Source organism: Numida meleagris, chromosome 1, assembly GCF_002078875.1.
Source record: "Numida meleagris isolate 19003 breed g44 Domestic line chromosome 1, NumMel1.0, whole genome shotgun sequence".
NCBI classification, from domain to species: Eukaryota; Metazoa; Chordata; class Aves; order Galliformes; family Numididae; genus Numida; species Numida meleagris.
The window spans coordinates 64,117,625-64,241,378 of NC_034409.1; the positions used below are offsets into that span (position 1 = coordinate 64,117,625).

The 123,754-nt window shown below is 39.3% G+C and overlaps 1 protein-coding gene and 2 long non-coding RNA genes across 4 annotated transcripts; 2 read left to right on the forward strand and 1 right to left on the reverse strand.

The window, feature by feature from the left end:
• On the forward strand, positions 27,197-45,080 carry LOC110395874. The gene is made up of 4 exons (XR_002436660.1): positions 27,197-31,198; positions 31,451-34,911; positions 35,811-35,859; positions 40,937-45,080. It is a non-coding gene; the product is annotated as an uncharacterized LOC110395874 (long non-coding RNA).
• LOC110395879 lies at positions 45,498-70,755 on the forward strand. Of its 2 annotated transcripts, none has more exons than XR_002436666.1 (3): positions 45,498-45,793; positions 50,869-50,967; positions 70,136-70,755. It is a non-coding gene; the product is annotated as an uncharacterized LOC110395879 (long non-coding RNA). The 2 variants fall into 2 exon arrangements; XR_002436667.1 differs by lacking the exon at positions 70,136-70,755 and adding an exon at positions 58,182-58,288.
• On the reverse strand, positions 61,189-120,459 carry LMO3 (LIM domain only 3). Its single transcript, XM_021390859.1, has 4 exons — positions 119,962-120,459; positions 113,586-113,799; positions 73,971-74,096; positions 61,189-65,154 (listed from the first exon to the last, which is right to left on the reverse strand). Exons 1-4 carry the CDS (start codon positions 119,984-119,986, stop codon positions 65,049-65,051), a joined length of 471 nt encoding a protein of 156 aa, XP_021246534.1. The 5' UTR covers positions 119,987-120,459; the 3' UTR covers positions 61,189-65,048.

The following is a 123,754-nucleotide window of genomic DNA, read 5'->3' on the forward strand; positions in this document are numbered from 1 at the left end:
GCAGCTTTTAACTCCTTTTGCATCAAGCTTCTGTAGAAATCTCATTCTAAAGAGAAATACTTGGAGCCTGTCTTTATTTCTGTGTTCTTACATTTAAAACAAAGCTAGTTTTAAATCCGTTCCATTTGTTCCATGTTATCAAAGCCCTGAACATACACTCACTATGTGCTGAGAAGTAGAAAGATAAACAGAAACCCTTAGAAATACCTAGAGTAATTCAATATTATTCTGTGTTTTTCTTGCATTTATTTTAAACTTATATTTTATTTTCCTTTGCTCCCACAAACACCATCTGTGCATCTGGGTGGGGTACATGCTCAATCTGTGAAATCTGCCTTAGCAGATTCGATGAGACTCTGACTGCCAGCTCTGTGGAAATATGTTATGTAGGTTGCTCTGAAAGTAATGCCTCCTATTTATTTCCATGGAAACTACAACAGCTGCAAACAGCACAACAGCTATTTGTTGAAGGAAATTCTCAGTTACAACACCCTATTTTTCAACTTAGTCACCACCATTAGCTGTGCATTTTCATCAGTGATGAACAAGAACCTGTATGCCACGCTCGGAAGAATAGGCACCAGCGGAGCTGACCCACTGTTGCTATCACCACTGCTGAAATGCACCACCTACCCCTCACCGTGGGTCTCCATAAATGTTCAGCAAGCATCGATGAATGTCCTTATGGTGGAAATCAGTGACACCCATTTGCTTCATACACTCTACTGCGTCAGATGCCATTTGGGCAGACTGCCTCCCTGCTGCCGTATGTCACACAGCAACAAGATGCGGTGGAATAGTAGGTAGGAAGATTCAACATGTACTGTCATACCACGAACATCTACCTCTGGCTTTGTGGGCCAAAATAATAAAATAGAATCAATTGCTTTCAGAGAAGACCTCACAGAATAGTCCTTTTCACCTGGTTCTTGCCTTGCTCCAGGCCATGCATCAGAGAAATTAGCTGTATCTGTGTCATATCCAATTGTAGTACAGGTATATCCTAGTAAAGAAAAAAAAACACTTTATTTTCTGATCTAAATTAAGTTTTCACCTTTTAAAAAATGTCAATGGATTTAGGACAGAGATTATCAGATTCTGTTACAAAATCACCGAACGAGATAATCTGTGACTGATGAAGCAACTGGCTGCTGGCAGGTAGACTGCTTTTGAGCTATTGAAAGTAACAAAGCAGAGAAAAGGCCAGAACGTAGGAGAGTCAAACCAGTGCCCTGAAGGCTTCATTTCAGTTCCTTATGCTTGTTATTTCTACCACTTGTAGGCTGCTAGAGAAACTACAAGTTTCTTTTCTTTGTACATTATTCCTGACATTTTATATTCTTAGTTCTCTAAAGATTTGAAGTTGCTCTAATAGTTGACCTTAAGGTACCTTAAAATGCTAGCTGACTTATCTTGACCCAGTCAGTTGGGTTCCTTTCTGAGTGAATTTCATGGACTGCTTCATTTTCAGAAGTGTAAACATGTGAGCAACTCCTTGGTTTAGATTTCAGCTCTGTGAATAAATGCTTATGTGATTTTAGACAAAGTTACTTTGTCCTGGTCATCGCTGTAGATAGATGTGCTGCAATCACTTGCTGAGAGGGCTGGTGACTGTCTAAGAGCACTGAGCTAGGACTTGCCATCTGAGCACGGCTTCATGTCCTGTCATAACAAAACAGGTGTTTAAAACTATAAATGATAACATTGGATGTTTCCTTGAATTTCTGGAATAAAGTGCGTGTCTGAACTGCACTGCTTTGAGAGTACTTACTTTCGAGAAGGTGGTTTGATGCTTCTGAAATTGCATATCATCAAAATAAAGGAAAATAAAACCTTAGGCTTACTTTGGGGTTTTGAAAACTGATATAGTCATCAGAAATCTGCATTACTCTATGCTTAGCAGTGTTTCTTCCTAGTTATTTACAGAAGCAAATTCAGACTAGATTTTTGATGAACATTTCTTGTAACGTATATCCTTTCTAAAAGCAAAAAATAAAAGACTTTAAGAATAGCCTTTAAAAAGTAATTAGAATATTGACTGTCATTAATCAGACTTCTTTTTATATATATTTTTCATTTCAAGGATGAAGTTTAAGAAAAATCTCTCTCTTTTCCATTGCTGTACAAACCTTGTCCTGTCATCTGAGATCACAGAGCACATCAAATGCTCTGTGAAAAGCTGTATGGGCATACATTAAAATACTCATGATTAAATAGCTCCAGCTGATGGATGCTTAGAAAAATTTATCTTTGTGATTCACTTTAAGTGAAACAAAGTGGTATTAATTAAATACTGATTTTAGAACTTCCAAAACTTGATTAGTAACTCTTGCTCAGAGATTTTGAAAACTAAAATAGATCATTACCTCCTTCAGCCTGACCTCTAGTGGAAAACATGCCATGGAATGGCTGCCCTTGTGCTGAGGTTAGTTTTAATTACAGCGTGTCTTCCTGAAAGGTGTGTGATCTTTAGTCAGAGACATTAGGAAACAGGCATCGATCCACTTCTTTCTTTGGCTCGCTTCACTCTGAAATACACACACACACACACAAAATTTAGTCTTTAAAAACAGGATTTATACATTTATTTATTTTAATCAAGGCAGTTATAAAATTATTGTGGTGCAAGGAGGAATGTGAAATATCTTAAACAGGTGCTTTCCTCCTACAAAGCATCCTGCTCTTCTTTCCTGTTCACTCTTAGAAAAAAAAAATGCAAAAAGAATTTGGAGCCTCTTTCCACATGCACAAAAACATGACTATTTTAAAAGTAGGTATGAAAAATGTGTATTATAATGTCTAAAAATTTTTTACTGTATATTATTCCTAATTAATCAGGCTTAGGAAAGTATATTATGGTGAATATGCACACAGAAGACTGTACTCTGCAGAAATACATGCAATGTATGAAGTAACTGTGGTCCGATGTCATAAATTCTAACTAACAGTATTGTGAGGTAGGGCATCACTTGCTAGCCTGGAGTGAAACATCTTGAAGTGCATGGTTATAAAAGAGTGGAAAACGACATCTGTGGCACACTTTTCTTCAAAACCTACTGAGGTGTATGCTATATGGGCCGGGGAATGGTGGCTGACTTATATTAAGTAGTCAGCCTCCATGTCTTGACACGGCATTTCCAAATTTCTGACCTGCGTGCCAGGTGGCTGCTTCCTTTGCCATGGAAACGCATTTGAGAGTCAATTTTTTTTTTTTTTGGTACAATAAAGGATGTTATTTTAGCAATGGCCACATAACCTCCGTAACGAAATGCTTTCATCTCAAGTTCTTTGCTGGTGGATCCCAGTGCACATCACCACTGACAGTTAGCATCTTTCTTTTATTCTACATCTTACGTGTTCTGATGGACTTTTGAGAGCGCATAAGAAGAGGGAGTTCCAAGAAGCTTGCCTGTCTTAAAAAAAAAAAAAAAAAAAAAAAAAAAAAAAAGAAAAAGAAGGCGGAGTGTTTGCCTCATGGGTACTGCTTGTCCAGTGAGGAGAATAAATTTAGATGCTAGAGGCAGTCCTGTGGAAAGAATAAGGAGGAGAAAAAGAAAGAGCGAAAGGAGAGGGATATTTTCATGATAGCTCAGTGCAATATGAAGTAGCAGACTTGGTGTAGTCCTACTAACTGAAAATTAATAGGTTAAGCATTTTCAGAGAGGTAGGCAGCATTCTGCTTCTTCAGTTCTATTTTGTAGACTCATTATCTCAAGTTAAAATAAATTCATGTTGAAGGATGTTTTTCCTTGTACATCCAGTCACTGTATATCTGCAGAGAGAATTGTTAATACCCCAAATCAGAATGGATATGACCCATTGGCTAGGTAAACTCAATAGCTAGTTCTATTCAGTCAGCTGCCTCTTAGAGAACCGTGTGGCACACAGACCACCTTTTTAGGAGATAGGAGTTGATGAGTTTTGACAAGGAGCGGCTGCCCAGCATGACACAGAAGAGGCCGGTGGAGAAAGTTGCACCTCATCACCAGTAGTGTCCTTGGTCTGTAGCAAAATATATGTATTTTTCATGCCTTAGGCACACTGATATTTGGCACATTGTTTTATTATGGGTTTTAAGTTCACTGTTCTTTATTCAGACATCTGTTTCACTGTGGAAGGCCCAGCTATAAACTGGTTTCTTTTTTTCATTTTTTTCACCCCAGCTGTTATCTCAAGAGAAGGTCCTACATATGCAATGTATGTGCTCTTCATGTGAGTGTCTCTTCTGTATGCTTAAAGGGTGTTTTCGTAAGAAGGATGCATTTTGTTACAAATTCAGGTGCTCTTCTATGCTAATATTAACTGGGACTCTGCAGCTGGTGCTATTTAGCTCTACTGTTTTCTTTCCAGCAGCTTGGAGTTTGCTGTTGATCTCTTCTTGTGTGTTTGGGAAGAGTTTAGTACTACTGACCTGCATTGCTAGCTGGCAGATGGCTTATTTCGCTAGGATTTCATGAGCACTTCATGATGATTATGATGAAATAAATGTTCACTTTTAGCACTAGATCTTACTGTTTGCTCATTTGGTGAATTTTTGGAAATTTTTTTAAACTGGAATTTAATTTTAGTTTCTGTTGATGCTCAGCCCTTCAGTGCAGTTTGGTATATCTATAGACTTTCAAGGTAAATGAAATTCGTTTGCCTGGTCTTAGTTGTCCACAAGATCGTTCTGCTAGTGAAAGCCAGAGTGCAGCTTCTTTCTTTGTGTCTGGAATTCTGTGACAGAGATGTCTCTTTAAGACATTTTCGTTTATAATTAGTTCATTTTGAGTAATTTGGTTTTATTAAAACAAATCAAACTTACTTATATGAGTGATTCTTAGCTCTCCTGTTTTGCTTCATCTTTCTGGTTTGCCAAGATGGAGTTTAGTTTTAAGTAGACCATTATTAAGTTTTTGTATATTAGAAAATAATAGAATGGTCAGGGTTTATAATTATTATTTCATTTCAGTCTTCTCTTCAACCTTTCTTCATTGCTGATAAGAAGCAAACTATTCTCTCAGATCCATGGCAGTGGTTTTTCCTCCTTCTGCTATTGCTTAATTTCGTGCATGTTACCACTAGATGTCCCTCTTCGGCTTTTTTATTAGGATTCTGATCTGGGCTTGTGAAGAATAAAGTAGCTGCATTCTACAACTCTGGCAGTCTGAGTTGTAGGGGAAAAATATTTTGTTAGCTTTAAAGAAGTAATTTGTAATGGATATCAAGGCTAACTACTGTCTCTTTGTACTAAAAAAGCCTTTATGGGGAAAGTGACCTTTGTGAAAACTGTATATTTAACTTACAGCTGAAGCATTAGAATGTTTTGTTTTGTTTTACTTTTTAAATTAATATGGCACCAAAAGACTGCAGTGTCTAAATTCTTCTATTGAGGTTTCTATGGAGCTATGCAATTTATCTTTTATTTGCCTGCTATTGGTTTTCTTAAGTAAATACATGTTATGATTTGTATTTAGTATTTAGCAGCAGGGTAATCTGAGAAAGGCTGAGACTGTTCAAAAAAACTTAAAGTAAGTAAAGAAGCAGAAACAAAACTCAGAAGCTATGTACATAGAGCTCACAGAACCCTTTTACCTGTTCTGCCACAATATCCAAAGGAGAGACCCAGTGCCAATAGTTTTATTGAAAGCATCACAGTAGTTACAGAATTCAGCTTGGGAGTCGAAAAGTGCTATAACAAAATGTTGCTTTTATTTATACAAAACTGGGATGCCCTCTAAAGTAATGTCTACACAGCAGATTTACTTGTCACACCAAATGCCAGGGAAGTGGTGGGGGGCATCTTTGAGTGATCCACTTGGCACAGAGGTGGAGTACAGTGTCAGCATAATGAATGGGACCTTGCTTGGTGGATGGAAAATATTTTAAATTGAGTTTTTATTTAATGGATTTGAACTTTTCATGCCCAATTACCTTTTTTTTTGCTGAAAGAGAACAATAATAATAATAATAAAGTGCAAAGGTTCATTTTCATTCTAGAAATGGGGAAATATGCTTGGAAAGCTGTCAAAAGACACAGTCAGATCTCAGGAGCGTGGAGCAAGGTAGCTAATACTCTGCAGCGGATGTCCATCACCTTCTTTTGTGGCTTTTTATGTCCTTGTGAATGGTAATGTGACAGACTGGGATGAGTCATACACAAAGATTCTACAATTCTGTGAAAGATGGATGACAACAAAGAGTTGGTTAGGATTAGAGAAAGTATGCCCTTGCAAGGCGGTTTATATGATTTTCTTAATTTGGTCAATTAAGTCTTATGTATGTAAGAGTTACAGAGAAACCTGCAAGATGAAGTTGGTGGGATTTAAGGGAACCACTCCTGCATACACAGAAGTAAATCCTTCCCACAAAAAGCTTAAACCATCCTGTAGCAGGAATGTAAGGAGGATGAAGAAAAGCATCAACCCCTATTAAATCAGATGGGTCTTTGAAATAATAACCCGTTCTCAATGAACTTCTGTTGTAGGAGTTTTTAATTCCAGGCACATGTGCATCTAGAAAGAGAAGCTTAGCCCAAATGTATTGACGTCTGCTAAATAAAAATGTGCTTTTATGAATTAATTGAATGAGTAAGCACAAATCTGTATGTTACTTGTAAGTTTTCTTCACCATGATACCTGGGTAACAACATATTGACTACGGAACTGATTCAGAGACCAGTGATTCAATGAAAAGATTCCCACTGACTTGCACAGCCTTTGTACCTTGAGAAGTAGTCTCAATCACATTCCCTTCATTTAATGAAGTATGTGCACAATAGAGACTGTGTTAGAATATTTACTGCAAGCAACAGATAAAATATTGTATTGTAAAATCTCAGGAAAAAAAAAACAAACTGTCAGGTAGTTGCCACCTTACTTCAGGTTTAACTCTGCTATAACTACCTCTAGAAGTGGCTGGTCCATTGTTTACTTATTCTTGATCACAGCAAGAGCTGTATTGATGGTTGGCCTTTGACTTGGCGTTACTGATGGCTCATATGGTGCAATCCTCAGCAGGGAACATAAGAGAGCACCACTTTAAAACGGATCCTGCTGGCCATGTGGTGCTGTTTTGCTCTGTACACTGCTAAAAGGGACACTGTCAACTTGAAATCTAGTCAATTAAAAACAAACAGGCTAATAGGAGCTTCATGTCCTCAAGTCTTTTTGCTATTTTCTGGGGGTTTGCAATCAAGAGGAGCCTATTTAAGTGTATTTTTCTCATTCATGTTTGTCATTTAAATTTTTTTTAATGTTTTTCCCCATATATGTGCATGTATGTTTGTGTGTAAAAGTATAAACCATGCTAAAGGAAGTACTTGCTACTTCACTGGGATGGAAATGAATGAGTAAATATGAGTAAACACAAAGAACAAAAAGTAAATATTCTACATTTTCTTTGTGTATTTCACAAAGTAAGAATAAGTTATTTTTCCTTTAACTTTCAGTTACTTTTTTTTCCCTGAAAATTTATGTGGAATGAGCTTGGCAGTGGAATAGATAAACTGAGTGGGTTTTTTTAGCAACCAAAAAAATAGTCCTTTAAAAAATTGAATAGAATTGTAAGATCTGAATAAACATTAAAAAAAAAATTCTGAAACAAACCAAACAAAAAAAAATCAGTAGAATTGCTCTGAATAGAGAAATCAAAACATGTTATTTTGTAAAATATTACAATTATTTTTAAAGCAGACACAATAGATATTCTATACACAACAGTTAACATTTAGCTATGCCTATATAAACTTCTCTTTCATCTAGAACCACCCCATCTGGATAGTTCTGACTTAGTTCTAAAGTTTAAGCATCTGCCTAAATTGGACTCTGGGGTAGCTCAGGAAGGTCTGAGTTCAGTCAGACAGTGGGTTGTGTATTGCAGAATGCCATGGAGGCCAGGCAGGGCTCATTGTTAGGGGCACTGAGGATCAAGGATTGTAGCACGAGTTGATGGCATTCAGCACTTTAGTGCGAGTGTGGTGGTGAGAACTGTTGGTATGGGATTTAAAAAAACCTTCAGGATGTTTTCTGTCCAGAACTCCAGATGACACCTAGAGATCTACCCAAGTACTTTTGACAAAGGCAACACAACTGGTGGACAACAGATATGACATCCACTGAAGACAAATGACTGACTGACAATTGAGATAGCAATACTAATCTCGGTCATATAATAAGAGACCAATCAGACAACTGAAATAGTTTCTCAGGTGCTAGTATAACTACTGCTTCTCTTTAAGCTCAGATATAAACTTTCTCCTTCATCTGTTTGAAGTATTGAAGTGAGAATAGCAAACATATTGGAGAGTGATGTGAGAGCCTCATATTCTCCAAGGTCTCTGTGCTGTCAGTGAAGTTGGTGTGGGCAATACGGGGTCCATTGCAACCCTGGCAGAACTGGTTGATGGAGTGTTTAATGATGCAACGCTTTTTTTAGTAATGTGTCTCATTTGGACACCACAGCACATCCTGTTTGTATTTCATCTCCTTTCCCTGGTGCTTTATCTATGTCTACTACTTTTGCATTTTGACCCAAGGGACTTTTATTTTAATCATTTGCTCTTCCTACCTGAACTTTCTTGTACATACTTAATATTACTTTACTTCTGACTTGAACATATGGAACAGATATTTTTAGTTCTCACAGTTAGACTTGATTGCTTAAAAGATATATTTTTCTTCTTTCAAAGAAAGCATTTAAAATCTCCTATATTTTCACGTGCTACCCAGAAGGATGCTTAGTGTTGACCAGGAATGCATACAGAGTGAAACTGTTTTGATTTTTTTTTTCTTTTTTTCCTTCTTTTTTTTTTTTTTTTTCCCCAACAGGACAATAACTGAGTTCAGTGAATGGAGAAGCCTTACTGAGTGAGGACTCAATGTTTTACAGCCATCTGAGTTTACCTGGCCCAGTCATGGACCTGTGCTATATAGCCCCATTAGGGAAGCACCAAATGCTAACAAGTAGGTTTTATTATCAGGGCCTTAATATTGTGAGAATCTGGTTACAAACTGCTAGATATCTCAGACAAAGAGTCACGATTGCTTGCTTCAGCTCATAAAAACTACGAGTTATAACTGGAACAGTAAAAGGCCTTTATTTATTAATTTTTTTTGACTAAGTCATGTAATATCACAGAATCACAGAATTGCAGGAGTTGGAATGGATCTCAAGAGATCGAGTGCAACTCCCTTGCTAAAGCAGGTTCCCTACAATAGGTCGCACAAGTAGGCAACCAGATAGATCTTGAATATCTCCATAGAAAAGGACTCTACAACCTCCCTGGGCAACCTGTTCCAGTGCTCCATCACCCTTACCTTAAAGAAGTTCTTCCGCATGTTTGTCTGGAACTTCCCATGTTCAAGTTTTAGACCATTGCTCCTTGTCCTACCCCTACACACCACTGAGCAGAGCCTGGCCTCGTCGATTTTCCTCCCACCTCTTGTTAGATATTTATAAACATTTATGTGATCCACCTTCAGTCTTCTTTTCCCCAGGCTGAACAGACCCAGGTTGCTCATCCTTTCCTCATGCAGGAGGTGCTCCAGACCCTTAATCATCTTTGTGGCTCTCCACTGGACTCCTTCTAGGAGATCCCTGTCTTTTTTGAACTGAGGAGCCCAGAACTGGACACAGTAGTCTAAATGTGGCCTCACCAGGGCAGCATAGAGGGGGAAGATCACCTCCCTCAACCTGGTGACCACTCTCTTTTTAATGCACCCCAGGATACCATTGGCCTTCTGGGCTGCAAGGGCACACTGCTGGCTCATGGTCATTCTGTTATCTACCAGAACACCCAGGTCCTTCTCTGCAGAGCTCCTTTCCAGCAGGTCATCCCCTAACCTGTACTGATATATGTGCTTATTCCTCCCCAGGTATGAGAATCTATACTTGCCCTTGTTAAACATCATCATGTTCCTCCCTGCCCAATTCTCCAGTCTTTCCAGGTCTTGCTGAATGGTAGCACAGATTCTGGTGCGACGGCCACTCCTCCCAGATTTGTATCATCAGCAAACTTGCTGAGGGTGGACTTTATCCCTTCATCCAGGTCATTGATGAAGATGTTGAACAAGACCAGACACAGAACTGATCCCTGTTTTTGTGTTTCCTATCTCCAAACTTCCATTAATAAACAAATTAAAGCTTAATCAAACACTAATTACTAGAATCGCCTGTATACAAGTTGACTGAGCTGTAGATCACGTGCACACGCTTTCACACTGTCAAGTATGAGGTAAATGTTCAACTATAAGGTAAGAGAAGAACAGACATACTGACAAAAGGCCAAATGACAAAGAAAAATGTAAATGTGGTACCTTGGACTTGGAATCAGGAAAATTGCTCTACTGTGACATATGATGAGTTGAGCCACCTTATTTTCCTTTGATTTTGTTTCTGTCACTTTTATTCTTGCCACCTTGGGCAAGGAACTGTATTTTATTATCACAGAGATTTATATAGAACCTAGCAAAACAAGATCATGTTTATGATGGAAGCTGCAATTTTAATTTGTTGCTATAGGTGGTACTGTAATATTAATACATAATATTAAAGAAAAAAAAATAATGAGTGTGAACAACCAAAAAAAGAATGGTAGTAAACAAATCCTGATGTTTCATACTCTCTAAGTTCCAGGTGAGGTGATTTTTAAGATTGAAGGAGATGTGGTGACATTCATGTGATAGCTTTTAAACTAGTGCAAGCGTGTTAGATGTTTTGTTTTCAGATTTGCACCAAACCTCCCAGAGCCATGGCTAGACCACACCCTACTCCTTTCTCCTGACCGAGTAATTGTCTGTGATGAATACCTGAGTGCTGTCGAAAAAGCTGTTGCAAGATGACTAAATAATATTGAGGTAAGGCATGACAATTACAAGACACTTTTCAAAATGGAAAATGTTCTTGATATATGTAACCACGAAAAGTTTGAATAGAGTGCCATACAGAATACATCAAGACTTAATCTCCACAGTCTTCTTCAGCCTTGTCTTGAACAAGCTTTCCTCGCATCTAGCTTTTCTAGATCACAGTTTTTTACTCACAGAGCAGTAGTACTTAGTTTTGTTTCATTTTATGGTGCGGGTGCTTTAAAGTCTCCTAGTAGTAGTCAGATAGTCCAGATAGGAACCAAAACATAGTAAGGCTTGTGCACAAACCCCTTCTGAGGGAATTCTGTAAATCTCTCACTTAAAATTATTCATTCTGGTGCATCTTACTTTGGCCAAAAGTGTGAATGTCAGTATCAACCACTCCAGCTTTTCCTTGGTTACTAAATTTGGGAGTGCAATAACATAAATCAGTATTCAAGGCTGCTGGATTTTCTCAAAGCTCCTATTCTGACAGGATAATGCTGACTGATGTTCTATAGCGGCATCCATAATAACACATTCTCAAAGAACATTTACTGTACAATAAAGGTGATTCTTTGGGATGTTGAGGTCAGCATGGGTCTTCTGGCTTGTCCCACAGTGTCAGTGTTTGGAGTTCTTACATATCATGTGGGCTTTGAATTCCAAGAGAACAAATAATGAAAGAGTGTCTTTCTCTTTACGACTTTAGAAAGAATTAGGAAGGGTATGAGACACATATTATCAGCAGACATGCTCTGTAGAAATATCTAGTTAATTTTTATAGTTCTCCTCTGCACCTTGATGGAAATTTGGACTATTTTCTGTCAGATAAGCAGTGTTGGGGGGGTTGAAAGGAATGAATTTTTTAGCATGTCAAGGAAGACACCTGAAGTAAAAAGACATAACATAGAATCATAAAATAATTTGGGCTGGAGGGGACCTCTGGAGATCATCTAGTGTAACCTTCTGCTCAAAGCAGATCCAGATTTGAACTCCTCCAAGGATGGAGATTCCACAGCCTTTCTTGTCAAACAGAAGCCTTGTTATCAAAAGTTAGCTACCACCAGAGTTTTTAAAAAATTGTATAACTTTGTCTAAACCTTGTCATGGGGATGCCTAAACTACAGAGGTGCCACTGTGTGTGTATGAAAGAGCGGGCAAAAGGTAGCCAGGAGAAAAGACAGTGAAGTTCTTAGGGCCTAAGTCTCTATCTTAAATATTTGAGGTGTGTTGCCATGAGACAGAGAACTACATTCTTTGTAATGCATCCAGAGTGCCATAGCATGGAGGTAAGGGAATACCTCTTGGGGAGGCTGGTAAATGGAAGTCCAAAGGAACAGAGCTTATTTCTCATGAATTTGTGCTAAACTATTTGTAGGGAAGACAGGAATGTAAGTTCACTTCCCACCTGAACCACAGCCTTTTCCCTTAGACTGGTGATTTTGGACCTGATTTAGAAACCATGAGTTATTTAGACATTCACTGCTTAGGTGGAATTAGCCTTTGACCTTCATAGCAACTCATCCCTTTTTGATAAAACAAAGATTGCTAAACCTCTACCTGCTTTGCTAATCTTCATCACAGGATCTTTGAGACAGATAACTCTGTTAAATGTACAGTAGTTCCCTTGCATGCTACTGTAATTTTAATAATAATAATAATAGTAAACATCTTTCTCGATGTGATTATTCATTTCAGTATAGACAAAATGTAATAGAGAAGGTATTCCGTAGTGTAAAATGTTTATTGTATAATCTGAGAGGTCTTTCTTTGCGTGGTGTGTGCAGTTTTTCAGATATAGTTATGTTTACTCAGTGCTGCCTATAAAATATATTTTAACCTTCCCCTTCGAAATACATTCCACTGCATCACTATAATATCCTTGTGAAACAAATGTTTGGATTTTTTAACAACCAAAACCATCATTTTGCAAGTCTTTATACAAATGGGCGATGTAGTTAAGATTTATTTATTATGTAAAATGGCAGGGATTATTATGTTTATTACTTTTAAATTGCACAATGCTTTTACATTAGGATCAATTTTAGAACACAGGATTAGCTACTGTAACTACTGGTGGTTTGGGTGCCTTATTACCTTCTATTATATTCAGAAGTAATTTTCATTTATTTAATTTAAACTTCTGTCATTCTGCTTTTTCAAGCCTTAATGTCTCAGTTTCTAAAAATCCAGTTGGTGTTTTCTATCTACACTACTAAAGAAGTGCTGTTATTAAGTGATTCGATGGCTTGTTTAGTCCCTTGACTATTCCAAGGCTCACTTTACTTAATTTAACTACTGTACTTGCAGCTCCCTTTCTTCTCCCCCCTCACCCGCCCCTTTTTTGTTCCTAATTGTTTTCGGAGTACTCAACTTCCTGTGGGGAATCAGTCAGCATGCCAGACTTCAAAGAACTCGTTACAGTAGACCAGTTTGGCAATATGCTAATTTAAGCCTATTTTTATATCATTGTACGTTGTTTCTACGCAAACAAAGACCATTTTGGACATTAGCTAGAGAGCGAGGTCTTTGGAGGTTTTTTATTATCTCTGATCTTCTTGGAGGAAAAAAAGAGAAAGTAACTCTTAGCCGTTGGAAATTGAAAATACCTGTTGCGTTCCATTTAATACAACCTTCTCTTAATTATTTGCTTCATTTTATTTTCTTTGTCCTGATCCTTCAGGTGAACCCATTTAATGTGAATTGTCTTTGAATCAGGGTAACTGAGTTATAGCTCTTACGGTATGACCATGGCACTGGAAATGTGGGGCTTACGGGTCTCAGCTATGCAAATCATTGTGGGCACACAGAAACGAAAATATGTGAAAAGTATGGAATACTTAATTAAACAGTTTGGACATCTGAATTTCTAAGAACAGTGAAACAGATTCAATCTACAAAGTTTTTAAGTGTTCTGGGCAAAAACACTGCATATATAATTGCATGCACATTTACTGATACTGTTCAATTAACCAATCAGGCACCTGACAGGTGACTCTAGGAAATGCATATGAAAATGAAGTACAAGTTTATTCACGTATGCAGTTTCATGACTTAATTGCTTAGAAGGATCACTGATTCATGTTCCTTCATGGATGAAGTTACAGGGTGGTTTGGGTGTAATCCGAATAAGATTTTATGTGTTTTACTTTAACATCTCACATCATCTCAGTCAATTCCATGAGGTCATAGTTCCAAGTTCATCCATAGTGGCTGTGAGCATCACTGAACCATCTTACTTTAAAGATTTGGTCTGGATCCATCACAAAGCTCTGATTAGTGTTATTTCTGTTAAAATAACACACAATTTGTTGCCAGCTTTGTGCTTCATGCTGGTTGTAGAGTAGAAGATAGATGATCTGGCAAGAAGTATAACAGGATGACTTTTTTAACAAATTTGAACTGGCAGAACAAGTTTGTTTTAGTTTGGTGGTTTGGGTCTGGAGAGCATAGCATTTTTGTAATGTTATTAGAGGGTAGTGTCTTGCAGAACCATGACCTTGGATTTATCATCTGCTAATAGTTGAGAATCTTTAGCTTTGCACTGTGATTATTTGATGACAGAGAAAGAAATCCTTGCCAGATTCTATAAATCTTCAGTAGAGTCGGAATCTCATTCTGTGCTGCCACTAGCCTTGTGTAATCGATGTCTTTGCAGTTTTTGATTATGGTAATTTCATTAGTGATACTGTTCCAAAATGGCACAGATTGATTTTTTGCAAGGGGAGTCTTGTATACAAGAAAACGACAGGAATTCTTTTATTCTCCATAACCATTTTTCATAATCAAACTGTGGAATGTATTTTCAAAATGCTCTCTCCATTTAAGAAGGCACTTCTGTGCTGGAGGACTTCAGGCATGAAAGGAGAGGCAACTGTGTCAGCAGAGGCTGATGGCAGAGGCAATGTGCTTGTGGAGTGCACAGACAGGTCATAAAATGAAGAGTTATCAGGAATCTCTTGCATGTAACATATAATTTTTCTTTTAGAAGATGGTGAGCATGAACTTAGTGTAGAGTGCTGAAACAAGGACCCTTATGTGAAGGCTGTGCTTCAGGCAGGGGGGCTACAAAGTGAATTCCTCTGTTTTCTGCAGAGGGAGCATTGTGCAAATGCTGGAAAGGCCAACGTGAAGACTAGAGCTGAAGATTTTCCAACTGCTTGCTGAATATGTATCTTGATCTTATGGCCCAAAATCAGACTGGATTCTTAGGGATTTCCACAAACTGAGATCTGGCCTTTTGGAAAATCACTCAGACTCATTTATTGCTGTGATTCGTAATGCTACCTTTTTGGATGAGCGTGATCCAAAGGTGGTCTTTTGGTTCACAGACTCAACTGAGAAAAGGAAAAATACATTGGGCAATTCCCAAATGGAATTTTATTTGGGTTATCCTATTACAAGGGGAAAATGAAGGAGATGTATAAATCTGTATTTTCTTTTAAAATGGGATTTAACTCCTTCAGTTCTTATAAGAAATAATACATATTGGTGGATTTTAAAGTGAAAGCATGATCTTTAAATATTAGATTGAAAAACCTTAAAATGTTTTTAATAGATTTTCCAGACTATCTTTCAATTATTTTCTTATAGCCAAAATGACTTTCTTAACTCTGTTCACCTGGTAAACAGTTTCAGACTCTCAAAAATGACATTTCTTGGTAGCTATACTAGATGATGTTTAAATACATTACTCCAGTACAGTATTTCTTTAAGAAATACTCTTATACATTTAAAAAAACTTAGAAGGTGGAGTGATGCCTGCATATTCAAAAGATCACACTACAATAATGACTTTGGAAATGGAAGATAGCAGACTCTCCAGTAGCCCTCATTAGTGGAATTATATAGTTATAGCTAAGAAAATTATTATCTGAATACTACAGATGGTTCAATGGCTTCTTAGTGCAAGGACAGAGGAAAAAAAATCGTAAGCAAAACATGCTGGGAATGACTAAATGAATTTCTTTTTTCCCGATTTCTAGTAGAAACGGCAGAAACGACTCCAAGTCAAAATGTCAGATTCAGATAGCTGCAGACCTTGAGGCTAATGAGATCTGGATCCGTATTTTGTAGCTTGGATCCATAGTTTAAAGTGAATTTGAGATCTAAATTTATATGTGTGATGCAGTTTAATATCATTTGAGTTTTTGGTTCTGATTCCAAAAAGCTCTTAAACTGATCTGAGGAGCTTCTGAAGAAGGCAATAGAATGTATGTCTCACATTTTGCCTGGGTCTAAAATGAGAAAGATGTTGTATTCTTTATGAACGTGAATGTACAAAATAAGTATCTGTGTTGTAGAAGCTAGGGTAGTAAAACAACTTCTTTCATAGTAAAAGTTTAGGTTTTGTCCAGTAGATGTTTGTTGTTATTTATTGAATTTTGCTGTATTGATTTCTGTAACTCTGACCGTTTATCTTTCTACTGCAACACACATTTCAGTAAAAACTCTTTTGGGGGCAAAAGGCCAGAATGAAGTCTTTGCATGGCTTATCTCTAAAGTAGGAAGTGAGAGACTCAGAAGTTGCACCTACGAAAATCAGTGGGGAACTGTTTGATGTCTCTCTTAATGTGCTGGGTTTAGATTACTTTGTGAGTACAAAAAGGGTGAAAGGTTTGAGGTTACTTTCAACTAACTCTTAGGATCATGATTTGTCCATGGGGTAGTTTTTAATGGAGCAGATGCAAGGGGATGGGCTATCAGATGCAGTGTCTTGAGGCTGAAATTCAGCATCTGTCCACAATAAACATGTACAATCCAAAGATTCGTGATCTTACTTTCAAAATCTTCTTTTCTTCAAAAAAAAAAAAAAAAAAAAAATAAAAGGCTACAGCATGGTATAAATTTTTGCCTCACCATTTGAGCTCTTTCAATATATTTTCTATAACATGAAGTACAGGATCTCCCCTTTTAATTTTCTACTAATTATGCAGATGGCTCCAAGATGTCTTAATATAGAACACTAAGTACCATAAAGTGCAAGATAATGTCACAGGCGTATACTTTATGATGCAAGGGATTTAGCAGGTACCACTCAGTCTTGGGGTCTTGAAGTACATTTAGGAGCATTCTTATTCTATAACAGTCAGTTAGTAGTTCCTTTGTTCACTATATCCTGTATTATCCATAAGTTTCTGCTGAAATGCAGAGATGTATAAAAAGGAGAATTTTAGGGCTAAATCCTTTAATCCAGTTCTTTTATTCTTGCATCTGAGCCCACTAGTTACATTTTGGAGCAAATTTGTTCCATAGCAAATGTAAAGTAATGTGATAATGTTTAAACTACAGTGAGGGAATTTTAAGACAAATAATACTTCTGTGAGTTTTGCATAGGTCAAAGGCATGCAAATTCAGTTATTGTGGGTTACCTCATTCACACTAACAGCAATAGCATGATTTAGAGGTCAAGCTTTAGAATGGGGGCAAAATTCTGTCCCTTAGTTCATCTACTGCTTTTGCTCTTGGCCTTCCATCTGTGTAGGATAATCAAATGTAATGTCATTAGACTTGCATTGTTCTGACATTCTAACTTAAACCACAGAGTTTTTAATAATCTACCAATCCTACTACATATTTATTTTTGCAACAGCACCAATCCCACAACTCATATCTTTCACTGTTATATGGTCCCTAAACACCATTAAGTGATGCTCTTACAGTACTGAGATGATGCCATCCTATTAACTTGGTTGATTAATATATGACTCAGGTGCATTGTCTTCAGTGATATAAGGCTTTCAACTCATAGGTCATTATTTAAGGGGTTCTGTTAAGCTGATGTTACTGCAGTGTTCCTGACAAGTGGAAAAGGACACTGAAGTGTACAAACAAAAATAGGAAAATTGATTCTTTTAGACCTAATGCTGATAGGAAGCCTAAAGCTCTCATCAAGATTTCCTTTACAACCTGAAATAACTATTAAATCAGTCTACCTCAGGTATATACCTTTGTAACTTGGATCAGAACCTAGCCTTGAATATTCTGCTTGTTTCTCTACTCTATTCACAAGGGGAGTTGACAATTCAGCTTTTTTTTTTAATTATTATGACTTTTAATTCCTAATAGAAATGTTACATTTTCACCGTATGGATAAATGGATTAAGGATTTACCAGGCCAATTGTGCAGCTTGCTTTCAAGAAATTCAGAAACCTTTAAAATGTCATATTGCTTTTGTACTTCACAGTGTTTTATAAAGATCTATCTAGGGAAAGGATGCATATTATTTATTACTTTCCTATATATCTTGACTTCAAATATTTAAATCTGCTAATTACTGAGAAAAAAAAAAGACAGCTGTGATTTCTGAAGTACTAAAAAAATCAAAGAAAATTTACAGGTTAGGAATTTGTTAGTGTGGTGACAATGAGGCCTAGGTAATTACAGACTAAAATTATGAGCTAATTATAAAGGCTGAAATTCTGCCTCTTAGATCCATTTTGGACAAACTGTATATGTAAGAATCTTCTACTACCTACTCTTATCTTTCTTGTTTGTTGCTGTCCTCTCCCTGAGTCTAAGAGAAGTACAAGAGACTTTCTACATTTTCAGAACTATGGAGAATATTTCATGTGTTGGAACACATAGGGCAATACTGGTTCAGGTCTCTTCCACAGAAGAATAAACCCACAGAAGAGTAGCTGGAGAGGATCTTCCTAATCTGAAGGAAAATTCCGGGCCACTAAATGGACTCTGGTACCCACCTTGTCGTTAGCCTGTTGGGTTGGTTTTTTTGGCCTTTTTTTACCCACTCCTAAATGTAATGCTTTCAGTACCTTTACATTTCCGAAATTCTCATGCAGTGGCTGCCATATTCGACAATTTGAATATGGATTGTTTCCTAATTGAAGCTAAGCTAGGATACTAATTAATCCCTGTTCTACAGTTCTGTAATGAGTTGGCTAGCTTACAAGTACCACTGACCTCTAATGGATGGAATCAGAACTGTTCAGTCATTTGTCATGTCTCATAGGGCACAACTCATGGTGAATCTGCTTTAAGTTAAATAGTAAGGACTTGTGCTTTTGGGTCAGAAGAATCTAATTCCAAGCTCAGGTGCTGCCAGCACTTTCTGATCTGTTGTGGTCTCCAGCTCACAAGTAGGGTGTCATTAACAAGCTCGAACTAGTGAGCAGTCACTCACAGGAATGAGTTAATGCTCTTGTTACTTTGCCCACCACTGTAAGAGAGTTTGCAGTCTGTCCACAGTAACAAATGTGGAGCTGTAGGTGGTGAGAAATATAAACAGAACATTTCTGAGCTATTATAAAACTCGAGATTTTTGGTGAAAAGAGCTCTTTATTATGTCTATGCTCGTTGTGGGCTAGCTAGCAGTGATTCATGGAATATTATTGTACATCTGATTTTAGTAGTTACCCATTACATCATGTTAATATATTTCAGTAAGTAATCAATCCACTTTTTGGTATGCTGCTTTAATTCAGGCTTCATTCCTTGCCCAGTATTTATTTGGAGGGGGGTGTTGTCCATCTTTCTCTAAGACTGTACTACCCTCTTTGCCATACCCATTTTAGGATAAAATGCTTAATAAGATTTGCATTTAAAAAATGAACTAAAAGAACTGGACCCCCTCCAGCGAGAAACAAGTAATTATATCATTTGTATTGCAAAACAGGAGCAGCTACAAAACATCAGTATACTTTTTAAGAAGATTGATATTCGTAAGAAGCATTACATTACATATAAAATGACAGGGAGGCAGAGGGGAAAAGCTCTCTGCAGGGCAAGTAACCCATAGAAATATAGGCAGAGGCATGGCTTTTACTCTGGATTCTGTTTAATCAAGAACTCAGAATTTACTGCTTCTAGTTTTTCCCTTTCTTGATATCCCAATTATGAAAGCTAGTGAGGGACATTATTAGCTTGTGATAAGATTTGGTTTTGGTAGATTTGTCCCAGAAAACCATCCAAGTGCTGCATAACACATACAGAAGTCTTTTGCCTGGTTAGTTTATCACAGTTATCTTCCTCCTACCCCTGCCAAAACATAATCATTGAAATTTTTATCCCTATAACTGTGCAAAAACAGACATAACAGAGGTATACTTTGAACTGTTGGTTAATATGGGAAAGATGTGGCTTAGACCTTCCTGGCCTTAAAATCTCTTGTTCTAAATAAAAATACAGAAATTGTTATTCCTCTCTGGTTGGATGACTAAACCAGTTTAAACAGTCTTCAGGCAAAGCGCTGTTTGTGCTAAAATTCATGTAACGTTTTGTGAATCTCAAATAGGAATGCTCATCAGTTTTCCAAATACTTGTGAATAATATGTAATCTTGTGAACTACAATCTTGTGTGTTTGGCATTTTATTAATGAAAATATTCCCAAATCAGTGTCTGTTAGCTTGTTTAAATATTCAGTAAATTATATCCTTTTAGACCATTTGCCAAAGCTGTTAGGTGAGTATTACTAAATTAATATGTTAATTAAATCAGTATCTGTGTGTGGCGTTTATTGCTGTTTGTTTTGCATCTCTTTTAAATAAGGCTTTTGAGCTTTTATTTTCATGTGTAGCAAACTTTGCATTAGAGTTGGTCAATCTGTTCTCATATTGGCAGAAGGGGATTTTCATTGATTGTTTTCCCTGTATTTGCCTTTTTTTCCCTCCTTCCCTAAGCCCTAGTGCTGTAATGCAGAAGATTTATTGTCAATGATTTATTAAAATGTAATTCTAAGGTGACTCCTTATCGTGAAAGTAATCTGCAGGCTATCTTTGTTTAAACTTGCAACCTGCTTTGTCAAAGAAAACAGCCTATGAAATTTTCATTATAATAGACAGGTTTTTATAATGAACTGGGAAAAAGCTATTATGACCAAAAAACAAATTGTTAGGAAACTTATGCAGTGAAACAATGTGCTCATTAATTGTAATTTTTTTGGGGGGTGAACAATTCTGGGTAATGGTTACATTTCTCAGTCTTATAAATTAGGTTGAATTGCCCAATATCACTTAATTTTTTCCCTAGGAGAGCTTCTGCTTGCCCGAGCAATATTATAACTGCTAATTCAATTACACTGAAATTGTTTAATACAAAATATAATTGCTTATTCATACAGAATACCCATTAAAGAAGAGCAAAGGCCTATACCCTAGGGTTACTGCATATTAGTACTTTGGGAATTCAGATGGGAATGCTGGGTAGGGAAGGTGCTGACTGATCTTTAATTGTTCATCACCTGCCTCCCAAATAATATGAATGGACCCAAACTAAATGACCACTCATTACAAGTTTCAATTTAGGAGCTTGGCTGGGGTCAGCAGATTGCTTATGCTGATCGCAATGATTTGAAGTTGTGATTACCATAAGCAATTTAAATTTTATTGATCTACCCTTCTGAAAGTTGTAATTGAGCATAGATGTTGGACCCGTAGCTCTCCAAACTAAATTGTACTCTGAAGCCCTTGCTGGATTAGTGCAGGAATCAATAAGCAGTCAGTCACATTAACAATGAAACAGCTCCATTAACATACAGTGCTACTGGTGAAACTTTATTTAGGAGGGGTGTTAGTTCACTTCATTGTTTTATCAATGAATTTCCGTTGTACAGGGAAAAAGTATAGCTTGTGTACTCCTAATGAGCTTGCATAATGATAATCTTATATGCTTTAACTATGAGTCTTTCTATGGGAAAGATTATTTTTTTCTGTGACAGATTTGCTTTATTATGAGCAGAGGAACTGTGTAACTGGAATTACAATTTGTTAACTGTGATGAACCGAAATAACTTGGGTGCCAACGAATTTTCTAATGTTACGCGTGTTTACTATAAGAGGGTTTCAGACAAAAGCCCATGTCTCAATGAAGAACAAAGACACATAGTGCGTTTGTCATTTATATACATTTGGATCTTCCAAGCCAAATTTAGGCAAGGGTTTAGGAGGTAGATCACTAAAGTTTTCTGCAGCTCTGTGGCATGGCTGAGATGCCACAGAGGATGGCAGGTTGTTCTTACATAAAATAGACAGTAGGAGTAACACAGAAGGGTGTAAGGTGAATAACAGGTCCATCTGGATTGTGTGAAATGCTTTTATTTTCTACTGAAAATTCGGTGACTCTGAATTTTGGAATTGGAGTTTTGGAAAGACCTACACTGTTGGAACTATGACATGGCTTGAAATGCAGGAGAATCTTTGAATAAAATTCTAATGCATCCCTTCATGCTTTATCTCTGCTTCCACTGCATCTGCTACCTGAGTTTTTTTCATGACTTTAACTAGCTGCAATCCTCTTTGCTACCTAGAAGGTATGGCCACACAGAGGATGCCTCACTTCTCTCTGTACTAGGTTTTAAGTGAGCAATGAACCAATATTGGTTGACTTGATTGGTATTGACTTGATTGGTATTGTGCTAATTGAGTGGTTTTAACTGAGTAATCTTAGATTTGGGAAAGTGCCATCACTGTATTCACCAAACTGTAGTTCTAGTGCCATAATGATCAGTACTTTCTGTTCATAAATTATGTAAATTTATATCTCTGTACTACCCAAGGAGCTGTTGATTGCATAATATCCCAGACGATTCTACTGGTAGCATAACTGTGATGAAATGAAAGACACTAGTATACTGGGCCTAGTTTAGAGACTGAGGAAAACCATAGCCATTAGATACCATAGTTATTTTCAGGATCAAAAGACATCTCTTCCAATGAAAGGATTCACATTTTTGAAAAATAACTGATGGTTTTACATAAGAGCACTGAGAGCATCAGCTTTGGATTACCACCCTTATATCCCCCTTGACTTGAATACTTCTCACAGAACACTGCAATTTCAGCACCTCAGTGCTAAAAAAAAAGTTTTAGTCCTGTTGATGTAAGCACTCCACAGTCAAAATGCTTAACATCTATCTACGCAGAGCTATCACAACTATGTGTGCAATAAAGCATATTCCTTAGAATTTAGCAGTGCTTTGGCTTTTGTAGTCTGGGACATGCTTCAGATCAGTGAGACCACCCTAAAGGGGTGTAGGCATCCTGCAGTGAAGAGTATTCACAGCCCTTTTCTAGAAATATACTCCTGAATTTTGACATGAGCTGTGCAGGTTTTTTTTAGTGCAGGGCAGCTGAACCACTTCTTTGGAGTTATAACAACACAAACCAATATTTTTTCACAAATGTGAAAATACTTCATGATATTTTTGATGCTTTTTCAGGAATTCATTATTTTGTCTAGGTTTCTGCCATTATTTGCCACATCCTCACTGAGATGGTACACTATTTTTTCCTAGATTTTGTTTTCTCCGGGATCCAAATGAATGAGTGTATTCTCTGATCCAGCTCTTGGAACTCCCCTCTCATTTGACAATGCAATTGGTGTGGTTCACGTGAGGTTCCTCTTCTGGCCCACATCTAGTTTATAGAAATCTATACAGATGGATAATATAAGAACACATACATTGTCATTCCTTCATCTGAGGCAGTGTTGTTATCCTGGGAATCTATGTGTAACAAAAATATACGCTACTTACATATAATTTCTCTACCAGCTTCTGACATAGCGGAGACACAGACCAATGAAAGACATGACATTGATTCATAAGAAGCTTAATAACATGTTTATGAATGTAATACGCCCTAAAATAGATATAGTTGATTTTTATATGTGAAGTTTCAGCAAGAATAATATTCAGTGAAAACTGACTGGTTTAAATTACTGTTCTTTAGATAAGATATTATATTTATTAGTAAAATACTTAAGTATTTATAAACTGTAAGATCACCCATAATAATTGAGAACAAGATACATACTCAGTTTTCAAAAGGGATTTTTTGATATAGTGTTCTCCTGTTAATGTATGTCTTTCAGGAAATCTGAGAAAAACACTGATTGATATATATCCTATATAAAATGTCACACATCAAAAAAATTTCACATGTACCGCCTAAGTGTTATATATTGAAGGGATGAAGAGTTCTCTGTCGTGATAGCCTGATTATGAGATATTATAAATCAAATTACATTTGAGGAAAGGAAATTCTCTTTCAGTGCCTGAGATTCTGATCTCTCTCTCTTCTATGCTAAAGAGTTTTGGGTTTTCAGGTCATTTCTGATAGAATCTCTGATGAAAAAATAATTAAATCCCTTTAATTGAGAGCCCTTTACACTAAAAACAACTAATTTTTTTGATCCATTTAAATTTTACTTGTTTTAAGCACCATCATAAACATCTGCCACCTGGCACAGAAATGGCTTCATATGGCAGGTGGGGAGATGAGATATTTAGAAGTTCTTTGTCTTTGGTACTTTCCCCTGCTGTATTTTCCAGTGGAATAATTTGAACCTCATGCCATTTAAATAACCATTTATTTTCATAATTAAAGAATACAGTTAAAAATACATAAAGTAATTGCTGGCATTCTAGTGTAAGAATACAGCAGTAGGCATAATGGAAGAAACCATCTTCAGCCTACCTTGGCCTCCTGCCACGATATTGATCAACACTTAGTTCATTCAGAAAATAATAAAATGCCTTCCATTTCTTTTCTAAACTGGGCCAAAAAAGTTTTCTTTTTGTTTCACTAGACAGTGGTGGAAACCCCAGATCAGGGTGCTGATAGTATTCAGTTTTTAGCATATCCACAAAATGAAAATGAGTTTCATGTTGTTCTCTGAAAAGCACAGTATACACATAGAACCTCCTTCCCAAGAGCTGCAACCTGCCCTGTTCCATATGTTTACTCCCTTACATAATTTTTACATTTTTTTATTGCCATTGGAATTCAAAAGCAATTTGTAGAGAAAGATGAAGCCTTCCCATTGAAATTGCATCAGTATTAGATAGCAAACATAACAGTTTGAGGGAAGAATGTGCATGGCAGAGCACTGGAACAAGCTGCCCAGAGAGGTTGTGGTCTCCTTCTATGGAGATATTCAAGATCCGCCTTCTTGTGCAACCTACTGTAGTGAACCTGCTTTAGCAGCAGGAGTGGACTAATCTCCAGAGGTCTCTTCCAATCCCTGCAATTCTCTGATTCTGTGATTCTTCTGCTTATCTTTTCCCTGCCTTGGCATCCTTCACATCATTGCATACATTTTTGCAGGGAGGGTTAGGGTCAAAGAAAGAAAGGTGCTTTCTCTTGTCTTCCTCATGAGACTTTTGACATCTGTGATGTAATCATCTGTTCTTGCAAAATCTGAAACTTCTTGAGTAAAGGCACTCATATGAACAGTTCAACCTATAATATTCTTGCTGAGTCTATTAGGTCCGTATGAACTTAATGGAAATCTGAGGCTATACAAATACTTTGCTAAAAGCTCTGAATGCACTATTAGCAATTACAAAATCATCAAAAGTTGCTTTAAATGCTTCTGTCACTATTTTTCAACATCTGAGTATGACTGAAAAGCAGTATTTTATATTTATCTCATTCATTGTGATTGTTTTTTTTTTTTATTCCAAAAGTTCCTGAAACACCTTCTGAGTACTGAGAGGAGGAGGAAGAGAAAAGAGGGTGATTTAGCTATGGTAATCCTGTGAATTTTGGGTACCTTAATAATCTTTCCCCACATTTTTATTAAGTTGTTTAAACTTCGCTTTGTGCTAGCATTCAATAAATAACCCTGTGACACCATTCTTATATTGACTGTAAATTTCACAGAAACAGCAAAATGCGGGTAAATAATAGAAAACATTTCTGAATGGCAAATTGTAAAGTTGGCAGTGTGAAATATTCCTTAAAAATATGGCATCTATGTCATCTGACTTTTCATTTTGAGTGTGTACAACATACTCATTATGACTAATCTAGAGATCAAGATTAGTCAGAATTATTGGCAAAATGGTTTTGAGAAAGAAATATATCTGAAGAAAAGAGAAATGAAGTTTAAATGGAGGATTCATCTACCATGGTTTGCCCTGTATTATTCTTTTTCTCCAACTCTTTAACTGATGTAAACAAAACTGAACATAAACCATTGCCTTATATCATTATTAAAGTTTCTTGATTGCTCTTTCTTCTAACTTTATTTTTAACTGCTGTGGGAACTGAGCAGATATAGTCATTATGGCATTCAAATCAATTCCCCAGTATATTCCTCAGTGAATTCAGCAAGATCAGTTGTCCAAGGACCACATTCAAGAGCCATCAGTGTGTGAACATCATCGATTTGTTTTGGCCAGCAACTGTCAGCTTGCCAACCTTCATCTTCTTTTTACTGTCCATTCAGATCCAGAGCTGAAATTTCCTGCAACTAAAAATAATTTTAAATTGAACCATTGTCAAATTAAACTAAGTTCATCATTTTCTTTCTTCTGAGTTGAACCAAGCAAAAGCCAAGTTTCAAACTGATTTTGGAGAAAAGCAAGGCCCAGCCTCTTTTTTTTATGGACTTTTAGAAATTCAGATTTTGTTCTCTGCTCTACCTCTACTTTTACTACTAAAACTAACCAGTTCAGACTACATTTTTAAATGCTCAGATTCAACCACTGCAATGGTGGTTATGATGTGGTGGTGAATTTGAGAATTTTAGTAAGCAATCATGTGCACCCTTCTGGCCCACATTTTTATATGTATTGTAGTATTTTATTTCTATTGATCTCAGTTAGCATTTGTGCCTCAGTTCTTTACTTGTGATTTGTTACAAAGGTGTTGTGAGGCTGAAGTCACGTGAGGGTGTATATATATATATTAATAGACAGTCAAAAAATTCTGGATATAAATACTGCAGAGCACTGTGATTGTAAATACAGAGTGCTCAAACCCAGATACACTGAATTTTGCATAGCAGATTCACTTTCAGTACAAATTTTAGTATAACCTGCAGTCCTTGTCTCATTTCCTTGAGCAAACCATTATCATGCTGATGCTTGAGCTATATTTGGTATCTCAGAAAATACCAGATTTAAATAATCAGAGATCAGAGTGTTTTTTTCTTGCTAATAGAAAATAAAGGAATATTTATTTTTGAAGACAATTATTACAATGATTTAAATTTTGTTAAGATAAATGCTTCTTGGAGCAGAAATATTTCTGTTTTGTTTGTTTTACTATCAGGTAAAAGGTTTAAAATATTTTTTCTGACCTTACTGTCTTTTCTTCTTTTTTGCTATTAATAGTGTCTGTTTTATACGTGGAAATACTAAGAACATAACTGCTGAAATAGCGTGTTTTATGTGGCAAAATAATCTTGTGCATGTAAAAAACTGTGAATAACCTTATATACAGGCATCTGGTCATTTACTAGATACATTATTATGATTAATTTATGAGATATTAGATCATTAATAGATATATCAAATTCTGAACTTGAAAATCAGAATCTATTTAAACAAAAAAGCCAAATACTTTTAGCTGGTATAAATTTTCATAGGTGCCTTGAAATCACAGTAACTTGTCTATATCTCTGAAGATCCAGATTTTGGTGCTCTCTGTCCAGTCGGAGGCTGGAGCACTCAGGAAAAGCACTGGGATGATTGCTCACCTTGGCATTTTTTGCCAGTGCTTTTCCCTCCAGGTCACTTAGCAGCTACTTGGGCTCTCCCATATCCATGCCTTGAGCTTAGCCTCCAAGTTTAAGAAACAACAAGAGCTACATCGTCTTAAGGTGAAGTTACTAACTATAGTCAAGTTGTTTTTGTCATTTCCTCCTATCTTTTAGCTACTATAAGGTACCACAAGGAAGTCCTCAGGGCTGGAAGACATATTGGGAGAATGGAAAATAAACGAGCCAAACAAACTTTGGAGAAGCAGTTGATTGGAGAGGATATGACAGTGTCTTAAAGAAAGAGGAAGAGCATGATGAAGTAAAATGAATATACAATTTCTTCCACAGTGCAGATCGTATCTTAATAGAGATATTAGTTATGACTTTCCACTGACTTAGGTGAGTATAACGGTGTACACACTGTGATGGATCTTGCATGGAATTGTGATTATTTCTGCCCTTTGATGAAATGGAACCTAATTTTCTGGGCCCAGGGAATGGGCCTAACATCCTATTTGCTGTCCTGTTGTTTAACTGCAGAAGAGGGAACTTTGTGACTCTTGTATCGTACTGCCATTAAAAATCTCATTTCTCATAAAAGTGACTCAACAACTTTTGGTTGGAAATGGCCAGAATTAACCAGAAAAGGGTAAATACTTCAACCAAATTCTCTCCAAGGTACTTTTTTTTGGAAATGGTTGTCTTAATGCTGTAGTGATGGTATAATAATTACAGAACTACTGTTTTGTGGATGGCTGTTAATTCTCCTAAGCACAGTGTTGTCCTTCTTAGACAATTTTTTTCTCAGTCTATTTTGTCTAGTTTAGCCCTTTACATCTCACAGAATTTAAAAACCACAGCTCTGAAATAGACGTTGTGTAGCTTCCATTTGCTGAGTACTTGTACTTTTTTGCTTAGATATAAAACATAATTTTTCACAGTATCATTTTAGATAGTAAGATACACAGTTTGTGTTAAAGTTAGTTGTGGTAGGTCAGGAATATGAAATATAACTTAGTTAGCTAATTAGATAGCTGTAAATGAAGGATAGTTCACGATTACGGTACTCCCACAATCTGCCAGCCCAGAGCACAAGAAAAACTCAGATTTGAAATACTGGGAGAGCTTAAGATCTCTGCACTCAATTGAAAGTTTCTAAATTAAAATTGAAAGTTTCTCTTCAGGACTAAGGAGACTGAAATCGAATCTTCCCTTGATGATAAAGTATTGTTTTTCTTTTGTTAGGGGAATTTGTGAGAAATTAATATTATTACCTTTCCCAACCTACCCTCTAAAATACACATTTATATGAAGAGTTGCCTCTGCTCAGCTATCCTCTGTGATGCTCAAGTAGCTCTGTTATTCCTGTGTCTTGTAATATAGAACAAATGTGGTTCTTCTTACATCCAGCAGCACTCTTGGGGAATGTACCACCTATGGCAGGCCTAGCTAAAGCAGCTTCTTATGAAAACAGATGGTGTCAATTGTTTCTGTAAGACAAAAGATTAAAAGAACATGTCTGTCTTAGTTAAATTATATTCCAAAACTCTTACCCAACTGAGCATAGACAATCTCTGTAACAGAGACATCAGAATGACTGTGACCCAAAATCATGTTACACTTCAGTAGCAGGGCTCTCGAAGAGATACCTTTTGAAATGGAGCATTGTGTAAGACCAGATGGTTGGCCTGATTTTCTATTGTTCCTCTTGGCTCTCTGCTGATATGTAGATTTCTATATTGCTTTATATATTCTTACAGCTCTGCCAAGTATTTACATTCAGATAGCTCAGATGAAGAAAAGGCCAAACATAAAGAAGCTACAGAAAAAATGTTTGCCTCTGAAGTGTGTGTGTGCACGCATGTGTGAATCCTTGTGTGATATTAGAGGTATACTAAGTAGGTATTAATCTTGTTTTCTCTCTCTTTTTTTTTTCTTTTCCATTTTACATGAAAGCTGCCACAATTGGGATAAGAGTGAAATGAACATAAGTATGATAAATGATAAAGTGCTCCTGGGAGTAAATATACCACTCAGAAAGAGCATTGCTAATCAAGCATTGCAGCCAGCTAATGCACTCTGAGAGCAAGCACCTCAAAAAGATTCTAAATTTGAAACATTGAAGACTGGCATTTAGCTTGAGTAGTTTCTGGTTTAAGATGAAACTACTTCACCAGGGGATCACAATAGCATAACAAAATCTTGGAATGGGCAGAGGCTTGATGCCTTGTATTAAATGACCAATGAGACAGAGGAAAAAAAGAGAGCTAAAAGCCAAATTTTCTACTGGATTTGTACGAACTGATTGTTTGAGCAGTGAATAGAATTAGGGAAGGATTAGAAAAAAATCTGGTCCTTTTAGATTCGTAATAGATGTATAACTGTCGGTGTCCACTGAGGTGATTGAGGTGTTGCATTGTTACAACAGTATATTTGAAAGATGCTTGTGAATGCCTTCATAAGATTTTGGTAGCTGAAATGCCAAAAGGACTGGCCTGGCATTCTGAATGCATTGCTTTTAGAGAAAGCAACATATGTTCCACTTGTGAATTTCATCTGCCACCCACTCTTCAGAAGTGTAACACTGCCCACACATCTTGCCTGAATGACTTGGAAAATATATTTTTATTTGCAAATGATACTCAAAGTCAGAACTATCGAAGCTGCAATGGGTCAAGAAAATAACCCAGAAGAGCTTCTCTTTTAAAAAAGCAGGATGAAAGTGCTCTTTGTATGAGAGAACTGGATTAACTCTAGAATGTATTTGGGGTGAACATTAGCAAAGTATTTTAAATTATCTACCTAAAAAACTTTGTAGGTACACCATGCATTTGTCTGTGTTTACAAAATTCCACATAAGTAGTTGCAAATATGAATTCGCTTAACTTCAGAAAATGTTTTCATTTTGTACTATGTTTATTCATCTTCACTTACACTTGTGAATTAGCTGTTCAATAACTCCAGCAACATGGGTGACCTTCCTTGTGTCTTATCTAATCCTACCATATGATATGGAAGGAAACAGAATTGCCTGCAGCAGTCAAGATGTGGAGGCACTGGGTCAAGATTATGATGTATTCTGTTTTAATCTGTATTCCTTTCTCAGTCATTCCTGATGTTTAAGTTTGCATTCTGACCAGCTCTGATCACTGAGCTGACATATTGCTGAGCAAACATAGTAACTTCAAGATCTCCTTCTGTAATAGTAATTGCCATTGTCATGTATATAGTTATCACTATTTTTACAATGTGCATTATTTTGCATTTGTTAACTTCTTGTTTCATCTAACATTTCATTGCACAGTCATTTAGTATCGTGAGATCTTCCTACAGTCAGTTTTGATTTTGACAGCTCCAGATGTTCGAAAGGATGAATCAGGCCTCAGGAAATCATTAGATTGCCTTTAAAATTATTGATTTTGATGATTTTTACTATCTTCTCCTTAATGCAAACTTTAATGCTTTTCTCTGAAGCAACCAGAGCTAAAAACACTATTGCTTTTTAATAAAATTTTATATTCTCTAATAATCCTTTGATTTGGGGATTTGGTGTTTTAAGAAATGTACCAAGTATTCTCAGATCTATGCAAAAATGTCAGGTGTTGGCAACATTGCTCAGATTTTCATTTCATGCCTCCCTAGGGTACAGAGGGCTGAGCAGTAGCAGAGAACACAACTGAACATGATCATGTTACAGTCGCACTGTGAGTTACCATAACTGAGCTAACTGGACACATTCTCTTTGGAAGTCTTCTCTTCAAGTATACACACCTTAGAGAGACAAGTTGCTTCCAAACTGGAACCAGAAATTAACCTCATGTGGACTGAGACTCATCCACAGGAGCAAGTCTAAATGTCTTTTCCAGCTCATCTTCAGGGTGATACATGGCACTGAGTGTCTGTAGCGGGCGATTTCATGCTGTACGCGCTTTTCTATTTGCTGATTCTACTGATCAGAAAGCAATTACTTGTTATTATTACAAGTTAACCAAGTAGTTTTAGATTTGAACAGCTGATTTACAAATGTCTAATAATCTAGCACCCATGTGTGTAGACACTACAATGCCTTCACACATTCCCTGGGGATGAGAGGGCTTGTTGAGCTGATTTTATTGCAAAGTATTTGAGTGTTTCTTTTTTTTTTTTTTTTTTTTTTTTTTTTTTTTTTTGTAGTGTCTCCTGATGACACCCTAGTGCATCATAGTGCTCACAATCCTGGGAGGCAGGCACAGCTTGGTCACCTGTACTGTCAGATCCTCTCTCTTCCTTCTCTGTCTTCATGCGGTAGAAGATCCCGTAACTACATGGATGGGGCACCATTAAACCTCTTTTTACATTTCTGAAGTGAAACAGACTAACCAGGATCCTAGTAAATGGAGTAATCTTCCAATTTGTGAGGACTTTCTGCAATGAAAAATTATTAAATCTGCTTTCCTTAGGAACAGCTTTAAAGGGGAATTCTTATTAGAAACTAGATAATTTCATAGCAGTCTCAGTATTACTGATTATATTTTGAACACTTAAAAGTAGAAAAAAAACAAGAGAAACTGTATTTTTTGAGTCTGTGTATCAAAGTTAACAGTAAAAGTGGCTCATTTTGAAATTCTAGATTTATTTTTACTGTTTTCTTGAAGGAGCTGCAGTAGTACATGAGCTGTAGATCTAGGCATACTCAGTAAGTTCATTCCTTCTATACCTCTAATTATGAAAATCTTTACAATATTTTCTATTTACAGGAAGATCTGTTAAGTTGGAGCACATTGACATTTTCCAACAGCGTCACTCGCTTAAGTACAGTTGAGAAGGTTGCTGCATGCTCAATTACTTCACATACTATAGGCTGTTAGTAAGCAGGACCAGGATCTGGCAGCCTATAGCTCGGTATTAACTTAGTTTGTGTTATAGCCAATTGCTGTCTGACCTCTCCACACTGCAGAGGAAATGCAATGCCATCTGTATATCTCTTAGTCACATTAAATTATGTCATTTATATTACATTGGAATGCAGAGTTTACTTTATGTTTTGCAGTAAAAATAGCAGAAGTAACAAGATATAAGCAGAAGCACATAGGTGGAAGTTTGTGGGCCCCTACTCTCTCTGGCTTGCTTTGATTCCACCAGGTGTTGAATTTAGGAAGAGAGGGAAGTTGTTTACATCTGTGAAGGTGCTAGCAAGCATAAATGTTTATGGGGCTTAAAAACCCTCTGATGTCAGACATCTATGTATTTGATCTTACAGGATAAGGTCTTTACTGTTAATAAATAACACCCTTAAAAATTTGAGGAGGAGGAGGAGAGGAAAGCTCATTGAAAATAGAAAATTGACATAAAATTGCCACTATATTAAGGTATTAAACAAGAAATTGTGTAATTAAAAAACAACTTCAAGTTAGTACTTCCTGATAAACAATTACGCATACATCGCTGTTTTTATCAGTCTCGATGACTGTATCAAGCTTGTACTCTGTCATTATGGTCCTAGAGATTTTTTACTAGAAGAGCCCAAAAGAAACCAGGATTTCTCTCCAAGGAGCCTGTTTCAGATGCCCTGGGAGCAGAGAGAAAAACTGTTGCAGATTTAAGTAGATCTGGGCCCTACATACAATTTTTCTGTCTTTAATTTCCACAACTGCATCTTTCTCTCAGTATACTCCTATGGATCCACTACCTGCTGCTCGAATAAAATATTACTCTGCCCAGAATATGAGTTACATTCTACATGGAATAGCTTCCAGAAGATACCACTTTTTTTACTGTAGTTTTGCGTAAAATGGAAAGGCAATAAGACTGTCAGTTATTTGGTACAGCCCATGCAGGCTGAAACAGGATCCAGCTGCTCTTTGGACATTTATTGCTTCAGTCCTTCCCTGTTAAATGTCCACTGTCATTTTGGTTTTATGTGAAAACCTTCATTCAAAAATATGATCACAGACAAGAAGGACTTAAAAAGTTTTCTATGTGCTAGCTGATATAAAACTAGACTATTGCTGGCTTGACAGGCTTACAGAAATTTTCATTGTTAATTTAAGTCCAAAGGACGTCAGAAATATTTGTAAATTGTGACAATTTATATGAATCTTTGACATAACTCATCCTATATTTTGTTTTATAAACATTCAGAACCTATTCACAAGGAAACAGGATGTGCACTGTCTGAGGAGCTTTCTACTCTTTCCTTAAAAGGATCTGCTACGTGCAAGTTGTACAGAGCTGTTGTATATCACTTTGGTCTTAAAAAAAAATGTGTGTACATAGAAAGGCCAAGGATGAAATCCTTGAATTCAATAGAAGAAGTTTTATTGGTTTAATTGGAACAAAGATTTCACCTCAAATCCTCAAACATTGAAAACTAGCGTAACTTTATTAAAGATGATGAATTAAGCTGAAGGGTGCTCTAGTTGCATTAAAGCTGAAGATCTGGCCCCCAGAATGCATGTATTCTTGGAGTAAGAAAGCAATCAAGAGGAAATATATCAGAAGACAAGTAAATGATGCAAATTTGTTTTGCGAGTTTAACCCTGGGCTAAAGAACAGAGCAAGGCCTGTGCTATAGTCCTCTGCTACTCATTTGTACAGGAGTGACTGTCATTTTAAATGAAATACAATTAGGTAAACTTGTGTTCGTGTCAGATTTACATCCTCATTTGCAATACATTAACAAATAAAATGAAAATATATTTGTACACGTTATATAAGCTGATCTGAAATCCTGATGTATGCACCCACAGTTTTATAAATTGTAATTGTAAATCAATGTAAATTGCTTGGTCAGAACATTCATGCCTTACCATCATAGAAATTAGATACAGAAAAGACTATTCATTTATCTAGTCCATCTTTATGCCAGTGAAGAATTAGTCCTGTTCATTGTAATCTTTTCTAGTGTGTTGTCCAGAGTAATTCTGAAAGATTCCAAGATAAGGATTTTTCTATTTCCCTGTCAGATACAGATTTTATTTCTTTACTTTTTCATAATTTAAGCTGAGGGAGGTGGTAGAGTTTCGGGCCCCAACACTCAGAGGTACTGGCAGCAAACATCACCAAAGCCCTATCCCATTCAAGAACAGAAAAGAACAGTACAATTAGCACATAAAAATAGAGAGAGAGACTGTGAGGCATGTAATCAGTGTACTTCTTTCCTTCCATGCCTAGAGCCTGATGAGAAATCCTTTGCTACTGCTTTCAAAAATTGGCTTATTTCCATTTCAGAATATGAGAAGCAAAGAGTTTAATAAACAGGTGCTAAAGTAAGGTGAAACCCATAGTTACGAAATGGAGGTATTATTGTCTTGATTGAGGCTCTTAACATTAAGGGCGTACTTAGTTAAGTTTTATCTCTCTTTCATTTGCACAGAATCCATTTCCCAGCTCCGGATGTATGGGAGATTATATATAGAGATCTGACACCCATCTCTATTTGGCTGTTGAATCTTGGCAACTGAGTCCATTAACCCCATAGCATCGTGTTCTCCTGGAGTCTGCTTGAGAGCTGTATGCCATTAGAGGCAGCAGAGTTTACAAGAAAGTGAGCGAAGAGTGAGACAAACAGGTTCCACAGTTGTTGCTGACACTGACCACACAGAGGCTTTGTCCAGTCATCTGTTTCAGTGCAACAGGAAGTTTTGCTTGTTACAGTGAGTGACTGATACCTACTGATATCGTGAGCTTATCATGAATTTATGCATAGTATGAAGAGTAAAAGAGACAATAGCTCACTGGAAAAATATGTAGCTGGTTTATCATTTACTGATCTAGCTATCCTTGCTCAGATGTTTTGTACCCATGTGATAACTGCCTGTCAAATTATAAAATGGACCCAGTTAAATGGCTGAGCTAGAACAAGAATGATGAAAGATCTTGTGATTAAGATGTAAGACGGAATCAAAAGATTCGAGCCCTCCCTCTGGTTATGATCAGTCTTATTTGGATCTGATTTAAGTTTCCAGAGGCGTCCACTGAAGTCCATGGTGCCCAGTTAGGGATACTGTTAGACATATTTTTCAGAAATTGTGGGGATTCCTTCCTTCCATTAATTTGCTAGGTATTTTTTTAATGTAACACTCTTCTGAAGTTCTGTTGCTTTTGATATGTTTTCAGAGCTGATGCTCCCAAATAATTTAGGTGATTCTGAAATGATGTCCTTAATCTTTACATCTTACCTCCTCATTATCTCCAAATTGATATAATGCTTTCCTTACAGGAATGTGAGGAGGGTGACATAATTCAAGACAGTAAATTGTGTTGAGATCTTCAGATGGAAAGAGAAAAATGCCAACTCTTTATTCTCTGGTTGTTGGGGGTTTTTTTGTTGGTTTTTTTTTCCCTTCTGTCTGTCTTCACTTTTTGTGTACTTTTGAACTGATTTTAGCTGTCTGGTTTGGGACTGTTCCTTTTCTGAGAATTAAGTCATTTAGTACAACAAAATGAGCTTAGTAATGTATACTGTTCTTTGATGGAAGGCTACTCTACTTTGATCACCAATACATCATCATACATTACAATGCTTCATATCTGATTCTCTTTTCATTTATAGCAGCACAAATCAGGAATAACTTCAATGAAGACTGTGGAATTAAACTGATGTAAGTGAGGATATTCAGACTTTCCTTCTATTCAGACCTCCTTACTCTGACATGTAAATTGACTACCTTTCTACAATAGAAGCCATTTAGGAGTAAATTTCCAATGCACTGTATGATCATTAGATTGGTATGTAATTCATGTGTGCCATTTTGAAAATGCCAGTGCCCCTTTGAAAGGGTATGAAGGAAAAATGGTTACTTCTATAATGTTACTTAAAAGGCTTCTGTTTATCAAAACCTCACTGTGTCATGAAGGTAGTGTTTGTGCTTAGCGCAGAAAAAGCACGCTTGTCTCTGTGACTGATCTACGGAACAACTCTTGAATAATGGAGACTTATTTTGTGCATATAAGAGAGATATATAATCCTCCACCTGCTCCTTGGAAAAACTGGAAAATTTGGCTTTGCTATTCCTGAATTTAATCTTAATCTTCAGAGCACTAAAACTCTCCAGTGGGGCCAGTGGTTGAACTGAGCTACTGAATATTGCCTGCAGAAATTTATTACAAGATTGAATAATACAGTATTTTCTCCATACTGTTTTAACCTCTTGTGTATCATTAAGATAGACATTTGGGGGTGAAGAGTGAGTGCTGTCTCTTACTACTGCCTGCACAGAGCATTTTAATTTTGAGTGCAACCAAATAATATGTGATCATAGTTAGACACTCATTTTTGCCTTTTTCCTCCTTTCAAAACTAATAATATTTCTGCTGCAGAAGTGGCTATGGTTCAGCTAGAAGTAAGGCTACAGAATTTCATGTTTTCAAATCCAAAAATAATTGCTGTGGTTGTTAACAAAATTGATTTCTTCACATGGAATTATTCTCCTTAGGTGAGGTCTCAGGGACAGTTCCACTCAAACGGGAATCTCAATAAAGTGCTGGCTGATCCTTGAGCAAGGCTGGAGTTTACTATTCTCAGTAATGAATCATTCTTCATCAACATCTCTGATATACTAAACAATCAAAATGGAAAATTGTCTAAAATATACCTTAATTTTATATTCTCAGCATCAAAGACACAGAGGCCTCTAGGCCTGCGAGATAAATATGGGCAATAGATTATATACCAAAACAAGAAAGCCCCATAAGATTCTAAAAAAGATTCCTGAAGCAGTGTAACTACCACCACCTTCGAGCATGTGCGCACACCTACCATATATACATATATATATACCATATATACATACCATATACCATATATATATACCATATATACATCCTCTTAGAGATAATCATGTATGTAAGAAAACAATAAACAGAAGCTCTAAAAAATAAAAAATAAAAATGGAAATCCTGAAACAATCTGAAGGATGCCGAGGACCTAGGCTGTAATCTTGTTTCATGGGAACACCGAGGAGTTCTGCTGTTTACGCCAGTGGCTCCAAAGATTTCATCTGTGGAAGGCAATATATTGAAAGTTTTTAATTTTGGTGTATTCCTCTGTACTGGAGAGAGAAGAGTTTCAAAATGTGGGGCTTTTCAGATCATGTTTAATTAGGTTTTTTTTTGGTAATTTGTGGATTATGGATACACTAAGAATTACCTGACTGAACTGTAGTTCCTTACACAAAGACTGCTGGTCTGCTGGGACTGGACATGTTTTGTAGTATGCAGATTTCCAGGATCTCAATCATGTTGAAAATTGCTAGTTGGTATTTTGTTATCAGTTGCCATATCAGCAATTATCTTTTCAGGCTTTCAAGTTAACATCTTCTGCAGTGGGTTGCAGATCCACTAAAGCAGAGCATATGCCAGTAGTGAGATTTCTCCATCGTGCGCACACTTTCTCAGTTCTAGTTACTGTGAGTATGATTTAGTTGTTCCTCAACCTGCAATGAGTTCCTGAAACAAGTCCTAGTACTTTCAAGCAGAATAGCACGTCAAAAGCTTTAGGAAGGAGGAGACATTTCATTCCTCTTTATAGCAGCATTCTACCAGGGTATTATGTTATTAACTGACTACTGTTCAGATCTTGATCCTAGTAGCATGTGTTCATACTGCCAGTTTAGGTAACAGAATTTCACTCTAAATCTGTTCCCCTGGTCTTGCTTCCTTCACCTGGCATAGTCTTTCAGTAGTATCCCAACACACCTGAAGCCATCACACACCCTTACATCACAAGGGCTTTTTCCTTGGGGGTGGTAAGCCTTAGGATTGTGCTGTCAAAGCACCAGGACTCTGGATTTCATTGCAGCCCACACATAAAAATAATAAATTAAAGCACCCTGGATAAAGGCCCATGGTGTGAATATGAAGGCCATGATCAAGTGGCAAACAGCGCATGGACAATTACTATGCAGAGCACAAATAATCTTGAATAGAAAGTAAAGAGGAAAATACAACACAAACCCCAACAATCTGCCTGTTCTCCAAGGCAGAGATCCCTTGAATCACAGAATCATAGAATGGCCTGGGTTGGAAAGGACCTCAAAGATTATCGATTTTCAACTCCGTGCCGTGTGCAGGGTCACTAACCACTAGACCAGACTGCCCAGAGCCACATCCAGAGAGGATGATCCAGTGTTAGTCATGATGCCACAATACTGGTAGATGAGTGAGCAGCTGCTGGGAGGGTGCATCTCCCAGTGAACTACAGGTAAATATTCAGAGTCAACTCTCTGTAATTTATGTAATATATTTATCTCTGCATTTGTTGTAAGAAAAACATGAAATCATACCTAGTAGAGAGCTCAGTTAAAAGAGGGGAGTAAAAGTTTACTCTCTTTGCAACTAGAATAGTATGAGGATTTGTCTGCAGATCAAATCTGAACACCAAAAATCCACACTGTGGAGTTTGTTCTACAGGGTTGTAGGAAAATAACCAATTTCAGTTTGTAAGAACGACCTAAAATATAGCAGCTGTTTATGTCTCCTGATTTCTTGAAGTTTTGCTTTGACTTTTATGGCCAGTAGCAAAAAGAGCCCTTGTGTAAGAAAATAAATTTGATCTTCTTTCCTTTTAGGTACTCTTCTATGTTAGCAATTTTTTTTTCCAAGGTACTCTAACTGAATGTAGAAAATCTTAGAACCTGCAGACTCTTTCATTTCACTGTTTGAAAAGATATGTCCAAGTCACTGGTGAGAGTCAGAATTATTCAGAAAGCTCTTCTTTACTTTTCATTTACTTTTTCAAATAGATGTCTTTACACTATGCTGTGTCTCAGGTCACCTTAAAAATGGCTTTAACATTTGTAGCGAAGGGTAGATAACATCAATTTCTCCATTATAAAAGGAATTAATATATGAACTCTGCTGTATAGAAAATGAACTTTTAAAAAATAACTTAATGCACCTTTTATATTTTTCCCTAAACAAACCTCACTCCCTCCATAGTTTGAACATAATTATGGTTAAACATTCAAGGGGTGGAAAATAACCATGCAGTAACCTTCCTTTACTGATGTTCAACTGTTACTAGAGACTGGCAAATAAAAAGATATTTGGTAGTTATAACAATCTTTTCAAATGTTTGCAAGGGAGAAGAAACAGGTTAGAAAAGGCGTGACCTGAAGTTTGTCACTGACCACTACTTCTTTTATGATTTTATTATATTATTTTGTTATATTCACAGACTGAAAGATTTAAGTGGGCAACCAACAATGCTGCAATTCAAAATAGTGCCACCAAACCACCAAGGGACTGTACTTTACTTGTCATGAGGTCTTATCCTTGCATATGAATACGATGCCATTCACATTGTTTCTGTGCAGCCCAGCTGATTTCACTGTTGTTGCTCACAAGCTGGCAGAATTCCCCAATTTAGAGGAAGTAGCTTTGACACTGGATGTATCAGAGCTACCATACGTGTGCACAGCAGCTGATTTGCACATTGTGCAGTAACCCTGGCATGGCCTGGATCCGTCACACCTGCTGTGCATGCACAATAGAAATGCGAGTATGTGTTAAACATTGCTAAAAGTAGCCAAGTCTGTCTTTCTATGGAAATTTTCAAATTAAATTGAGAAAATAAATTTGCTTTTGAGTATTCTGAATGAAGGAAACAAAGTAACAATGTGATCTCTGACCAGGCTAGTGAAAATGTTTTCAGATGGATCTTTTCCCAAATATAAGAAAATACAAGTTACAGTACTGATGGTAATATTGCAGTACACTGGTGATGAGAAAACTTTGTGCAGTAAAGTCCTTGACCTAGATCTAGGTTCAAAGTGCAGGTTTCACACCCAGATTTCACTCCTAGTAAAGTATGCTGGATTGATAGCCAAGCCCTCTAGCTGACAAGTTTTGTTAGAAATAGGAACTAGCTAGAAATAGGAAATAGCTGCAATACCTGGATATACCTTTCTGTTTGTTCTTCAGACCACTTTAACGTAGCAATATCAGTGATCGAGTTTCTCAGTGCCTAAGTTATACATTTTTTTAATGGGATCCTTTCATTAGTGCCTTAGCTGATATTACTCATAAACCAACCCTTGCGCTACCAGGCTTAATCACTGTCTCGAGGCAGAGGCTTATTAGTGCGAGGTCATTCTATACTTTTTTATTTCATATTTTCCCTTAGAGAAAGTGAGCGATGTCTCCAGAAAAATCACCTACCTCCCGCCTAGCATATCAACATCCACAGACTTGCTGCCAGCACAGATGTAATGCCTCTTGGTCAAAACTCATGTTGCACCAAAACAGAGAGTTTACAGTAAAAGGCAGATAATAAGATCAAGCCTTGAAACTTGTATGTGGGATTATGTAAGCCGTTTAAAGAATTAATGATAAAACTTCTATATATAAAAAAAAAGCGAAATGTTTCTTGAAAATATTAAATCTCTCATTGTGAATTAAGTGCTTTTGAAATGCTGGATTGATAATTCTGGAGATCAAAGCCTTACACCTGGCTGAGCTACTGACACGTCAGTATGGCCTTGGAGCACCCCACAGTCTCGCCCTTGGGGGCACCGGAGTGCTCTGATTCCTGTGCTGCTGTTAGGGAACTAAGGTGCAAAAAGGCAAAGTGACATCTTTAAGCTCACATTAGAAGTCTGTGCTGAAGCAGGGATTTCAGACCAGGCATCTGATCTCCTTGGGTAGCAATCCGAATGAGAACTGTTGCCTCTCCTACAGAAGATGCAGTGACAGCCAGAAAGCCTCTGATCAAAAAGGGGTGGAAGATTTTCCTGTGCCAAGAAGTCCCTGGCCCTTCAGCAGAAAAGCACCGAAAAAGCAGAATTAAGAAAGAGAGAGCATTTTCAAGTGGCTGACACCAGTGTGGTGGTGACTGGACTGCGATCTAGCAGGTTTACATGTTGTAGCATGGGCTGCCACCCACCAGCTCAGGCTGCCTTGAACAGCTCCAGGGATGGGACATATTGGTCTCCTCAGAATTGCCTTCTGACCTTTTTCTCCTGCCTGCCTCCCCAGGCTACTCAGCAGCACATGGGCTGGGTTTCCAGGCTTTGTTACTCCTTGGTGCCTTTTTGGACAACTAACAAAGATGCCCCACACCTCTACGTTCATTGGTTCCCGGTTTTTAACTCCTGGAGTCATGGAGAATATACTAAGAGAAATACAGTTTCAGAATCTGCATGACAAATCAAAGGTTTCTGCATGACAGGAATTGTAGTTCTTTGATCTGAGGTACTGATACTGCTTTGTTCATTTACATCAGTAGAAAATTCAGCCCTTTTTTTTTTCCTGTTCTGTGCATACTCCTTAACCTCAAATAATAATAAATAATATTTTAAAAAGTAAGACGAATTAGCGTCTTATTTATAGCCAAGTCAATTGAAGGGGTTTCAACTAATAATGTGAATCACATAATTTAAAATAAATAAATAAAAGAGATATAGGCAGAAAAGCAGCCAACCATATGTTTTCACCATATGCTGAAGCATACTTACTGTCCCTTGTATCCTGTATTCCCTGTGAAAATTATGTATACGTATTCACTGATGGGAAAAAAAAAAAAGAAAACCTCCATGAAATCACTTTAAAGCTACAAGATCAAGTAGTCTGTATTTGGACTCCGTGAAAATTCATGAAGTCATAATTTCTCTAATAAATGGATATTGTGAAGATATGGTTTTTATGTGCTTGATCACACTGTTTTTTGCTTGGAAGTTCTCCCTCATTCACTGGAGATGATGTATGGTAGTCAGTAAAAGAGTATGAATATTCACGTGTAGGCACTGATCCGTATCCTAAAGATGTGTCTTACATACCATCTCATCTGTTCTTCAGTGGAGAGGTAGTTCTGAATTTCTTTGTGTTTGTACCTGATATCCTTTAGATTAGATGAGGGTTATAGGTATTCCCAGGAAGAAGACCACTTATTGTCATGGCTCTAAGGTCTGAGCTTGACTTTTGCTGCTTTATTGATGGAAATTAAACAGAGGTACCAAGCAGTGTTCACATACCAGTAGAACTGGCTGAAAACATTCAATTTTTTTTCATTGAAAAGCAGTTGTTGCTTGAAAATAAATAAATATTCATCACATTCCCTTTTACTTCAGAAAAAATATTCTTTAAATTGAATTTTACATTAGCAAAACCTGAGGTAAACTTTTCATTCCAGCTAAGGTAAAAGCACTCCAAACATGTACCAATATGCTAGAAGTCTCAGTACTGGCAGCATAAAAGCCAGTGCAAGCTCTTTGCTGGAGCCCATTTTGCCACAGGATGCTGCCCCTGGCACTGAAGCTGTCACACATCCACTGCAGTGGGCAGAGGGTAGTGCAGTCCAGCCAAAGACACCAGGAGTGCATGGTCCCAAACTCAGCAGGAGCAGTGAGTTGCTACCTCTTCTCGAGGCAAGAGCTTAGGAGGTGACCAGACTTAACCCTATCTGTGATCGCAACATTGGTAGTGGCTGTGGTCTAGACATGGCTTACTTCAATGACCTTTCTATTGCAATGCAAATGCAAGATCCTATTTCTCATATGCTTAGCTGATTGGTTCCATACCATAATTCACTGAGGCAGGACTGAGAAAATCTGTGCAGGTCAGATAAAAGTAGAAATTGCTTGTCATTGTAAAATAGGAGAGAGAGTGACAAGGAACAGAAATTTTCTGTATCTTGAAACAAACAGAATGGAGTTGAAATTTGAACAGATGAGTTGTGTTTTTATATTCATATTTTCTGTGTATCCATAACAATCCCAGGAGGCTTCAAATCAACATTTTGAAATCTTTTTGATAAATGCATTCACATTCTTATCAAAATTGACTTGTGTTTGGATTTCTCAACTTATACTTCAATTAGCATTTGAACCCAACACGTTAAGTATATGATATGGTGATGTCTCCAGTGCATATATTTCATCTGAATGTTTCAAACCATTACTACTGCTACTGGCACATGCTATTTCACTTCTAGGGGTTTTCAAGAGCTGATTTTATGATCATTTGGCTTATACAGCAAATGTATTTTTTTCTATAATCTTCTTTCTAACTCTCATTTATGTCTTTTCAGAAATACAGAAAACAATTAAGAGTATGTCAGTGCTGAAGATACTGAAGTCTTAGGTTGAAACCTAAAGTGGAACCTGTCTTTCAGTGAATAACAGGTCAAAGGAGTTAATGGCTAATGTGTGACTTAGAGCTAATTTTGAGGAAAGAATATGGAGTGATGCTGCTATTATTTAATATTTTTTCTCTCTTTTTTTTTTGATCATGCCTTATGCAGAACTTAGAAGTTATTTACTAGGAAGACAAATGGAAAAGAAAATAAATCAAGAGGTGATATATCCAGTCCGATTACTGTGCCTGATATGAAATTATATACACATAGCATTGAATTCTTAAAAAAATGATGACCTTCATGTCGTTACATCTAGTATTTTAAATCCAAAAACATAGGATTTTTTCCCAGTCTTTTCCGACTTTTGAAAATAAAAGATCCACTACCATTTCTGCCTCTAGCACTATGAAGAATACAGCAAACTTAAAAGATGGAGACTGTTAAAGGCAGATGAGATCAGGCCCCCATGTAACAGAGACAGAAAATCTAGAAGTTTGTCACGTTCCTCTGAACAGAAGTTGGTCACAATGAGAGACAACGTGCTCAATTTTGGGCTCTGGTGTAGCTCTCATTGTGCTGGCTCAGCTGCTGGAAAGGAGCCACAGGGTTAGATTGATCGCCCCATGTGGGATACACCTCTCAAGAAGGATGCTGCATATGTTTGGCACAATGACCCTGAACTATTCCCTTGATTGAGACAGAGGGAGGAAGCAGAGAACTCCACTATTCTGGCTTATCAGAAGTCATTCAAAACCACAGTAAATTAGAGAAGCCTTTCTGAGGTGAGTTAATTTATACTGGAATGGGGAAAGATGTGGACCTAGCATCCAGGAGATGTAAAAAATGACTTTCTCTGCTCCCTCTCCCTTAGTCCTGGGCTGCGTCACCACAGATAAACCATTTTATAACTATGAGGCTGCCATATGAGGAAAACTATGACTATCCATTAGGTTCAAAGGACAGTGGGCTTGCGCCATATTATACCTTCCATCTGTCCTGTGAAACTACAGGTCATTTCCTCTGCATTCCCCTGAGCAATTCACTCTGTGAAGAGAGTTACCCATCTCTATAGTGCACTTTGAGATCTGTGGTTGAAAAGGACCTACATGAGTTATAAATTGCTGTTTCTTTCTGTCCCTTGCAGTGCAAGTTAAGCTCTGTATGTAGAATTCAAGCAGCTCCTTGCTTTTCAAAGAAGAGCGGGGCTGAGAGGAAGAAGGTAGCAATGGATTAGAATTTAGGAGAACTTTGCTTTGCCACAGGCTCGCTGTGTGTCTTTCAGATTTTTATCTCCTTGTATTTCAGTTCTCCATATGTAAACTAAAGATAATAATACTCCAATTGGCTTGATCTTTGTCCTATTTATCTACTTTAGAAACTTCCTGGGGGCAGTGATCATCTCTTAGTATGTATAGCACCTACACCAGAGAAGTTCAGATATCGTATGGGGCCTCTATGTGCTGTTATAAAACTTCTATTAAACAATTAAGTTATGGCAGGCACTGCCAAATGATCCTGCCTCCTTAGACTTCTAAAAAAAATTTTTGGGGTACCAGCAAGGTTTATGCTTGGTGTTATTCTTGACTAGACTGAATTGTTAAGGCAGAATTGCTTCTGGAGAATTGTTGAGTGTTGTGGGGGGAGATTCTAACCCTTTTGTCATGGTTTTATGATTTTCGGTTATTGGTACTCCACATCATAACATCATGTAGTGAATGTACCTGGTTCTCAGAAGAGAGGGACTACCACATTCCCCACGGTACTTTGCTCCTCTGTTACCATTTTCCAGCCGGAGGGAAAAGATAAAAGCTCGCAGTATAAAAACCTGCAGATCACAAGACCTCGTCCCTTTTTCTGCCGTCTCTCGTCTTGGCAGCACCTTGTTCTCCAGCCATCTTATCGTCGGTAGTAGAGTAAGGCCTACCTTGATTTTGGGACATTCTCTCTCTCTGTGTTGGATTTATCAGCTTAAATTGTAATTATATTGTATTATAGTGTGTTGTTTTGCATTCCGATATTTTATTTAGTAAATTAGTTTTTTTCTCCTCAGATTGTTGCCGCAGTTCTTTGCTCTCAGGGCCATCTCCTTACCCTTTTCCCCTTTTCCCTTTTCCCGGGGTGTGGGCCTGTGGGTCCCCCGTCTCCTTTTTCACGGAACCAGGCCGAACACCCATAAACCATTGACACCTTTTGAAATGAACTCTGTTGAAACAGAAGCAAGCAAGATTTCCCTGGAAAGGCAATGGAACAGCTTATTCTGGAGGTCATCTCGAAGCAAGTGAAAGAAAAGGAGCTTATCGGAAATAGTCAACATGGACTGACCAAGGGGAAATCATGCATGACCATTCTGGTAGCCTTCTATGATGTCATGACTGGTGGGGTAGATAAGGGTAGAGCAGTGAATCTTCTCTGCCTTGACTTCAGCAATACTTTTGACTCTGTCTCCCATAGCACACTTGCAGGTAAACTTAGGAAATGTGAAATAGATGAGTGGGCAGAGAGGTAGTGGGCAATGCTCAGAGGATTGTGATCAGTGTGTCCAGGGTCCAGGTGGAGGCCTGTACCTAGCAGCGTTCCCCAGGGGTTGTTGGTACTGGATCCAGTCTTGTTTAACATCTTCATCAGTGACATAGAAAACAGGATAGAGTGCACCCTCAGCAAATTTGCTAATGATACAAAACTGGGAGGAGTGTCTGCCACTCAATAAGACCTGGACAGACTGGAGAGCTGGGCGGAGAAGAACCTGATGAGGCTTAACAAGGGCAAGTGTAGAGTCTTGCATTTGAGGAGGAATGCATTTTAAGTACATTTAGGGGCTAACCTGCTGGAAAGGAGCTCTGCAGAGAAGGACCTGGGCGTTCTCATAGACAACAGGTTGGCCAAGAGCCAGCAGTGTGCCCTTGTGGCCCAGAAGGCCAATTGTATCCTGGGATACATTAAAAAGAGCACGGACAGCAGGTTGAGGGAGGTGATCCTCCCCTTCTACTCTGTCCTGGTGAGGCCACATCTGGAGTACTGTGTCCAGTTCCGGGCTCCTCAGTTCAAGAAAGACAGGGAACTTCTGGAGAGAGTCTGGCAGAGAGCCACAAAGATGATTAAGGGCTTGGAGCATCTCCTTAGGAGGAAAGGCTCAGAGACATGGGACCGTTCAGCCAGGAGAATAGAAGGCTGACAGGGGAACTTATCAATCCTTGTAAATATCAAATGGGTGTGAGTCAAGCAGATGACCTCAGGCTCTTTTAATCTATGCCCAGCAACAGAACAAGGGGCAACAGTCACAAACTGGAAATTCCATCTGTATAAGAGGAAAAACTTCTTTACTTCAATGGTGACAGAGCACTGGAACAGGCTGGCCAGAGAGGTTGTGGAATCTTTGTCTCTGGAGATATTCAAAATCCACCTGGATGCTTTTCTATGCAACATACTGCAGGGAATCTGCTTTAGCAGGGGGTGTTGGACTATATTACCTCCAGAGGTTCCTTCCAACCCCTACAATTTTGTTATTCTGTGATTCTGTGAAATATTGTCCTGATCGTTCTGTTGCAGGATGAGTGCACAGGTGTAATGTACCCTCATTCTCTCCAGTGATACCTCTCCTCTGAGAAGCGCCTCTGCAAAATCTCTGGACACTTGATTCTACTCAATAACTTTGAACAATAGTGAGATCATAAGAAAAGCAGTACATTTGGTTGATACCTATATGCAACTGCATTTATTGTGTATGTATGTTCTGTACTGGCAGGGAGAAGACAGGTCATTAGGATTTGCCAGGGAAAATCAATTATATTCTTTCCAAATAGAGACATGCCCAAGTTCTGGGCAATTGACATTTCTTGAGCACATGTTTTTTTTTTTTTTTTTTTTTTAATGTTGGACAGAACAGGACTATGATACTAATTGTCTCATAGTGTTCTATAAAAACTGAAAAGTGAAGAAAAAATCAAGTCCAGATACTCTCAAAAGACTTGCAAGCCTTCTGACAAATTTTGAGTTTCTAACAAAATTATCAAGTAGACACATTTGTTTGGATTTATATTTTATGTGAAATAATCATACGACTTCATTGATAAGCTATGTTTACAAGACACTAATACTACTAAGCTTTATTTCAGTTCTCTCTCTGCTAGATGAAACTAGAGGAGTTGGTATGTGTGAGTGCTTTATAGTCCAACATAGGAAATTGCCTGAAATACAGGCCCATTGCAGTTGTGGCATGGTTTTTTTTTTTTTTTTTTTTTTTTTGTCTAAAAAGCAAAGAAGCTCAAATTGATTTAGGGATATTTTTAACTGTTATAGTCTAAGATCAAAGAGAGGGAAATTATTATGTAGGGAAGAAATTGAGCAGAAGAAGATATTTGGCATTCAAATCTGCCATTTTTTTTTTCTGGTTTTGCCTCTCTCCCTTTGCCAGCAGGAAATATACCTCCTCCCTTAAAATAAAGATGCTTTCCCCCCCGCCTTTCTTTTTGGTGGTTACAATAAGACAACTCCAATAAAAGTGGTTGTCATGAGATAATCACACCTCTGGGGGATTATAGGCATCTGGCTATGATTCATAAAATCCCTCAGGATTGATTCCCCCTTTCTCCCTCCTTAAAGACAACCACACCTCCTGCTGTGTTTTATGACTTGAGAAATGCAGTCTTTGTGATTATAATGTACAGATATTATTTACATTGAATTATTTTGTTTCATTGTATTTTGTATTAAAAAAGAAACAAAACAATCAAACCAAATGAAAACAAAACAAACGTCAGTTTTGAAAGACTTCTCATTTCCAAGAGCAAACAAGTGGCTGATGACTACTCTAAAATATTTTCTCAACGTTCATCCCAGGTTGCCATCCCTTCATCGACATGAATTAAGATTCCCTAGCCTCACCTTTACTGCCGTTGCCTTTCCTTTCCTTTCCTTTCCTTTCCTTTCCTTTCCTTTCCTTTCCTTTCCTTTCCTTTCCTTTCCTTTCCTTTCCTTTCCTTTCCTTTCCTTTNTCCTTTCCTTTCCTTTCCTTTCCTTTCCTTTCCTTTCCTTTCCTTTCCTTTCCTTTCCTTGCCTTGCCTTGCCTTGCCTTGCCTTGCCTTGCCTTGCCTTGCCTTGCCTTGCCTTGCCTTGCCTTGCCTTGCCTTGCCTTGCCTTGCCTCGCCTCGCCTCGCCTCGCCTCGCCTCGCCTCGCCTCGCCTCGCCTTTCGCCTCGCCTCGCCTTTCGCCTCGCCTTTCGCCTCGCCTTTCGCCTTGCCTTGCCTTGCCTTTTCTTGCCTCTCCTTGCCTTGCCTTGCCTCTCCTTGCCTTGCCCTTGCCCTTCCCTCTGTGTTTTGTTGTACAGTGACATTATTGAATCATATTAAAAGCACTTCCTTTCTTAATACAACCTGTACCACATCTTAACGCTTAAATTGCTTGGCTTATCCTAAATACACATCTAAACCTGCCAATAAGCTCTAAAATAACTGTTGCCAACTGTGCAGACACAAATAATCATAGAATAATTTGAAGAGCATCTTATTCTGCCCATACTTTCTCTGCATTTCTATTAATCATGGGAGTAAAAAATTAAAAATGACTTCTTTCTTCCTGTTTGTATATATATATGGATTTTAAGAATCGCTATAGCCAATGATAAGGGACACTTCAAACAGGAAAAGTAGCAGAATCTGCAGTAGGAACTGCTGAAGACTTGGATGGTTTTATTTACACATATTTTACTCTAAATTTAACTCTGGATCTCATTATTTGGGTTTATGAAAGTGTTAACATCTCCAGAAAGGTTTTACTAAAATACAGGGTACTTGAGTGTTTTAATGCCACCAGTTAAAAATAAGAAATGTTTTGCCACAAAAATAGAATCAGTCATTACAGAAGTAGTCAAAACCATGCAAATTTATATTGAAACAATGAGCAAATAAAGGGTGCAGAAGAGATTCAAAACATGGCATTAGTGTAATGCACTTAGGAGACTGTAAATGCTTTGCTGCTTCTGAAATTCCCTAACAAGGTGAGTGAAACTATTCTAAGAACACTATTATCAGGAGACACCTTTGAACTGATCTATCCTGAAGAATAACCTCCAGAAAGATAAGGTGAGGAGGAAGGGAAGGAAAAAAAAACAGGGGGAAAAAAAAAGGAACTTTCATATGTTTGTTGGCCACACAGCACAGCTCCGACTTCTGAACATTTTTCCCCAATTATTTTTGTAAAGTATTGATCGCAATTTAATTTTGCAGTCCCAACATGAGAGGCGCTTCATGCTGAAATGTCTCACAGGAGATTGTAATCAGGGTCTAGCCTGAAGGTGAAGCACTAGTACATAGGTTTTACTCTATTCCTCCACTCTTCATCAGTTCTGGGATTGGAGCAGAGGGCATTCTCAGGCAGATTAATTTTTGACGATGGGATCGATGGAAGATGTTTTTTCCTCCTGACATTGAGTCATCTAATTTGCTGTTTATCTTTGGCTTATTGAGTTTCGAGCATTGTTAAATCATACCTTTCAGCTGTTTAATTTCAGATGTGAATTTTGCATTCCCCTCTTGTACTTTGGCATAACTCTTTTACCTAAAATGAGCAGGGTGATGGGCCTTTTTTGACACCAGGTTACTGCTTTCGAGTCTGTTAAGTACTCCAAGGTAATGTTATAGTACTTTCTAGCCTTTTTTCTTTGCTTGTGGCCATAGATCAGATCATCTCTAGGGAAATCATTACTTGCCATCATTATTATCCCTAGCACCTTCATCTATTCTCCCTTGTTTCCTGACTCCATTGCTTGATGAAGTGCCTACTTGTGAGGACACCTTTAACTCAGGTCTAATAATTAACCCCTTCGTTGCTCAGGATGGTTCCTTTTTTGTTTCCTTCCTCAATAAGTCGTGATCTATGAATTTAGCTTTTGGAGCAGCTTATGACAACACCATTCTGGACTTGCCCTGAAAGCTTTCTTTTTCTCAGAGAGATTTTTTCTTTTCCTTGTTTTGTTTTAGTAGCAAAGTGAACATTTTGCCAAATATATTGCTAATCATAAATAAAATGCTTTCACTCAAATGAAAATTGGCTTTACTTAACCTTTGTTAAAGGGTTATACATTATTGCTTTACATTTCATGGGGAATGTTCTAACCTTGGCCCAGGTCTGAACAATCTATGAAACATCTCTGCAATTATAAATATGTAATGACTCAACATATGTGCATATGATTATAAATACTCCTATACTGTGGTGACCAGTAGAAGCTTAGGAGAAGCAATAAAATATTTTTTCATGGGGAGATGCTAAACTATTGACTTTGAATTGCCCATTCATATTAATAGAAGAGCTTTTCATTTTATATTGTCATTAACTTAGACTCAATGCCAGAATGTTAAGGCTGTGTACTATATAATGGTTCAGGGAGACAGTACAGTCCTTTCCAACTGTTCACAAGCTCAGCACAACTAGTATTTCATTCCTACCCTGTATGCAGGTAGTGTTTACCACATTCACAGCACTCCAGTGGTTTCCATAGGACGCAAAGGGTTGACTCATTCTAATTCTCACTTCTGCCCAGATTCCCTGGAAAAAGGTGTAACATTTCAGCCTGCTGTGTTCACCACAACACACCACCACAAATCTCTTGTGTGATCTGTGGCAGCCTGGCTGATAAAATGTAAGTATACTGTCAAGGTATTTGGGTATTGACTCACTGATGGGTCTTGCAATTCAGAGCTGCCCTATTGCAACTCATTCAGAGTTGCCTATCTATTGGTAGGCATTTGCATACATAGCAACATGTGAGTGTAGGTATGAGTAATAACGTATGTATATAAATACTCATTATACATATTCATAATGGATTCATGTATCTTACACTAAGGTTTTCTGTCCTGTCTGTTCTAGCTATTTTCTCCTGCCCATTTTAATTTATGTTACTTCAAAAAGTTTTCATCTTTTGGGCAGAAAACTGCTCACGATAATCTCCTTTGAAAAGTGAAAACCCCAGTTCACACTTCTCAAACTTTGAGTTGAAAACATTTCAGCCAATTCATGTGAAAAAAATTTTCAAAATACGTTCTTTTTTACAATTAACATTGACATTTATTTACTTCAGGGCACTTTTTAAGATGAAGGGTAGAATTGAGCGTGCTGGCTTTCATATAATTAAATGGTGAAAATGAAGATAAAAATAAAAATATTAATTGATAAAAAATTAAATTGTAAATTATAAATGTAATATTAAATTTCATTGGGATTTTTTTAATGGTGCAAAATTAAATATAAGTTTGCACAGGATCTATTAATACATCAACATTTTATACTTCTTAGAAAAGATCTGCATATACCACACCATGGTATAAAGCGTCTTGTAGGAAATGAGATGTTATAGGCCAAGAATTTACATGGTGAATCAAAATTGGCATACGGTGGTTTGAGATCACACCAAACATCACGGGCTTAGCAAGTCTTAAGCTTTTAGAGGTGTAGACAAGATGTACAGTGAGGCATGTACTACTTTGCTTTCTGGTGCTTGCAACATTCCCATACTTTGGAGCACTGCATCTTGGATGTTTTGCGAGGCAAGCTTCTTTTGGGCCAGCCCACCGCTTGAAGGCCCTACTAGCAGCAGTTCATCCCTTCGCTGCAGCAGTGCAAGCAGCTGTAATTACTGGCTGCAGGTGTAAATGCTGGCTCCCATGGCCTGAGGGAACTGAACCTTGGCCATGATTAAAGGTAGTTAGCTATCCCTAATGACTACAAACATGCGGTGCTGATAATTACTACCACATTTCATTCCACCACCCCTGAGGACTGACCTACTGCCAGCAATAAACTTAGTGTTTTTTTTTTTTCCTAAAGTTTTATACTTTCTGGAATTCAGTTTTATAATTATTTAAAAATCCCTTAAACTTTTTTTTAAAATAAGATTTCTCTAATCCTTCTTGACCTTCTTTGATTCAGTGTGACCTGTGGTATGAGAAAGAAGGCTGTAAAGGATCTGATAGGAGTCAGAAAGGGCAGAATGCTGGGTAATGATGAAGTCTGACCCAATATGGTGACTTTCCATATTCCAATTTGTGCCAGTCATATCAATTCGTACATTACTTTGATGTTATCAAACCTGTGAAACTACAGCTAATGTTACTCTTCACATATTAAAGTCAATTACGAGCTTATATACTCTGCTGCTTGATGGCCTAAATGAGCATATTCATGGTATGCACAATAAGAGCCGGTTATTTGATTATAAAGCAAATTAGGATGTTCCTATCATTAGAATCAGCGGCTGCCTGCTCTGAAAAAGCAAGATGTGCCAGTTCCATAAAATGCTTATCTATTAATCAATTGCATTAAAATATAATCCCCTTTGAAGGTATGTGTAAAGGGCAGAGTAGCTGCAGCAGAAGGATTTTTCATTCTGCAGTAGAAAGACCCCATTCCCCAGATCTGCAGGAACTGCTTTCTGGTACTACAACCATCATTTATTTTCCCAGAGGACACATCTATTCAGATGGTCTCGCTATGTTATCACTGTTTGTGACTTTTGCTACAGAGGTTGCTGTCTTAAAAACTCACTGAAATCTTTTCTCTCTGCCTTTACAAAAATGTAAAGCCCAATTAAGGAAATGCAAACAGGAACTTCTTCTGAGCCTTCAATAACAACATAACAGATTGCAACACAAGGAAACAAAGAAGTGAATGTACGCTTAGTCCCTCTGGCAAAGGGAAAAACAAACTAAAAAACATTATGATCTCTTTGGCATTTAAAAAATGTCTTTCTATATTGTAACATAAAAGAAAAAGTCAATAATGCAGAGCCACTACTTAAAAAAGGGAAAAAAAAAAGAAAATAAAAAGAAAAAAAAAGATACTGCAAGATGCTCCAGTTGAAATCTCTCTTAACTGGCTCCAGAGGGGCAGAGTCATCCCTCGTCTGCTTCAGCTCTGACCAGGAGGTGAGGCCTCATATATGGTAGTGAAGCAAAGCCGGAAAAAAAGGAATGGAAAGGGGATTTCAAGGTTGAAATGTCTATACAACAGACTCCTTTGGGTCAGGCATAAAGCAATCAGTCAGGAACTTGTATTTTTGACAGAGTAGAACTGATTTCGATACTAGGCAACATCTACTACCAATACAAGCTGGGGCGTGAAAGGATTGAGCACAACCCTGCCGAAAAGGACCTGGCAGTACTGGTGGATGGGAAATGGGACATGTGCCCTTGCAGCCCAGAAAGTCAACCATATCCTGGGCTGCATCAAAAGAAGCATGGCCAGCAGGGGGAGGGAGGTGATCCTACCCCTCTACTCTGCACTGGTGAGAGACCTCACCTGGAGTACTGCGTCCAGATGTGGAATCCTCAGTACAGAAGAGATGTGGACCTGTTGGAGCGCATCCAGAGGGACACAAAAATGATCCAAGGGATGGAACACCTCTCCTGTGAGGACAGGCTGAAAGAGCTGAAGCTGTTCAGCCTGGAGAAGAGAAGGCTGCAAGGTGACCTAATAGCGGCCTTTCAGTATCTAAAGGGGAGCTACAGGAAGGAGGGGACAGACTCTTTAGCAGAGTCTGTGGTGATAGAATAAGGGGAAATGGTTTCAACCTTAAAGAGGGGAGATTTAGGTTAGATACAAGGAAATAGTTATTTAGGGTAGATTTAGGTTGGATATAAAGAAAAAAGTCTTTTACAGTGAGGGTGGTGAGGCATTGGAACAAGTTGCCCAGAGATGTTGTTGATACCCTGTCCCTGGAGACTTTCAAGGTGAGGCTGGATCAGGCCCTGGGCGACATGATCTAGCTGTGGTGTCCCTGTTCATTGCAGGGGAGTTAGACTAGATGGCCTTTAAAGGTCTCTTTCAACTCTAAGGATTCTATGATTCTATGATTCTATGATTTTCTTTGAAAATATTTCCTTGTACATTATGCAGTTTTTGGAGATGTTATTTTGCTAATGATAAAGAAACTGTGGGATAATCCCAGATACATAAGGACAATTCTGAACAATCTAACCCTGGAAAGAACAGGACCTTTACCACTGTCCACAAAAGGGGATTCTCAAGAGTTTGGTTTTCATGGATATTGACAGATGTGATTTTGCGAAAACCCATTCACCCTTCAGATGGCGATTCCTCCCTAACCTTTCCTCCTTACTCTTTGCTTTGTTAACTCTTTGCACCTGAACTTTTCTGACTAGGGGCTGAGTAATAGGAAGAAAGCCTGATTTAGCATGAGTCTTCTGCATATGTAAATTCCAACCTCATTTAGCTTAGGCAATTTGTACAACACAAGACTGATTTTTCTATCCAGAAACAAGACTGGACTGCACAGTCTGAGTTTTTAAATGTGAAAATTAGGACCTTAAATCTGTGATTTGAGAATGCGTTAATACAAAGCAGAGAACAATTTGGATATGTTTGGAGGGTTACTGCCTGAGGGTCAATTGAAACAAGCAGATCTATGGGGCATAGCAATGGATAGAGTAAGCAATTGCAGGTGCAAATATGCCTGGGGCTTGTCTAACTTCTGTTAAAATAAAAAGTTTGATAGTGCTGATCACTTCTGTGCCTTTGCATTCTAAACAGCCACAGGCATTGCCTAAGCATTTCAGCTGCATGCTGGTGGGTTGGCTGGGACCAGGCACCAGGAAGGGTGATAAAGGGTGGAAGGACACAGAGGTACACAACTCCATTTTTTGAGAAAATAGGTCTGAATGAATATCCAGAGGTCAAAAACAGAACAATTACAAGCCACAGAGTGCACCACTAACAAACCCCTGTTTCCCAGCATTTTTTATTCTTGTGAGTCAAATCATAAAGTGCCCTGGTGGCAATGTTCCTGCACGAGCTGATAGAGTCAAAACTGCTCCAGAGGGCTCATGTGGGCCGAACAAGGTGCCTACACCTCTGCAGCCCCATTCTGACTATAGTGCTTTACTGTACGCATCCTTTTGCTGATATCTTAAACTAATGGGCTCTCTGTGTTGTCCTGGGGGTAGAGGACTGCAGGACAAATGCAGAGGGGATTGCAAGGGACAGAAACATCTAGAAATGCTACAGCAAAGTCTGACGGCTTTGTTTTAGAAGTGCTTATTTTCACTGACTTGCTTGTTTAAAGCATGAGAGGCTCTAAGACTACTAAAAGTCAGATTACCTGTTTTTATCTGATTGTGCTCAATCTTTGTATGTGAGTTCTTGCTGGGCTGCTTTGCTGCTTGTAGAAATAGACCACGTTGCAGTTCACAGATGCATGTGGATTAGTAATACCTAATGGACTGAAGTCTAATTGGAGGGAGAGAGATGTGCGTAGAGAAGAGAGGCCTCAAGGAAGACTATTTTTCAATGTCTTCAAGAGAGATAAGGGGCCACGATAACTTATCACAGTGAGTTTTCAGCTCCAAAAATCTACATTCAAATTTTGGCTGAGGGGAAGTCAGTTTGCTGAGGCTTGAGCTAGCTTCCAGTTGAGTTTTTCTGAACCCTTCCGCAGCATGCTGCATGCTTGGACTGGCCAGAAAGCTGAGCCAGGGCTGTGGCAAGCAATTGATGTAAGATGGCAGAGGGCTGCCTTCTGCCATCCATTATTCTTCCCAGAGGTAAAATCATATCTCTGCTGCTGTCAGCAGCAGCACTCGTTTTGATTTTAGTGAAGATGAAGCTGATTTATATGGGCCTTGTGTATGATCAGTGGTGTGTCCAAAGCAAGTGTCTGTAATAGATTTTTCGTCTATCTCTATCTTCTAATGAACTAATTAACTAATTGTGAACAACAACAAAAGAAGAAGCAAACATCAAATTTTGGAACATCAGTTTGGAGCTGGGAAGAGAATTATATGTGGATAAGGTGTGGATTTTACACAGGCTTTTGTGTTTTCAGGGAGCTAGCATCACCCACAGAAGTAACATCTTCTGCTACGTGTTGGGCAGTGCCGTGCTAACAGAACTGAATAGTCTGCTTGTGAAAGGCACAGCTGGGCAAGAGAGCAGCTGAAGTAGAAATACTGTACTGGCTGCTGTTATGTCCTCCCAACAGAGCCAAAATGCACTTGTTCCCAGAGCTCTCTATGCATTGCAGGTAGGGTAGAGAGAACCCACCAAGGATATCATGCGGGCTTATCTTGCAGATCTGTTTGGTTTTATCTTTGCCTTGGGAAGGTAAGAAAAGACTGCAATAGCAAGTCTGAAGGTACCATCTCTTTATACGCCTAATGCAGCCTTTTCTTCTTCTGTAAGGTTAGCCTCAAGGACCTTATTCACTCTCCCTTTCAGATCTTTCACTTCACATCTCATCTGCCTCTGCTTTGTGTAATCAACCAATTAAAAATGGCTTGAGAAGCAGGCAGGGATAATTGGCATCCACTTTGTAAAAGAATAATTGTGAACGTGAAAATAAATTGTATGGATTGTAATTGTTTTCCTTGCCTCTCATTCTTTTGCACCACATTAGTCCTTGTAGCACCTCGGGGAAGAATATAATGTAAGATGGCCATTCTGGGTCAGGCCAAAGTTCTCATCTAGCCAAGCGTCTGTCTTTCACAGGGACTATTAAAAGGTGGTTTGGAACTCTGGTAAGGAAAAGATGGAACAATCCTTTTCCCAGTACTTCTTGAGTCTCCAGCAATTAGTGTTTTGGAGAATGCCTAAGCCAGAATTTGTACTTACATATTGCAGTTCTCCTGTTTAGGTATTTTATATGCTTAGCTGACTGTGCTGCAAAATCCCACAATTACTACCCTCACAGATCCTGTGAGGTAGAAAAGTGGTATATTATCTCCACATTATGGATTTTGAACTGAGGAGCAGAGAGACTTGAAATGCCACCATCTAAAAATAGATTAGAGCTGTTACAGTTCATTAGCACAATAAAAACTTTGGAACAAATTGATACCCAGCCTGTCCTTAAAAATCCAACCTCTCTATAAACTTCCTATTAGAATGCTACATGATGAGACAAGGGTGACTGCAACCCTGAAATTTTATGATAGTTCTGTGTTGCTTCACTTTCCCAGTAAATGCCAGCACAATGATCCTACAATATGACTTCAATTATGCAGAGTTGCTTCCAGATGACTTTCAGACTCTAAGACCAGGTACCTTCAATTAAAGAAGGAAAGGTGCGTGGACATGTGGGATGCTCATCAGAAATGTGCAGATTGCTTGAAGGGATTTGCACGTTGTTGAAAATGTCAATAGCTCATGATACTATAAGAACATAGTACTAAAATAGGTAACTCCTATGTTAGAAGGACTTTGTTAAGATAGGAGGATATACACCAGGAGCTGTAAGCTGGCAGTAGGCAGGACACAAGGAGGACTGTTTTATCATTTGGACTCCGTTGCCTTGGTGTAAAAGATATAGAGAGTAAAATCCACACTGGGACCCAGGTTTGTGCTGCTGTTGCTGTATTGTCTAACCCTCAAGCGCTTGGCTTCAGTGCTATAATGTGCCTCCCTTGGTGAGTAGTTGGATTGAGTAGTATTGTTGCTACTTTATCATTTACATGATGACTGTGAGACTGTAGGACCAAATGTGAGGTTGTCATTCTAAATTAAAGACATTTGTTAGTTCTGCATTTATTAACGTCATCCTACCTTGCTTTATCTTCTCTTTTTTTTTCTTTTTAATGAGTATGTACTTGTCACAAGGCTACTGTACCATGTGTGCTAAAATGCTTTGCTTCAACAGAAAATATAAAAATATTTTGGACAATTATTATTATTGTTCAGAACTCTCATGTTTGGCTAACAGACATCTGGTTTAGTTACCTGGGTATTATACTGCAATCATAAATGGCTAATAAGCTATGAAGTAAGAATTTTTAAGTACCTTAAAGTTCTTACTAATGTAAAAGTTAAAAGGCTCATCATACTTTTCTTATTCTGTTCATCCAGAAAGCTGTTACTATACCAGCAGTGTCTTGGTTGGATGCATCTGACAGCAGGTTTAATGACCTTGATATCAAGAAGAGCTCAAATAAATGTTATAGATGTTGAATAAATGATAAAGATGCTTAGCAATAATCTCAGCCATATACAGTGTTGTAGACTGTAGGAAGAAAGACTACTTTCCCGCATTGGAATGTAGAGACACTTTTGAGAAAAACAACACTTGTAAAATGACAAACACACACAACGTGGATCCCAGCTGGTCACAACAGCAGATCCATATTGTACTAATGCTTGTGCTTCCCACTCTTGCCGCCAACTAGTTTGCTTAGGTAGTTTATGTGAGAGGAAAAGTGAATGTTTATGGTGAGATTTAAATAGCGATATGCCTGATATCATCATCTTGGCATCTATGGGGAGACATGGTGGCAGGACAGGGACACAAATTTGTTGTTTCATTATCTTTTAATTCGTATTAGAAACATCTCCAAATAGCTGGCCTTCCAAGGTGGCCCTTCCTAGTTATTTCTCAACGGGGCAGCATAACGCATTGTGAAGTGTAAATTGTTCTTGGCTAGTTTTTCAAAGTAATTTGACAACATAGTTTGATTTTGCTCTAACGTGATCTAGAAGCAGTTTCCCAGTAGTGGGACAAAAGGGAATCTGAAGAAACTATTATGCAGAATTCCTTGCAATTTGCTGCTTTCTTACAACACCTATAATGTTTTGCTCAACAGTACCAATCTTGCTAGCTTCAAACACTCCACTTAGATGTGTTCAGTGATTACATGAACTTTATGGATTTCATACATTAGATGAGGCTTGGCTTAGAATACTAATGTTATGTGCTTTACTATAATGCAGTGAATCCCAATTTCACTTTGATTGCAATGATCTGGAGTTAAATGTGCAAACCTTTGCTAATTTAAGTTGATTTTACCTTTATCGTTTTGCATATTACATGATCTTGAGCCACACAAACAAAAGCTTGTTTGGACTTTCTGTGCTTTCCTTTTCAGAAAACAGAATTCTTTTTAATTAAAAACACTTTAAAAAAATCAGTATGTGTAATTGCTAACACCTGCTATGTGTTACTAACAGATGTTTCTTACTTACCTAAGGGAACTGTTATAATTACACTATAAGCTTATTGGAATGGCATTTAACCAAGATAGTTTAGGAACTTTAGGTGGTGACTTTGTGTTCTTTTATTAATCTTTCCTATAAAAAAAACTTTAAGTGATGAGCTTTTATTTTTTTAATTAATTAAAAACAAACAAAAAAAAGCCATCTCTCCTGAGTCTTCTCTCCAACCACAATTAACCAGAAATAAAATTTGGAGGTTCGGTCTCTCCTCTCTCTTTGATCCATCCCCGAACATCAAGGAGGAGTACACGTGTGTTGCTCCAAGCGTAGCACTGGAGCCGCCCTCAGAAAGGCTCATGATCAGGCAGGCGGTGGTGTGAGAGACTGACAAGTCCTGCTAATGGTGGGGATCGAGGGACACAGACTGGCCGTGTGGTGTTGGGAAGCCCACTGAACCTCCGTGCCTCTGGGCTCTCGTTCATGAAGCAATGGCGACACTCGAGTCACGGTGTGTTGGGAGGCCCAAGTCAGAGGCATGAGCGCAGGGCTTTGTGATCTTTACCTTAAAGAAAAGGCTGGTCACAGTAGCTCTAAGTGCTGACCTGTGGCTAGAAGCTTGCGGCTGGGAGGTTAGCCTCCTCTGTGCCATGGAGGCCTGCTGGCACCGCAGCTCCCAGGATGCATTCCCGCACCTTCTACTCGCCTGCAGAGTGACTGCTCCGTGTTCTCCCTCCACATCTCCATTTATGAAACTAATCACACCATTACCTGCAGGCATGTGTTAAATATGACACTGGTCTCCGCAAAATAATGGGCCAATTGCAAACAATGAATAAAGAGAGGCAGCTCCATTTATAACTGCTGTTTCAACAGAGCTGTGTTGTAATCAAAGTGATCTGAGGGTGACTCATTAATTAATTGATGTTCTTTTTTATTATGTGCTATTGAGTTAATGAGTAATTTGTGCTAGATAACTCTCTGAACACGCTGATTACGTGAGATATTTTCTGGGGCTTTCATACCAATGACACGCTGAATAGGTGGAAGATGGTATTTGCTTATGTATACTCATTATTAGCAGGTTCAGGATGAATATAAATCAGCAGAAGGGCATTTTAAAAGGTATTAGATACATGCAACCATTACTTTAAAGCTTTAAACAGATACTCTGCAGCCTTTAATGCCTTAAATAGTATTAAAATCACTTTCTTTATAATACTTCTATCACCCACAATTGGCAGCTTCTAGAAAGGGTGCCTACACAAAAGATTTTTACTGGGAGCATGTTTGTGCTAATGGCCTATTACCTTGCACATATTGTATTTTGGTTTCCTTTTGCAAGGTACTGAAGTGAACAGTAAACAGGTTTGGTCTGCATCATTGGACTGAAGTAGGAGAAATGTATTAAGTGAATATGTAATTGGCTTTTTTTTATCTAAAGTGGTATTTAAAAGAATAAAAACACTGTTCTTATATACAGTACACACTTTGCTTTCTGTAGCTTGAGTTGTTAAAGCTTTTGCTTTATTGAAACCACAACATCTCCAATGCCATAGGAGTTTTTTATTCATTAAACAACAAATGGCTAAATTGATAATTTAGTCTGACAACAGCAGCACAGTGGAAGCTTTCAGAAGAATCAGCTAAATGTATAAAATTATACCCAGCAATCACTACAGACCTTCATTTTTGACAAGATTTGTTCTAGGTACAGATGACTGTAAACTACCTACCGCTGAGAAAATTATAAGAAGCTGCTGTATATTATGTAGAAAAAAGCCTTTAAAGTACTTTATACAGGCTAAATCCTACCAGAGTCCCTGTTTGTTTGTTTCTTTTCCCCACGTTCTCCCTTCTCACTGACCACTTTTCAATCTATTTTCCTCAAGTCACTTTACATGTAGGCAATTAGGAACACTTGAGGGGGTGGAGGATGAATTTTCTTTATTTACATTACACGAGCATAAATTTGAGCATTTTTAGGGGGGGTGGCAGGAAGAGGCACGAAGATATGCTTATATTAAAAAAAAAGGAAAAAGTTAAGCAAGATAAAAATACAGTTATGAAACAGATCGACTCTTAGCACTGGTCACAGCTCCTGCAGAATCCAGGCCATCTTGATTCATCGCTAGTTGTGGCACAATAAGACACAGCATGTTGTGGTCGGCAGAGGAGCTTTCTACAGTTGAAAATTAAGCTTCAATAATTCTCCACGTCTTAAAAAACAGCAGCTCAAGAATAATAGTGTATTTTTTGTTGTTGTTGGACTGGCTAAACTTAGAGATCTGTAGAGATAGAGATAAAATACCCTTATAGACAGGAGATGCAAGTGGAAGCAATCTTGTCTGGCAAATAAGCATACACTGAACAATGGTCAGTAGCAGAACGTTTTACCATATACCAATGAAGCATGTTGACACACACAGTGATGGAGAAGGAAACCTAAGAAAAAACCCAAAGGAGAGGACTGGGCTTCAATCAAAAAGATCAATAAGGTGGCCTGGCAGATAGTCTCTTTTGATATCGTCTTATGATATTACACTGGTGTTGTAAATGTTTCCATTAAATATATCAACTCCCAGCTATTATTTTAACAGCCAGGCAAGATGTAAGATGGAAATACAGGAAAAAGTGTATCGATCTTTGACCCACCTCAAATCTACATTTATATTATATCTCTGCATACTAATTCTAGATATGTAAGTGATTAAGATACAGAAGATCAGAGTGCTCAGAGCAATGCCATACGATCACACTGCAGCACTTCAAACACGCATATCAATGTTTTTTCATCTGCTATCAGCTAGGACTGATAGAACTGTGAGACTAATTTTTTTTTTCCTCTGTAGCAGGACCACCTTTCTCTTCTCCATATTGAGCAACATATCACAAAATGCACACATGTACATATGAGTAACACTGCTACACTGCATGTAGCAATGAGCTGCTATTTTCACATTTCACTCTCTTCGTTTACCCCACGCAGAGCCAAGCAGTTGCACTTTGTGGTCAAGTGTTACAGCATTTACAGCTCTGCTAGCACATGCTTACCTTCAACCCCAACAAACATCTTGCAAATTAGATGGTTTTGCTGCTCTCCTACCTCACATCCATGGTTACTTACTGCACATATGAACGCCCTGCATTTCCCAGAATGTCCTAATGCTACTAGTAACATTTACATGCATAGCTCTTGATTTTCTGTAGAGCCCAACTGCTTTACAAAAGCAGCGTATATATTTAGCCCCACTTGGCAGGTGGGGGCAACTGAGGCACAGAGAAGTTGAGCGACTTGCCCAAGCTTATAGCAAGTCAAAGACAGAACCAAGGTCCTTTGTTTCCTATTCCCCACCCTTATTTCTGAACCAGTGATTTCTATCAAGTCTGTAATCTACCAGTGGAAAGCTCAAATGAACTATTTCTGGCTTCTAACTGGAAGAAACAACAGTGGCTAGACGAGAAAATTGAAACTGGAATCAAAATAAGATAATATTTTTCCTCTTCTGGACATCCTCACCTTCATGGAGAGGACAAGATGTTTATTGCACTTGAAGATTACCTGGAAGAGCCTAATAGTACCTCTGCTGCACTGGTGTCTCACAGACATTAAGAGACTGGAAGAGAGCGGAAAAGAGACTTGTACTCATGGTTGGGGAGGAAGAGAGTTCTCAAAGTAGGGCTAAATTTCATTTAAAAAGCTTTCTGGAACTATTTCTTCCAATTAGCAAGAACAGCTCGATGAGTCTTTTCATTTCTTGCTGGTCCTGTATGGGTAAAGCCAAGTTATGTGAGTCATGCTTAATTTTAAAAGGGTTCACAGCCAGAAACAAAACCACACAGTAACAATAGTCATTAGAACTAAATATCCATTTCTAACTCAATCCACCGTGCAGTGTACTCAAAACCACACACTAAAGGAGTTACCTCACTGCATTACAGGGTTTCTTTCCCCATCCCCAGGAAAAACACGTTGAAACTGCACAACGGGACAGGGAGAGCTGGGAAGGACAGCAGTGAACTTCAGCAGAGTTGAGGGTTCTCAGGCTAAACAAAAACAAGAGCTCAGCTACATAGCAACACAGGATATAGGGTGTTTCTTTTCTATATATATTTTTTTTTTTGCGTGTTGTTTTTTTTTAAATGCAGGCTGTTTCCTGGTGAGCTAGATTAGAGTGGCAAAGAGAAAGGAATTAAATAGGCGTGTAACAGCTTTTTAAACATTCATCTTGCTTTCCAGCGCCAAACACCTGTAAGCTCTGTCAGGGGTATGAGCACTTAAGGACATCCTGCTGATGCAATAGCTTCATGGCTTTAAAAACACAGGTCCACCTCTCCTAGCAAATAGGCCGACTGGTGACAGCAGCTGTCAGCAGTGACTCTCCCTTGGTCAAAAGGATTTTAATTGCCAATATAGATGGGACAAACCTGTGGGATGTTCTTGGGGACAGTAAGTACCTGTGGGGTTGAGTGTGGTAGCTCTCACTTTCTGTACTGGTACTTCAAAGTTTTGTCCCATCTAAATCAGCATTTGAATTACTGTCAGCACGCACTGAGGCAGGTCACAGTGAGCAGCCACTCTCCTAGTGCCAGCTCAGGGTCCTTTCCCTGATGTAAATAGACCCTTGGAGGGGGCTGCTTACAGTGCCTTCTAGTTTAAGTCTTTTCCAGGGTCTGCTGAGGACACAGATCCAGAAAACTTCAGGGTTAAACCCCGACTTTAAAAAAGAAAAATAACAAAAGAAAAAAAGAGAGAGAAAAGAAAGTGGAACCCCATCGAATTTTTTAAAAATTTTGAAATGTACATAAACAAAGTACTCTCCCTTTTCTCCCTGCCCTCAAATTAAATGTGCTCAGAAAAATAACATATATATATATTTATATATATATAAAATAAGATACCTAGAGGCACTGGCTTGGATTAGGACTTAAGTTACAGCAAAATTAAAAACCAAATCCAGGCATTCTGAATGCCCGAGGGGCACAAAAGCAGCACCCAAGATCATTAACTTTTGTACCTTTTATAATATATCCCAAACCAGTCAGATTTCCTTTTCAAAATTTTGTAGTAAAATAAAAGTGCTCTTTGAGGAAAATCTTTGCAATTAAACAGCAGATGCTTAACCCCTGAAAAATAGAGGCTTATAACAGAAGTGCTGATAGACCCTTAACCATAGCATCGATAGCAGCAGGTGCTGCTAGAGTTATTAGCTTTCTAAATAGTTTTAATGTAAACAGTATTCTTAAGCTCTACGTGTAGCGTAATGGTTGGGATTTGCTCTTTAATTCCTTTTACTAGAAAGATACAGCTCATTTAAAATAGCTGATAGATACAGAAAGCATAAATATACAGTAAGTTTAGACACTGATTGTACTAAATGCAACAATACAAAGAAGCAAACAGGAACACAAATGGTAACACAATAAAACTGTATTACATTTGTGCTTCAAATATTACAATACATTATATACAATAGTCCAAAATAAACATCTCATGCCAAGTGACACAAAAAGAAACAACAAAAAAAAACCCCGAACAAACAAATCAAAACCCCAATAGCAAGCAAAAGAATCCAGCTGTATGTACAGTACCTTTTTAATTAACATTCAACTCTGAACTGGAGCAATTTTGACTACATACAGATGCAGTCCGCCTTTTATTTCACGCAACCATTCTGTCTCCCTATATCTACGCTATTCAGTAGGTTCCTGTGTCATTTCTTATATACATGTTGAGCAAAAAAGATAAAAGAACATAGTGCTTTGTATTCTTAACGATGCGGCATCAGATCAGCGAACCTGGGGTGCATAACCTTCTTTCATCAAACCCTCCTCATAGTCTGTCTGGCACAGAATCATGTTGTTCTTCAGGAAAAATTTGTCTCCAACGCAAAATCTGAAATTACAATAAAAGCAAAAATGAAGGCAGTTTGAGAGTGAATGATGCGGCACGGTCTTACACATAAGGAATGCACAACAAGTGTTCACGATTTTGTTGTACCCAGCACAGGCTCACACCTCCGCCGCCTGCTGCAGCACAGACAGACAGACCATGCACGCCTGTGAGAGCCCAGCAGAGGAATTGCCCTGGTAGCACAATCAATTCTGTGCTTTCAAAAAGCGTGGTGCTTGTGAGTGCTTTTGCTTCCCCAGCCAAAGGCTTCATTCAAAGCCCACCGAAGACTGTGGGAGTCCTGGATCAGGTCACCAGCACGCAGATAAAACAGAATAAATAGCTAAGGCTACTGAGTTGAGTGAAAAGTAAATGTACTGCTTCCACACAAATCAGAAGGAAAACAAAGTGATCATATACAGCAGAATGCCCATCTGAGATGCATTATATTTATGTTGTACAGACACAGCAATAAGAATTTCTTGCTTTATATTCCAGTTGAATATTTTACTAGAATTGATTTAAACCGGTGTTTCTGAGAACCTTTTCTAGTATAAAAACAGCTTTCTACATATTGTGATGCAAACTAGAGACACGTACGCAGGTATGCAGAGAAACCTTTCTTTTCTTCTTCTCTCCTGTAGCAATTGATTATAAATTTAGTCAGTCAGCTAACTACTTTCTCTCTTGTGGTATCAGTATACATAGCTTTTTACACTATTATGTGCATCAGAATGATCCGATTGCTACAAAATGCTATGAATTATTTCATTTGATTTTCTCTGATGGGTAGGAAAATCACATAATGTTAGCACTGCTAGCTGTCTGGCTTCAAACTTGGGAGCAAAGTGGTATTTCCCAGCTAAGCAGCACACTTGAGCGTGAGGAGGCTCTTCACCAACACCCCCTCAACCCTTCCCCCCCAGCAAAGCTGGTGTTCTTGAAGATGCTTAGGGAACAAGTGAATAGGGCCAATGTATAGAAAAACAGTTTCCCTAGGGACTGCCTTGGCAGGGTTACTTTCTTTTGTTTATAGTGAACTCTCCGGCTATAAAATATATGGGGAGGCACTGCTCACATTATTCCAATTAAAATGAAAGAAAGTAACCTAAATGAACCTCTTAACACTGATGTGAATAAACGAAACCAGTTTCTACCAGCTAATTATGGATCTCACTACATAAAGTATTGTTTAATGTGTAACAGATTATAATGTCCTTTTTTGTATAATTTTCAAATGGTGACATCTTGGACACAATTAGGGTCAGATATAAATGCTTGTGTTGTTTACGGTAGATTTAACAACAGAGTAGCTATTGGAATAGCTGTATATGTATTTAATTGTAACAATTTAACCTTCACATAGTGGTGTCTGCTGTAGTTGACCCAGTAAAACTACGTAAATTACACAAGTTGACCTGCGTGACCTCTGATAGTGGTCTCTCTTTATCAGATAGTCAATTCCTAATGATGTTCAAGCAGAAATCTTGGTGAATTGTCACAGATTAAATTGTGTATTGAAAGCAGTCCTTTAATGTTTTGTGAAGTTGGAGGTTTAAATGAGTAGCAGTTGGACTGATTTACATTTGTGAAGATTGGAATGCTAGACAAACAGTGAACCCATTTATTTTCCAACTGGGTAGCTTTGGAAATTTATCCTTATGCTAGCTAAATAGATAGAGGGAAAATAGTGTAATAAAAAAGTGGATTGAAAAGAATTAGCTCCGCTCTTAAAGGAAAATTGGTTTGTTTATTTGTGGACTTTTTTTCTCTAGGATTACTGCCTGCTGCTGCTGATGATTGAAAATCGAGATTATGGAATGATCCCAAAATCTTTAAGTTATTTATGGTCAAGACAGTTTTATAGAATTTACAGGTTCCTTCTGTCCTTCCCACCCCAATCCTGGTACATTAGGCTGCCAACAACAGAAAAGCATTTTGAGTATATGTGGTAAAATGTGGTGAAATCCTTGAAGCAAACAAGTTCTTTGGGGGTTTCTCTAGTTTCCGTCTTATGTGTCCTTGTCCACTTCAGAGGACAACGAGAGGTCCAACGATGAGGAAATGCGGTATTGTGGCAAATCAGCAACCCCACTGCAATTACCCCAACTACTGACGGAACTCGAAGCTGAGATGCCCACCCAGCAGTGCCTAGCACATCAGGGGGTCACTGGGCAGGAGGCACAAGCACCTCTGCCCCCTCCTGGAAAAGGCACTGACACTGAACTGAGGATGTTATTCAGCCACATGCTTCTTTGTGATCCAGTGTAATATAGAGCTTATCAGGATAACTTGTTTAAAATATTTAACCAATGGAAAAATACACGGCTAATGTGAAATTCACTTGCATGGCAGTACTTTTACAGACAGCTTCTTACTATATTGCTTGCGTCAAAATCCTGGCTGAAGGGTTTTGTTTCTCAACCACAGTTTGTACTAAACTACACTACCTACATGAAGGAGTCAGGATGCCCTTCCCAATAAAAAGTGTCAATGTGTTTTGCTTTTGCTATGTTAATATGTCGAGCCAGAAATGCTCTACCTATGTCTACATGGCATTTGACAGCTCTATGCATGAGTGGCTTTAAACACACACAGTTCCACAAATCATTTACCTTCCGAGTGTGCAGCTGTCTTGCAGAGAGGCTGTCTGTGGCCTGCCTAGACAGGCTGGGCTGTATGATAAGCTGTGGGGTGAGAGTCTGTCTGCATGGGAAGACACTCCGGGGTTCATCTGGGGCTGGGTTTGCATGCTGAGAGGAGAGCCTCTGTGCCTGGGGGGAAACCTGCTTCTTGCCATGCATACAGTCCAAATTCTGCACCCACTTCCATACTGTGCAAGCTCAGTGATGGAAGAACACTGGCCAAGACCATGGTGAGATTTGTGTGTGCCCCTGGGTACTAAATGTATAAATTATGCATTCATTATGTGATGAAGAGCTAAGAACCAGGTGAAAATCATCTAAACGTGGCACACTAGCTCCTGAGTACAAAAAGACAAGGCAAGGAGACAGACAAAATGCAGCAAATTCTGTCCAATGTGTTCCACACTTCCAACCGTATCTGACTCCGAAAAGCAGATTTAGCTTCTTCTGAAGTCAAAGAACTAAATCTTGTAACTCCTTCAGATTGGTTTTGCACACGCCAGGATTTAAACTGGGATCAGGTTTAAAATGGAAGGGTAAATTCAAGCCTAGCCTTCCACCTCTGGTAAATGTTTTCGTCACGGAATTGACATGGGATGTAAATCAGGACACAATTTGGGCACATATATCAAATGGAGTCAAGGAGCATATTGAGATGCAACTTGGTTAGGAGTACATAATGAGGTAAGACTATTACTCTTCCAGCAGGCAGATGGTAGTCTTCAGCCTTTCCTAAAACCCTCACCCAATTTATTTAATAGGCATGCAGGATGAACGGGAAAAATATACAATAGGCTGCATTAACATGCCAGATTGGAGTTACCCCCATACACTGATAATACTACTTTTGACATGACTGTGACATTAGTAGAATGACCAATATAATTAAGCTACATTCTAGAACTCCTGTCATATTTTACAATGGCAAAAGGAGGGCCATTTATATCACAAAATGACCTCTGTTATCATCTTGTTTGGAGGGGGAAGGCGTGCCTAGACTAATCACAAGTAGCATAAAACTTCAATTTTGAGAAATAGCTATTTCATCGTTCAGAAAAGACATTTAAGGAGCTCTCACTACTGTCTCATCTTTTCTGATGTATGGGGTGCATGTCAAGGTACCAAAGACTTCTTAAGAAAGTGAGAGAAAGACTGCTGTGAACAAAGATGGCTGTGTGTGAAGTGCTCCTCAGTAGTGCTGCATCTTCGTGGTAGACAGAAATAAAATCTGGAAACATTTATTTGTTTTTCCTCGGCCCAGACTTACTCCACCCACATCCTTCCACTCTGCTTTTTACACTCAGGGCTGAAACGTGTCTTCTGTTTGTCCTCCTTTCCTTTTTTTAAAAGCTAATCTGAGTTTCCAATAAAACTCAAGTTAATGTTAATCCGTATGTACCACTAAGAGAACTAAACCACTCTTGTATATCACTCAGTTCATCAGTTTGCACCTATGGTTTACTAATTTTAGGATTCTCTCAAATAGTCCTTTTATTATCAAGGGCTGGAAAGTGTAATCTGTGGCTGGATTTGTACATTTTTACCAGTAAGATGCACTATAAACACACAGAATATATAGTATAATGCATAGAACCGAACAGTTCAGTTTACAGTGACTAACCTCAACATGGTCTCCTTTTTGTATATAATTTTTTAAAAAGCTAACCTGGAGAATATATTAATTTTTATTCTAAATTTAGAGATAATAAATGAAAATAAATGGTACTAAGGTTTTCAGAATTTGTAAGGTGAACACACGAACAAAAATCTAACATTGGTGTTTAAATGAGCACGTCCCTAGCATCACATCCACCCCCACCTTGACAGAGAACAAAGGCAGCACTGTGTGGGCATTTTACACTTGATAGCAGAAATAAGCGTCTACAGCTACATCAGGACAGTGATTTGAATGAGTATGTAACCATTTTCAGCCCAGTGCCCATTAAAATAAAGGTTGTTTCAGATAGAAGGGGAGAACAGTTGATTTAAATGCCCCTCGGTGATAGCAGATGGGAGTTTTAAACCATACCCCAAGTTGACTTCAGAGGCAGACAAAAATTATGGCAGCAGTATGAAACAAGCTGCTAAAGCAGCCGCAGAAATTGAAAGGAAGGACGTCGAAACTCTGGAAAGTGGGAAAGCCGAAGGCAGGCTGAGATCATTGCTGCAGTCAGAAGTGTCAAGCAAAGATGCAGCTGAGCCCACTTGCAAGATTTTCCACTCCATTTTGCTAGTCACACACATGCAAGCTGACAAAGTGTGAAAGGCAGTGTCTGTTTACAAGTTTATTTTTCCAGTGGTTCCCATCTTTTTTCATTCTTTTTTTTCCTTTTCTGCAGAAATTGACTACATGCAGACTACTGCCAAAGTGAGGGGAAGTGCTTCTGTGGAGAGGTTTAATACGGTTACAGAGCAGAAAGGGGAGCATTCACACCTTTAAGATGGCTGTCACTAAGCTTTGCAAATACGCAGGAGATTGAAGAAGTTCAAATGAGCAGTAAACTGGACAGAGACAAGAAAGATAAAGGGGATGCTAAAACTTTGGGCGGTGAGCAGAACAAAATCTCTACTGCTTTAAATATCAGTAGCAAGAAAAAAATGGGGAAAATTTCAAAAACTATCTGAACAGCGCAATTAGATGCTGGAGCTAAATAGCTTTATGAAATGGAAAACATGCCACAGTGTCTACAGGATACCAGGGGATAGGACTCGGTGGCTCTGGAGATCCCTTACAGTTCTGCCACATGATGTTCTCAGAGTACACCATGTGAGACAACGATGCTTTTTTCTTACTCTGAATCTAGCCTTCAAGAGACCAATAAAGGACAGGAACATTATGGCTTAGTTCAGAGAGGGAGTTTATGGCCAAAAAAGGGTCCCTTGAAAATGAGGGTCTAACTACCATCCACACTGAAACTTGAGTGGGATGGTGAGATACTCAAAAATAAATAGTAAATGGAACAGTGAAGCTGTGCTGAAAAGCAGAAAAATGACTAAATACTTCTCAAAAAGCACTGATGATGGGCAGGTTTCACTCTCACCAGGCCAGAATCAACTGTTTGAAGGGCGGGAATGCAAGGGTCATGCCATAGTAAGCCTGAAAACCTGGCCATCCCAAGGATCAGTGTGATGTGAGCTAATGTAATTAGTAGTTATCTTGGAAAGCAGAGAGCATTGGGAGGAACACAACCAGGGACAACATGACAGGAGACATTCACCACTGGTAAACACACAGTAATGAAAACTGAAGAAATTATTCAGTTTGCTTATGAACATTGCATACATTCTGTTCAGAAAAAGTTCTTAATGGTACACAAGAACTGTAAATCTCAAAAAATCTCAAATGTGGAACTCAACAGAGAGCACTACAGGCTTTGCAGTAGTGCTCCAGATATGGTGTGCTTGTATCAGTATAAAGAATATCCCAAAGGAATTAACCGTTAGAATATAAAGATGGGGAATGAGGTTAAACATGTACGTCTGGCAATAGCTGGTGAGCCTTCCTAGTTCCGTTGGTGATTTTTGGCTATTGCTGATGTGCTTGTAAATAAAAATATTTCTCTTCAATAAATACCATGCTACTGCTACTGCTACTGCTAGTGGCTGGAATGAAAACGAAGAGCAGATCCAGGCAGTCAACTCAAGAAGATTATTTTGCATACAAGGAGCAGCATGGAATAAAGAAACAAAACAAAACTGCTATCTTGTAAACCTATCCTCACCTGAAATCTGCTGTTTGCTTTTGATTCCTCTGTCTTAACTAGAGGAAGACAAAAGGCTGCTGAGAAGCACAAGAGAAATTATTAATGACATGTTGACTGACAAGATCATTCAATTTAAAAGGAAAGAAAGATGTTTCATAGTAGAAATATATGTATATAAAATTAGTGGTGATGGGCCAGTGTCCAGCACTGATAGTTTCTATTTTTATTATGCAAGTAATGAAAAACAAAAGATTTAAAGCCTTTTATTAATGAGAGAGTATAGTCAGTGGAATGCTTTGCCATAGGAATCACAGAGGAGCTAAGTTGGAGCATCCACAAAATAAGATTTATTATACAAACACAAAACTAATACTTCAGAGTGCCACTAGCCCCAAATTCTGAGGAAAAAAGGTACCCTACAGGCAGTATGTTTTATTAGGGTCCTTGAGAGCTATTGCATTCTAGTCAGGATTAGAGCTACTTTTGAGAACTTCTGAAATTCTTTGAAAGTTCTGGAGCTGCGCCCTGTTTTGAGTAGGTGAATTTGATTGTATTTCAGGTAAATCAGTTCCTTTGTTCCCAGTCTAAGGCTCTCATATGACTATTTTGTCAACCATTTGCCCAAATTACATGCATAATAAAAAATAAGAGATTAGATTGAAGGCTCAGGGATGACATGGCTAAGAATTATTGAATGTCCCTGGCATGCTCCACTTCAGAAACACCTTACAGCACTTCTCCAGTGGGAGTAAGTGGCGTTAGGGCACAGTGTGACACATATGAGCTGCAAAGTGAAATTGTGCATTAGTTCACACTTGCTTTGGTAAAGGAGGAATATTAAAAATAATCATGACAGCTCTGCTTTTTTGGGGAAAGAAAAAGAAAGTTCACTTCCTCAGATCCAAGTGTGCTAACTATAATGAAAATCTTTTGCACTCAGGGTACCAAACACTGTCTGCTTTGCTTGACTGATGAAGATTAGCTGACTTCTTACATTAAAGAAGTTTGTCTTGTATGGGCTGAAGTGACAAGACAATAACTAAGTGCTAATTGTGCATAACCAACACTAAAGATATGCAGCCCCATTATGGCATGTAATAAATGAAGCGAACAACAGAAATATATTAGGCACTTTAATAATGATACTAGAATAGCAGTCTGCAGAAACAGGGATGTGAAGGGTTTAAGAAACAAAATCTAGTCATATGTGTGAGTCTTGAGCGGGTACTACTGGGAGGCTCTGCCTGCCTTACTTGGAATAGTCTTTTAGTTTTGTGGCAAGGCAAAATTGATATAGGACTTTAAACAGCATTAGAACCTATAATTACTTTGCATTATTATATAGTTTAAGCAGTGGTTATTACTTGCCTGGTATTTTAATTTCCCATGCAACATGATGAAAAAGGTCAATTTGGCTTTTTTTAAAGAGTGTAATTGTAGTGTGTTACAATTATTAGCAGCTGTACATTTTATAGTTCTTTAGGGATGTTTGATTTTTAAATGACTATAGTGTTACAAAATAACACACTGTAGGACAAGGTGAGTTAGCTAAGCTTATTTAGAGCTGTATCTAACTTTGTTGTGTTAGACTATTATCTTCCTAATTTTTTGTTACTTCCATGGGAATTTACATCTCATTTTTCTTCCCACTTGAAAAAAAAAAAATGATCGCTATAAAACTCTAAATCGGATCATGTAATTGAAAAAAACATAATGAGTACATTAAAGAGTGGACATAATTGGTTCTAACATTTTCTAGACCTCATAGAAGTCAATGGGAAAGCTGCTAGCAACTTCACTAATAGGATTTGCCCATCACTCTGAATGTTGTTACAGTGAGTTGGCCATAACTGCCTCTCAAAAATGCAGTTTTTATAATTTTACCATTTTTTACCTTTGTTCTACAACTGTATACATCACTCTTCAGAACAAAATGTCTGGTTTGGATCCTTGGGATTTCTATAAGCTACAGTTAAGAGCTGGAAGTGAAAATAGGGCATAGGAAGCCCAATGCTGCTACAGAGAAAATGGTGGGAACACCACCTTGTAAATTTAAATGACTACAGTTCTGTCAACAGGAGGAGACATAATGTAATTTAAAAGAAATACATGTGACAAAAATGAAGAATTCAAATGAAATTAATGTAATAGTGACAAATGATACAGCTCTCTCTTCTACAGCAAAGGATTTCATAGTCCTTTCTAAATATTAATTAATTAAACTTGACAGACAGCCTTTTGAAGCAAGAGCAAGCAACATTATTCTTGTTTATTGGTGTGGGATTTGAGTCACAAAAAGTTTTCTGGCCAAGGTCATAAAAGATGTTCTGCATCAGTCCCAGGGAAAGTATCCTGGTCTTAATCTTGGACTTCCACTACTAGTAGAGGCTTCCTCTTCACTTGAATGTATACCCACATCAGAGTCAAATAAATGTCCAGTTTATGGAACAGACCCATCACGTTCTCTTACCTCTGATTACAAAGTTGACATGCAAAACAGTCCAGGTGATAAACATTGTCCTTAGCTCTCATCACCATCTCAAAAGCAGGTATGAGCTTACTGCAGGCAGCACAGTTTCCTGTAACGCCAAATAACCTGAAGATACAGAAAGACAAATATTCCTGAAGATGCTTAACTGAAAAGAAAATCAGATTTTCATGTTTTAATCTTTGTTTTCCCTCAGTAGTTGCCTGGCCTTTGACTGACTCCCCAGCACAGTTCTCTTTGGAAAGGCTGGTGTTGGTGGTCCAAGTCTGCCCAATTTCCAATACAAAGGCACAGTCCCTTTGTCAAGGAGAGCTTTATGGAGTGGTGACAGCCTAATATCCCACCTAACATGACGTTACTCTTCTGCAGGTTATGCTGACCTCTCTAGGTAAAAGGAACATCTTGTTAAACTCCACAAAGAAATAGTAAACACATTAGGGAAGTTACATAACTGTGCGGACAGGGGTCAAGCTGTTTGCATACGCGGGAAGAGTCTTCAGCTTGGATCGCGCCATTCAGACAAGAGCCACATAACCTTGGCTTTTGGTGTTATTTATTATTAAAACACACTTTAGCTAGAAAAGAAATAACACTTGAGAAAGCCAATATTCTTCGCATTTTTGACATCTAGTGCTAAAAGCTTTACCACTATTATTAAAAGAACATTTTATGAACAAGTCATTTAAATCGTCAGAAAGCATTAGCGGTTCATGCACCTTACAACCCTATACCATAGTTATTGCTATGATTATGTTATTCAGGTAGCACATTAAAGTAAATGAGGCTGTAAACTATATATAGTCGCATCAGGAGTAGAAGTATAAAATACTGTAGAACAATATGAAATGCTGTTTTTGCCAGACATCCATAGAATTTTTTTAAAATTCTCTTTGTTAAAGATTTTCAATACTTTTCAAGTGGGTGTATTACAAAAAAGTTGCACGTATGCATCCTTTTGTAACACAGAAGGATTATAATGAACAAGAAAAAATATGTTAGCTCTACATGGCAGCAATCTTTGAAACTAAGTTTATTTAAACTACTTAATAGTTGTGATGGATTATTAAAAGTAATGCTCTGCTTGTGCATAGCAGTTAATGCTGTTTTTAACTATGAAGCACACTAGATGAAAACGCCACATCTGCCAGTTTTCTTTTTTTCCTCAACATCAGGCTGACAGCAGAAAAATATAATGGCTCTCAGGGGAAACACCAAATTAAAAGCAGTTCTAAACTAATGAATTCAAAGGTGCTCTGTAGAAAATTCAGTTTGGTAACATAAAAATGAACGCAGTTTTTAATCACATCCCTCCATTTTACTGAATTTCATGGGTTATCAACAAGCTTACTTAATTCCAAATCCTTTCACCTCCAGCTTCCACTTAAGATGTGCTTTCTGCATAATATGTGGTGCTTATTTTTAGAGCCTCAGCCCTCTCTCTCCTGTCTGACCTGCTGGTCACCATCATCGCTAGATAGAAGGTCTACAACCAGGCCACCACCACCAGCTTGTGTTAGAATGGCTCAGTTGAACTTCTAGTTCCATAAGCCCAATCACTAAAATTATAGATTACTTAAACAGATTATAAATATTCCTGCTGTAAAATCATAGAATCATAGAATTGTTTGAGTTGGAAGGGACTAATAAAGGTCATCCAGTCCAACTCACCCACAATGAATAGGGACACCTATACACTCTGTTCCAGTTCTATTTCCATTATGCCAAGGCTGCCTAAGACCCACTCAGCCTTTCATTCCTCATCTGAAGGGCACAGGACTTCACTGCTCTTCACAGTTGTGTCTGGCTTTGCTCTAGGAAAGACCAAACCCACTGACGAAAGGCCCAGCTCTGTTTTCCTACACGCCTATACAGAAGACAGTGCAAGTTTTTGTGTATGAGGAAAGCACACTAAGTTGCAAAAGGTGCTCCACAACAGCAACACTTGAGCACAGGTGTGAGGAAGGTCCCAGTCACTTCCAGCTCGGGACCGAGGGGTCAGCAAGCAGGTCGTTGAGGTGCAACAACCTGATGCTCAAGATGCAGCCCAAACACTTTGTTGGAGAGGGTGCTAGGTGTAGGCCTATCTCCTACAGCCATGCTCTATATGTGCAAGTGAGAGTGGGGGAGCCCATTATGCTTAGAACTGCAGATCAGTGAAACAACAGGGGACGTCATTCAGCAGTGTGAAAGACGGAGATTTACTGCCCTGAGCCCACTGCATGCAGATTTCCCCCATTCTGAAATCAGAGACCACCACAGAAGCTGCTTCAGCCAAGCACCAACGATATTAAAATTTTTCAATTACATAAAGGAAAGGAGGCCTTCCTTGCTGTTAGTTCTTCCCAACCACATACAAAACAAACATGTGAGATTTATATTAGCTATTGTTAATTTTGGATAAAGCTGTTTATATGAAGAACATAGTTTTCTCCCATTAATAATAATAATAAAAAACCCACAATGCCATTTTGAAATTCTGGACATAGTTTCCCCCAATTTCAATTGCTCTCGCTCCCTGAGCATTTATCAGCTACCTGATTAGAATTTGTTTCCACACAAACCATTGATCATCAGCCTATTACTAGGCAAATGACAGTTAATTACCCACTACATTAACCACTGGGACCTGAGACCTGCTTCTGCTGCCATCAGTCAACATGATAAATGTGGCAAGTTCAGTAATGCATGGCCAGCCCTGAGCTGCCTGCTATAGTGTGAACAACCCTCAATCTCACTTCCAGGCCCAGGAAAATCTATGGCAATCTGCATAATTACAAGCTCTGGGTTAATAACAGACAAATGATTTGTTGCATCTAAACAAAGTCCTTGGAATGGGCCTGGTCTCCTGTGGCTGCCCGGGCTGCTGTTGTGCCACCACCGTACTTCCCGCTACGACGCACGCGAAACAGAGCCCCGACGCTGTAGCCTTCCAATTTGTTGCCCTCCAATTTATGGATTCTGCATATGTGATTTTTAATCATTAAAGAACTCTTGAAGCAATATTATCTTAATTATTCTCTGCTGTAACCAGGGAATTAGGCTTCAGATAAAATTTTCTTCTTCTGTGCACTTTCCCTGCCTCGCTGGAGGCTCCATCAGTTTTCATCTACACCTGGACTCTGAAATTCTAATGATGAATTATTGCCCCTTTTCCTAAGAGGGCGAACCTTACAAGGGAACATTTTACTGAACTGTCAGCTCACAGACTGAGTGCGGAGATGCGGAAATCTGATCTAATTTACTGCAAAACGATGCATTTGTTAGACTTTCTCCTCAGTTTTGTCCAAGGAGCAAGAGATCAGCCAGGAGCCACCTTCTTGTACTCCTTTGCACTGGCACATGTGCACTTGACTCTTCATGCACTGCTTTGTTTTCCTCCACTTTTCAAACTTGTTATACAAGCCGGTTTTTAAAACATACGAGTTTTACTTCTGGAAGGAACAAATGGATTCTTGACAGGATCTTAGCTGGAGATGATGCACTGAGCTACAGTCCCTTGCTTAGTCTATTTTACCAAAAGAATGTCAAGGATTTCATTTCTGCTCAGTACTCACAGCTGCCAGGTATCATTCTGAGTTTTATTTAGTGTATTTTCTAGGGACAGAGAATGCTTAAACTCACTCCTTTCGCATCTACTTATAGGTAGTTAGAATGTGACCTAGTTACCTCAGCAGATTAGAAAACCAATCCTCAATGACTTCATGTAGCAATAAAAAGAGCTAAAACCATAAAAGTACAAGGATTTATCTTGTCTCCTCATATTCTGAACCAACCTCCGAAACTTTATACTGTACGTACACTACGATGAGATAAGTGCAATCAGCAGTAGCAAACGTGTTGACTCTTCATGTATTTGAGTGGTACAGAACATCCTGAACAGAGCTAAAAAATGAAAGACATGCAAGAGCTCTTCCGCAAACAAACCCAAACCTGACAGCTTGAGCAGCAAAAAGTGTGATTAAGCACCATGCTATTGATTCTACTTTGGTAGGTTTACTAAACAGAAACCTGAAGGTTAAGTACTGATAGATGAGAAAAAGGAAAAAGGAGGGAAAAGAACAGAAAGAGAGAAAAGAAAGAGTAGACAGCAAAGTGCAGACAAATTGATTAAACCATGCTATATCTATGAGGTATGTGATTTCTAGAGGGACACAGTTTAACCACATGAACACCAATTTCCATTTGCTTCTACAGATTTTGGGCGAGGCACCAAGCATGAAGGGGAGACCTGATTCTCACTATTAGTTTAGAAATGCCATGCCACTCCTGTAGTAGGAGCAAAAATCATCTGTTTGCACAATGGAAAATGAAAGAGAAAAAACATCTTGGGATTCAGGAATGACAAAGCCAACATTAAATTGAATTTATCCTGTGGTGCAGTAATTATGGATAGTTTCACATGGCTTCAAATTATTTTTCTTCTCACTCCCACTACCGGGTTAACTAAGTTCATTAGGGAAAAATATATATGGTATCTGAGTTCTAGGCCTCCCTTTGCCACTAACTGATTGGGTGACCTGGAAACTCACTTAATTTTGGTCTCAATTTATTCCCTACAAGGAGGTGAGACCTAATCTTCACAATGAAATACCCCTGCTTGCTACCATTTCTATAAAAATTGAAATGATACTTTCAAATTTCTGTTCTTCACAGTACAGAGAGGAATCAAAATAATACACATGCTGTTTTAAATGCAATCAGACATGTAGTGAAATAGACAATGAGTAGGTATGTGTATTATTCAGGATTTCAATTCAAGCTGTCTGTACTGAAAGGAGGAATTTGGCCCTTAGCAAAAATTTCAGACAGCATAAGATTCTATTTGGAGAAGCATAAAACCACATAAAAGAACCTAAAAGTTAATGAGTGCGAGAGAGAAAATTATCTAAGTATCTAGATTACAAAGCACACTGACAAGCATAGTTTTAGCAAATTTGTAATATCTACATGCTGAATATTATTTAGACTATTAGGTGGAGATTATTTTAGAACTTTCTAAGTGACGTAGGGACACAAATACTACTGGCTTTAAATGGACTTTATTCTCTTACTTCCCACAAGATATTTTTGAAAATCCTCCCTGTCAAATTGCAGAGAAAGGCAAGGGCGTAAACTTGTCCCACACGCACTTTTATGAATGCCAGGAAAACTTATTTCACTCCCACCCATCCTCAGTTCTCTGGAAAAACTTTCAAAATGCTCACTGAAAATGAAAGATGCTTCCAGCCAAGGGGAGAGGAGACGCAGCCCCACTTTGCCTACTACAGTTAAACCACACAAGAGTAGACAAAATGAGAGAAGAGTTCCTATCCAACCTGCTCATTCATAGACCTCCTGGCTCCCCAAATAGTGAGTAAAAGACTTCTGGTGACTTTGCTTGAATTAACTGTTCTACTAATTAACAGCAGGCAGGAAGCTGAGACTCCTTCAAAAGAAAAGAAAAAGAAGACACTGGAGAAAATGACCACTTTTGAAACATTTTTCCATTCACACCTGTATCCTCATAACTGCTTATATACCCTTCTTAACATCCCTATCATTTTGTTTCTTGACAAAATTGGGGTGTCCAAAGAGGGAAACACTACAGAGTTGCAAGCCAGGACGCCCAGCAGATCTGAGCACGGAGCCTTCAGCTATATTTCCAGCACTCCCCAGCTGCAGGCATAGTGGCCAGATTTTCAGAGAGCTCAGCATTCTGGGTGCTGAATTATTTTAGAAAATGTAAAATCGCAAGTGTCATAATGTGGGAGCAGTTAGATAACATGGTCCTTATTTAGATGCCTATCCAAATTATCTTAAAACCTTGTCCTTGATGTTATGTACTGAAAAAAAGAAAAGTCAAAATGGTCAGTCTAGTGTAAGTGTATTAAGGAAGGCATTCATACACAACTGCTGAAGTGTGCTTAAATGTCTACTAAAAACAAAGGCTGATTCCGTGTTTGCCTTGTTTGGTAATGCTGTGAAAAGAGGGTTGCTTTGCCAAATTAGAGCAGAGAAGCTTTTTCTACCTTGGTACCCTTTGTTTTCTTTCAAAAGCAAACTCCTGCATTGCAGAATTAACTTGACATTGGAAGTATGCTGACATTCATAACACTGTTTGCTAAGATCCCCAGCATGTGCCACCTGGAAATTCAACTCCTCTTCACTGAGGGCAAGTTGGGGTACCTCTCTAGAGCCCCTGAAAATTTGCACTGGTTGGTAGCTGAATTGTGGGCAGATGGAGATGCCACAGCAGGGCATGGCTGTAGTCTCACAGCAGACACATGTCACTTGTCTGAAAGCATTCTGCTTTCATGTTTAGCTAACCTGGGTATGTGAGCAATCCCACGTGGCCTTGGTTACACTGTGTTAAACGTGTAGTACTTGGCTGTCTGCAGCACAGTACTCAGGCTGAAAACTGGAGGCGCAAACCTTTCTCAGGTGAAGCTGCTGCTTCTCATTCATCCTACCATATACGATGAAGAAAACAATTGTGTTTGCTATGAACTTCAGTAATTAAAGATGATTTTTTTGTCTTCTTGCACTCAAGTTTTATGCATTGCCCTAATCACTGTGGATGTTAATTTAATGTTGCTGAGACATTACTCTTAGCACAGGCTTCCAGTCTGCTCCATCTGTGTAGAACAAGCTATTTGCCAAACCCTGGCCTGTGCCTGTTGAAGTTCATTAAACCAAGCCTTTTTTTCTGTACAGGCTGTGTGAAAGAATTCTTTATGTAAAGCTAACATGGATGAATTTCATTTTCAAACACCTCAAAACCAGACATTCAAAGCAAAATATAGATTTGTTTCTATATCCTTCCCTAATTAGGTTATTTGCGTTCTGTGAAACAATACAAGCTTTCATTTCAAGCAAGCCTTAATTTTGGCTAGAAAAAATCTGAAGCATGACCAGACATAATTGATGTAATGCCACTGCTCTAAATCTGTAGTTTGAGAAAGCTATCAAAGGTGGGAATTTTGTTGTTTGGTCAACGGAGTGTTAACTCCAAAGCCTAAATCACGGAACTTTAAAAAACCCTTGTTCATCTTAGCCGCAAATATAGCCACATTGTTTATGTCACAGTCTGCTACCCTGTCCCTTTAGTCATGCAGCCAGATCATCAAATTTTCAGTCTAAAGCTAAAATGAAATTTTAAGAAGTGGTCTTGCCTAATTTACTGTCTGTTTTTAATAAAGTTACAATTTTGTTTCATTTTAAATTTTCTTTAACCACTCTCACTGACTCAGATGGAAAGCAAGGATGATTGTGCGCCGTGCACAATGATCTATGCCTGATACTGTGGAAATAAATTCAAGTTAAAAATGACCTCCCAATGCACTCAGGGCTCTGCTTTGCACCACCACTCATGCATCGTGACATCCTTAAACTTCTACCAGTAAGTCAACATCAATATTACATCCATTTTTACAAAGCAACCATATAAACTTCATCTTTCTACACACGCTTTACTTTAAATCATGCATATAAATCCATCCACATGCACAGACTGAATCTAAAAATTTGCAGATACTCAGCTGACATATTTTCATTGTCAGACTTGAGCAACTTAAAAACAAATTTAATGCCCCATCTCAAATAATAAGAATGCAATATCCCAGGGTAGTTTCCATCCTAAGTCTAACTGGCACAGCACATTAGTATGGCTCAGCACCAGCAAATTGCTGCAACCATGTCTGCATGGCACTTCACCAGTACTAATTAGTCAATATCCCAGCTAACTTGCCACTTACATTGACACTTAGATGTTTCTGTACAGTTCCCGGATTTGGAAGCTCATCTGAGGCCTTGTGCCATGTACTGTATGACACGGATGTCGTTCAGTGCTGTGCCTATACCTTTTGGCTGTGATAGAGCATCAGTGAGCTCCTTTTGCCACATGCTCTCCCTTCATACCTGAACGAACTATCTTGAAGATGATTCAGTGACAACAAGACTGACAAGGACAGGCTGGAAGTGGAGGAACTGCAGGGATGACCTCAGCTATGGTGCCTACAGGACTGTGTCCACTTGCCATGTGGATACTGCTCATGCAGCCGGCATCTGTCCTTGTGGTAAGGAGATGCAAGTGGCCTGCAGTTCCCCCAAGGCATGAACCACTGCAACACAGACATGGGGAATTTTGACTTGCTTACAGCTGCATATAGTTCCTTGTTGCTGCTTGAGGAAGCAGAACCCAAGAGAGATGCTTTCAAGATGCATTTCAGATTCATCTCCCATATACAGAGCTAAACAGGAAAAAAAAATACATCCTTTACAACAAATGCTGAAGAAGAGATCTGGGAAGAAAAGGAACTGAATGAAAAAGCACCCTGATGAGCAGTGGCCAAGCTCCCATCATTTCCCAACAACTCCATTATTTCTCCAGTGACTAAGGAGAAAAGGTCTAAGTGGTGCATACAGAGCTAGCCCCTGGAGGGGAGGGGAGGGAAGGAAATTAAGGTACAAATATATAATTAGCTGCCTAATGTGAGGGACAAACCTAGACATTTTTCATTTTGCCCCAGAGGTGACTGAGAACGCAGAACTTCTGGGTAAGAAATCAATGCACAGACTGTCAGGTAAATACATACTGAAATAGAAGTGGGGGGTAAGTTAATAGTTCTATGAAGTCATATAATAAAGTCTATAGTTCTTTCATCAGTGCAGTGAACAATGCAGTCACTGTGTTTCTCCCCTGGTGTAATAGCAAAGACGGTTGCTAGACTCTGAAAATAAATTATGCCATGCTTTATTAAATGGTAAACAGCTGTTCCAGCCACAATACAGCACATGCTAATTGAAGAATGCCTTAAGCAGTTTTCTAATAAAAGGCTTTTAAGAGTTGGAGAGGAAAAAAAAGGCAGCATCATGACAGACTTACTATCATGGATTCCCTTAGTTAAAATTCAGCACATGGGTCATTCAAGGTGAGAAGTATATTCTGAGAGAAGAACTACAGTAATGAACATTTAAGAATCATTAGCAGGCTCTTTCATGCCATGATGCTGCAGGCAAAGATGTGCTTAGGTAGGAAGTGCAGCCACAAGGTTCTCATCATGTTTCCACATCTTGTTTGGCCAGGAGATATGTATCCAGGAACACAAAAAACATGCAGAAAGAATTGCTCTTTATAAGGTGGTGACCCCCAGCCCAGAAACCTCAAAACCTTATGGGAATCACCATAGACATTTTGGCAGAGAATGAGCTGTGATGTGAGCCATTAAAGAACATCCATTAAGCAGACAGAGGATGCTAACGAGGCAATGTGAGCTCCACACCAGCAATACTTCCCAAGCAGGTATACTGCTGCAGTTAGGCAGAGCCCTGCCCTTAGTGCCAGCCTGGCTCTGTCAGCCTGAAAAGGTGTGCTTTGCCCTGCAGTTGTGAGAGGGGCCATAAGAAATGCTGAAGCAGAGTCATTTTTTTACGTTAACAGGTTAATGATCAAAGTCGGTAGGGAATGTGAGTCAATGTTTAGACTGGGGAAAAGAAGTCTCCATGCCCAGTCCCTGCACTACCCTGCTAAATGGCCTTGCTCAAATATCCTCTCTTTGCACCTCAATTTTCCCATCTTTACTTTACATTAAAAGGACAACAAGAATCTTGGTGTGCAAAAGTCCCTTAAGAGCTCTGAATGATAACTACTATGAAAAATATGTGCTTGCAGCAGCTACTCACACACAATTGCTCTTTGTAAAGTAGTGATCTCCAGCCCAGAAACCTCAAAAACCTCAAAGCCCAAGAATAATATTCTTGGTACTCAGACTACAAGACATCCACTTTCTGGAAAACTGCTTGCAAAGCTAAACTAGATGTGCATGTGTGTAAAATAAAAACACCAAAACAGTTGCACAGGAGAGAATAGTAAGGAACAAAGTTGTGTTTTCACCGCTTTACAACAGAATAATTTCTTCTCCCACAGTTGGAATTACTCCATTCTGAAAACCACTGTGAGATGAGTGCTGCATGGTGAGTGAGAAGCTTTTTTTTAATGTTTGCAATAAGCAAAATGCTTAGAAATTAGGAAAAAGGATGTGCGTCAATCCATTAGATGGCATGCAAATAGTTCATTCTGTTCATGTAAAGCATATGATGCGCTTGCAAAATCATGCAACAAAGCAATGGTTTAATAGAACTGCTCTTCCTATAGAAATGGAAACAGGTGAAGTTTTCCTCCATTGGACTATGTGAACATTTCTTTTATAAATAAAAGCTGCAGTATCCAAGGTATTTCCTTTGTTGTGTCACCTTTAGGACTTCCTATTTGAAGTATTCCATTGAAATGGCTATGCTCTGCGCGGTGTTCAGAATTTTAAGTAAAACCTTAAACAGTTACAAATCAAAGCATCACAGTACTTTGAAGCAGCACATACACGATACACATCATATACTGCGTGCATATGCATTGCTGCTATCTATATATCATCAACACAATTGCAAAAATAGTACAGCTTTGGGAAAAATATTTTGAGCAAAATATAAACATTAGAATGATTATTTTAAAATAATATCATTTTCAAAACTCAGATTTCAGCATATTTAGGGTTGATTCTAGAATTATGCTTTCAAAACATGTCAGATTCTGAGACAAATATCCACAACAATTTTCTGGCATTAACCCAGTTGTTTCAGTTAATATTGCACTAAAAATAAGTTGAATGATCCACTAAAATAAAAGGTACTAGTCAAATAATTGCAAATAATATATTTTTTCTCCCATGTATTTATTAAATTGTTCAGGTTTTAAGGTATCGATATTTACACCTGCATCTGGTATTATAGCTTCTTCCCTACTCCCTATGATTTTTGTTTCTTTTCTGAAAAGAATGTTAGATGAAATTCTGCGCCAGTCTCACTCAAATTTATAATTAATGTAGCAGAAAATTATATTTCTAATTAAATAAAACTGAGCATGAATTGAGGCAAACACTAAAAGCACGACAAACAGTGTAAAGTTAGGAGACGAACAAAATCTCAAACAATAAGCAGGTAATGTAACTGCATATATTAGAAACATCTCAATTATTACATCCACAAAGGCAGAACCTAAAAAGCTGCATTTCATAAGAAGGTGTCATGTTGACATATATTGCTCATTAAAAAAGGTGCCGTTTGTATATGGGTTACTGTTCTTCATATGCATGACTACTGGAAACACATTGTGGGAAAGGAAAGCCCTTGAGATTTTGTGTAGTTTGAATATTTAATGTAACAATACTTTGCTCCCTAATAAAGAAAGGAAAGAAATTTGGGAGACTAGGACATAAATTTGCCTATTTATTCTCGTACCCTGACTACAGCTGGGTATCGGCACCGTCCGCGCAGCCCTCCAGAGGTGCCGTTACAATTACGGCGCTGCTTACAGAGCTGCTCTTTAACCAGAACTGCAGACTACAAACGCAAAGCTTCCCGTCACCTTCTTCAGCAGAAAATACCGAGCAGCGTATATAATATTCGTATATAATATATATGTGTACTAACCTACTAGTTATCTCTGCTTACGCTCTGGCTGTCAGGAAACTGTCAGCTGTAAAGGCGATAAGGTGGGCAGTTTAAAGAAGATACTGACGCCTTAAGCTCCTTAATGTGCCAAGAATCAATCCCATGAAAGCAAACAACTTGAAAAAGGGTTATATGTATTTAGGAAATCTCTCGGCTCCCCTCGCGCTTGCTGGAGCTAGAGCCAGCGCTGGAGTTTTCTCACCCTAATGACCCCTGAAGCAGCCCGCAGGGATTGTGAAACAAGGCCGTTACACGAGGCAGCTCGCTAATTGAGAAGTTGATCGGGGGTAGAGGGATCCTGCTTTACCGCGTTAAGTGCCGAAATCAAGCATGACTGGATTGACGTCGCCAAATCACTGTCTGGAGGCCACTCCAAGCCAGGAGCAGCAGGGCTTTTCACACCTGATAGGCCCCCACTCTATCTACATCAAGTCGCATTAAGAAAGGGATGTATTACAGGAGGGGAGCCTCTGCCCCTGAAGAGTGCCGCCAGCGCCGGCTAATTGCCACGCTGCAGCTTCCTAGGCACAGCCAATGTGCTTAGGTGCCAGAAGCACGCGCTACCAGCTCCAGTTACAGGGCCCACCTTCACCCCCCCTCCAAAAAAACAGAAAGGCCCTCTCCATGTGAGCAAATCGATTAGAATTAATTCTTTGTTCTGGTTGGGCAGAAAGCTGCTCTGTAAGAGAGAGCATCCGTGGGATGCAGGCCACTGCTCAAAGCCACCATGACACAAAGTGCTGTGAGCGCGCCTTGGCCTCCATCTCGCACAGGCTCTCAGGAGTCCTGTCAGAGAGGGAGGGCAGCTGGAGAAACTGAGGCAGGGGACCCGGAGCACAAAAGACCATAAACTGCTGAACTGCCATGCTTTTCAATCACAGATGGATGCCTAACTGTCTCTTATTCCTCTGCAAATCTCCCTCATCAGCGGTTTGATCAAGGTGACGGAGAAGCCTGGGATTTAATCCCAGCTAGGATTAACATCCAGTGGTTCCTGCCCCGCAGTCCTCAGCTTGCCTCGACTTTAAAAGGGGTCAGCTCTTATTTCCGTGTACCATCAGGAGACGCAGCCATGACGTGGTCAAGGTTGCCTTGTCAATTTGCCTGTTATTTATGTAGAACAGAGGGCCTCCTGAACTGTTCGAGGTAAATTTTAAGCTGAGGAGGAAATACCTCAGGACGTGAGGCAGCCAGCCTCTGAAATTCAGTGGAGATGGTCACAGTCACATTCTCAGGGTACTTTTTAAAAGCAGGAGTAATTTCTTTCACAAACAGCATCTATTGTTATATGATGATATGAAAGCATGCTCTATAGTGAGAGATTCAAATCCAGACTTTACATATCTTCGTATACCACTTATTTAGATCTAAAAAAGCAACGACAGAAAGTCAGGAGGTAGCACGATAATGCAATTTGCAGGAAAAAACAACTGGAGAGAGACTGCAAGGCATTATATGGAGAATATTTCCATATTTACTTTGAAATTTCAATAAAAAACAGCTTTTGTTTTTCAGAAAAAATAGTCCATTCTTGCCACTTCTCTACATAAAACCCTTTTCTCCTCTTTAACATAGGGAATCTTCTGTGAAAAACACCTCACTGTGGCTTTACCAAGGCTGTAATCCGGCTTTTTTTTTTTTTTAAATAAAACTGTGATGAGAGAGTAGTGGGGGAAAAGATCTCGGAAGTACCAATAAAAATTACCCTATGAGAAATGGCATCTAGGTGTAGGTCACATATACCGTATGCATTGTATTACACATGAATCACATTTTCACATAAATGAGAATCATCAAATTATATCTCTCTTATGACAACAGATAGCCACACAGATCAGGATGAAATCCTTCCCTACCTGCAATATCCCCAACTCTGGCAAATCCTGAAAAGCTTGGCAAAAGTTGGCTTGCTCCGTTTTGCTGCTGTCCTTCCGAAACAGCAGACAGACTGTTTCCCCCCTGCTGGATACCAGATATGTCAGATTAAAAGAGTACGGCAAACACAGTGTTCCCAGGTATCGTTCTAGAGAAGGAGAAATAGGAATTTTGTCTGGTTTCTACTGCAGTTACAGCTCCGAGCCCCTGAAGATGAGCTGATATTGCGGCTTATCCCTTCCCTTCCTGCTGTAGCGGTCAGCAGCAGACAGCGTGGCAGGCACCACTGCAAGCACAGACAGGCTTAAGTGATGGGAAGTGATAAGAGTGCAGGAAAGTATGAATGAAGCTATCCCGTTCCACCTAGACATGGCAGCAGGTAAATTTATCCTCCTCTGGACTATTTATGTGATATTTTTTAGGGGTGACGCAAGGTAATGAGTGACTGATGAAGTCAAAAGATGTGCGCTACTTCAACAGCCTGAGACAGAGGGAAGAGGTGGCTCTGCATTGGCCCCATATTTAATGCACACCAGCCTCTTTGCTGTCCCTGTTGCAACACATATATGGGACTAGTGCACTCCACTCTGCATGGGTTTCTGGAAGGAAGTATTCTGCCATGCTAACAGCAGGGACTTCATTTTTTAAAACTAAAGTGCTGCTCAAATATAAACAAAGAAGTGCACAGCATGGGAGAGGGCACCCTCGGGAGGAGAGTCATGACTGGCTGTAGGCAATTGCATTCCCTTCCTTCAGAAGTGAGGTCACTTAGAGTTTGTGAGTGCATCTCCCTTTCCTCTGGGAAGCACCCTCTGCTGCAGCAGAACGCAATGAGCCCTGTCCTGGTGCCTCTACCTGCTGCTGTTGCTCCAAAAGTTATCTGAAAAATATTTGACAGATACTCTCAGTCACATCTATAGCAACAGACTGAGAGAAATGGTAGTATCCTCTATTTTCCTGTCCCTTTTCATAGAATCTGAGAATGGTTTGGGTTGGAAAGGACCAAGATCATCTAGTTCCAACCGCCCTGCTATAGGCAGGGTCACCTCCCTCTAGACCAGGTCGCTCAAAGCCCCATCCAGCCAGGCCCTGAGTGCCTTCAGGGAGGGGATATCCACAACCTCTCTGGGCGACCTGTTCCAGTGTCTCACCACCCTCACAGTAAAGAATTTCTTCCTAATATCCAGTCTAAATCTACCTCCTTCCAGTTTTAAAACATTTCCCGTTGTCCTGTCACTACATGCCCTTATAAAAAATCCCTCTCCAGCTTTCCTGTAGGCCCCCTTCAGGTACTGGAAGGCTGCTATAAGGTCCCCCCAGAGCCTTCTCCAGGCTGAAGAGCCCCAGCTCTCTCAGCCTGTACCTGCAGGCGAGGTGCTGGACCTGCTCCAACAGCTTGATGTACTTCTTGTGTTGGGTGGGCCCAGAACTGGATGCAGTCCTCCAGGTGGGGTCTCACAAGAGCAAAGAAGAGGGGCAGAATCACCTCCCTCGACCTGATGGCCATGCTTCTCTTGATGTAACCCAGGATATGGTTGCCCTTCCAGGCTGCAAGTGTACACTGCCGGCTCATGTTGAGTCTTTCATCAACCAACATCCCCAAATCCTTCTCCTCAGGGCTGCTCTCAAGCTGTTCTCTGCCCAGCCTGTATTTGAACTTGAGACTGCCCTGACCTGGGTGCAGGACCTTGCACTTGGAGCCCTTTGTTCAGGTGCTGTCAAACCAAACAGAAGCTAACTACTGCTCCATGTCACCGCTGGTGATTACACTGAAGCTCATGTAGGGAGAGGATCACATCTGTATCCTTGCTCCAATACTCTAAACTACATATTCCAAAATAAAGAAACTAGATAAATAAGAAATTGTAAAAATGAAATACATCCTCCTCAGCCTTCTCCATCTTGTTTTTATCAATAGGGCATTAGATAAAATGCTAACTTACAAGTGCAGATCTTTAGTTTCTCCTTTGTTACAGCTGTTCATCCCTTCATCTTCCTCTATTTCTACCTTTACCTTGTTCTATTCATTTCACGCCATTCTTACTGCCATTTCTCTTATTGTTACCTTTCTCAACTACCTCAGGCCTTATTCTTCTGCCAGGCCGAATCCTTGCTGTATAGCCTTGCTCACTCTCACTTGATAAATTATATTCTTGCGTAGATCCTGATCCAACTCATCATTCCACCCAGGTTTCAGGTCTCATCTTTGACTAGAGTTCATTTTTCTTCTAACTCCAATTACATTTCAGAAATTAAACTTCCAGCTAACTGTAGGGAGGGGTTTCTAATGCTTCCAGCTAGTTATTCACTACAATTACTGATGATTTAAAGAAATATTTGGTACGGGTACCATGCAACTTTAAGGTATTTTCCATTGACACATGATCTATCCTGCTTTTTTCATCACCTGTGGAGTTAGATGGGGTTTTCTCTTAAATCCATCCATCTGCTACCTACAGAAAGACAACAGGAAGCTCTGCTACCATCCCTGTAGCTTGTTTCTTGGTAGTTTAGGAAGAGAGTTTAAAGCTCATGCTAAGGACCATGCAATAGTAAATGAAGAAATGGAGGAGTCTTTCCCTCTTTTTATGTAGCTACAGCTGACTGTTAGGGAGGGGACGTGGACAGGACCCCTTAGAAAGCAGCCCCAAAAAAGCTTATTTGTGACTACGTATTAATGGTTACAAGGAATATTGCTGTTTGTAATTACTGTTGTAACTGTCTACTCTACCAGACCCAGTACACACATACACCCAAGCAGTATGCAACCAACAAGGGTTGTCTGAGCTGTGGCAGTGCTTTCTCCTTCACCTCTTGAATTAAACTTGTTCTATAAGTTGACGTTTATGATTTTGGGATATTATTCAGGATTATGAAAAACAGCCACGATTCTCAGAGGTTTCCTATGTCCGAATTCTTGGGGAATCTAGCCCCAGGCTCTTCAGTTTGATGTGGTTCATTTTAGTATGAGAGGATAACTTGAATTGATTTTGATTAAAGAAACCCGAAAATTATCCTCCTTACAGACATGCATGTAAAGGGGAAAATAATAAGGCCAAAGCCCTTCATGCTACATTTTAATTGAAGCTGGAGAAGTATTAATCAGAGGGCAGGGAGACGCTTCAGCACAATCAGCTACAGCACAGAAGATACGAAGTACACCCAGGGCCAGTTCTGCAAGACTGGACAGGAGGCAAGCTGTGCAAATAATTGCTGTGGCAGCCGCATGCACAAATCCAGTCTACCCTACCAGACCTTGTAGTCTACTCATAGGTTGGACACAGACGCACTCAGTATGCAACCACCAGGGATTTGGTCACCTGCTGCCCCAAGCAAGCAAAGACCATGACAGAACCCCAGAGTTCCATTAAGGGATTTTCCATTGTTTATTTAGAAGTATTAAACTGACCTGCAATTATTGAGGGATTACTCATATAGATAACAGCCACAAATGTGTAACATATATCCCACATATCTACTAGAAAACCCATATGAGTAAGAGGTACTATTTCTGACTGACTGAGCTGACCAAGAAGGCTGCTGGTATGAAGAGAGTAATACTTTCACAACCCTTGTTTGTACAAACATGGATTTTCCATTAATGGGAGACTGTTTTATTATACTGATACAGTATATTCCTATTAGCAGTATTTTGCCAATATTGTATGTCAATACTCCTAGATGTGCAAGTTTTCACAGTGTTGAATATTCCTTAGTTTTATGAAGGAAAAATTGCAGACTTCAGAGGGATGAATCATACCCACATTGATTTCCTGGATCAGACAATGTGTTACAGCGCTGTAAGAGTCTGCCTAGAAAAAAAATTGCAAGAATTTAACTAATGTCTGAAACCAGGGAAAAGTGCTTTTTTCCCAATGAAGAAACATGCTTGCTAACCAGCCTTTACTTCGCAAATACATATATATATTTAAATTATTTTTATTTAGATTGTTCCCATAGGCCTATAGAATCCCCCTACTCTTAAAATAATTAAAGTGTGTGGTAATTGTGTAAGATGTCTCTATTCAGAAATCATAAAATGAAGGAAGATTAAAAAAAAGACAGTCTGGATTAATAATATGTTGCATGCTGTAGTTACAGATATTTCCTGCAGATTATTGCTCTATAATTCCATAGTCTTCTGTATTTTCTTTTATTTCAAAAAACAGATGCTTCTTTTCAGCTTTTGATTGGAAACGGTTGTTGAACAGAGAAAGTGTTTCATATGAGACCACACAATATTTTTATTTACATAATCACGACATGTATGAGCAGACTTGGAATTGAAGAATTAGTGAATACTTCAGAAAGTGCAGGATAGAAATTCACATTTGCAGCTGAATTTGCTTCAATGGTGTAAATAGCCATTTCACAATCACTGAATGCTTCCAGACAGCTCTACTAAAATGCTTTCTGGCACAGACATTGGTTGAAAACAGCCATTCTTAATTAAAGATTGGATACTATCCTTAGAATGATGGTTTTTCTACTAAGAACTAAGATTATGCATGGAAACCTACAGACACCACTATCAGATGATCTTGATTTAAATAAATGTATATATTTATATGTAATTCTTTACTAGACAAATAATTCCATTCAAAAATTTGCAATTTCTCATATTTAATCAACTAACTGTGAGCAGAAAAGGAATTGGAACACATTTAAGTTACCTGTCAAATTCATCATCTACTAAGAGGACTGGAAAAAGAAAGGGAAGAAGGAGATCAAGTTGCAAATATGATTGGCATACTTATTGCTCTTACAGAAGGTGAGCTTACACCCACTGAAGCGAATAGCAGGGATAAAAACACTCCTTTCTTCCATAGGTGTTCTTTTTTTTTTCCTATGACAGCATTGGCAACATCACTGTTTCATGAGACAGTAAAGCATTTAAAATTAGGCAAAATTTTGGCTCTTTGTGCCTGACCTCTACCCCTGAACGTGCTAATTCTTTCAGAAGGGATTAGGAAGAGTAGGAAAGGCATCTTCCAGAATGGAATGAGGCATGGCAATAATCCTCTAACAGATCACTTAGAGCGCTAAATAAACAGACGCAAGTCATTCTGCGAGTCGTTTCTTTTTTAAGCTATGGCAGGAGCAGCCACTCAGAAACATTGCACAGGGCTTGTGCACTGATGAGAGTTGGTGGCACAGCTTTCCAGGGAGCCACAATTACAGCACTCGTGGAAATACATCACGGACTTGGAAATACCACCTCTGCACAAGTACTGTCTAGTATATAAAACAGCTTCACAGTAAGAGCTCCCTGTTTTATGAGGAAAAAAAAGCTTGTGTTGCTATACCACATCACTACATCATAAGCATTTCTCCAATAAGTTGTATAAATTTTTAATCAAGCAAATACTCTTATTGAGCCCAGTAGGTTCACTTGTACTAGGAAGATAAGCAAGACTAGCACCAAATGAACAATAGTCATAATCCCCTTTCTCGTTTGCACACGTGTGTACTCTACCTAACAGGAAAGAAGCTGAAGAGGAGAAAACAAAAATACATCTAAGACAGTTAAATTTTTTTGGGAACTTCACAATGGATCAAAATACAGTAACCTGTTGGGCATTACTGAACCAATCATGCAGCTTTTTGCATCTCCTACACTACTTAAGCTTCCACCATAATTTGCTACCTAAACTGTGAAGGCACCAGGAGGGCTCCAAACAGGTCTCAGTAGCATGTCTGGCTGCTGAGAGTTTGAAATCAAAGCACAGGACAATCAATAAGGAAAATCAACAAAAAATAGAGAAAAGATGAGGACGTGATTAAAAATAAAGAATTCTTCTGATTGGGTTGGTAAGCCCTGTGTGCTGTGCACCAGTGGTTTAAGCATACAAAAGTTTTAGGAAGATTTCTACAGCTACCTTCCATGGTGGTTCTTAACCAATATTTGCATTTTCTCCTTCCCAGCAGCTACACAGTCTCTGGAAGTTGAAGATGTTAAAATACGTCAGGAATGCATGTTCACATGTTCCCCTTGGCTGCTGGTTTCAAGTTCATGTCCAATTTCACAATGAATCCATTTACTATCTTTTTTTTCCCTCTTTTTCCTCAGTACTTGCTTGGGCTGCTTTCCAGTGATCGCTGGCAAGTTTTCCCTATTTAGAGTGGTTCAACAGCTGGCCAGATGTGAGACTGCTAGAAAGTTTAACTGCTACTTTTAGCAATGAGGCAGTTACTTTAACTCAGACAGGCTGCTTTCCCAGCTCAAGTCAGAAGAGGTGGCTATCAGCAAGTCATACGTTCTTTTAAAGATAATTTCAGCCCAGACCAAGTTTATTCTGAAACTGAATATTGGGTTTGAAAAACAGAAGGCCAATCCAATGGAACATCACAATCTTTTTTTTCTTAGTGTAATGTAGGTATTTTATCTGGACCACAAAGGGGTTCTGTGTTACTGCAAGCTGAAATCAAAACCAGTCCCTCCTAGAATTAAAAGAATTATGCACGTTCAAATCACCAATCCTGTATACATGCCTTTTCTTGGAGGCATTATCCAAAAAAAAAAAAATGAATATTTTCTGATTATACTTCAATCAATAATTCACTTATAGGGATCACTACTAAAAATGAATCTCTTCATAAAGGGACAGAAACCACTAGTTATCCAAAATGTGTATGTTCTCACTTAAATTTTTTTTTTTTCAAAAGTCTGAAAAATCACTGTTTTCACAATGCACATGTATGATGTGTGAGGGAATAAATAATAATAATAATAAAAACAAGCTACAGTTAAAATTACATTGAAATACTTAATAGTTATAATGCAGAATGGAATACCCACACAATGCAGATTTCAGAATGTGAAAATAGAATTGACTACAAAACCAAAATAGGCTTTGTTGATTTTTCCCTCATCTGTGAGAAATGTAAAAAGAAAACAGAGGAAAAGTATTAATAGCAAAAGAAAGCTGGGTTTGAGACTTGTGCTTGTAGTAAACAAATTGCTTTCAGCAGAAATATTTCTTTACAGTGTGTGCTACAACTGAAATTTAGCACCACCTCTTTCCAACTCTGTTGAAATCTCAGGTAAAATGAATATTTAGCTTCAATAGTAATTTATTAACTTGAAAGTTTAACAAGTCTTTAGGCCTCGATACTGCAAAAATGCGAGTGATGTTCATTCACTGCCACCACTTACTGAATTATATACGTAGAACCATCTCCAAGTTCAGAGACCAGAATTCAGAAGTCTTCAGAGGAGAGCTTCTATACATACCTTGAAGGGTACATATTGGGTTGGATCTTTTGAGTCAGAGGTACGCAATTAATTCTTACTGACAATAAGTGTTATTGGCAACCTCCAGGAATATGACTGTTATTGGCATAATTATTTCAGTTATTTTTTTGTACTGTAAGGAATACATTAATCCTACTGCCAGCACAGTAAAACTTTCTTTTAGAAATGAAAATTAGGCTATTGCAGGGAGGAGTGAGAATAAGTGAGGAACAACAAAACAAAACAAAAAAAAATAAACTTCTCATTAATTTGATGTGAAAAACTGATATTCTTCTTGCGCCATTATGACCATTTATTGGTTTTGATGTACCTGATGATCAAACATAGTGAATGAAAAAGACAGTATTGTCTCAGGTGATTTCAGAGTACTTCCCTCATGTTTTTCCATATAAACTAAGAAGCATCTGAGTTACTGTTCACTTTAAAAAAAAATGGTTTAACATACAATTCAACATTATGTATGTTATGTATGAACATAACATTCAATAGCTCTTTCATTTAAACCCTTTCATTCCTCTCATCCCCAGGAAAGGTTTTGATTTGAACACATAAACAGTGTGACATTCAGCAGGAATAAGGAGCAGCCCCCCAAAGACCCAATCATCTCCTATTTTAAGGGTAAAAATAAGCGGCCATATCTTCACAAGAGATAGATGTATTTTCAAAAAGTCTCCACATAAGGAGCCAGCTCCAGAGTGTGCTGTCTGTTAAATCAGGAATCTAAGCCAGGATACCGGTGCTGGTACCACAAGACAGTCCATGTACTTCACTCACAACCCAAACCAAAACTGTGCTTGGGAGCGGTCTTCCAAGCTCCGAGGGCTTAGACAGGCATAGCTGTGCCCCTTATGGAACATGTTAGCAACAGAAAACTGCTTATCTACAAGGATTTTCTGCACCAGCCTAATAATTTCCCTTTACCTTTTACTGTGTGAAGAGTTCTCCCCCAAAGGAAAACAAGTTGCGATTTTGGTAATTAATTGCACTATGCCAAAAAAAAAAAATAAAATAAAAGGTTTGTTAGTGCCCTGGAGACTGGAACACATCATGAATTAGCAATTTGCAATTAGAAATTTGCATTGAAGAAATAGGAAGGAGCAAATAAATTCTAGATCAAAATTAGCGTGTTATAATTTAACCAAGCATTTGACAATTTACCCGTATCCAGCTAGCCAGTCGAATATGATTTGCTCACACCAGTAAACTGTTAATACGCTTCTAAAACCAAAGAAAAATATGGAGGAATGCACAAACTGATTCAAATTAACCAGGTCTCACTATTCATTTTCTGAAAAGCACTGGGCGTGCCTTGCATCCGAAAGCAACGATTTGTTATGCACTGTAGTGTTACAGCGCTCCACATCATAAGTAACTGTTTAAAAATCCAAGGCATTCCTAAAATGTTTCACTTAAACGTTTCTGCAATAAAATCTTATTGAACTGTTGCTTTTATTAATTTTTTTTTTACACACTAGAGACCAAGGGATGCAAGTTAGATCTTTTCTTTTCTCTTTGCTCCCTTCTATTTTTTTTTATAAACTTTGCCTACTACTAGCAAATAAACTATCTCTCTTTTTTAATAAAACCATGGCCTTGAGTTTTTGCCCCTTAATAGTAGCCTACATGGTCGACTACCCTTGGTGTTAAATTTTCTTAAATTGTATTTCTGTCAGTATATCATTTTTTTAAGCAATGGACCCTATAATAGCAAGCTCTGTTCTGTCAGGAGTACATTTTAACAGCATGACACAAGTATTTTTCACTACGGGAGACAAACAATGATATGTATTACATGCAGTAAACATTGCCTTTGGTACATAGGGTTCTCTTAGCATTCATCTGTCTAAAATTTCATTGTGTCCTGCACGGGGAAAAAAAAACCCTGCCTCTCATTAACTATTGCCAAGGGCTGTAGGTTTGCAAAGTGCCAACAATGCATTGTCACATTTCTCACAAAACAAGGGCTTGATTGAATATTACAAGAATGCTGGAAAGCCAGCAAGGTGGATTAGGGGATATTTTAATAGTAAAAACAAAATTACAAGCCTTTCAGTGGGCTGCTTAACTAACAATCTTGTAACCAATTTTTTTTTCTTAAAACATGCCCCCTCCCCCCAAATAAGTAGGAACAAGAACTTTATGAAATAAAGATGTTTTGCACTTAAAATAATAGGGTCCTGGCAAGAGCAGAATCAAAATGGCAATTTTTCTGTGTGAAATGCACTCAGCCCTGCAATTTTACAGCATGAGGACTGCAATGGCAGCAGTTCCGAAATTCTCCATAAATTTACATGTGGGCTCCAGTTTGGTAGTTAATCAGAGCATTATAGTTACTCAGAAAAACAAGTTTCTGGTGCTGATGCACATGAAGTGCCCTTTAGCTGTGAGGGACCACACCAGAGGATCTCTCTGCTGTGACATCTTTGCCATACATAGCGTGGGTGTATATGACCTCATGCGAGCCATCTGCAGTGGGGTCAGAATCTCTTTTTGTGAATCAGTAGGTTGGGAGGGGATTTATAAACAGCTCAACACTGGCACAATTCTTCTCTGATTCAAAAACCAGCAGGAGTGCATAGCACTCTCAGAAACCTCGTCAGCTTTGCTGAACTCTGAAGTGACTTTCATCCAGAACCCTATACCACGAACACTGCAAATGGGTAACGTGCAGAGAATTATTTGCAAGAATAAAGTCAATGCAAGTATAAAATTTACTCAGATACGTTATTGTTTCATTATTGCAATATTGCATTATTCACTTGGTAATTGCTCCTTTAAAGAACTATGATTTTTTTCTCTTTGGAATAGAATCATCATAATCAGAAAATCTTTTTTTAGAGGCTTTGGGTAAACACACTGCTCCACAAAAGCATCATCTGTGGTAGGCAAATCACTCCCAAGATCTGAGTTGTCTCTTCTGTAAGAAAAGGAACAAGACATTTTCTCAGCCGCCGGGGAACCAACACCTGAGGCAGTAAGAAAGAAAGAATGCAGTGCTAGGTCCAAATGCAAGGCAAAACTTCCTCCCTCAAAACGAAGAAAGGCTTTTTGGCTCCTGAGAATTATTGGAAAAGGATTATCACAAACACTGGTTTGATGTAAACTGAAAATAGTTTAGTTAGACCTTCTGGGCGCAAAGCAGAGAAGACCTCAGCAAAGAGTGAAGCAACAGTCTATGCAGAGGATAAGGTTCCCAATGATGGAGCTGGGGAGGGAGAGAGAGAAACCAGGAAGCATATACGTTTTTAAGAAGTGATGAGATTTCCGAAAAGGCTGTTACAGAAATTACCAGGGATTTCCACTTCCCAAGAATATTTTAAATTAAGGCACTGGCATATAAAATGTCCAGCGGACATCGGGAGAGGCAGATACACAACTTCTTATCTGAGGCATATCGTTCGTTTTGCATCTGATAACTGCTGGCTCTTGTCACAGTTGTTTAATAGGTGGAGGTTTTAAAGGAAGAGAAATTTACAGCTGTTTCACAGAGACAGAGAAGAGATCATTTGCTCTATATAGCCTTCAGAAAAGAAATAGAGAGAGTAGCTGGCACTGGTAAATGCTGAGATTGCTTGCCAAAGCCCGTAGCCTTATGAGATTCTCTATGCAAGTCCTCAGCGGAGCTGAAGAAGGTTTGGCTGGAACAAGATTGCTTCTCACCAGCAACATCTGCTACAAGATCTGGAGATCTCTGTCATAACAAAGCCTGTTTTCAGATTCCTGCCCTCCTGTAGGTGCCGTGTGCCAGATGAAGGGAATGGAACAGGAAAAATAGGCTCTACAGGCCCTGCATCCAGCCGGGGGAGAATTTATCTGAGAACAAGCTCATCTGGCAGCTGAAGGGTTGTAAGGGGACAAAAATACCTTCAAGAATCTTGGGCTGAAATTCTGGCACACCGTGAGGTGGCGATTGCAGGCCTTTTACTGTTTCCTGAAAAGTCTGCCTGTGCTCCAAGAGTTATCTGGGGAAGTTCCTACAAGCTTTCCCTCATCCTGACAGAAATGGGTCACAAAATGGAAAAACAAAGCCTATGAATGAGCAGAAAGGACAAGGAGCTGAATGTTACTGGGTGATAGGAGGCCATCAGAAAAAAGCAGTAGAGTACTAAGGAGACCATGAGAGCAATAAATGTTGCTCAGAGACCTGCTGTCCAGCACCTTCCAGGTGCAGAGCTCATCTTTGCCCATCATGATCACTATGTCTCTGCACAGCAATTTGACCTCTACTACCTCCTTACAACATGAGGGGAGAGTTTCAGCTGCTCTCCCCTCTGCACAAAGAAACTTGAACAACAGCGTAAATTATTTACTTAGACATTCCTACCAGAGGTCCAGAGACTGTCTAGCTTCTTCTTTTGCCATGAAATGGCACCTCTCTGAGCTGTGGTTGAAGGCCTGCCTGCTTAAGCGCAGCCTGATGTTGGAAGGAGGCTGTTGTGCCACCCAGGAAGTCTCTCTCTAAGCAGGGATGCACTGTCCACCATCATTCAAGAACAAACAAAAAAGAATTTATCCAGTCCGTTTGCATTCCTTTATTTCTGAAGAATGCAATATCAAGACATCGGCAGCAACTGTCTTTAATGTAAACGGTCTCTAAGAACTGCCAGGTAATTAAGTTGCTTTCTTCCTTGAGACAAGAGAAAAAAACAGAAAGCCCACTAAAGGCATGTGGACAGTAAATACCACATAACTGCATCAACCAAGATGCTCACACATCTGTCCAGATTCTTTTGCATCCATTCCCTTCAACTCTGCTGACGGAGCAGGCCAGGCTAGTGGCAGCATCCATAATTTACTTGGATAGACAAAATTTCCCCCTGCCACTGGTTTTTACTATAGCAATTTTAGCAGAGAATCAAAATTCATGTGCTGCTCACAGCTCTCTATGAATGCCACAGTCTAATGTAACACAAAGTCTCAGCTAATACTATCAAAAAACTTTAGTATGTAGACAGAAGCCAAATCTGGGGACCTGCTGCCTTCCTTGTGCATTAAGCAACCCTCATGTGCAATGTGAGAAGGGTGGGAGGATAAAACATTCTGGATCTTGCCATAGTCATTACTTCATATCCTACAGTGTCCTTAGACAACACCGTTTCTCCAACACCTGACACTGTTCCTCCTCACTGCAATTTTTGTGTTAAGCCTTAATAAAACTCCAACATCCATTGTTAAAACTCACAAACTTAAAATTCTGTGCTTTGGTGCAAGCAGAGACTCAGCTTGTGTGACTTTTTGGAATCACTGCAGCAAGTCGTGAATGATGTATGAAATGAAAAATCCCTGCTCACTGCACACAATTCAGATAGTAAAATCTCCCTGGAGCATAAAAAAAAAGCACTTAAACATGTCATTTTATTTTTGTCCTGTGCCCAGAAGACTCCCTCATCTCTTCCCCAAGAACATGCAGACACCTCAGCTATCACCAGAGAACAAGAAAGTACTCCTGGAGCTAAAGTGGATCAGCTCAGTTCACACAGTATTTCTAGGAAAGGGTACAGGGACCTGGAGCAAACCAGACAGAATTATACTGGCGACATGTTCAGGCCTCTCTCCAAACACACTTTTTGTCTCATTTTTTAAAGTAATACCTAATCTCATCATCCTGACGCTTTAACTTGATTGACCTTTGCAGATTGCATTATGGCAGCAACAACAGCATGCTCAATGTAGTTAGAGGCATGAGAAGAAATATTTGATATAAATATCATGTGTGTGACTAGCCATCATTCATGTTGGGACAAATATAGCAATGTGCTTCTACTTTTTTTCTTGTTCCAACACTTTCTCCCAATACTAAGCCTTCAGTGTTGCTTGCCTGTTAACGGGAAATTTCTATTCGACCTGCCTTTTGGTGCTGACCTTTTAAATCTGGCAGACACTAACATCTGCTGCCATAATTCGGCCATTTTCATATTTGCTGCGTATGCTGCTTTCATTTGGCTTTTAACGAGCGTCTATTATATTTTTCATACCCTTATGATGTAGGAGCTGCTAGAACATGGTAGCACTTTTTTTTTCCTTTTTCTCTTTTTGGTTTGACAAGAGTGATGCAGAACACATCAGAAGGGTTGAGTTACTCCCCAGATGGATTTCTTCCTTACCAAAACTTCTGCATGTGATGGACAGATTTGGTTCACACACACCCACATCCACAATGACAGCGGATCTCCAGGATTAATCTTGCAGCAAAATCACTCAGTTTGGCACAACAAAATTCTTTCTCAATTGCTAAGAAGTGGGGAGATGTCCAGTTCGCTGCTGGTCCCTTTGAGCACAAGGAGAATGGAAAACTGACAGCAAAACTGAAAATCCACGGACGAGTGATCTGCCCAGATGCAGCTGTCTTGGTGACTGCATTTAGATTTAGGAAAAGAAAGCAGGGGTCTGATCTAATGACAATTGATGTTGTCTTCTCCTGACAAGTTTTCCTAAATTTGCGATTTAATAATTATTCTTCCCAAAATATTACTGATGATGCAGGACAATTGCCTGCATCAGTGTCACATTTCTGTCATCTTTGGGATTCAGAAATTTCAGGGAAAGCAGAGAAAAAGGTGCAGCCATTAATCCTTTTGCTTTTCTAACTTATTCGTACAAAAAGTAGAGCCCTACCTACTTCCATTCCCTATGCACAGCAGAAGGAAGACTGGACTGGAATTCTCACCAGACAGAGGCAAGTAAGACAGAGACAGACAAAAAGCTTTCCAGCACATCCTCCACCATCAACAGCAGTGCCTTCAAGAAGTAACACTGCAGCGAGGCTGAATTAGCAGAAACTGCCATCACAATTTTTTCCTGAGTAAACCAAGAAGCAAACAGCAAATGCACTGGTAATATCTGATTTATTCCTTCTACTGGGACACCTTTGAATGTCACCACCCACACAATCTGGAAAGCAATGCACTGCTGGAAGCACATGGGCTATGAAACTCTGCTCTTTATTGTTATTTCTCAACAGACAAACACACCATGCCCAGGTTAGGTTTGGTTTCACAAGAGGTCAGCTAGAGCTTAGAGATATGAAGATGTAGTGCTTAAAGCATGCACAAAAGAGTTTTTCAGAGTTTGGAAGGTAACAAGGTTGGTTCTCAAGTGCCTTGCAGGGATAGCAATTTCCAGGTTTACATTGACAAAAATACATCTCTCCACTTTGGAAAGATTTTCTGGGAAACAAAATGTGCTTGCAATTATTTTCTGCATTTATTTCCTCTACACCTGAATTTTCTCTTTTTGGAGGAAATGGAAAAGAAATACTTATCCTTACATCAGTTTTTTGATACTCTGCAGTACCACCTCTCACTATACTGCTTAAATAATATTCATAGTAAGCGAAGCATGAAGCACGTAGGAGATGGTGGCAAGAACTTTTCCCAAAAAGCACACCTGAAAAACTGAAGAGTCAACTTCTGAGGAAGAAGCACAAAGAAATGGAGTTGAGGTGGTTTAAATGAAAGCATCAGACAAAATACAGAGGTTGTATGCCTGCTAAAATAGCCGGCAAATATACATATATATATGCGTAAGATAAACATTACTTTTTTTTTTTTAACAGATCATACGGAAAAATGTTTACCTGCCAACACAGTAAGATTACCTGGTTAAGACTGTTCAGAATAGTTGGTTCTAGAATTATTTGCTCAGACTCAGTAAACTCCAGTTGAAACAGATAATCTGATAAATTACAGTAAATTTTGCAAATATATACTAGCATCAGAGTAAACCTCAGGGGTCTGTTAGTAGAAAAGATATATTTGTATAAGGAGGGAAAAGAAGCGAGTGAAAGCAATCAGCTGCTTACCATAGCAAGAAGCTATACTTCTTGTGATCACCTTAACTATTCCTTGGCCAAATTAAGAACTCATTATGGGCAGTATACCTGTGGCACACATTTCAGATGTGGAATGTTGTGGGTTTTTTTTTTGCTAAGTTGTAATTACCAGCTGAGAATCTATTCAAAAGATACACAAGAAACAGGGAGGAGTAAGAGGATGCTCTTAGGGATATTACAGGAAAACAATCAAGCTTTGTTGTACCTGGAGTCTGGGAAGAATTGGGACTCAGACAAGGGCATATCAGGAATAGTTCACAGGTTGGATATTAGAAAAAACTTCTCCAAAAGAGCAGCTGGGCACTAGAACAGGTTGCCCTGGGAGTGATGGAGACAGCATCCCAGAAGGTGTTCAAGAAATGCGTAGATGTACTTAGGGACATGGCTCTGTGGGCAATATTGGCGGTAGGTGGATGGATTAGATGATGTTAGAAGTCTTTTACCAACATTAAAGATTCTATGATTCAGTGAAAATGCCTCAGAAAAGCACAGAGGAGGCCAGTGGTTGGATACATGCTCATGAAATGGTAATTTCTGTTTTACTCCATGAATCTTTCTTAGCACTGGTTCACTCTGCATTACAACTGAGTTAGGTAAGGAGGTATTGCAGGAAGCTCTCCTGGCTGACGTCAGGCTACAGTGAGGCCCATTCAAAACAGCACATTTACAGTAATGTTTTCAACATTTCCTGTAGGTCTTAAAATTGTTTTAAGAAGTTAAATTCTGAGCAGAAAGAGTTTATTTTAGTTTACTTTTTAGTGCTCCCTAAGCATTCAACGTCATGTTCCATTTTTTTTTAATACTATATGGAGCATAAAAATGCATGAATTTAACATCTTAATGAAAACAAACACATCCTTCTAGTAGCCAGAAGCTGCTAATTACACAAGACAGGTTTGTTAGCACGATTTTGGAGCATGAGGAGAAAATGAATTGAGAACCCAACATTCACAAACATCAACACAAAATCCCGGGGCTTTCAAATACAGTTTTGTTCCACCTCCTACTGCTTGCTGTCTTCCCCATAAAAACTGCAGAGGGCACAGCCCAAGAGCTGCCAACAGATCATACAAACTTCAAAGCAGACCCTTATATTACCTGCCAGAAGTTCCGTTTGGGAGCGGTGATATGATTAACATACAAATCTACAGCCTTTCAGTCAGAGAGGAATACGGAGAGATTGTTATGGATGTCAGCACTTTGACATCCCAGAGACACACTGGCACAGTACAAGTTGTTGTGGCCAACATTGCGGCCTGCAGCCACGTGCCCAGCTAGGAGCCAGACTGCAGGTCTGGGCATCTGGACCCAGGGAATGTCATGCTGTGGCTAAGGATAATCAGTGTACAGTGTTCAGTACACTAAGAAGGAGGGCACAGCAATTGGAGATAGATTTTTCAGGCAGAACCATTCCAATTTTAAATATTTGGCTTTGCTGAGGCATGTTTCTAAATTAATAGGTCCCATAGCTTTCAATAGGATTATTCAGGGTACATCAAGTCAAGCATGTAGTATACATTTGTAAGATTAGGGTTAATGTTATTTCAGAATGAAGTGTTCTTAAATGTATCGGATTACAAATTAAATAAGGAGGCCAAAAAAAGCTAGTGCAGAACACCTCCTTATTGAGGCTGCCATCATCCTTCCTGATCCTTTGTGGGCACAGGAGCCTCATAATGGTCTCTTCAAAAAGTTGCTTTTTTGTGAGGGTTGGTTTTTTTTTTTTTTTGTAAACCCAAATCTTACATCCTAGAACTTTTGAGTTCTGTGCAAAATGAATTTAACATGAATTAGAAAGTGGAAAATTGCAATGTGTTTCTTCAGGGGAAGATGAATTTTTCAGTTTTCTACTATCTAAAAATAAAAAAAACATACTTCTTCAATGCAAATTCTGGGAAAGAGTAGTAGCTATGGATTTAACAGTCCTCGCTACAGAAAAATAAGATTTGTCTAGAAGCAGTCATAGTGACAGGAAACCTAAATCAGTAATTTGCAATGATTAAATTTTTTTTTTTTTAAACCACCAGCCAACTTGCTTAGACTATTGTTGCCTAGAAATCCTTCCCAAAAACATATCTAAAAGACAAAGCTAAGTTCAATAATCATTTGAACTATTTTTAGAAATTAAATTTGTGTGTTTATTAGAACACATGAAATTTCAAAAGAAGTTATTTAATCTGTATTTGGATCAAGTTTTCTCAAACTAATATCTGTGGCCGTTTAAGGTAGCTGCAAAAAATGATAATGTAGGATAAAATTAATATTATATTTGTTTTCTCTCATAGCTGAACAATTCTGTTTAATGCAGGGCTACAATCTAATAATTATCCATTTGCTAAGTGACAATGCAAGGCTCTGTCGATGCTAATATTTACAGCTTGAAAATATGTCACTAAATAAAAAATCAAGTTTGATGCACAAATAGTTTCTACATTTTAGTCAATATCAAAAGAAAAGTGATAACTCTTGTACATGAAGTCCAAAGATCAATCTCAAACAAGCACTACTGAAAATGATGATACAAGAGCACAGTGGCATTTGCTACCTGGTATTATGTAGAGTGTTGCTCATTAGTCCTATATATCATCACTTGCAGTATATCCAAATGTATAACTCGAATACACTTACTCTAATCTCTCCAAAAACATAGAAAAGATGCAGTAAAATGTTTAATCTGCTCTGCTCTACTCTCCAAAAGTAATTTTATCTTTGCATGTTGTGCAATTCTCACTTTCATCCACTATGTGCCAACACAAGACATTATCATTTTTGCAAAGAAAAGATGAAAAGCTTAAATTACAGTTCTGCAGAATGCCACTTAACACAAGAACTGCAGGAGAATTTCCCATGGAACATCAATCCAGATCTGAAAATCTATTTTGCAAAAGTAGCGATTTTCTGCTCACAAAGAGTTCCCTTGTGTTGTGCTACATTTTGCGATAAAATAGATAAACCAAGTTCACTCTAATCCTGAATGAAAATAGTTTTTGGTTAATAATTGGGGCTACTGTGCTCTTTGAAAACTAGGTGCTAAATACTTTTCAGCTGCTAGTAGCTGCAGTTCTGATTCAGAGCTGGAACACGGAGTGAATTATGAATACCCTACACCCGCACTCTAGTGTGACATTTCAGCACACTGCTGCTAACTTCACTGATTGCCATGGGGCTATCAACATGTTTAATTGTTAGCATGCATTCAAAATCTGCCTTAAACAGTTTCAGGGAGCACAAAACCATACTTATATTCCTGTTCAGCTACCTGCACTATGCAGGATGCAGAATTCTACCACAATTTCTTCATAAATATATGTGTAAATACAATACCAAGCAGATAACGCAGAGAGGACATGAACCTGGAGAGCTCATAAGGTATTTTAACCATATATGGCCTCATTTTGATACATGGCTTGGTAATGATCAAATTTGGCAAAACTATTTATCCTGTTTAAACAATTTATATTCCCACTTGTATATGGTCAAGTAGATTTAGACTAGATATTAAGAAGAAATTCTTTACTGTGAAAGTGGCGAGACACTGAAACGGGTTGCCCAGAGAGGTTGTGGATGCCCCTGGAGGTGTTCAAGGTCAGGCTGGATGGATCTTTGAGCAACCTGGTCTAGTGGGAGGTGTTTCTGCCTATAGCAGAGGGGTCGGAACTAGATGATCCCTCAGTCCCTTCCAACCCAAACCATTCTATGATTCTAAGTTCTGATAATACTTTTGTGAATTTTTGAGCCAGATATACGTATCCAGTGTATGTTTAAGATTTGTTCAATTTAGTCTAAATATTAAAATGGTGCAGAACCAGCAGTTTCTGTAAATCGAAATTTTAGTAATTTCTAACTAAACTATGGTTGGGTTTGCATTTTTCTTTGGACTAATCAGATACAACTATCCCATTGATTTGTCCCTTTTCAGGAAAGTAATAGCTCTATAGACTCATACACACCCCAAAAATAGTAGCACATTCTAGAGATGACTTAAATAGCTCTTTCTCTTTTAAAATGCATATCTACTGATATGTAATAGCTATCTTAAAAAACACGGGACATATACAGTTAGACTCAATTGTTCAAAGGCTAATTGATTTAGAATATGGAAGCAGCAGCTTCAGGAGGGTGCAAAAACACCAGTATTAGAATTCTACAGGTGTAAAATATGCAAAGCTTTTTGGCAGTGTAGACTCCATGCTTCAGATAGTGGGTCTGAAAAATTTAATAAACTCAAGAACATTTAGGCTAGAAAAAAATTTAAGCCTGTGCCTATTATCTAAGTTTATTTAAAAAGCCATCCATCATCCTATGATATCCAGCTGGAAGTTCGCAAACAAAACATAACGCATCTAGTAAGGTATATCCAAAATTTACACTCTTCAATATATTAAATGTCAAGACCAATTTAATTTAGAAATTAACTACTACATACCAAGTATTTTGGTTTCCAAACTCCTCATGAACATATTTAACTTCAGTGAAAAGAAAAGAAATTGTGAAAGTCAGGAGGGCTGAAAGCACGTAATAGCACTGAACGTTTTCATGGCTGATTCTCAATAATCTATTACAAAATTTTACATGAAATTTCTATTTCCAGCTGAGAAGTTTCTGCAATTTTCAGTTTGCTCGCAACTGTATTTTTAGGAAAAAAAACTATGCTTTTAACTATTATTCAAAAATTCATATTATCGAGGAATATTTATTATGATATCCAAAACATCTGAATGGTACAGCAAGTCTAATGTGATGAAATTAAGAATGATTTGATTTTTTATTATTTTTTAAATCATATACATAGATTTTTTTTCAATTTTGGGTAAAATAATCACAAAATAAAAATAAGGAAAGCTTCGATTTTTTACTTTTTTGTAAGGAACAGGCATGGAGCAGAATTTAGGACCTCTTAAAAGCATCTCTATGTTAGGCAATAATAGCTAAATATTGCTCTACTACATTGAACAGAGACACATTGTTTTGTATATGCTTCTTGCCAAAAAATGCAGAAAGTTTGCAATTAAGCCCTGGATGTCAAATCACATGCCATAATATAGTTGATAATATTTGCTCCTGAAGGAAAGCATTTTAATAGGAGAATTGCTTTAAACATATTCCATGTCTCTTCTAAGGAAAAATTCAACAAGGAAAAAATGGAGTAAGTTTCACATATTTTAAAAGCAATTGCTGAATTCTATAGGTCTGCTTAGTATTTTTTACAAGGACATTAACCCATCCTCTGATGCTGCAGACTAACCAAGCCTGCCCCAAAATCACAAGCTTTATTGAACCACTATAAATTGACAAAATATTTACAGTAAAATAATTTTCCATAAAATATGCTGTTCTGCAGCAAGATAATGAAGAGATATAGGACAGGCTTTAAGATGCAATGTACTTTCATCTGAAAAGTCTCCTGAAATTCTTTGAACGTTTCCAGGGGATTAATGAGGTATTTTGACAACACACAAGAAGTGTCTGGTTTTCAAGAAGCCTTATAAGAGGGAACATTCACATCCTTGGAAATTAAACTGTGTATTTTAAGCCACTAAAAATAACACAATTATTAAAAATTTGGCAGCTCTAAAGAAAAATACCAGAAGATACTAGCAAACACATGGAACTACTGAAGAGTGTCAAACTTGAGTACACATATTTTACAGCCTTTCAACATGACTTAAACACCAATTTTAACAGCTTAATTGAATGTTTCTTATTAAAAGCTATCACAGATGAACTAAAATAAGGAGCTAAACTAGCTAGAGTGTAACTAAATCAAACCCATTATTCCTCGCAATTGTGGTGGATTAACTGTGCATACGTGCATTACTCCCCTCCTTGTACACCCTTACCCCTTCAAGAACTAGTACAGTGTTGTAAGTATTTCAAAACAGCTGTCAATTAGTGGGAGAGATAGTATTATTGTGCTTTTTTAAAAAAAAAAAAAAAAGACATGCTAATGCTACAATTAATGTAAATTTAGTAGAACATGAATCTCACATACACAGTAAAAATTCAACAAGGAGTCCACCACACCTACAAAATCCATATATATATTAAAATATTTTTGGGCCTGTTCCTCCGAACTAGTACTCCCTTGAATACTTCTTGAATACTTAAAAACTTACTGCATCAGGGTATTTATGAATAAATAAAGGATCGTTTTAGTAAAGAAAGTGGAGCTCTCTTAAGCCTTACTTTTGTAATTACCTCAATATTCCTGAATACCTCAGAGTGCTTAAATCCTTAAAATTTTACCATTATTTTATTAAGCTGGGCAAGAAGCGTACCGAGGTGTCAGTCTAAAAACAACTTATATCCTACCCATGAAAATATCCATGTAGAGTATTTATACAAGCATTTGCAAGAGCCAGTACTTCATATGTTTGCAATATTTAGCGTGTACTTTCTGCAACGTAAGAGAAACAAGAACTGCTAAACAATACCAGACCACGGGACATTTTTAAGTCTTCCTTGAATTTCTAAGTACTTCTACGCAATATATATTTTTTAAATAATAATTGCTTTTAGAGGAGTGAGAGCAGTTGTACAGGAAAAGGCTGCTTCCTAAACTCTACTCTTTTCAGTGTGCACCCTTTCAGAGACTAAATATTTTACAGAGGCAGCATTTTATGATGCTCGTGGTTGAGCACTTTACTTTCTGTAGTCACTTCTCATTATTTACAAGATTCTGTCCAATATATAATCTAAAATCTAGGCTTGTCTCAAGCGTTCAGACCAGCAAATAGGAAAAAAAACAAGAAAAAAACACAATTTGTCCCTTTCTTTAGGGATAGCAGTCAACCCATCTTCACAGCTATTCTGTGGTACTTTTAAAGCCTGCAGTACATTTACAAGCCAAATGGTTACCAAACTTGGGCAGTGAAAGGGGCACACCTCTCTGCCATCATGCCCCTCATCCCCAGTAAAGCTTTAGATGTGTTTAAGGGTAAAAATTCCCCCAAATACACTGTTTTGTTAATCCTTTTCCTATGATCTGTTTGCCTGGCTAGAGAAATTATGCATAAAGAAATAAAAGTTCTAATTCAATTTCCATGTTAAGAGATGGATTTGAAAAAAAAAGAAAAAAATCACAAACCATATTCTTTGTGTTTACTAAGAGATATGCACTCCAACATTTAGTGTCATGGAGCTGAAGTTAAAACCAGAAACGGTGAAGATAATTTAGCTGCATGAATGCCTGCTCTTCAGTAAAATGCTGCCAAAATTAAATAGGAATGAAACAGCACTTTGTAGTCATTGGTCGCTCAGCAGGGTTTGCGTAGTTAAAAACCTAAGTGAAAAGGGTGATTGACCTACATTGCTACTAGCTTAGCACAGCTGTACTTTCATATTTTCACTGCATCCGAGGAAGCTCATTATTTAATACAACTGAGTTACGTGTAATTGTCGGTCTTTCATTTTACACTTTTAGGGGCCAGATATTAATCTCAGATGCGCGGCTTGCATTACTGTGCATCTGGAAGTATCTGTGACTGCCCATTTGCACGCAAAGCTAAAAAGATGGGACTGCACACGGTTGCACCTGAAATTAGGAGGCTGCCCAGGGGCAGGAGGACCTCACAAATATGCAGAAATCAAATGAGCAGATGGAACAGAAAGCAAATCCCCTGGCACCCCAAAGGCAAATGCAATGCTGTTTTTTTTCCCATTGTTTTGAGCAGAACTAGCCCAGAATGCATAACCAAAGCACATTTCACACAACTCATACCTGCGGTTTAAATAAGTAATAACCTTCCAGTTAACAACCAGTTTGATATGTTAACAGCCCAGGGGCTGTTAACATAACGACTGGTCATTAATGGCAGTAATGACAGATTTCAAAGGGAATATTTTGCTTGTAAATGGACACGCTGCCAGTCAGAGCAGAGGACAGAGCAGGATAGGTTGATACATTAAGATGTCACTGCACAGCTCCGGAGGAAAGGAAAAGGAAAAAAAAAAAACAACTTCTCGCATATTTCACTTACTGTAAATGGACTTGAAATACTGGCATAAACCTAAGTTCCTTAAATTAAGTCTTCACTTTCTAACCCAGGAGTGTATAAGCAGGAGACAGAAGCCTGCAGGGGAATTATACTCTGCATATCATTTTCACCATGTATGTTATTCCTAACACTGAGCCCATTCTTTACTCAAGTCAGTTCTCATCTTCGTTAACAAAACAGAGCTCATTCCTGCTGTGACCACTCCAATACCCTGGGTGCCACACGCCACCTCTGAAATCACCGGTGTGACTTAGTTGAATCAGATTGCAGGGGAAAGCCTCTCACACCCAGAACATCTTCCAAGCTCATTACCTCCATCTCCATGATCCCCTTCATCCTAGAGAGTAAGGCCTTAATATAGTAAAATTAACTAATTTTACCAAAGGGGAGAGCTAAAACAAAGCAAGATTTGAAGTCTCGGCAATAGAAAGCATTTATAAAAGGCTCAGAGTAGGTATCTCAGGGCTCAGATGCCCTGATACAAGAGCATGCATTGGAGTGGAGGGAATTTAATATTTTTTGGCATGCATTTCTAAATGAGAGATACTAGAAGCATTTTTGCAAATAGCTGAAGACACAATCACACAGTTTCTGAATTTAACCATGGATGTCAAAGCACACAAACTGGCTACATTATTGCTTGTAGTATCTGTAGAATGGTTGTCTTATTGAAATACATAATGAATACAGAGAGACGAGTTAATAAGCAATTTTACTCTTTATAATATCATACAAGCCACATATCCTCTAGAGGGCACCACATAAATTAATAGGAAGCTGGAACAGTTGTATGTAGCAAACACTCCCTTTACAGTTAAAAAGAAAAAAAAAGGCTAGTTTGAAACTGCAATCGAACCCTAATCTGATCATTATTGCTAAGTAATTTGTTCTTTAAATTGATATCAAGTGAGTTGCTAAATATGAAAGCTTATTTGACTACAAAGCTAGAGAACATTTAACTAGTTTCTACATTAGCATTAAAAAGATCGCTTTTATAGGTTCACTGCATAACTAAGTAGATAAGACGCAATGAGGCAAATGACTATCTGCAATTACCTTAAGTGCATCAGTATGAAGTTTAGAGTAAATACCAGGTTTAAATCTGTGCATTCACAAGAATCACTATGGAAAGGCTTATGACTTTCATTAAGACTTCATAAAGACTTGATAAATCCAGAAGCAAAATCCAGAACATCTTTAGTCTGATTACAGGATCTGTCATGTATGCTGGTTTCACTGGTGCAAAAGTAAATATTGCAGATGAATAAATAACCAAAACATGAGTTTTGAAAGTATTTATGACAGATAAATCGTGTAAAAATCACAGTTGCCTTTCTCTGAATTACATACTATGAATTTTAACAAACTGATTGCTAAATATTTACTCCTGATAGACCTTTAAATACCAGAGGGCAATGGGATGCGTGTGCACATCTGTACTGGGGAAATGTTTTTTTCATATCCCTACTACTCAATCACTTTTGGTTTTGATTTTAAAACACTCGATCTGTTGTGTTAGTCTTTGGTAGACAGTAAGTTCAAAGCCACCAGTGAATCTGGGGATCAAATTGCCACAGTAGAGTTCTCTTACTTCTGCAGGCGCTTGTAGGAAGATTCTAAAAACAGGTTTTAAATGTTAGGCTCAGCACTACCTTCCCCCCAGAAGCTGCTCATACCACTCTCTCTATACACACAGCTTAAGATCACAAGCAACCTAGGTTTCTGTACAATGATCCCTTTCTGTTCCTTGTATGAAACACTTTCCTCTTCATTTTTAAAAGTAAGGTTTTGCTAGCTACTTCTTTGGCAGCTTTAACACAACAGCTGTAAGATGCAGACTCCGTCTTGTGCTCAACTCACGGAGCTTTAATGGGTAGCAGAGCACTTTTACCACTAAGAGGTCCAAGGCCACGTCTGAAGAACCCTAAGCTGCCTTGCAGCCCCGGCTCAGGAGACGCAAAAGACACTCGCAAACGCTTCTTGCTCCACTCTAGAAAAAACAGGTTGTTATGTGGAGAGCCAGAGTACCAAGAGCTGTTAACACTTCAATCCTGATTTCTATTCCAACCTACTCATGCCATGCAAGCTGGAAACTTCGTATTTGCAACCTGTGCCTATGCTGAACTTTTAAGTTAACGCATTCAAAGAGAATTTTAATTTTTCCCTAATGTATTACAGACTTGAATGTCCCTTTAAAAGGAAAAGACTTTGCTACAGGGGCAGAGGAAATATTCCCAGAAGTTCGCATCTGCCTCGGGCAGCCAGTCTCACTAGGCCCCCTCTGCAGGGAACAGCAGAAGGTGCTCCTCTAGGAAATAGGTGCTCTGAATCACCCCAGAGGAGCCTCTCCCTCTCTATTTACTATTGACAGCCCAGGGATACCAAACTTCTCGATTAAAATCAGCTTCTCAAGTAGCTCTATTTATGCACATGCACTCTAGTCCGGTACTGTGGTGAATTATACCCCAGTTGTTTTTGAGAAAGTAGACTGACAAGCAAACAAGAAGGCAGAAAATCAGGTGATAGTTTGCCATCTCCAAGAAGAGTCACCCAGGGGATGGTTTGCCACCTCTGGGAAGTGGTCCTGAGTCACCCATGTCCCACACAGATCAGTAGGCTGGTTGGAGCCCACTGGCTGTGGGGTTATTTAGCACAGGGAAGGTGAGTGGATTGTCTCAGTGCAGCTTCTAGCAGATAAATGGCAGCGTTCCTTAAAGCTCCCACCATCACCACAATCCCTCTGGTGAACACAAAGGGCAGATGTAGATATATGCATCCAAATGGAGCAAGCGCTCATGGCATTCCAACCCACACTTGAGCAGCCGCAGGCCACGCAGGCGGGCCTGCTCTTTCCGTCTGAACACTGCGCTGCTTTTAGGAGGGTCAGCACTCCAGGAGCACTGCGCTGGGCCAGGGGTTACTCTGTTCTCACCTCCCTCCCAGTCCAGCGCCTGGTAAAAGCATCACAAAACTCAAAAGCATGCAGCATTGCCTCTGAATTTAGTTTTACCTCTCTGCTGCAGCTGGTTGCCTCATGTTCCGCAAACACTTTGTCCTGCAGCCCCCAACCACTACGTATGCACCGCTACCTACACAGGAAGGACCGAGCAGGCTCACCGCGTTTTCCCAGGGAACTCGACACAGGCGCGACCTACCTCAGGTAGTCTCTGCGACAAAGGATAAGGTTGGCTTTGGTGTACAGAGTGGAGCCCACCTCCCCCAGGCGGCAGTCACAGCAGGCACATTTCAGGCAGTCTTCATGCCAATATTTGTCCAGGGCCTTTAGAAGATACCGGTCTTTAATCTTACGGTTGCAGCCAGCACAACCTTTCGGCTTGGTGTCTGGCTGGACTGAGAGCATTTGTATACCTGAAACACAGCAAGAGGAGAGAAGGGTGAAAACAGACACTCTTCAGAATGAGCCTCACAGTCTTCTCTTCCTCCACCTTTCCCCTCCCACACACACCCACTTCATTATAAAGGCAACGGCAAAGACCAGATGACATAATCCAGCGAGTCCACAGCAAGCTGAAAACAACATTAAATAAACTTGAGAGCAGACACTTCCACTGGTCTGAGTTCCACCTCATTTACCCGGTCTCTTCGCTGAAAAGAAATATGATTGAAAAATTACAAAAATAAAACAGTCGTGTTGAAGAGTCAGTCACTTTTGCCCAACATTCTCAATGTTTAGCATTCAAAAATTTAAACAAACAATCTGCAACGGCAAATATACCTAAACTGGTGTATTTGGACTAATTTGCACTATCTATAAAATATATGAGCACTCCAGATTGTAGAGATGGAAAGACTGAAGCTATTAAAGGTACAGGGCCAGAGTTTCAGGGAGGTTTGGCCCAGATATTTTTGCAGTAGGTTTTTTTTTTTTAAAAAAAAAAAAAAGATTTCTGTTCTTAGGCACATGAATGAAGCAATCAGCTTTACAGAGACTTCAGTACCAGCATCTCTAGTTGCATCCTTCAGTCTAAGGACCTGCTGAAAAATCTGACCTTAAATAAGCTGCACAAGGTCAGACAGTTGCTAGTTTGTCACAGAAAATAATAATAATAATACAAAATCTCTGCCCTACTCTCTAATCCCAATTTTAGCCAACAGATAGTTTGGGAAAAGGAGTCCAGTGGTGTCCATTAATTATACATACCTTTGGACACAATAGCAGAGAGTATTTAAATAACAAACTCTTGAATCACTGTTTCAGGGACAGAATGGGCAAAAGTGGAACACAGTTGAGCGATGGCATGTGGAGCACCGCAGCTGCCTTCCAGAGATCCATACAGAAAATCGATGGCCCTCAGTTTTGCTGTAAATGGGGAGAGGAGGTCACTGCCCCAAAGTGCTTACAGACTGGTCTCTCTTGGCTGGTCTCACGAACTGCCAGCCGATTACACTCACACTGATCCTCTGGAAGTCATTTCTTAGAAGAAGCAAAATCATAGCCTTGTGGACGCTTTGCTGTACATCAAACAGGCATCAGAGAGGAAAGAAAACACATACGCAGTTCGATTACTAGGTTATCTAGGTTTTAAGCCAATCGGAGAGGTAACAAAAAAAAAAATTGCTCCTCATTAGAGTGCATCTGAGCATTACAATGAGAATTTTGTAAGACGAGAATAAATGCTTTAGCCGACAGGAGAATTCTCCCAAGTTCAGGGCACGGCACCCTGTTCTTACGCAGCGACTGGGAAAGGTCAAACAGTCTCGTAACAAAGAAAAGCAAATTCAAGAGCTCCTCATCAAGAACGCTACACTACTGCTGTTAGGAAGGCTTAGCAGCCTCAGCTTCTATCAGTGCGTCTCCGTTGGTGTCGCAGTACACTACCTCAGAAAGGCAGTCTCAGGTAGAGAGAACACGAACAAGCTGGTGTTTTATTTTACTTATTTTTAAAGGTCTCATAAGGAAAACATGAAAATGAGTGTAATCTTTGAAGTGATGGTACAGCGCGCCTTTATGAATATCAGCACTGTGAAGACAAGAGGCTAAATGCTGTGCCAGCTGAGGCATCCCAGGGATCCATACGTGTACGTGAAATGCATTGAATGTTCGTGGACCGCAGCAAGTGTAGAGCCAGCTATGTGACTTTGCAGGGTTTAAGCAAGCTGAACTCATGACTTTCACCTGTGAAGCTGGTCAACAAATTAGAAATCATAATTCTTACTCTCACCATAACATACAACATCCCCGCTCCCCACTTTGCAACACATTCTACTATGCATTTTGGATGAATATATTTGTCTGTTAAATTAGCTGTTCAATTACAGAGACAGTTCTCCTAGCAAGCACCCCGAAGTACTGTGGCGATACTGCTGCTGAATGTCTAAAGCTCCTAACAAGACGATCCAAGGTCTTTATTTCTCTATCCATAAGTATCAAAATGGCATTGCTGCCTTCCCATTACCTTCCAATCAATGCTCCTCTCACAGCTCCCACACCACTCAGCAACTCATGAGGTCTGTTTCTCGTTCCAAAGTGGGAGGATGAGAGCCTGCGACCGGTACGGGCTCTGCGGCAGGGCAGGGATGGGAAAGGACACACAGCACTCGTCCTGAGCGAGCACCACAGCATATCCAGCTGCCAGAGGGCTCCCCTAAGCCCAGGGTGCAGGCGTGAAGCGGCAAGGTAACACAGCTACAAGCAAACGACTAAGAACACTGAAAACAGCGGAGACTTTTGTAAAGCACCCGAACCAGACCAATAGTACCGTAGGATCGCCGATACCTTTGCCTGGTGAAAAAGCTTAATCTGTGAAGTTGCATATTACAGAATAATATAAATATCCCTTGAGAGCCCATGGCACACTTATCCCCTGACCTGCTCTACCACCACAGAGAGGACAGGCACACAAAACAGACTGCAGTTGGCATCAACTTCGTGATGCTCAGTGAAAAAGTTCAGAAGGAAGAAGGACTGCTCTAGGACTTTAATCTTTAGCTTGAGGGAAGCCAGGATAAACTAGCAGCTAATGCAGTTAAGGGCTTTAAAGAAAAAAATCGTAATGTAAAAATTTTGTTGGCTGATAAGGCAGCGGGTTGGAGCGCAGCGTCCCTGATCCCAGCTGATGGGCTGCCCTGCGCTCCATGAGGGGAACGAGACGGAGCAGCAACAGGGCTTGAATAAACCAGCATCTGAGCAAACTGCAGCAATCAAGCATGGTAATTCTTAAGGAATATGCTGCAAACACCAGATTATTGTGTTATAAATACAAGCCCAGCACGCGCTATGCGGCACACAGTCTGGCACTGTTTTGAGGCTCTTGCTACGTTAGGGAAGCAGACGGAGCACAGTCACGCTGGTTAGCCCAAACCCTCCTTGCAGAGAGAAGCGGAAAGGGGCAGACATCCCTTGGAGGTCCTGCTAACAGCCCCACACTTCTCAGGTCTAGGTGAGGAGAAGGTGGCCCTGACACCCTGCTGGCAGCATCTCCAGATTAGGTATTCGGTCTGCAGCAGCTATGGGAAGGAAAGAATGCTTTTCCTTTCAGACAGATCTGATCTTTTTCACACTTTACTTACAACGAAGCTGCTTCTAGTGTAATGAAAGTTAAAATTAAACTACTGCTTCATTAAAAAAAAAAAAGTTCTTTTTTTTGAGACAGAATAATCAAAACAAAACACAAGCAGCACCCCAAGAAGTGCTTTACACAGCTCCGAATTCTCTGCACATGCCCTTTTATTCACAGACCTGGATTAAATAGCTTAATTTTGAGAACGGAATACTTGATTACTTCTCCTGGATCGTATAATACAGCCGAACGCAGATCACCTCTCGGACCATCTCTCCTCCCTTTAACGCTCCCATCACATCTCCAGTACAGTGACACTGCCCACATAGCACGCATGTGCTTTTAGCTGCCCGGAGCAGCAGTCAGCGTACCTGCAGCTCCCACAGGCTGCAGCCCCACAACCCAGCTATCCCCAGGTGCAGGCAGGAGCTCTGAGGCTGGCAGCACCCAGGGCACCCTGAGATGATGCTGGGAGCACACTGTGCTGCCTAGTCACCCTGCTGCCACCTCCCCGGGAAGGCAGCGCTCCCAAAACACGGACGGCTCCAAAGCGCTACACACAGGCTGCAAAAACTGAACCCAGTTTTGCCTTTAGTTTGGTGGACTCTTGTCCGTGCTCTGCATTCCAGGGCAGATCTGCACTCAATATGGAGACATTGCAGTGCCTGTCAATATCAGACAAACCCCTTCTATTTCATCCCAATTCACTTTCCCCGTCCTGCTCAGCACCCCTCTCTCCTTCCCCCTCGCCAAACCCCAGGACACTGCACGCAAACTGTAGCACTCTGTCAGGAATAAGACTTCTAATGGTAATCCACATTCCTGATGAGAGAACTTCCTAACCCAGTCTGTAAGCTCCCAGATCTCCCCCCATCTCTCCGGATAAGTTGGATACAAGTGACTCCTGTCCCTGGCAGTGGTTGCTAATGCGCGATGAAGCACTGACAAGGGATCTGTAACTATGAATTTCAGGATAAAGAGGAAAGATTGCTAGAAAAGGCTAAGTCAGGTTCCTGAAGGAAGGCAGAGACGTGAACCCATGTCACTCTGATCACCTTTCCCAGAATCAAGGTGCAGAGCTCTGACAGAACGATCTCTGCTAGCAGTTCCTGTGCGCAGGACCGGTCCCTGCAGGAACCAAGAGGCCATGAAGACAGCTGCAGGTTCATGGCACAGGGGATGCTCGGGGGCAGCACTGGACGCTATCATGCACCGCAGCGCTCACAAACTTTTAGAGCCCACTCACTCCTCCGCTGCAGCACACACAGTTGAACCAAGGACAGGGGGATGCACAGCAAGAGAGGGAAAACTTGTTCTACTTAAAAAAAAAAAAATAGGAATCAGTTTGGGGCAAATTACATATCAGTGCACTGGTCTTTAGAAGACAGCAAACTGACAGACAATGTGCAGTCAGCAAGAGAGCTGGAGATCCAGCAGAAGATAAAAAAAAAAAAAGAGTGCTTTTCAGAGGCTCTCCCACTTTGTAGCTCCATCCTATAAGCACTCAGTGCTCCAATTATTCAGGACAATACGCACAGACTTTAAAAAAAAAAGTTAAGGTTTCAGAAGGGAAGAAACATTTCAGAGCTCGCATGCAGCGCATCGAGAGTCGTAACTAGTTTTAGATTGGCATGCAAATTGTTCCGTGGAAAATTCTTATCGCCTCCGAGACCCCGCTATTCTGAGTTATTTGACAGTTTAAGGGAAATCATAATTAAAAAAAGAGACATAAATAATAGCCTGTGCAGTGTGGTGCACAGAAATAAGTAGAACCATTTCATTTAAACTCTGGTGAGCTTTTAATTGCCTGGATTGCATTGTGAACCAGCCTAACGGTTGATTGCCTCCATTATGCTCTCTTGTTCTGTGCCATTCATCCGCACAGTCTCAGCTTCTGTAGTTAACACAACAAAGTAACCGCAACTCCATAACACTCAGGTTTAAAAAAAAATAATAATAATAGAAGTAAGGGTTTTTTAGTACTCTGAATACAGACACTTCTGTATACTTTTAAGTCAATTTTCCATGGTATATAACTAAACTTCACCTCCTGCCCCTGTTTCTTCTAAAGAGGAATCTGATTATTATTTTTTTATTTTCTTTTTAATAAAAGAGGTGGCTTGAGATTGGGGGAAAAAAAGAGGAGGTTAGGTAAAAACTAAAAATGGGAATGCAGTCCCACAGCTGGGAGCAGTGATACAGATTAAAAGAATTTGGCCAACACGGCTAGTCGATTGCCAAGAGACACCAAACAAAAGATTTCTCCTCTTCTCTCCCCTTCTCTTTTTGAAAGCGAGATTGGGCCTAAAAGCTTGTTTCTCTCTGTTCACTGGCCCAGAGCATCCCTGCAGGCTGTAGCCCCCTAAGGGACATCACAGCAAATAGATGTACCCAGATCTCAGGGACGGAGCTGCTTAGCTATGTTCCTACCCCTGTCGTGTCCCCCCCAGCTCCCCCCACTCCCTCCCTCCTTTTTTAGAGCAGTGGTGCTGGGAACCAATTTGATTCCCTTTTTCTCCAATGCAGCTGCAAGGCTCAGAGATACTGACATTTTTCCACTCTTATCAGTTTAATTACAGTTACCATGGCAGCAAAGTGCTAGTGCTTGGCAAAGGCCAACAAGAGATTTGCAAGACTGAGTTCAATTTTGATGCAGCTCACATGCAAAATAAAAAAATAAATAAGAAACATACACTCTACAACAAAGACTCCCTTTTGGAGCCGGACGCTCGAGCCTTTTGTGCTAATTCCTTTTCCCAAGCATCGCAGGGATGGGGCGGTGGGGGGCAGAGAGAGGCGTGGGGATGCGCGCAGCGAGGTTGGCTGCACCTGGCCGGCTTCACCGCTGTCACCGGCGGTCCTGCGCGGCTCTCTAGCCGGGGGCATGGGGGTCTCCTCGCTGCACACGCGAACGCTGGCGGGAGAGAAGAGCAGAGGGAACCGCGCTCGCCCCGCTCCCCGCCCCGGCCCTACCTTCCTGCGAACTGAGCCAGCGCACCAGCAGCCTTACCAAAACTTTTCTCCTTTTTCTGCATGAGTCGCTGTACGGGCGCCCGCGGAGCTCCTCCTGACGGAAGCGCCGAGGCCCGGCCCGAGCAGCGAGCAGAGCGCTCGCTCCCCCGGCGCGGGGCGGGGGGCGGCGGGGCACGGCCGCACGCTGTCCCCGGGCACCCCTCGGCGCCGGGTCCCGGCGCTGCGCCGGTGGGCGGCTTTGTCGGAGCCAACGGAGCTGTCACGCTGTCACACGCCGCGCCGGGAGCGAAGAGGGAAAAGAGGAAGCCGAAAAGCCCCCCGAAAGACTCCCGCGCGGAGCGCTGGCTCCTGCCCGGTAACCCACGGCCGGTGAGGGCTGCCTGGCGCTCCCCCGCCGCCTCCGGGCCGCTGCCGCCGCCGCGCTGCCCAAAGGGTTAACCCTGCGCCGAGCCGGCTGCAAATGAAACTGCTGTACGGGGAGGCTGGCGGATTAGAGCCGGGGAGTGGGAAATTAAGCTACTCCCTTGGTAATTGAGAGCACGTTTCGAGCGGCTCTGGAAGAAGCAAGAATAATAATAACAATAATAACGGAGGCGGAGGGGGGGGCGGGGGGGGGACTGCTGCAATTCATTGTTAACTTTGACTGCTATTTCTCGAGACATCCAGTTAGATGGGTTTCGCTCAGCATCCTCCGCTTGCATGTATTTCATGTCTCATCATAAAAATAATGAAGCCTCACATGATTTAAACAAAACAGTCTCAGCAGAGCTGCAGCTCGAGCGAAAGTTGCAGTGCAGGGATGTGTGTATGGATTGCAGCCCCGGCTTATGACTCAGAGAGAGAGAGAGAGAGGGAGAGGGAGAGAGTGATGCAGACACACATACACAAATGACCCAAAGCTTATGTACACAGTTGCCTCACTTACCTTCTCAATTAAGCGATAGAGGGGAGGCAGTTCAATAAGCACAGTGGCTGCTTTGTAGCTCTTCTCCTTGGGAAAGGTCAAAAAGAAGCATTGTTTGGGGAAAAAAAAATAAAGGGGGGGTGGGAGAGATGGGGAGGGAGATCGCTATTCTTTAAGTTTAAAATAATGAGGTCCTCAAGGATCCGCCAAGTAATTGTGTTGACCGCATCCGAGCTACAGGTGTCCTCCTTTTAGTATCTTGCAGTCCAAGGCTGTCTGTCTCCGTCCTGGCTGAAGACAACTTACCTAAAGCAGCGTGTGAGGAGCCGAGTTGAATGAAGTCAGGGCTTTATCAGCTGCAAAATGCAATCCCTTACCAGCCAGACATAATACAGCAAAAGAAAAGGTCACTCAGTTATTACTGAGCCAGCAGAGCCCAGGCAGCTCTTGTGGAAGACCACAGAGAAGCAGCTCCCTTCCGATTTAAGGCTATTTACCTCTCTCCCCCTCCACCCACCCACCCTTCCTCTCTCCCCCCTCCCCGCTCCCCCTTTCTCTCCCTCTCTCTTTCTCTCTCGTTCTGCAGCTCGCTCAAGTACAGCCGCCCTCAGAAAGTGCAAAGCAGCCAGGAGACAGATTGGGCTTTGTTGGTAATTTCCCATGGTGAAAATTTACAAGCCTGCAAGTGCAGTCAGCAAAACCACATGCATATGCTAGACACAAACACCAGGGACACACACACACGCGCACACACAAGTGACCTCTACCGAAGCGGCTCAGGATCACCTTCCCAGGGAGCGCTCCAGAAACAGAGCCACGGAAGCAGGGAGCGTGCCCCCGCATCACTCCACCCCAAATACTTTGCCTAAACAAAACAATAAGTTGCCTACGCAAAAAAAAAAAAAAAAAAAAAAAAAAAATTAAAAAAAGATACGTATCTCTTACATATCTCTATTAATGAGTAATGAGAAAAAAAAAACCCCGAAGGTGAACACGCATCCTCTCTTAGTGCTGAATGTATGTGGGCTGCTCAGAGAGGAGTGCAAACTCCTGCGTGAAAGTTTGCTGCTCCCCGCTGGCTCCCCGCTTTCAGTGCCCCTGGCCCGGCCACGTGCTGGGCATCGCTCACCCATGCCACCTCCCTGCCCACGCTATCTGAGCTGAAGGCAGACAAGCCATTTTTCCCCTGCGGGATCCTCACCCCAAAAGCTGAAGACAGAGCCTGATTCTCTGCCTAGTGGTGGAAGGGGAAAAATAATAGACGCGGATGTGCTGTAGGTGTTGAAGAGCTTTGACCAAGAGACAGACAGACAGACGTGCAAACACAGAAGAGATACGGCATGCTTTGATATTGAGTCACGCTCGCAGATGATTGTTTCTTCATGTTTTATAATAAAGATGTTGAGCCTAGCCTACTGTAAATAAAGTTAAAAAAATCCAAAGCATCTTCCTCTCAGAGCCATCTGCAGTTGGAGAAAGACCAGATTAAGAATTTGTGAACACAGTTTTCAGACTTCAAAGTGAATAACTGTTGTCTGCTATTAGAAGCACCACGCTAGATTTCCACAAAGCTTTGAAAGATGTCAGCTTACAATATACCCTAAATTTGAATGACATTCATATTATAGAAGTCTTTCAAGACCCAAGAAAGATTTAAAAGCATTGAAGTGCTCTGCCATCTGCACCCCTCCCTCGCATAATCCAGCATTTTTAATAAAAATCAAAGCAACCTCAGAAATGCATATGTTTAGGACAGGTTACCCCCTCTCCCCACCTCAAACTAAGCTCCTCTCCATTTTTACATTTATATATATATATATATATATATATAAAGGTTCCCGGAATGAGCAAACTGTGCAGCGACACAATTCCTGATTTGTCCCCCTCTCCCTCAAAGAAGTAATGAAACTCAGCCACAACCAACCTGAGCAAGAACCCGAAAAGCACAATCAGAGGCAGCAGACTAACAGAGCCCCTTGCTGCTGATTTGATCTGCACATGGAGAAAAGCAAAACTTGACAGAAACCTGCTTCTCTCCTGCCTGTACCCATACGCTCAGGAGATCCTCACTTCCCTCTGTTTGTAGACTACCTCTGCCACAACCACTCTGAAAATACAGCACTGTGAGTGTGTGTGTGCCTCTCTCAACCAATGTACTCAGAGAAGGGGAAGAAAAGAGGGAGGGAGAAGTTATGTGTGGGGAAAGGGAGAAATAAAATCAAAACAAATGGTACAGCTAATGAGGACAATTAAATTAATTATGTTCAAGGAGATGAGATTTTTTTTCCCTCCAACTGTATGATCTGTTACCCCTCGCTGGCAACTGCTGCTCTGTAATTCATGGCAACTGATTAGTGCATCTATGCAAATCTTTGTTTAAATCATTCAACTAATTAAATGATGGGATTATTCCTCTGCCTACGGTGACATCATTCGCAGTAATTAGTACTCTATTTGGACTGTGGCAATAAGATACCTGATGTCAACACCAACCTGCAAAGACATTAACCACTTTGTCACTTCGTGTGTGTGGATGCGTGTGCATGTGCGTGTGCGGGAAAGAGAAAGGAACAAACACCCAGATCTAATTGCATCTTCCACCCCTCTTTATACTCCCCCCACCAATCAAGGATTCTTTAAAAAAAAATAAAAAGAAAGAAAGAAAAAAACTTACTGAATAATATGCCAAACCACATGTGTAAAGGAATAAAATGGAATAGTTAACATTCAGCTCCATGCCATTCATTTCCCCCTAAAATGTAATGATAATTAGATGGGTCATAAAATGCTCTTCTTTTCATTATGACTGATGAAATGCATTAAAGCTGACAGGGTATTACCTGACAGTAATTAGGTTTTGTCATGAATTAAATTATTTGAAAGCAGGCTATCTCCCCAATCATGCAATTTACAGCAAGATTTTTTT

Excerpts from the sequence above, each read along its gene's own strand:
- LMO3 (XM_021390859.1), bottom strand. The coding sequence starts at position 119,986 with ATGCAGAAAAAGGAGAAAAGTTTTG. Across the intron at positions 113,800-119,961 it reads GAAAAAGGAGAAAAGTTTTG|GTATACAAATGCTCTCAGTC; the intron begins GTAAGGCTGCTG and ends GCTGTGTTTCAG. Across the intron at positions 65,155-73,970 it reads TGTCAACTTTGTAATCAGAG|ATTTTGCGTTGGAGACAAAT; the intron begins GTAAGAGAACGT and ends TTGTAATTTCAG.